The 122,194-nt window shown below is 30.3% G+C and overlaps 1 protein-coding gene, 1 long non-coding RNA gene and 1 pseudogene across 2 annotated transcripts; all 3 read left to right on the forward strand.

Moving 5' to 3' along the window:
- Window positions 1–29,289: 29,289 nt before the first annotated feature.
- LOC145271758 (U2 spliceosomal RNA) lies at window positions 29,290–29,405 on the forward strand (annotated as a pseudogene).
- Window positions 29,406–38,635: 9,230 nt separating this feature from the next.
- On the forward strand, window positions 38,636–89,383 carry LOC145271110 (uncharacterized). The gene is made up of 3 exons (XR_013865696.1): window positions 38,636–39,102; window positions 49,958–50,110; window positions 88,869–89,383. It is a non-coding gene; the product is annotated as an uncharacterized LOC145271110 (long non-coding RNA).
- Window positions 89,384–114,135: 24,752 nt separating this feature from the next.
- LOC145270530 (uncharacterized) lies at window positions 114,136–116,892 on the forward strand. Its single transcript, XM_080126179.1, has one exon. It carries the CDS (start codon window positions 115,860–115,862, stop codon window positions 116,826–116,828), a length of 969 nt encoding a protein of 322 aa, XP_079982305.1. The 5' UTR covers window positions 114,136–115,859; the 3' UTR covers window positions 116,829–116,892.
- The last annotated feature ends 5,302 nt before the right edge of the window (window positions 116,893–122,194 follow it).

Raw genomic sequence — 122,194 nt, forward strand, 5'->3', positions numbered from 1 at the left:
CTATATGAATAGAATGATTATATTGCTCTTCTATATGAATAGAATGATTATATTGCTCTTCAATATGAATAGAATGATTATATTGTTCTTCAATATGAATAGAATGATTATATTGTTCTTCTATATGAATAGAATGATTATATTGTTCTTCTATATGAATAGAATGATTATATTGTTCTTCTATATGAATAGAATGATTATATTGTTCTTCTATATGAATAGAATGATTATATTGTTCTTCTATATGAATAGAATGATTATATTGTTCTTCTATATGAATAGAATGATTATATTCTTCTATATGAATAGAATGATTATATTCTTCTATATGAATAGAATGATTATATTGTTCTTCTATATGAATAGAATGATTATATTCTTCTATATGAATAGAATGATTATATTCTTCTATATGAATAGAATGATTATATTCTTCTATATGAATAGAATGATTATATTCTTCTATATGAATAGAATGATTATATTGTTCTTCTATATGAATAGAATGATTATATTCTTCTATATGAATAGAATGATTATATTCTTCTATATGAATAGAATGATTATATTGTTCTTCAATATGAATAGAATGATTATATTGTTCTTCTATATGAATAGAATGATTATATTGTTCTTCAATATGAATAGAATGATTATATTGTTCTTCTATATGAATAGAATGATTATATTGTTCTTCTATATGAATAGAATGATTATATTGTTCTTCTATATGAATAGAATGATTATATTGTTCTTCTATATGAATAGAATGATTATATTCTTCTATATGAATAGAATGATTATATTCTTCTATATGAATAGAATGATTATATTGTTCTTCTATATGAATAGAATGATTATATTGTTCTTCTATATGAATAGAATGATTATATTGTTCTTCTATATGAATAGAATGATTATATTCTTCTATATGAATAGAATGATTATATTCTTCTATATGAATAGAATGATTATATTGTTCTTCTATATGAATAGAATGATTATATTGTTCTTCTATATGAATAGAATGATTATATTCTTCTATATGAATAGAATGATTATATTCTTCTATATGAATAGAATGATTATATTGTTCTTCAATATGAATAGAATGATTATATTGTTCTTCTATATGAATAGAATGATTATATTGTTCTTCAATATGAATAGAATGATTATATTGTTCTTCTATATGAAGAGAATGATTATATTGTTCTTCTATATGAATAGAATGATTATATTGTTCTTCTATATGAATAGAATGATTATATTGTTCTTCTATATGAATAGAATGATTATATTGTTCTTCTATATGAATAGAATGATTATATTCTTCTATATGAATAGAATGATTATATTCTTCTATATGAATAGAATGATTATATTGTTCTTCTATATGAATAGAATGATTATATTGTTCTTCTATATGAATAGAATGATTATATTCTTCTATATGAATAGAATGATTATATTCTTCTATATGAATAGAATGATTATATTGTTCTTCTATATGAATAGAATGATTATATTCTTCTATATGAATAGAATGATTATATTCTTCTATATGAATAGAATGATTATATTGTTCTTCTATATGAATAGAATGATTATATTGTTCTTCTATATGAATAGAATGATTATATTGCTCTTCTATATGAATAGAATGATTATATTGTTCTTCTATATGAATAGAATGATTATATTGTTCTTCTATATGAATAGAATGATTATATTGTTCTTCTATATGAATAGAATGATTATATTGTTCTTCTATATGAATAGAATGATTATATTGTTCTTCTATATGAATAGAATGATTATATTGTTCTTCTATATGAATAGAATGATTATATTGCTCTTCTATATTAATAGAATGATTATATTCTTCTATATGAATAGAATGATTATATTGTTCTTCTATATGAATAGAATGATTATATTCTTCTATATGAATAGAATGATTATATTGCTCTTCTATATGAATAGAATGATTATATTGTTCTTCTATATGAATAGAATGATTATATTCTTCTATATGAATAGAATGATTATATTGTTCTTCTATATGAATAGAATGATTATATTGTTCTTCTATATGAATAGAATGATTATATTGTTCTTCTATATGAATAGAATGATTATATTGTTCTTCTATATGAATAGAATGATTATATTGTTCTTCTATATGAATAGAATGATTATATTGTTCTTCTATATGAATAGAATGATTATATTGTTCTTCTATATGAATAGAATGATTATATTCTTCTATATGAATAGAATGATTATATTGCTCTTCTATATGAATATAATGATTATATTGTTCTTCTATATGAATAGAATGATTATATTGTTCTTCTATATGAATAGAATGATTATATTGTTCTTCTATATGAATAGAATGATTATATTGTTCTTCTATATGAATAGAATGATTATATTCTTCTATATGAATAGAATGATTATATTGTTCTTCTATATGAATAGAATGATTATATTGTTCTTCTATATGAATAGAATGATTATATTGCTCTTCTATATGAATAGAATGATTATATTGTTCTTCTATATGAATAGAATGATTATATTGTTCTTCTATATGAATAGAATGATTATATTGTTCTTCTATATGAATAGAATGATTATATTGTTCTTCTATATGAATAGAATGATTATATTGTTCTTCTATATGAATAGAATGACTATATTGTTCTTCTATATGAATAGAATGATTATATTGCTCTTCTATATGAATAGAATGATTATATTGTTCTTCTATATGAATAGAATGATTATATTGTTCTTCTATATGAATAGAATGATTATATTCTTCTATATGAATGGAATGATTATATTCTTCTATATGAATAGAATGATTATATTGTTCTTCTATATGAATAGAATGATTATATTGTTCTTCTATATGAATAGAATGATTATATTGTTCTTCTATATGAATAGAATGATTATATTGTTCTTCTAAAAAAAAAATTCTTCGTTTCTTTTTCTCTCTTAATTTCCCCTCTCTGTCCTGCTCTAAGTAAATCTGTCGACCTAGTCCACAAATTCCAAAATTTCATCATGACAAGTTTCAAGAAAAAATACACGATTAAACCCGGTTCCCCAACTTCCAACGTAGACCCCTACTACCATGTCTCCTTCTCCAACATCAGGGGTCTTCGTTCTAACCTTCCAGAGGTTGAAACCCAATTACAGGAGACTAAACCAGACCTTTAATTTTTAAGTGAAACTGGCATTGGACAGGCTATTTCCCTAGATGAGTTTGCAATTTCAGGATACTCTAACTTAACTTCTAAATCTGACCCCCAAGATCGCCATGGGCATGGAATATGTGCCTATATTAAAGATAGCTTTCCATGTGGGAGGGACATCTCCAGGGAAGATCCTAACTTACCCTATATGTGCTTCCGGGTTGCTTTAGCTCACACTACTGCATTTATATTTACTCTCTATCGCCCCCACAACAGTGGAGTTACTATCTTTCAAAGCATATCTGAGAAAATTGACCAAGTCCTTTCTACTTATCCTTCAGCTAACATTCACGTATGTGGAGACTTCAATGTTCACAACGTTGAATGGTTGACCGACTCAAACAAGACCGATGATGAGGGGAGGTTCTGTCATGATTTCTCCATTGCCTATGACCTCACTCAGATTGTTCAGGAACCTACCCGTGTGCCCAATAATGATGGCCAGTATGCGAGCCTACTAGACCTTTTTCTCACAACTTGCCCTGAACTATGTTCAGTTTCTGTTCTGTCGCCTCTTGGATCTTCCGACCACTCTGTTGTATCAATTAAGATAAAAATGAAATGTAATAAGTCCCCAGATGTACCTCTTCATCGTACAGTATATCGATACACTAAGGCTGACTGGGATAGCTTCCGTACATTTATATCTGATCTACCTCTGCATTCCATGTTTAAAAAGGATGTGTCCTCTATAGTATTAGACCTAACTGAATGGTTAATTGTAGGTATTGACCATTTCATACCCTCTAAAAAGTTTCAGAAAAAACCTAACAGCCAGCCATGGTTCTCTCCAGAATGTGCTGCTGCCATTGCGCACAGAAATCACTTTTTCCACTGCTTCAAACGTAATAGATGTATGGAAACTAAAGCCGTTTTCAGGACTGCCAGCAACCATTGTAAGAAAGTAATAAGGAACGCAAGAGAGTTGTATGCTCAATCTGTTAAGTCCAAAGTAGCTGAGCAGCGGCTTGGTTCCCACCAGTTTTGGCAAATAGCAAACAGAATCCTGAACAGAAGCGTGTGCTCCATCCCAACTATTATCAATGGACCTGAGGTAATCTCGTCAGCATCAGACAAAGCCAAACTCTTTGTCAAGAACTTTGCAGCAAATTCTACCCTTTGCGACCAAGACCGCCAACCCCCAATATTTCCTCCTGTATCAGAAAACACGCTATGTGATATACGTATATCTGTACGTGATGTTGCGAAGCTAATCAAAAACCTTGATTCGAGTAAAGCAACTGGCCCTGATGGTATTCCAATTATAGTACTCAAAAAACTTCAACCTGAATTAGCGCCCATACTTACAAAACTGTTTAAACGTTGTCTTAAGGAGAATAGTTTCCCATCTCCCTGGAAAACCTCATCGGTATGCCCTGTATTTAAGAATTCAGGTGATCGCTCATCCCCCTCTCAGTACAGGCCAATAAGTCTCCTGTGCGTCATGAGTAAGTTGCTAGAATCAGTGTTAAATACAGAAGTAATCAAACATCTCAACAAAAATAACCTTCTTAGTGACACTCAATATGGTTTCCGTTCTGCTAGATCTACAGCAGATGTCATTACAGTTATATCGCATAGGATTAGCAAATCTCTCGACGGTGGCAATCTTTCTAGAGCAATTGCTCTTGACATATCTAAAGCCTTTGATAGGGTATGGCATAAAGGTTTACTTCATAAGATCGCTAGCTATGGTATAGCTGGAAAAGTCTTCTCAATTATTAAATCATTTCTTTCTGATAGGTTCATAAGAGTAGTAGTTGAGGGGCAAAAATCAGAAGCTCACAGTATTAATGCCGGTGTCCCTCAGGGATCCATCCTGGGCCCAACTCTTTTCCTAATCTACATTAATGATCTTCCAAATCATATCCTTACATCATTTGTAGACATTTATGCTGACGACACTACCATTTATGGTACCACATCTAAGACAGTAAACGAGCAAGTTCTCTCCAATTCTCTCTCCTCTGATCTTGAGCACGTAGTACAATGGGGAAAGGAGTGGCTGGTTACTTTTAATGCATCTAAAACCAAGCTTCTCTCTTTACATCATCAACATTCTAATCCACATTTGTCATCAATTGAAATGAATGGCTCTCGTCTTCAGGAGGCCTCAAGTTTTGACAAGCTTCTGGGCTTGACCATTACTCCTGATCTTAAATGGAACACGTATATCAAATCTGTTGCCAAGGCCGCTGGAAAAATGGTGGGATCTTTCTATCGATCCAGTAGATATCTCACTGCTGATGCTATTCTCTACCTATATAAGAGCCAGGTACGTCCAAGGATGGAATACTGTTGCCACATCTGGGCAGGAGCTGCTAGAAAGGACTTGTCCTGCCTTGATAGAGTTCAAAATAGACTTCGTAGCCTCGTAGGAGATGTCCTTTTCTCCTCCTTGCAACCTCTATCTCACAGAAGAGATGTTGCGAGTTTGTCTCTGATGTATCGTTATTTTCATGGAAAGTGTTCAACTGAGCTTCAATCTTTGGTCCCCCCTCGCCAAACTTTCACAAGAAACACTCGTCTAGCTGTAAACACTATCAATAATTTCCCCCACTCTTTATCTGTGGCTAAACCTAAACGTAGATTCCATGAACAAAGCTTCTTTCTTAGAACTGCACGCCTGTGGAATTGTCTTCCGTTTTCCTGCTTTCCGGCTGACTACAATATGGTTGTGTTCAAGTCTAAAGTAAATAAGTTCTTGATGAGCCGTTCCATATAAGTTATTAAATTTACCAAATTTTCATTACTAATGATTACTATATTGACCAATTTCTACTGTACACTCTTTAACCCTTATCCTTGAGTGGCCTCTGGGCCTTGATAATGTGGTGATGCCTTTGTAAAAAAAAAAAAAAAAAAAAAAAAATATGAATAGAATGATTATATTGTTCTTCTATATGAATAGAATGATTATATTGTTCTTCTATATGAATAGAATGATTATATTGTTCTTCTATATGAATAGAATGATTATATTGTTCTTCTATATGAATAGAATGATTATATTCTTCTATATGAATAGAATGATTATATTCTTCTATATGAATAGAATGATTATATTGTTCTTCTATATGAATAGAATGATTATATTGTTCTTCTATATGAATAGAATGATTATATTGTTCTTCTATATGAATAGAATGATTATATTGTTCTTCTATATGAATAGAGGAAAGGCGTGTTACTTGTACTGTTACATAAAGTTCTTGAATAACTTGATCATTTTCGAGAGACCCCCCCTTCATGTCATCCATCCTTGATTGACTGCCATAATAAATTCTTTCATGGAATAAACATTTCTCTGCTGTGAATATAAACGTCTCATGCCGACATTCAATCACAATTGATTGCACCATCAACATGGTTAGACATAGTACTCTTCTAGTTTCCCATCGGTCTTTTCATCATCCAATAAATGTATGCATAGGAATTGACATTCTATGAAGTGAAATATGTGTTGCTTACAATTCCTCTTTCATATTTAATATTTTAATGTTTTACTCAACCATTCATTCCCATTAGTCATTAGAGGATGTGAACGTGCCTAATGGTTGGATATCTCAGCAGGACAATGATCCCAAGAACATGACTAAGCCAACTACTACATGATTTCGGAAAAGGAAATAGAGGTATTAAGATGGCCAAGTCAATCACCTTACCTCAACTTAATTCAAAATCTGTGCCAAAAGTTGTAGGTGATTGTGCAAAAGAGAGATCCGAGGAATCTGACAGAACTTAAACGATTCTGCCAAGAAGAGTGGGATAAAATTCCTGTTAACATTTGTAACACATCTTGTAAGAAATTATCCCAAACGTTTGGAAGTTGTTATGGCAAGTAAAGGCCATATTACTAAAAACTAATATTAGTTTTTTCTTTGTGTTGGATACTTTTTTGAACCCTAGATATGACATTTATGTAATTATATATGATTTTTGATATGAGATTTGTATTTATCATACAAAAATACAGTATAATAGCATTTTGTTATCACTGTTCTGTTCGTGTTATAAAAATAAATCAACTTTTTGCTTTGTATCGGATACTTATTGCACCGGCTGTATATTAGCTCATTTTTTAAAACTGATTTTAAATAACCGAAAAGAAAAAGAAAAATGTTGAATGAGAAACACGTTTTTCGATAGTTGATATTTTGATTAGCTTTGAACTACTGATTGTATGTGCATAATTCACACACTCAATTATTTAAATAGAACAACTCATTTTGTAATGTCAGTCAAGTTAACGAAATTTCGAATTAGAACAGTTCATTTTCTATCCATGTCTGATTGATGAGAAAGGGATGTTTGTGAACTAAATATGTATATTTTATGGGTGTTAGGTTAGAGTAGAAGATAGGAATTTTTTATGCTTATTGTGTAATGTGTGTATTTTATACATGAGTCAGATGGTAGTGTGAGAAGTTGATGTCAGTTGTCGATAATTATACGTTTATATAATAGTTTCACCTTTTACACAAAACACTCTATAACTACAACTTTAGAAAACGTTTTGATTAATTTTTTTGCTTTTCAACTTCCCCATTTCAGTGTTTTTGGATTAATAACAAATTGGATCTTACAATCGCTAATAAATGATTAACATCAAGGCAGTTAACTGGCAGATTTATATAAGTTTATTTATATTAAGCTTGCAATTGTGTTTTGGGGAGAATTGTTTTTACATTCATTCGTTCAAGATTTCAACTTAATATTCGTACATACAAAGACACACACATGTATGTTACCGGTTTTCTTTCGCTGATTTCAATAAGAAATTCAAATTATAATTCACTTTAGAATGTGTTCTAACAAACGTATGTATCGACTGATCCTGTGTCAATAAGTTATTTTTCTAATATGTCTTTTATGAATTAGGTTGTGAGATCAATGCAATAAAATTAAAAATAATAAATTTTAATTTAAAGAATAATTAATTGTGAATTTTATTTTTCTTTTATTTGCAGATTATACAACTTGAACACATTTGCTGAATTTGAATGTTAAAATTTACTATAAAGTACGTTTTTCTTTTATTACTACATCAGTCAATCTAAATCAATAAACAGTTTTCTGAATATTGTTATTTTAAAAAAGAATTATGCATATTTTAAAATAGTGGAGGAAATCCACACATCTTACTTATGATTTTAATATTTGAAATATGGGTCTACATAAAATAAACTGGAAAAGGAATTTTTTGTGACATATTGCGACATTGAAAAAGACAGGTTTTTAACAACAGTATGCTGACATTTTTGCACTAATATTTGTGCACTAATTACTATATCTTAGATTTATCTGAAAAATCAAACCAGATGAATTCTATAGTGTTCCATTTCTTTTAACAAGAGAGTAAATTTATTACAACAGAAGTGAATAAAATAAATAGATAAAATACCGGATATATGCCATATTTTTTTAGAGATTTTTTGATTATCTTGTTTAAAGGAATAAATTTTAATGAAACATGCAGACACTAAGTAGAGAAAAGTCACATTCTTGTAAAATATGTGGCTATTCTTGTTCTGCAAAATCAGATCTAGTAATACATATAAGAACTCACACTGGTGAAAAGCCATATTCTTGTAAAGTATGTGAATATTCTTGTTCTGTTAAATCAAGTCTTATGAGACATATGAGAACTCACACTGGAGAAAAGCCGTATTCTTGTAAAGTATGTGAATATTCTTGTTCACTTAGATCAAGTTTAGTAAAACATATCAGAATTCACACTGGAGAGAAGCCTTACTCTTGCAAAGTATGTGAATATTCTTGTACTGAGTCATCTCAATTAGGGAAACATATGAGAACTCACACCAAGAAAAAGCCATATTCTTGCGAAATATGTGAATATTCTTGTTCTGTTCAATCAAATTTAGTAAATCATATGCAGAACCACACTGGGTATTTTTGTGAAATATGCGGAACTTCATGTACCACAAAATCAAATTTAGTAAGTCATATAAGAACTCATACTGGCGAAAAGCCATATTTGTGTAATGTGTGTGAATATTCTTGTTCTGAGACATCAGCATTAGTGAAACATATGAGAACGCACACTGGTGAAAAACCATATTCCTGTGAATTGTGTGGTTATTGTTGTTCTCAAAAACCATATTTAGTGACTCATATGAGAACCCACACCGAGGAAAAACCATATTCTTGTGAACTGTGTGAATATTCTTCTTCTCAAAAGTCAAATCTAGTGGGTCATATGAGAACTCACACTGGGGAAAAACCATATTCTTGTAAAATATGTGAATATTCCTGTTCTTATAAATCAAATTTAGTGAGACATATGAAAAAATCACACAGTTAAGCAAAGTCATATTATGTGCATTTCTTGCATTATTTGATACTTCTGTGAGAATGCCGTATGCGTGTAACATTCTGCTTGTGATACAGGCAACAGCATAATGAAGAAATCTTTAAAAATAAACAGATGCAAAAGCAAACTCTAACAAACTAGAGATATTAGCTCTGAGAGGAACAAATTTTGTCCATTGAATAGTACTTGGATATAATCTAATAATATAACTCATCACCAACTGTTAGTCTCAGAAGTAGGTAAAACGTTTTTCTGCATAAACGCACACACATACATATAAGCATGTATATATGTGTCTTATGTATCTCTGCATAGAAGTCTGTTGGTATATTCAGACATGAGTATGCCTTTTTAAATTGAACCTGAACCGAATATGTAAATAAAATAACATTGTATTGAAAGTTTACATCAGACAACGTCGGAAAACCTACAAACTAACTCATTCATATTAGTTTGTAGTTCTTTTGAAATTAACTAAGCAAGCAACTACTACGGATTCTAATGCATGAATAATGTGATAATTAATGAAACTTGACTTATTTGAATCAAACAAAACTTAATGATAAGAAAAACTGGTTCTTATTTAAGAAACATTATATATTTATCAGATTGATAAGAAAGTTATTTGGTTTTTAACTTTAAATTCAGATGAACATATCGTGACTCAAACAAAAAATTATAGATCGAAATTAGCAATATCAGAATCAACACTTGGCAACTCAAAACAAGTGCATTTATGCCAGTAATGTAAAAAAAATCTTGCGTTGTGATAGCGATAAAGTCGCTGAAGCGTTTTTGATAAAACTTAGGTTTTTGAAACATTTCTTGTGCAGAAAGTTGTTGAGATACTTGAAAAAGTAGTAGTCAGTAAGTAAGAGGTCTGGAGAGTATGGCAGATGGGGTTTCGTTCATCTTCTGCAACCCGTGGTCAGGCATTGTTGTGGAGATGAATTGTGCCTTTTCTGTTGACTAATGCTGGGTGTTTAAGTTTACATCACCGGTGTAATAGTTTCGCTTGCATTCAAAAACTGTAATGGATGAGACTGGTCACACACAACCAAACCCTTTAGTGCAACTCTGACTTTTTCGGTTGTCATATAGAACTCATTTTTCATCGCAAGTCACAACCGGGTTTTTCTTGTTGCGTAAAAGAAGGGAAGACGTTTCTTTTGGTTGTCGTTCAATTCATGAAGCATCCATTTTTATCAAGCTTTTTTTGTCTTTCCAATCCTTCTGGTTGGAAATCATTGTATATGTTATGTCTAATTTGGAAGCAAGTTATCAAACAATTGTGCGTGGATTGGTGTTGACTAACACTCTTAATTGATCGTTGTCAACATCTGATGACTGACCATTATGTTTATCATCTTCACGACTCTTGTCGCCTCCACAAAATTTCCTAAACCACTGTTGTGCTTTAGTGGTTCCTGGACCAAACACTTTGTTGATATCGTGAGCTGTTTCAGCAGCTTTTCTGCTTAAGTTGAAATAAAATAAAATTGTGCAAATTTGCTTTCTTCCATCTTGTAATCAACGTTCTGAAAAGAATACATAGTTATTTTTAAACGATTAGATAGAGCAAAAAACGCTCTTTAAAATGATAAAGGTATTATAATAAAAACTTATTTGAAAATACATTATTTAAAATCAAAATCAAAAGTTCCACAAGAACTTTCTTCTAAACTTAATATATTATTCATAAAGAAATCAAATGGTTGTATTTGGGATATCTTTATGTATATATAGATGCTTTTTAAATAATGGAATTCCTTTCCTTGCAAGCACGCAGACACTTTAAATGAACTACATTCTAAATACACATGATTGCTACAGTGCTGTTTGTGACATTGACTAATCTATAATTTGGAGTGGAGTATATATACAGTCCAAATAGATCAATCGAACAAACAAAAATATCCTATGATATTAAAACTAGCAGGACGGCAATGCTAGTCTTTAGCAAATACTTTGCTGACACTAATAAAAATTCCCTCAAAGACTGACCTGCTGGCAATGTTGAAGAAAAATGTGGTCACATCCGTACTACAATGCAACTCTGCAACGAACATAGTTGTAGGAGCAAAGAAAATAATTAGATATTGCAGAGTTAGAGTCAGCAATAAATACAAAAATAGAAAACTTTCAGCAAAAACAAAATGAATCCTTCTGAAAAGGCAGTGCTGTATGCCAGAAACACTGATAAGATCATAAGGTACCCTGCTCAACAACGATCACCAATCCCATCTTTTGCGCCTTGGATTTCTTCTTGTCATCTCTCACATAACTCCAACAAATTCTCCAAATGTCAGTTGCATTCTGTGTGTTGGTGTTTGGACAAACTCGACTCTACTCACTGTGCTCGTAAGTTGATGTCAGCTCAATCCATGTTTCAATGCATGGCCTTCAGCTGTACAAATCACAACTCTATTCAAATGTTGCAAACCCAAGTTTCTCTAGAAACTGTCTGTAACAATTGTAAACTGTTGTAAAACACATTGACAATTATAAAACTGCCAGAAAACTAACTTTAAACATGTTCTAATAACCAACACACCTTTGTTAACAAACCTATCTTTGTCTTCTGCATGTCTTCATAGACAACTTATATGTTGTACTACTGAAAAACTTCTCCTTTTTTTGTTGTTATATTTTTCCTCCTTTTTAAAAATCTCTAAAAATTCTGCAGGTTGGGACGATAATAGTATCACATCATAAGCAACGATGCCCAAGCTGTAGACTGCAGCAAGGATAACTGGTTAAACACAGCAGCATTTGCAGCATGTGCTTCTTGTAAGCCTTTGGTACATGCGTAAAAATATTGTACCTTTGACATATTAACATACCTTTTGACATCTTAAAAAGAGCGAGACGTTCCCTTCTCTGTATCAGATGTAAGCACGATGACCAACTCTCAAAACTGCAGCAAACATAATCCCACTTGGATTTTGTGTGGCAAAGCCAGCTCTCAATAAAATCTCTCTGCAACAGCTCCAGGGAAACTTCCATGAACAGAGACAAGCGCAGTCTTTTACCTTCATAAACCTATCCAAAGATGACAATGATCCAATCTTGTAGGGCACCTTACATCATGATCCAATGAAGTGTGAGGTGGAACATGGATGCTTTCTAGTACTGCACCTTTCAAATGTCGGAAGATGCAGTTTACCATTATATCAAACGCAGAAGCAGTTTCTTTGAGCTTGCCCGCGTTGAAGTAAAAGCTAGAATGCGGAAGGTACTAATATGTGACAATCTTCAACAATGATGCAGTACTGACCCTAACACACTCGGAAGATTCATTACAGCAATTCATCAGCCTTTTCGTGCATGCAAAAAAGAGAGTTTGACAAAACACAAGATTAACATTCTTGGCAACCATGTAAGATATACCCAAATATCAGCACATCTATAGCAGCGGATAATGGTATTCTTTCACCAATGAACTAAAGACTAATCATCTAAATCTTCAGCAAATGTCATTGAATGCTTCAAAATGGTTGGAAGTTTTGTCTAATTTTTAAAGTTGGTTTCAATTCCTTTATCTGAATCATCTCAATAGATTGGAAATAAAATTAGTTTATCCATTTATAACAATTTTGCAGTTATATTTGCTTTGCATGAGAAACATGGACGCAACCCCTCGTGCAGTGAATAGAGACGTTGGCCAAAACGTTATGAGAGGATTATTAGGCCAAAATCTTATGAGACAGCAGCAACTATAGAAAACTAATTACATCGGATACTGTTACAAAACCCAACATTCCGATCCCATCACAGTTAATCACCTGGAAAAGATGATGATTAATTTTATATTTTAAAACGAATTATTGTTCTATCATGTTTCTAAAAATGTTATTTTGTTTACTACTAAAACTAATCTGTTGGTTTTGAGTGGAGCAAATAGAAATTACTTTTTTTTTTCAAACCATACGTTTTTAAATCAGTAAGCAAGCAAAAAAAATGAATTATTACTTTTTTGTTTACCTAATTTGAGAAAAACAATTTGGAAAGATAAAATAAATCAAATCAAATGTTTTAAAAATATATTTCAGTTCTTTTGTTGAGTGTTTTGTTGAGCAGCTTAAGTTGTAAAGAAGGAGTGTCGCTTTTTGTGTGACAAAAACGTCGAGTAGATATGTTATGGATCGCATTTTACTCTATCTTATTTAACGAACCAGAAAACTAAATCTACAGCAGTCAAAAGAAAACTTTATAAGTGACGAAACTAAAAACAGCAGTATTATTTTTTTAATTTGATGCAGAGTAAGTAATAGTTCACAAAATAGTAGTAGAATTACTCCCGTTTTAGACCAGGATTCCAAACTACATTTTTTTGTGCTTATTCAAATTAGCACGGGTTGCAATTAAATATAAAGAAAATAAAAAAACGTATTAATTACACAACAGGGATGTGATAAATATTGGTTATCATCCCAATGCGACAGCCAGATGAGTTTTGATTAAAAAGAAATAGAAAAATAAACACGCATTTCATTTGTAAAATTTCAAGAGCTAAAAGGAAGTTTAGTAATCAAATCTACTGAGTGGTTGTTTAGCTCGGTTTGAATGCCGTAGGCTAAAAATGTGTTATGCTTGATTGCTGGTGTCGTCACGTGTGTAGTCTTCTTATCTTCGGATGAGGAATAATCAAGTGGAGTTTGTTGGTGGCTTACAGATTTTTTAAGAACCTGCCATTTGTCGTAATGTTTTTGTCCTGGTGCGGGGCTATAATTATGAACCTATCTTTTTGCTACAGTCATTAGGCTAGGTTGGTAAGGTGTGATGGCCTTCAAGGTGTGGTTGCTTTTTACAACGCCTGTCACTACACTGAGATCATTTTGATTTCACATATGCCTTTTTATCTGTGTATTGCTTTATCGTTTTCTTGGCTTGTGTGTCACCTTCCCTAATGCTAGGGTCTCTAGCTATTAGTATGATGAAGTAAGTGGATGTTTTTATGGTTTGATAAAATAAGATTGAGACTGAAGATACACAAGTTGGACAGTGCTTTAGATAAAAATGAAGACAACGAAAAGAAGTCTCATTTTAACAACTTTATTTGTCATCTCCGTTAATGTGTACACGAGAGAAACGGGTTCGTAGGTTGAAGTATTCTTGTGTAAAGATAGATTTAATATATTGCCGGCTTGTTGAGGAGAGAACAGTTCCGTTTACATGTGTTTATAGCTAGTAGTTGTCGGGATGAAGGAAGTCGGTTAAAGGAGAAAGAAAAGGCAAAATCTTCAGTGTGTTTATGTATGGAGGAGTGCGCGTCCGATAGTAGAGACAGGGCAAAGAGTTAGTGTCTCGAGTTAAGAAAGAGTACATGTGTGTAGTGCATGTGGGGGTGCATGTGTAGGATGCATGTGTGAGTTTGAAAAGAGCCATTATTAGCTTGTTGTACTCACGTTCAGCTGAGAGCCAAAGCCCATGGCAATGTGTGCTGCTCGGCAGAGCAGAGAGAAAGAAGAAGAAAGGTTTGTGATTTCACCTTTTATGTACTCGGTCACGTGATTGAAAGCTGGCTTGTGATTGGACAAGCCAGTGAGAAAATGGATTTTAAATCTCGAACCACGAGATATCACTCCTGCCTGTGATTATAGTGCGTTTCAGCTGCTACAGTGCCATTATTTGGTAGTCGAGCTGGAATTAGAAAAATTCCTAATTACAATTTCGACCTTTGATTAGATCAGCTTTGATAGACTTTATGGTGCATATAAAATGTTCTATTTTGGCATTGGCCTGGGGTCATATGGGTGTTATCTTCCTGTGTTTGAACCCAGTGACAAAAGCGTAGGTTTTGAAATCACAGCTGTTAAATGGTAGTTCAGTCTCTGTTTTTAAAAATACTGATACCCTAAATTTGGCGAATATCTTGTCCAGACCAGGGATTATATTAATAAAATGGAGTCTAGAATGCCAACAACAACATAGCGTGAGTATTCATCTGTGACGACGAGAAGAAATTTTCATTTCGGAGGCGTCCAAAGTTAGCAATCACTTCTGTCCACGGGATTGCTGGTAATAGGAATATTTGCAGTGGCTCGCTTGCCAGTTTGTGAATGCTAATTTGGCATGTGCGGTAATTTCTGATGTTCTCTTCTAAGGCCTGCATGTTTTTGTACGAAACCTTTTCCCAAAACACCATCGATTTCATGTTGCATGTGTTATTTTAGCAGCTCTGTTTTGTGGTGGTTCGGGTAGTACTCTCTAGCACCTTTGGTAATCATCCTGTAATTATGTGCTCATGATAATTCAACACGGTTGGCATGTGAAACCAAGAAGACTGAACTACCTGCGCAGGTAGTTCAACTTCAATTATACCACTCTCTTCTAAATGTCCATTTGCAAACATAAGCAACAATCAATAATAAAAATAATAATTTCTTATGCCCATGATATAAAAAAACAGACACATTCAAAACGTGTGGGTCTTATCATGTCCGTGTTATTCTAATAAATAAATGATCCACTGAATTAGTCCATGTTTTCTCTAAACTTTACAAAAATGTTTTCTCTAATCTTTATAACCTGATATCTGGAAAATTGTCTCTATGGTACTAGTATTACATATTTCTTGTGAAAAACTGACCAACTGAATTATCACTCCTTCTAATTCCCCCTCTCTTTGCTGAATATTTGAGTCATTTACCACTTAAGTGCTTGTCCACGGCTTCATAAATGCTTACCTTCTTTCTGACCCAAACTATAAAGTTAAGCCAGTTTTACTGCAGATATTCTAACGGTCATTTCTGAACGCATACACAATAAGCTGAAGAAGTCAAGAGCGCTAAGTCATGATATATCAAGAGCGTTTTACAAGGTGAAAAATTGCTCATGAAAATTAAAAGAATGAAAGTAAATTAATTGTAAGATATAACGCTATTATATGGCGTATTTTCCATTAATAATTACTTTCTCAACTACAGATTGCCATGAATAATAATACTTTAGCTGAGAATTCATCGATCAAAAACAATGACTTAACATTCATAGGCAACAAAGAAGACTGGTTCCCTCCAATGTGTTAGAAAACTAATAACATATACTAGCATTTCTACAAAGCCATCATTTGCATCCATGCATTGAATATTGTTTCCGCATCTGATCTGCAGCATCTACGACTGAATTAAAATGAAGGAATTTAAAAAATGTCAATAAGAGACAGGTAACAAGGGTTGTTACAAGGGACTTAATTTTAATAGTTATTTTTGTCATTATTGTATCTGCCGCTGAATGATTATATACAAAAAATCTAGATTGTCTAGATCAGTAATTAATCACAAGAAAGAAAGTGATTACATCTTAAATCAATTAAATTAAAGGATATTGATACAAAAACAACCGAAATTGATTCTCCCACCAATTAGCAAAAACTATCTTTGTTTAAACTATCTCCTTTTATTATGTTTTTTATTTGAAAAAGTAAAAAGGCATAATTTGCCAGAAACAATAATAAAATGAGCGTCAGCAGCTCGGAATTCGAAAAAAATAGCATGAAATTGCATTTATGTCCCTTCGTGGTGTATTGGTGACGTCAACAGTCTACAACTCGTCCCTAAGATGCACACACTACAGAATGGCCACACACAGAAACACATCAGCGACCCATTCTTCGCTTACCATGCCAACTCTACCATTCCTGCCAAAAGAATCTGTAACCACCTGAACATTGAAACCGAACAACAGAAAGACGAGACCTTAGCTAAGATGGAACATGTACTTCAATCATCTCATCCAGATGGTCCACAAATTGACCCTAACGATCACTGAGCAAAGCTGTTCAAGGGAAAATTGCATCATTTTTTTCTTGAGCCAGGAACCGCCGTATAGTATTGTCAGCAAATGAAGACGTAATACAAAACCTCTCTATTGAAAAAAATGTTAAAAAAAGCAAGAAATAAAGCAAAAAATAAAGCAAGAAATAAAAAACTCAGTCTTTAAAGAAAACAGAACACGTGCAAAATCACATGCAAAATCACGTGCAAAATCACATGCAAAATCACGTGCAAAATCACGTGCAAAATCACATGCAAAATCACGTGCAAAATCACGTGCAAAATCACGTGCAAAATCACGTGCAAAATCACGTGCAAAATCACGTGCAAAATCACGTGGCAAGAAACTGAAGTTGCATATCTATTTATTTTTAAAGTAAGAACAAAACAATTTAAATGAAAATATAACGCGCCGCCTTAATGATAAGAAACCACAAACATTCCTCAAGGCTGGTCATACAATACAAGCTCTGAGCCAGATATCTATATCAAACACATGATGGCAACAACCACTCAGGAATAACTCGCATGAAGGAACGCCTTCCCAGTTCTTGTTGGGAATCCAAGAACAGCAACATTCAAGCCTATGCTGACTCTTGTATTACATGCGTGAAATGCAAGGGAAACTACAGCAGATGTATCTATTGGCCCGTGGGCCACTGCAAATTGGGGAAGAGACCATTCAAACTTGTCTTCGTAGACTTTATCACAATGCCTAACTCAAAGGGAAAACGCTACATACTCACGATAGTGTACAGCTTCAATACTTCATGGCCAAACCATACACAAGAGACGATGCTACCTATGCCTCCTGTGGATTATATCAACTCTTCCTTCGACACAAAGAAATCCCACACAGAGTGTCCTCTGACCGTGGCACGCACTTTATAGGAAAAGTCTACCAACAGTGCTGCAAGCAGATGTCCATTACATAAGAACTCTATTGCCCCTGGCATCCATAAAGCTCAGGGAACATAGAGAGACAGCAGCAGATGATGAAGACCTTCCTGTAATGTCATGTGAAGACAGAAACTGCAAGTGGACAGATGTCCTTGAATCAGTTGTTTCCTCATGAACGCCACAACCAACAAAGACACCAGTGTCTCCTCGCATTGTACAATCACTGGTCGCCACTCTAACATTAGTCTGCCAACACTTCACTGAAAAGAAGTCTGAAGTGATGACCCAGGAGCATGCGGCATGCAAGTAAACGCTCTGCTAAGACAGGTTAACCACTTTATTGCCTTGGCCAATGATGAAGCCGATCAGAAAATAGATAACAACATAAACCAGTTCATATATAAGAACACTCTCCAAGTAGGAGACAAGGTGCTACTCCACCGGCCACAATCTGTCATGGCCCAATCATCCCACCTGCAATGAATAGGAAACTTCAGAATTACAAGACAACAAAATGATGTGTTAAGTGCAAGATGAGAACGGCACCACAACCTGGATACACTGGGCCCACACGTATGGCTCCACACCTACCTCACTTGTGTATCACAAATCTCTCACCCCCTCACCTTGCGACGTCGAAAATCAACACTCTTCAAACAACACCCACATACAACTCAGATGAGAATCAGACACCACCCTCACACGTTGACCAACCCACAAAAATCCCAGCAAGAATGACAATAGAACAACAACCCACACGCTTCAGAGACTTTGTTTATCGCATATTCCTCCAGATTTACACAAAAAAACATGAAATCAGCACGAACAGTAATTAGTGAAAACAATGGCGGTGCTAAGATGAACCCGTATGTCAGCACAAACTAAACGGACATACCGATGCACAGGCTTTGATGCACACAAGAGCATCAAAGCCTATTTTTTTTATGCGTCTGCATCAACAGTATAATTCTCAAATCATCTCAGCAAAGGACACCTCCATAGAGAAGCATTCATTGGGAAAAGAATCAAATTTGAAGTATGAACGACCCTCCTGTATATACATCGAAACAAATAATTAACTCACAGACAGTGACGTAGCTAAGCAGCGTGAGGTGAAAGCCAAATTTTTCAGCTATTTCCAACTATTTTCTCACTTTAGTGAAAAAATAGTTGGAAATAGAATTTATCATATATTATGTAATTTTTAAGTTTTTAATTCTTAAAAAATCGTTTCTAAAATAATAGAAACTCTTAAAAACAAGATTAGTCATTGACGAGTCCGATTTTTATTGAAAACTCTAAACTTCATATTTTTGAAGTTTTTAATAGTACATTTGAAATCATTTGATGACCCTCATAAAGAAAGGATTACGTGTTCATATATATATAAAAGCTTAAAAGGCAAAAGAGGCAGTGCTGAACAACATTAAAGGGTCTTTGCTGAATTGGATACAGAACCCAAAAATTGTCAAAAGTTCTGATTTTATTGCAGCTGAAAGCATCGCATGAAAAACAATTCAAACCCCATTTTTCAAGTGATAAGCTAAAAACCAAGAGACAGCAACACAGAACAAACTTATATTGTAGATCATTATGGTACAGCAATTGCAGCTCGATCAGAAGATGAATTTGAAGACTCGGCTGCCAGCACCGCCGGTAATTTGTCGACATTCAAAAATGTCATCATGGCAAATTCCTGTGCCTAATAATCTCAACATTGATATCATCAAAAGGCCAAATATGACCTTCACCTTCACCGAGGTGAACGATTTATATGACCTTCACCGAGGTGCGGGACTTGACACACAAAAATAAACCGCCTCTTAATCACCTGCTAACGCACGCGTCACTGTAACGTCCAATGACAACAACAACAACCTTCTCACTCGACCTGCCTTTATACCACTATCTCAATCCCTTCTCTTGCGCATGCGCCTGTAGATTCCTGACAACCTTGAGACTTCCGCTTATAAAAACCCAAGTTTTGTTGTCGTGCATGCCTATACAAGGCACAAACACGAGGGCGTTTGTTGTGTTGGTAAGTACTACACTCCCCCCTGATCTGATGATCACATAGAGTGCACTCTGGGGGTGGCCTCTTAGTTCGTTGGCTTCTGCGAAGGGTGGTATTTACACTCTCGGATTCAGGTTCTGGTTCTGGGTGTGGTTCTGGTTCTGGTTCTGATCCTTCCTGATCAGACGAACTACAATACCACTCTCTTGCTCAGTGACCTCACTCATTAGCAGCTCATCATCTGATGATTCATCGCTCTCTGTAGTTGTTGGATGTACTTCACTAGCCGGGCGAAGATCGCGCACATCGCGTGGGGTTCCATCAACAAGGACCGACTGCTGGCTGACCACTCCAGATATTCGTCCTCGCTTGAACTTGGTGGTGCACCGGTTTCCAGGAGGTCTAACCCAAACTGGATCCCCTACCTTGTATTTGTTATGACTCACCTCATCGATTGGTTGGACAGTGTCAATGCCCTTTATCCTAACACGGTATTTGTGTATGGCATTGGCCGGTGCTGTTGTTAGTGTCTTCCCATCCTTTGGTGTGATTTTATACCAATACATGGCCTCCGTAATGGTGCATTGCTTTCTGGCAGCAATTCTCTTGATGCTGTGATGGCTCCTCTCAGCAATGCCATTCCCTGATGGCACATGAGCACATCGCAGTCGTAGTTGGACACCCCACTCATTCAACAACTGCCGAACTTGGTGGCTACAAAAAGCAGCATCGTTGTCCGTCAATATCTCTTCCGGCGCACCTCGCTTAGAAAAAATAGATGACAGTTGGCGGACAACATTTGCTGAGTCCTGCCTGGTCATTTGCCGCCACACTGCAAAACGAGTGGGTCCACAGTCGATAAGGGTTAGAAAGGGCTTACCACTGTAATGGGTAATATCCATCGCTAATCGTTGCCACACATGCTCAACTTCCAATCGCCCCTTCTGCCATTGCTCAGGTGCAGGATCGATAGACTGGCATGCCTCACAGTGCTTGATGATCTGCCTGACATCTGCCCTTGTCACTGCCGGGTCCACACGCCTCGCAAAATACAAAGTTCTTTTGATACCTGGATGTCCACTCTGCACATGAATTCTTTGTATTTGGCATGAGCTAATCGCGCCAACTGCGCAAGATCGAGCAGTAAACTCCACGCCTGTCTTCACAAATTCATACCATTTGTGAGGCACACGGTTAGTTGGTCTGTACGATTACAGTGTGATGCCACGAGCGTTACACTCACCGACAGGTCATACTCTGATACCAGACTCTTCAGGGTGTTTAGCCTCCGCCGGATTAACATCTCACTGGCTGCCTTAGTACGGACTCTTGTTCGTCCCGAGAGAGTGTCGGACACCCAGTGGTAGACGCAGAGAGAATCTGTGTACAAGTGTAACTTCTTCGACTGCCATTGCAGTGCCAGATTTAAACCCTTCACAACAGCATCCAGTTCCGCCAGGTTGATGTGTTGAGCATCATTCACGGGTCGCAGCCAGCATGCGTCTTCAATTACATTTCCATGTTGCTCCAATAACACTCCCAATGCCAAAGAACTAGCGTCAACCCACACATTCACAGTGTCCCCATCGACACACCATTCTCCACGGGCAGGATCCTCCTTGTTAACTCTCTCTAGGGTTTCTGTCGTCATCAGAGTTAGAAGAGCATCATCAGATACATCATCCCAACCTGTAGTTACTAAACTTGCCCTGTGTTTGATGACGCCCACAGCTGCTCGGAGCCAGCCACACGCTGGTAAGTGACCAATAAGTTTCCCACACGAGAAAAAAATAGTCCGCCGCGTAATAACATCAGGGATGTTTGGAATCTCACTACCATGCCTCCATCGTAAGGTACCGTCTTTCCCGCAAACGTCCAATCCTAATACCCGTGCTCCATCCCTCAGACGTTCGGGATCCTTGCACTCCAACCCGAACTGAGCTAACTTTTCTCTGACGTGCGACGCAGATTGTACGTCTTCATTGACGTACACATCATCAATATAGGCCGATGTTGCGTCCTCAGTGGTCTTTTCCTGGGACAACACTGCATTTACGATGGTCTTCATGATTTGCGGTGCCACATTCAGCCCAAAGCCAAGCCGAGTAAGGCAGTATCTCTGACCCCGGAACCACACTCTCTGGAACGGCCACAATGTCTCATCCACTCGCACCTGCAAATAAACCTTCCGCAAGTCTACTATAGACACATTTGAGCCCTTCTGGTGCCATTCTCTCAGCTTGCTGGCGCACACGTCAGCATCGGCAGTGTACGTCTCAATGTATCTATTGAGTTCACGATAGTCCAGCACCGGACGAACTTTTGATTTGTTATGCTGGACTACCGCCATTAAGGGAATCAGACCCTTGGGTGGTCCCAGCTTGTTGGGGTAGGGGATCAGCCATCCATCCTGGATTCATGCCTCAAGTTCCTTCTCGTATTCATTATGGGCCTCGTCGGGTATCGAGTACTCTGGAATGCTATTCTTGAGTTCGGTTGGCACCCTTCCTTCTGTCCACTTCCACGATGCAGTCCATGCTTTTTGGTGAGGGTCGTAGTCCACCTTAAAATCAGGCCAATCAATGTGAACTGCAGCACACACTGGGGTTTCCAAAAATCGCACAGTCCCATCTCTTCCGATAACCAGTCCCCCCCAGTGCCTTAATAGCATCATATCCCAACAGTACATCGAATCCCAGCAAATCCCCTCGCATCACCAGCACATTAATGTTTGCGGCTACACCAGAGTCTGTGTGGACTTTGACAGTTCCGGCTCCACAGCAAGCTTGCGTATTGCCACCTATTGTGGTTATTTTGATGTTCTGCTTTGTCCAGTTTCAACACAACTTGGCACTCATGATGGTGTGTGAGCATCCGGAGTCGAGAAGGGCTGAACAAAGCACTTGGTCCACGTACACATTTATTGTCGGTTGCACCTCAATTAAATCTTGTCCGGGGAACAGGGCGGCGCTGACGTCCTGCCCCCTGATGCATTTCCTGCACAATTTTGGGATAAATGTCCATAACTACCACATTGGAAACAGCGCGGGCGCCCCCGCCCCTGTTAGTACAATTTCTTGCGATATGGCCTCGCTGGCCACAGCAGAAACATCTCCCATTGGTCGTGGGTCTCAAACTGGGAATCTTTTCAGCATTAGTCTTGGCTGCCTGTGCCATCATTACAACCGGTTCCCTCAGGTCCTCCTCATCTCTGATAATGGCTCGAGCGTGTTCTAACAAATGTTCCATGGGCGTTACAGATACGCTGATGGAAGCCCTCAACAGTTGCTTAACACGGGTGGGAAGGCTGGCCACAAATGCATACGCCAGTGTTTGCTCTGACACTCCATTGCCAAATAGAACTGCAAGTTTCTTCAGCTCCGCGAAGAAGACGTCCACGGTTTCTCCTGGCATGAGCTTCCTAATGGCAAATGTTTCATAGGCCGCACAGGGATCCATGGAAAATGCCTTGTATAAAGCATTTTTTATACAGGTAATATCAGCCTTCTCCACGGCACTAAGTTGCTGATATACACTTAGGGCGCCACCAGCCAATCTCAGGGGAATCACGGTATGCACCCCCTTTACTTCACAGAGGTTGCAGGTCAGCTCAACCCTTTCGACCCAGTCAACAACAGAAGTGGATCTGTCGAATTCAGGTATCAGTTTTAAATCAAACTTTGCCCCAGCCACAGTTGTCCAGGAAAAGAGACAAACTGAAATAGCCGAAATAGCTTATGACCTTCACCTTCACTGAGGTGAACGATTTATATGACCTTCACTGAGGTGCGGGACTTGACACACAAAAATAAACCGCCTCTTAATCACCTGCTAACGCACGCATCACTGTAACGTCCAATGACAACAACAACAACAACCTTCTCACTCGACCTGCCTTTTATACCACTATCTCAATCCCTTCTCTTACGCATGCGCCTGTAGATTCCTGACAACCTTGAGACTTCCGCTTATAAAAACCCAAGTTTTGTTGTCGCGCATGCCTATACAAGGCACAAACACGAGGGCGTTTGTTGTGTTGGTAAGTACTACACCAAGTGCAAAGATTATAAGTGAATTGCGGCAACTTTCTCTAACTTGGTTTTATTCCTCATTGTCAAATGGCGACAGCAAGCTACGATCGTCAATGGCTAACTTGCTGCATGACAGAAAGTTGTACTGCTTTTGCTGTCAGTTGTTTTTCAAAAACGACAAGGCTCCTGGAACGTTTACTTTCATCACTGCTTTTGAAGCCTGGTGGAAGCAAAATCCCAAAATTATTGAGCATGAACAGTCAAAGGACCATCTTTCATGCTGGGAGAAGAGGAAAAGAACTCCAGCTGCAAATTGCAGCGCACATTTCTCTGATGGAAAAAGAGAAAAGGAAGTTCAGAGACATTCTGCACAGAGTTTTAGATGTGATACTTTTTCTTGTATGACAGAATCTGGCATTTAGAGGACATCATGAGAATATGTCCTCATTAAAAAAGGGTAACTTCTTGAAGCTTGTTGAATAGTTATCTCACTACGATGTAGTGTTAGAGGAACATCTTTTTAGCCTCCAGCAAAGCGCGGACAGTCAGTTCATGCATATCACCTGAAACACCGAACGAGTTTATTTCTCTTTTGGCAAAATATGTGATTGGAAAATTCGTTGCTGACATCAAGAATGCAAAGTACTTTGGTATACTTTTAGATAGCACAGCAGACGTTTTGCAAGCAAACGCCCACGTGTGTGTAACTTGTGTGGCTGCACATAAAAACGACTACAATAATAAACTTACCTTCAGGTGGGATCTTAGAGAGAGGCAATATGAAGATTGACTGAAATTTTATACAAAACCCGAGTCACATGTTTACAGATCATGTGATGGGGGGAGGGATAAAAACGGGGTGAAAAGTGGAAGAGGGAAGTAGGAAGGAATTGGAGTCAGTCAGTTGCTGGTAAGATCCCATCCAGTCGACACCTGTCGAATGATTTTGGGACTCTGTTATCAACAAGTGGTAACGTAGAAAGAAGAAAAAATACGAAATTCTTTGAATGGATCGGTTTTAGTGTGCTTGTATGTCTACATTACATGAACCATTTTGAAAAATACTGTTGTCAACTGCTTCATTTTTTTTTCCTATTGCTTTGGAAAGGAAAAATCGGCAACTGAAGTCATTTCTACACAAATGTCAACAGTAATCAGATATCTACATATCAGTGATGGTGCAGTTGAAGTACGGGAATCATTCCTGGGATTTTACATTTGAAAGTTAAAACAGCTACTGCATTGACTTACGATATCCTCGAGAAATTAGAAAACGAAGGATTAGATATTAAGTTCTGTTGCGGTCAAGGGTACGATAATGCTGAAAGCATGGTCAGAATCGACAGCGGTGTGCAAAAGAAGATCAAGGCAGCCAGTTTGAACGTTTGTGGGAAACATTTGTTTTCTAATAATCTCTCTTGTGTAACATTTTTTGGAAGTCTTGAGGCACTGTTCGCTTTTTCCGCTCTGTCAACCCTGCTGGGATGTGTTAGTAAAGTACACAGGTCTTACAGTGAAGAGATTGTGCACAACTCGCTGGAGTGCACATGATGATGCAGTGAAGTCAGTGATGCAGAGGTTTAACCAGTTTGTGAAATCTATTGAAGCTCTGTGTGATATCAGAAAAACGAGACAAGAGGCGCTGTGCACAATCTGTTTTTTAAAATTCAATTTTAAACATTATATAATCAATTCTTAATGCTGCAATATTTTAAGTTATAAATTTATTATATTCTTTACTAGAATATCTTGTCCTTTACTTTACATTATTTACATTATTAAGGTTAACCATATTACTTTTCATGCTCGCATTTTTCTATTGTAATATAAATACAACTACAAACCAGAGTGAAAAATGGAAGAAACGAAAATTTCTATTTCTTTTACACATGTCTATTTCAAATTTGATATGATGAAACAAAACTGTAAAAATAGTATAACAGTTTTTTTGGTAATTATGCAGTTTTGTTACCGCGATTTTCATGGGCGTTTCTGAGAAGACCAAAAACCCAAATAATGAAAAATAATTGCTAAAACTTCACTTTCATTGTTCACTTAAAGAGAACATAATTAAAACATCACTGGTAATGGTCTTTTATTTTAACACGAAAATGAAAACGAAGTAAAGACATTTAAATAAAATATGAGAAAAAATCGGTAATTCTACATTTAACAAACCAGACGTAACTTAGCGTTCGGTTCAGATTTTCTTGGAACACGACATCAACAGCTCAGGTTTTGCTGTTGTCTGATATAACATGGCAATCAGAAAATCACAATGCCACACGGTGAGATTTAACTTGATGCATGTGCGTGCTGGCCTGCCAAGACAAGAATTCCGATACCAATTAGATGAAAGAAAGAAACAAACAAACAAAAATTCCATCTTTCCTTACTTTAAATTCAGGAAACGCTGAAATGATAGCAACAATGAACTTGACCATCCTATCTAACCAGCTCCAGACCCTGGAGGATGTGATAGTTTTGCCAGCAAAAAAGAAAAGAAAATTGATGGTAGAGTTGATGAAATGCTCAACCTACACTAAGGAATGCATGCTAGCCAAGCGAGCAAGCCTCCCAGATGTGTACGGCTTGAGATGCAGCAAGGGACCTTCTTTGCTAAATCATGGCTGAGGTTCGTCTGCATCCTGAAAATTATTTACTTGTGGGTGTTCGAGATAGCGACTACAATAAACCTACAGCATGAATATGGGTTGCGCACATGCCACACAAGTGTTGATTGGAAGAATTTCCTCCAAGACATTTGCCAGGATTACTTTCTCTGGAATCCCCGGCAAATAGGAGGCCTGGGAGATATGGTTTCGATCAACGTGTCCATTTTCAACTGCTGAAAACATAGCATCGGCTTCTGACACCGGTCGGGTTTTCAGATGGAGAGTTTTTTGGTGAGCATACCAAATAGGAATGCTGAAACCCTCCTTCCACTAATAAAAAAATACATCCTGCTGTTGGAAGGCATATAGCAAATTGGGAGGAGAGGGGTATCACCTCTTAACGGTGCACGACAGCCTTAACTTCATAGATCTTGTAAAAAGGCAGCAACAAATTATGTGGAGCAGATGTGGAAGGAAGCAAAGCAGTGCAATAAACAAGAATCTGGAACCAAGTATCTTTTAGAGTTCATGTGGAGACAAAAGATTTGGTAGACAGCCGTTTGACTCCATATTAACTCACATTGCCAAAAGTTACCTGGTTAGTAAGGAACTTCCTATCACGTGCACTATCTCATCTCCTTCCACTTTGTCATCTGATACCCTCCAAAAGTCTGAGGAAAATACATCCTCCCGAGAAAAATGTTTCCGGCATAAAAAAAATATCCAACTACTCGCAGGGATTCGACAAAAAAAAATAAATAAATAATAAAATACAAAATACCAGTTTTGTTTTGTTTTTATACAAATACTTGCCAAAAAAACAACAAAAGAAGATACAAAAATGTTTGTTTCACTTTTTCTAAAGTAGAAAAATACTTCAATTTCTTTATTGGACAAAAAAAAAGAAGTTACTAACTATAATTTATTGAAAAAAAACCCCAAACAATTTAATTTTTATTAAAAAAGAACTTTTGCTTAAAATCTATTTAACCCAAAAACAGGCATTTTCTTCAAGCAGTTATTAAAAAATATAAATGAACGCTTTTTTTCCCTGTTGATATTTCTACATTTAAAATTGTACTGTATTTTTCTTTTACATAGCATTGTTATTCATCAGCAACGCTTGCTTTATTCAGGGGGGGTCGCCTTGCTCTTATGGGTCGGTTTCGGGTTGGTATCTCTGACCGTTGGTTTGCCTCCACTGGTTGTCCTTGCTTGTCGTGTGGCGTGTCTCTGTCATTGATATTGCATGGCGTATTTGCTTCTAGTGAGTCAGGACTTTGTTGGGGCATTTGTGTTGTATGATCCCAACTAGTGTTTTGAATGCGTTTATAGCAGTTCGTTTTTGAGGATTATATATTTCTTGCAGATGTCGTCTGTTGCGCCTCAGTAATCTTCCGTCCCCATGCATCTTGACGATGTAACTGCGTGGTTCAGTGCATTTGTCGACCACTGTTGCCGGTTGCCAGGTGTCATCTTCCTGTAGGACTGCCACTTTGCTTCCAACAATTAGTTCTGGGAGATCTTTTGCACATTTATTGTTGTTGCTGTTTTTTGCTTCTTGCACACAATTGTTGTCTGATCTCCTTATCTCTTTGGTTGTCTGTGCTTAACAAGGTTGCAAATTTTGTTCTTATTTTCCTATTGTATAGGATTTCTGCCGGGGATGGCAGGTGGTTGTCAAGTGGGGTTGATCTGAGGCATAGAAGGGCCATTTGACAATCCATTTTAGATTGTTTGAAAATGTTTTACGGTTGTTTTGAAAATGTTTTACGCGTGTTTTGAAAATGTTTTACGGTAGTTTTGAAAATGTTTTACGGTTGTTTTGAAAATGTTTTACGGTTGTTTTGAAAATGGAACGGAAATTTAAATTTGGTTCCGTTTTAATCTTTTCTTTTAATTGCGCATGCACCTCCCAAAATCGAAAGTAATCAAAAGAATAAAATTCAACATTCGTCTGTGTATGTCTGTCTGTCTCTCTCTACATATTTATATATATATATACACATACATGCATGCATATACTATATATATATATATATATATATATATATATATATATATATATATATATATATATATATATATATATATATATATATATATATATATATATATATATATATATATATATATATATATATATATAAAGATATATATACTATCATCATTATATTATTACGCTTATCGCTCCGTCCATTATCATGCTGTGCATCCCTAAAAAAGGAAAGTGGAATATTCCAAAAAGTGGAATATTTCAAATAAACCTTGTCACCCTTTAAAAGGAAATTGAAATATAAAAAAAAAAATGGTGTCGCTATTGAGGCAAAGCTAATAAAAATGATTTGTCTTTCTTGGCCTTTTGGCTAAGATCAAAGTGTAGTATCTGTTCTTCAGGTGCTACATTGCAATTTCTTCTCTCTCAGTGGAAGAGAAATCCTTTACGACTAAGACAACTTTTTCTCCACGGTAAAAAACGACCCCCCGGTGTCTAAATCTGTCCTGTGGGGAGGCATTGTGAATAGGTACTATGTTTAATGTAACAAAGTTTTAATATTAAAAAAGTAACTGGAAAAAGTTATTTCTGATTTAATTACAAAATATCCTGGAAATGTCACTTCTGATTAATTATAAAATGCCCTGGAAAATGTCCATTTTGATAATTTTTTTTTGTTTACTTGCCTCCCCACAAGGGCGGAATTGGACATGAGGTCGATTATAAATTTAGGGGGAAACCAACTCCCCAAAAGGGGCACACTGGTCAAAACAAAAATAAAAATTGTATCAGTAATGAAGGATTTCTCCTCCATTAACCAAGACCAAAAAAGGAGGGATTTAAGTCACTGGAATGCTGAAACTGATACTACACTAAAAATATTCATGTTGAAGCAATGGTTGCCTAATCCCTAACCATGTTAATGTTTTTATGTATTACTTTCGAAAAGCTGTGAAACAGTTTATGATTAAAACATTACTTTATTTCAAGTATATTTTAAGCAGTGTGTTATGGAATATGAACTTAGTCCCGGAAATTACTCAAACCGTTTACGATTTAAACATTACTTTATTTCATGTATATTTTTAACAGTGGGGTGGGGGATATTAAATCAGTCCCGAAAATGGGTGAAACCATTTACGCATTACACATTACTTTATTTAATGTATATTTTTAACATTGGGATGGGAAATATGAAGTCGGTTCCGGAAATGGGTGCAACCATTTACGTTTTGGATATTACTTTATTTAATGTATATTTTTGATAGTAGGATGGAAGATAAAAAGTCGGTCCTGGAAATGGCTGAAAAAGTTTTTATACATTACTTTATTTCATGTATATTTTCAACAGTGGGTTCCAGAAATGGCTGAAACAATTTACTATTTAGACATTACATTATTTCATGTATATTTTTAGCAGTTGGTTTGGAATATAAAGTTGATCCCGGAAATGGGTGAAACAGTTTACTATTTAGACATTACATTATTTCATGTGTATTTTTAGCAGTGAGTTGGGGATATAAAGTCAGTCCCGAAATGGCTGAAACAGTTTACGATTAAAACATTACTTTATTTAATGTATATTTTCTACAGTGGGGTGGTGGATATGAAGTCAGACACGGGATTGAATGAGATGTGCAAATATATACTATCAGAAAGCATCGTCCAGTATTGAATGAGATAGGTGGAAAACATGTAGTAGCAAAATACCCAGCATCGCCCGGGATCAAATGAGATAGGTGAATGATATATATTAACAGAATATGCGGCGTCACCGGAATTGGATAAGATAGGTGAAACATATATACTATGAGAATACCCAGAATTGATTGATTTGTTTGTAATGAAATAATCAGCCCAGGCAATATATCAAAGTTATTATTTAAGTAAGTGGGTTAAAGTTATGAAAATTATTGTCAAAATTAGTAACATATCCAAGAATTATGAAAAATGATGAAATGTGAGTTACTTGATTGGTGTGTTTGTAATGATATAATAAACCCAGATAATATATCAAATATATTATATAAGTAGGAGAGAGAGGCATAATGTGGATTTTTAATAATAAAAATTATTGTCGAAATTAGTAACATATCCAGGATTATGAACAACGATTAAATGTGAGTTAATCGATTGTGTGTTTATAATAAAATAATCAGCCCAGGAAATATATCAAAGTAATTATGTTAGTAATAGAGGGTGATAAATCTGGTTTAAATTATGAAAAATAATTGTGTGAAATTAGTAACATATCTAAGAATTATGAAAAATGTAATATGTTATTTAATGCATTAGTGTATTTGCAATGAAATAATTGGACAAGAAAATATATCAAAGTTATTATTTTAGTAAGTGGGACGATGATGTGGGGTAAAATGATGAAAAACGATTGTCGACATTAGTAACATATCCAATAATTATGAAAAATGACAAAATGTGAGTTAATTGATTGGTGTGTTTGAAATAAAATAATCATCCAAGATAATATATCAAAGTTATTATTTTAGTAGTGGGGGGTTGATAATGTGGGTTGCAAATATTAAAAATAATTGTTGAAATGAGTAACATATCCAAGAATTAAGAAAAATGATTAAGTGTGAGTTAATTGATAGCTGTGTTTTTTATGAAATAATCATCCCAGACAATATATCAAAGTATTTTTTTAGTAAGCGAGGGCGACGAGGATGGTTTAAATTATAAAAAATTATTGTCGAGATTAGTAACATATCCAAGAATTACGAAAAATAACGAAATCTAATTTAATTGATTGGTGTGTTTATAATAAAATAATCAGCCTAGACAATATATCAAAGTTATTATATAAGTAAAGGGGAAAGAGATAAGGAGGGCTTAAATTAGGAAAAAATATTGTCGAAATTAGTAACATATCCAAGAATTACGACAAAATGATGAAATATTAGATAATTGATTGGGTGTTTGTAAGGAAATAACCAGCCTAGACAATATATCAAAGTTATTATTTAGTAAAGAGGAAAGGGCTAAAATGTGAGTAAAAATTATGAAAAATGATTGTCGAAATAAGTAACATATCCAAGAATTATGAAAAATGATTAAATGTGATTTCATGGATTAGTGTGTTTGTAATACAATAAGCCCAGAGTATATTTCAAAGTTATTATTTTATGAAGGAGGGGGCGATAATGTGGGTACAAATTATGAAAAAAAAGATTGTCGAAATTAGTAACATGCCCAAGAATTATGAAAAATGATGAAATGGAGGTTAATTGATTAGTGTTTGTAATGAAATAATCAGCCCAGCAAATGTATCAAAATAATCAGCTCAGCAAATGTATCAAAGTTATTATTTTAGTAAGGTTGGGCGACAACGTTGGTTTTAATTATAAAAAATATTGTCGAAATTAGTAACATATCCAAGAATTACGAAAAATGATGAAATGTGAGTTGATTGATGTGTGTGTTTGTAATGAAATAATCAGCCTAGACAATATATTAAAGTTATTATTTTAGTAAGGTGTGCGATATGGTTAGTTTAAATGATGAAAAATTGTCAAAATAAGTACCATATCCAAGAATTATTAAAAATGATGAAATGTGAGTTAATTGACAGATGTGTTTTTTTATAAAATAATCAGCCAATACAATATATCAAATTTAATATTTTAGTAAAGGGAGGGGCGATAATGTGGGGTGACATTATGAAAAATTATTGTTGAACATAGTAACATATTCAATAATTATGAAAAATGATAAAATATGAGTTAATTGATCGGTGTGTTTGTAATGAAATAATCAGCCCAGGAAATATATAGAAGTTATTATTTTAGTAAGGGGGCGATACAGTTTTAATAAAAAAGTAGAATAATATGATTGTGCCTTCATTCATGCTGAACAGAACGCTCACAGCATGCCCAGCAACAATATATAACATATGAAAAATGCTGCTGTGGAATTTCCACAGGTCCCGCTAGTATATATCAATATATATATATATATATATATATATATATATATATATATAAATGTATATATACTATATATATAATATATATATTATATATATAAATATATATATACTATATATTTAAATATATATAAAATATATACGATATATATAAATATATATATACTACATATATAAAATATATATATACTATATATATACATATATATAAATATATATACTATATATATATTATATATATACAATATATATACTATATAAATATATATATATATACTATATACATAAATATATATAAAATATATACAATATATATATATATAAATATATATATAGTACATATTTAAATATATATATACTATATATATAAATATATATATACTATAAACTACTTCATTTACTCACATAAAATAAATATACGAAAGTATAGATTTATGCGTAAACTTTAAGTATTTACTTTAACAGTACTCAATACGTAGGTAGAGCTAGTTAGTGAATTATAAAATATATATGGCGATTAAGCTACACTGAATAATCAGCGTTTCATCCACTCTAGGATTCTTCAGGCTGAAGAATCCTAGAGTGGATGAAACTCGGAATATTCAGTGTAGCTTAATTGCTATATATATATTTTATAATTCACTATATATATATATATATATATATATATATATATATATATATATATACTAGCAGAAGTACCCGCCGTTGATTGGGTTCAAAAACAGCCTACAGAAAATGGGCTGTGATTGATGAAAGTATGATAGGTTATGAAAAGGAGGGGGTTGTAAAGAAATAGGTTTTGATGCTCAAAATTTTTCCCTAAGCAAAATATGATGAAAGTAAAGATAATTTTCGCGAAAATATATTTTTTTATATCCACTTTGTTTCCATTCGTAGTGACCAACAAAATTTTTCCTTACAAAGAGAAAATGTTATATTTATATAATAATATAAATATGCAAGAAATAAATGTTACCATCGTCAATAAAAGTTACTTTTATGTGAGAAAAGTTCATTGGTTTGTATTTGTAAGTTGTTTATAAATTTTTTTTTTAATTCACGAACGAACCGGTTTAAAAAAAAAAATCAAAATGGCAGCGACTTTGAAATGGAGAGCCTCGTTTTCAATTTGAAGGAGGGGCACCTGAGCCTTCTGTGTTAACAATTTAAGAGAGTTCCGTCAACGTAAGGTATATTCATAAACATATTTTACTGTTTTCCGTTATTTTGTGCTTGAGGAATATTCGATTATGGCAGATGTAGTTTATATAAAAATTCATTTAAGTAGTTATCACCTCAAATTTCGTTTTAATTTCGGTTCGCTGAAATTATTTCAAGTAAAGAGCATTAAAAACTATTTCGAAACGAAAAAAAAAACATGAACTGAACTTTTATTGGCTATGGTAACATTTATTTCTTGTATATTTATTTTTTGGGGTAGTCGTTTGTTGGCTTTTCTGCTAAACACTCTTACTAAATAATATCGACGAAATATCGAAAAACAAAGAAACAAAACCAGTTTTGAAAAATAATGAAGCTTTACTTACTTTAGTAAAATAATCCGAAACAGCAAAATGGGATATTAAAAAAGTAAACACGTAATTACTTTAGTTTTTTAAAGCAAATAATCAATATAAATATGAATAAGAAAATGGCGCCCTTTTCAAGCAGAACAGCTTCGTTTCAGTTTTACAGAATTGAATGGTGTAGTATTGTGCCGTCAGATTCAGGGTTGTACTATTGTAATGTAAAGAACATGCAGAAAGGGTTGTAATCAACTGAATTCCTTCTACTACACTGACAAAAAACAGCTTAAACAGATATATAAATAAAAATAAAAAGGTTATGCAAATGTTTTTAAAAAGACACGTAATCACGTGAGCAGGATTTTTTCCTTCTTTTGATATGATAACAAGTAACGTTCTTATTTTTTTTTTTATTAATTATGTATTTATCTATTTTCGAAAAAGTGCCACGTGCAAGTGAAGAAGAAAAAAACAGAGTTATGCAAAATTTGTGTCGAGAATTGTCTAAAGTTCCGACTTTTTTTTTTTTTGGCTTTCACTTTAATAAGAACGTGAATTTATGAGGTGAATTTATTCGACAAAATATGATTCAACTCAAAAAAATAAATAAAAGCTAACGTGAATTAAGATTAACGTTAAGGTGTTATTGTGGACCCTGGCCCCTTTTAAAAAACCTTGTTAAACTTTGTGACATATTTACATTCTATGGAGGTCAGGCGCAAACGAACACCTCATAATTTTATTATACCATATTTCTTCAAACTGAAACATAACTATCAAAGTATACTTACGCAAATAGATATGAAAAGTCTTTGTTAAAGTTTGTGCCATATTTCCATGGACTTAGGCGCGAACGCAGACACCAAAATTATATTATACCATCCCTATTTAAGTTGAAACATACTTATCAAAGTATTCTTATGTACATCTATATCAAAAACCCTTGTAAACGGGTTTTTTTTTCATTTTTTATTTCCATACTTTGAGGGTCAGGCGCGAACGCAGACCCCCATAATTTTTATGAACCACCGTTCTGCCAGAGCAAACATACCCATTCCTGATCCTCGATACATCTTCTATATAATTAGTTTTTTAAAATAGTCAACCATATAGAAGCCTATTCGTGACCACACACACACACACACACACACACACACACACACACACACACACACACACACACACACACACACAGACCTTCAGCTTTATATTATATATATATATATAAATATATACTATATATATAAATATATACTATATATATATACTATATATATATATACCATATATATATAAATATATATATACACTATATATATATAAATGCATGTATACTATATAAATATATATACTATATATATAAATATATATATATACTATATATATAAATATATATATATATTATATTTATAAATATATATACTATATATATAAATATATACTATATATATACTACATATATATATATATATAGTATATATATATAAATATATAGTATATATATAAATATATAGTATGTATATATAAATATATATACTATATATATATACTACATATATAAATATATATATACTATATATATAAGTATATATGCTATATATATAAGTGTATATGTATATATATATATATATATATATATATATATATATATATATATATATATATATATATATATGGTATATACATTCCGCACATTTATATCGGATCTACCTCTGCATTCCATGTTTAAAAAGGATGTGTCCTCTATAGTATCAGACCTGACAGAATGGTTAATTGTAGGTATAGATCGTTTTATACCCTCGAACAAATTCCAGCAAAAACTTTACAGCCAGCCATGGTTCTCTCCGGAATGTGCTGCTGCCATTGTGCATAGAAATCACTTTTTCCATTGCTTCCAACATAATAGTTGTACTGAGACTAAAGCCGCTTTCACAACTGCCAGCAACCACTATGAAAATGTAATAAAGAACGCAAGAGAGTTGTATGCTCAGTTCGTAAGTCCAAACTAGCTGAGCAGCAGCTTGGTTCCCACCAGTTTTGGCAAATAGCAAACAGAATCCTGAACAGAAGCGTGTGCTCTATCCCAACTCTCATACATGGACCTGTGGTAATCTCGTCAGCATCAGACAAAGCCAAACTCTTTGCCAAGAACTTTGTAGCTAATTCTAACCTTTGCGACCAAGGAACCTCCAATATATCCTCCTGTATCAGAAAATATGCTATGTGATATACATATATCTGTACGTGATGTTGCCAAGCTAATCAAAAACCTTTATTCCAGTAAAGCAACCGGCCCTGACGGTATTCCAATTATAGTACTGAAAAAACTTCAACCAGAACTTGCGCTCATCCTTACAAAACTGTTTAAAGGTTGTCTTAAGGAGAATAGATCTACAGCAGATGTGCTTATAGTTATATCTCATAGGATTAGCGAATCACTCGACAGAGGCAACCTTTCTAGGGCAATTGCTCTTGACATATAAAAGGCCTTTGATAGAGTATGGCATAAAGGTTTACTTCACAAGATCTCCAGCTACGGTATAGCTGGAAATGTCTTCTCAATTATCAAATAATTTCTCTCTGATAGGTTCATAAGAGTAGTGGTTGATGGGCAGAAATCAGAAGCTCTTACTATTAATGCTGGAGTCCCTCAGGGGTCCATCCTGGGCCCAACTCTTTTCCTGATCTACATTACTGATCTTCCAAATCACATCCTTACATCATTCGTAGACATCTATGCTGATGACACTACTATCCATGGTAGCACATCTAAGACTGTAAATGACCAAGTTCTCTCTGATTCTCTCTCCTTTCATCTTGAGCAAGTGGTACAATGGTGAAAGAGGTGGCTTGTTATTTTTAATGCATCTTAAACCAGGCTTTTATCTTTACATCATCAACGCTCTGTCCCCATCTGGCATCAATTGAAATGAATGGCTCTCATCTTGGGGAGGCCTCATGTTTTGACAAGCTTCTGGGCTTGACCTTTACTCCTGATCTGAAATGGAACACATACATTAAATCTGTTGCCAAGGCTGCTGGAACAATGGTGGGATCCTTCTATAGATCCAGTAGATATCTCACTGCTGATACAATTCTTTATCTATATAAGAGCCAGGTATGTCCAAGGATGGAGTACTGTTGCCACATCTGGGCAGAAGCTGCTAAAAAGGACTTATTCTGTCTTGATAGAGTTCAAAATAGACTTCGTAGCCTTGTGGGGGATGTCCTTTTCTCTTCCCTGCAACCTCTTTCTCACAGAAGAGATGTTGCGAGTTTGTCTTTGCTTTATCGTTATTTTCATAAAAGGTGCTCGGCTGAGCTCCATTCTATGGTCCCTCCCCGCCAAACTTTAACAAGAAACACCCGTCTAACAGAAAACACTATCATTAGTTTCCCCCACTCTTTATCTGTGCCTAAACCTAAGTGTAGATTCCATGAGCAAAGCTTCTTTCTTAGAACTGCACGCCTATGGAATTGTCTTCCATTTTCCTGCTTTCCAGCTGACTACAATATGGTTGTCTTCAAGTCTAATGTAAACAAGTTTCTGATGAGCCGTTCCATATAAGTTAACAAATTTACCGAATCTCCATTACTAACAGTTACTATATTGTCCAATTTCTACAGCACACTTTTTAACCCTTATCCTCGAGTGGCCTCTTGGCCTTTATAAGTGGAGATGCCTATGTAAAAAAACAAAAAAAACTATAATATTTTTAAAATATAATTATCCACTGACACGTGTTTCGTCGTCTATGACTCATCGTAGACGACGAAACACGTGTTAATAATATTTTAAAAATATTATGGATATATACTGCTCCCCATGTGGGGGTACCAAATTGGTTAAAGGGAAAATTATTCCCAACTCGCATTTAGACAAAAATGCACTTTCATAAATAATTGAATTTATTCAAAACGTATTGCAAAAACAAAAACAAATAACATTATTACTGATATATATATAAACGACAGATTTTTTTATAAAAATAAAATTTTAATTTTTAAACGAAAAAAATCAATTTGTATACCTTTTTGGTATTTTTTTAATTTATTTTACTTACCGTTTTAAAATTCGAAATATCGACTTTCATAGGTTTTCGAGTAATCTTACAACGGATAAACACCCCAACCTCCCCATGTTAAGAACAGCTTTCGGAATTTGGCACTTTGCACATGTGACTGTTTTGGGCAATACTCCATGTTCAATGAGAAACCTCCCACTTAAATTTTCTTGTTCCCAAAATTCTACTATTGCATAAAATTTCTTATATTTGCAATTTATGCACATATCAATAGTCGTGCTATCCATTTTTTTTTTTTAACTTAATTTTTCTTATTTTATCAATTACTTTTGATTTTTTGGGTGCATGCGCAATTTAAAAAACAAAAGATTAAAATGGAACGAAATTTAAATTTCCGTTTCGTTTTTACAACAACCGTAAATTACTACTCCGCAAATTTTACAACAACAATAACAATAATGACAATAATAATAGCAAGGGAAAATTACGAATAAGAGAAAAAGTAAAATAGGAGGGTAGAAAAACTCGGGTTGATGGCGCATGCGCCGACTACTGTATTCTGACATGGTGAGTATTCTGTTTCACGGAGCAAAAACACGTGCAACTTTTCAAACATCAGCGAAGGTTTCCATCACGCAAACCAAGCAAATAAATATTAAATAAAAGTAAGTACAATATTAAATGTGGTTACATTTTTGTAAGTATGATTTTTATTAACTTGTCAAAGAAAGTCGTATGTTATGCTTTAATTAGGGAAGACACCAATTATTTAAGGAAACTACCGATAATTGGAATTAGATAAATATAACTCTTTTTTAAAAATGTATTTAAAAATAAATTTAATCTATTGCCGATTTCATTTTAGACGATAAAAGCAAAAGTTATTCGTATTTAAACTTTATTTCATTTCAAGTGGATCTCAGAAATGCAAATGGCGTCAGAAATCTGATCAGCGAGTTAATGTTTTTCTTTGATATTTACGTTTACATTCAATTTATTTATGATAAAAAAGTTAGTAGGAAACAAATGAAAATCTATGTTTCAAATATTCATCAGAAATTGTCTGGCGTACGAAACAATAGATGACCCAAACTGGTGTCAATTGAAACTTGCTTACTAATGTAAAATTGTTCCGTTTCCTAAACCGGTCTTCCTGTTTTTTACTTTCGTGCCGCTGGCAGTCATGTTCTAGAAGTTTTTTTTTTTGTTTTTTTGTTTTTTAGTTAAACTATGTCCGCGTGCATTATATTTGTTAAAGTTTGTTTGTATTTTTCTTTCAAAAATCTTTAAATAATACAAAAAGTAAAAAAAAAAAAATTGTAAAAATATAAAGAAATCAATAAATATTTAATAAAGTAATATATGTTTTAACAAAACAGATTCAATCCATTGAAAAAAACACAGTTCTATTATGAAAAAAAAAAAACAATAAAATAAAAAAAAAATTGTTCTGTTTTCTAAAACAGATCGAAACCATTGAAAAATATTGCATAGGATGCAAGTCAGGAGGTCACCTATGTATGGAATGTTTTTGAATTCACAGCTTAGTCGCCAATTGTAGGATGTATTTTAGCGGGACCATTAAAGGTAAATTTAGTGGCATCGTGTATCCATAGAAAGAATTACCAACTTGCATTCCACAATAAAGAAATAAAAATAAATTCCGGAAATAACGACACTCAACAAAAAACACAAAATCATTGTATTAACATGAAATAAACATTTACTTACGCATTAAGAATATTAGTTAAAAATTTTTCCAACATTTTGTGCTTTTTGTGTAGAAGGTTCATAATGGTAAGGATTATGTGAGTTTGGCACGATGCTTAGAATTAATGGCACGATGCTTAGAATTAATGGCACAATGCTTAGAATTAATGGCACGACGCTTAGAATTAATGATTTTTTTATGATAAGAATGCTGCATGGGTTTTTTTTTTAGGAGAAACAGTGCATAATATAAGCAAATACGTGTGGATTCGTGTGATAAGAACAATAGTTTGAAGAAAGAATATTCAAAAGGAGGTTTTAATATTCTTACGATATGAGGTAAATTTTAATGCTGGGCATTTAAGTTCATCTGTGTCACGTGTAAAATCATGACAGGGTTTTTACGTCTCCCGCAGACAGAGTTCCTTCAAACACGTGTTGAACTTGAGAAATTGAAGAGAAAAACCGTAACTATGCTGTGGCATTCTGGGCAATGAAGGGTTCACTATGGACATTAGTATACCGAGAAGTTGACCGGTAGCTACGTAGAATATGAGAGGTTATATAATTCCTTGTCATTCCTTGGTCTGTCGGAAATCGGCATTATTGATGGCTTGAATGGCATCAATATGTATGCATGCAAATGTACAATGATTGCTTAAGAATCCGAGAAGTTTGTAATGAGCTTGTTCTGCAAGTGTCATGTATGGTTAGTGCAGAGGGGAGGGCGTTATTAAATTCTGCATGTGCTGAAAATGGCGGTATCTCCAATATGGTTAATGTGAGAGCATCTGTCTCAATTGTATTCATGGGAGATTCAGCATTAAACAGGCATTGATAATCACTGCTGGTAATATTGTATGTAAAATCCCATTGGTGGGCGAATTGTCCAATGTGCTGTCTATGAGATCGCTAATCCCTATGAGGACCATGTGTGCCAATATTTTTGCTTGAATCAAGGTTACCAGCTTGCAGGGAGAACCAAGGTTTTGTGTGCCGCGAATTCACTGTAGTCAGAGTCTTGTTTGTAGGAAAACCGTGTTAAGTTTAATTTTCGATTTTTGAGTGATTATTGGAATAAATCGCTACTTTATTGCGACCAGCATCACTAGGTTCCGTTATGCCAATTTTGTTTGTATTTTTTATTCCAAATGATCATCATATTGGATTGCTAAAATACCATTTAAATAATTAAAAATAACTCAACATGGTAAACATTAAACATAGCGATTTTAAAATCCCAGTTACAACTGAATTTGATTTGAATTTTACATGAATTCGAAATATAGTTACATTTCATGATGTATTGACTTAATAACATGACAAAAGTTTATTAAAAAAACTTTTTTAATGCATTTTAAAATGACAATTATTTGTTTTCTAGAAAAATCACATTCGAGACAAAATTACGTAATTCATTAAAGTTCCGTTATAAGCAAAGGTTTTCAAACTTTTTAGTAAATTATGCATTTGAAAATTCCTGGCAAATTGTTTTCATTTTAGGAGAATTCAGTTTAGGGCATGGGAAGAGTTAACAAATCTCCCCTTCGCATGTTTTTATAATTTTTTAGTAAATTAAAATAAATACATTAAATAGACATTTACCCCAAATAAATTTTTTTTTAACAGATACTATCTTTACTAAATAAAATTTGCGAAATAAATGAAAAGCATCCGTTATGTTAAAATGCATGATATCATGACAAAAGTCTGAAAGGAATCTAGTTTTGCTTTCAATTTTTGCTCTTGAATGTTGTGTCAATATGTTTGGCTTTTCCATGATTTGTGGATTTTTTGCTATATTGTTTATTCATTGTCCTCATCGATTAATGTCGATTCAGCTAAAGCTCCTTCTATATCACCTTCCAGACGCTGCATTCATACCACCTCCCGTGCGGCACTTTCCAACGCCATATATTCCATTTAAACTTTTGATAATGTAACACAGGTTTGCTTTTTACTTCTCAAGCTGACAGCAGCTCAGGGTAAACAGATATCCTGAGTAAATTTTTTTTTATTTATTGCGGACAATTATTCTCATCTTTTTATTAGTTGTTTCATGACGTTTTGGCTAATGATTCCTCTAGCCTTCATTAGGTGGTAACCGCAACAGATAAATATCAATGAACCATCTCAATGAACTCCAAAAAATAATGTATACCATTCGGTACGGACCCGACCATGGAAGATCAGATAATAAACATGAATTTATAAGACCAAAAAATTCAACCTTGATCGACCTTTGGGGCCCGTGGTGCAGTTGATAGAGACATTGAATCTTTATGGTTCCAGGTGACGATTGTCTGAAGATAGCGGTTTCAATCCTACCCAAAGCCGGCCAGAGGCTTACTTGGCCAAAACGTGGTGAGACGACAACAACTACGGAAGGCAGTAATTACAGTGAATGCAGTTAAGAGATTCAGAATTCCTATCCGTCGCAGTTACCATCTGACAAAGGCCAGAGGAATAGTTGGCCGAAACGTCGTGAAACAACTAATAAAAGATGAGGATAATTGTCCGCAATAAATAAAATTAATAATAAAACTCATCTCAATGAAATCCAATTAGAAATAATAAATACCCTGAGGTTTATCTGCGATCATCTAGAGCACCAGTCCAGTTTGCATCTGAGCTTCTTGTTACCGTACACTTGCATTTGGAACAAAATCTTGAAACATTTTCAACAGCATAGGCAATATAACACCATGTCCTTGTTACCAAATACCGTAGGCTTCCAACTGCTGAGCTGATTGATGCAACCTTTGGTTAATCAGCTTTCTTTAGTGGCTTCGGTTAATCTTGCTCCAGCATCAATTGTAGTTGACATGGGTTTTGAATTTTCAATTAGAATTTTTCAAAACTTCTATGTATGCCGGTTTTGAAGTTCATATTTTCACCGATATAGAATTAACAATCTTGACACCCAAGAAGTGATGTAGTTTCCCCATGTCCTTGATGTTGAAAGTTTTCGATATTGTTTTAATAAAATATGGGATACGTGTCAGAGACTTGCTTGTCAGATCAATATTGCCAATATACAGAGCAGCTATAAAAATTTCTTCTGAAGATTGTATATATAAGAATCATTCTCTAATTGATTGAAATGCATTTTTAGCTGACAATCCTTAGTTTCATTCCAACATGGCGATTGTTTGAAACCAGAGATGCTTTGATTGTTTACTGACAAGATGTTCATTGTCTTTAACTTATAATCCTTCTAGTTTCTTATTGCTTCATGTAAATTTCTTTCTTCAGCTCACTAGCATAACAAGTTAATTTTTACTTTTTAGATAATTATTATTTTTTTCAACTTGAATGAAAAGGGCTATGTAAAAGATGCTTAAAACCGTTTGAATTATGCAAATACCATCAGTAGTTCAAAAGTTATGAGAATTTTAAGTGCCAAAATTTAGGCTTTTCCATGGACATTTTTCTTTAGAAAAAGTGGGCTAAATTACGGGCCTCAACATTTCAAGAAATTCGGTAATTTCGCCACCATTTATTTATTTTTCAAGCTATTCTCATGAAACTTGGTACTCATATAAAATAGTGTGCTCTTTCTGGCCCCCAAAAATACCCCTATTTTCTGAGATTCAACCATAAATCATACTCTACATGAATCCTCGATGTAACCTTCACAGTACCAGGATACTAGGAATCCTGATAAGCAACAACTATATATTCAGCAGTTGATGGTATTTTTTTTCATTTCTATTCTGTTGTTTTACTGAAAATTCAACGATGTAAACAAAGAAATAAAACGGTAATTTTTTTACCTTCTTTCCACCTTTAAAATGATTACGTTTATAGGTTTTAGGGTATGCTGAAAACGAATATCACATTTAAATGTTCTGCAAATAAGTAGTTTTCCAGATATTAAGCAATACCATTTCTTATGTTATCACTGGTGGCCATCTTGGTATGCACGAGCGCACAAATGTAACCCCGAGAAACTATGCACAAATACATGTACAAAGATGGCCACCAGTGATAACATAAGAAATGACATTGCTTAATATCTGGAAAGCTACTTATTTGCGGAAAATTTAAATGCAATATTCATTTTTAGCATATCCGAAAACCTGAAAAGGTAGTCATTTTAAAGAAAAATGTTAAGGTAAGAATTTACAAAATGCATCACAATGAAATTCTTTATCAAACTGCCTTATTATTATTATTATTATTATTATTATTATTATTTAGATATCCTCAGTTAAAAAAAAAAGGGTTTGTCTTACAGGTTCGAAAAAATGGTCTTGACAATGAGTTAAAAATAAATTCAAGTTTCACGCTATATTTTATTTAATTGTTAGGTGAAAGTACAGAATAGTAAACAAAACAGCCCTTCTTCCCCATGTTCAGAATGGGTTTCTAAATAATAACATTATTATTTAGCATGGTAGCATACGTGCACAAGTACCTTTTATTTGTTATATATTTGTTTGTTTTTTGTTTATTGACCACTAAAAAATACAAAAAGTACCTTAAGTACAAGAAGTTATAAATACCATGATAAGAGAAACGCATGTACTTAGTACATTTTGTTGTTTTTTAACGTTTTTAGTGCATGTTTACTAAAAGCGTTAAAAACATCAAAATAGTATTGTTTGGAAATCAAATTTGAAAACATTGAAAATATTTTTTTTAAATTGACAAACTTAGAATAAAAAAATGAAACTGATTTTTCTGCTTTCGTTTAGAAAACAGAAAAAACAGTTTTTTTTATTTTTCTTTAGTCAGCTGAGTGCATAGCAAGCCATTTCCCCAAAGTGGGTGTGAATTTCTATAAAAGATAGCATTTTAAAGAAATTTCCGCATAATTAATAATTATCACATATTTACATATTATACATGAAAATAATTCTGAAACTATTATCTATATGAAAATGGATGATATATACCGATTTATCTCATCAGTTTTGAAATATTCTTTGTCAACTTTGCTCAGTCGTAACTTTGCTTCCTGTGACATAAAAATATAAATCAAAGTCCAGTAGAGATGAACTTCTATGCTTAAAGTTTCAGCCATATCCAATTAAATTTGACCCCACATATATGTATCCAAACATAATGGAGGAAATTTAAACATTGAAAAAACAGTTTCCCTTTTTGCTATCGTCATTTTTTACCGTTTTTTCATTTTTAACTTGGAGCATAAAAACATTAAACGCATAAAAGAAAAATAAATTAACATCATTGGAATGTTTATTTTATTCTCTTTCCATCAATGCAATTCTTGTAAAAATTGACCCACAAATAAAAAAATATGACTCGTTGAAGCACATTAGGTATGTAATATTTCCAATGTCCACGAAAATACAGCATACACTTGTAATGCTAAGCTCATCATTTAAGAATGCAGTAGTTATGTCATTAATGTAGCATCAGGTGAAAATGTGCTGCTAATGCAATAACAGTTTATACCAATTTAAATCTTACAACACGACAGAAAGTCAATCGAGTCGAGTTTTGTTTCATGTTTCATGTTCTGATTATATTTTTGCTTTAACACTCACTGTAATCAGTTTTTTTTCTGTCTGTTTCGATTTACTCAAAACCGCACACACCTCGTCTTCTCATGTATCGTTCTCTTCTTCCTCTTCTACTTCTTGCTCTTTTTCTTCTTTTTTCTTCTCAGTCGTCAGAAGTGTCGTCTTTTCTTGACTACGTTTTTCCTTCTCGCTTCTTGCTCACAGTGACCCGTTTTTATGCTAAGCTAAACTCTCGTGTGTGCAAGAGAACACGAGATCTTGCGTGATTACTTGGCAATATTAACCGGCCGCCGCCATCTTGCCATTTTTCTTTGGACGTGCCCGCTTTGCAGAATGCACACCTCGAGCGTTTGTCAGGTAAGCCCGTCTGTTCACAATTTATTACACACTCCCCCCTGATCTCATTATCACAGAAAGAGCAGGGAGGCGGTGGCCTTTTTCTTCGAGTGCTTCTTCGGAGAGGGGGATTCGGGGCTTCATCATCGTCTGCGCTGTCTTCCGTGACACGAAGGTCGGCGAACCTAAAGCTGAGCATCGCAGTATCACTGTCCGGGTCTTCATCATCAGCAGGAGGGTCAGTACTTTGAAGGCTACCACTCTCAGTGTCGCTGTGCGTTGAAGCCGTCATGAACCAGAATGATGGGTCGCTGGTCACGGATTAAATTTCACTATCTTCGTCAAGCGGCAGCTGCGTTTGGAATACTGATCTTAAGTCTTTAATATGACGAGGTACTCCATCAACTCGCACCGCCTGCGGGCTGATCACTTCAGTGACATGACCGGTTCCGTAGCGAGTCGTGCACTGGCCTCTGGGTTTTTTAACCCAGACGACATCTCCTTCTTTTATGTTCTTTTGTGGTGGCTCCGGTTCGGGTAGTGAGCTGCTCTCCAAACCTCTCACCCTGACACGGTATGTATGTAGCGCGTTGGCTGGCGCGGTGGAGGGTGAAACATCGTCCTTAGGGGTGACGTGGTACCAGTAGACTGCTTCAGGTACCGTACACCCCTTCTGCGCTGCGATTGTCTTAACCGTTCTGTGATTGCGCTCAATAATCCCGTTTCCACTGGGAACATGGGCACACCGAAAACGCAGATGGACACCCCAGCCATCTGCAAACTGTTTAAACGGCTCACTAACAAAAGCGGGGCCATTGTCGGTGAGTATCTCAGAAGGAGGGCCACGCTCGAGGAACACACCTTCCAACTCATGGATAATGGCAGCCGCGTCCTGCCGGCGAAGGGGCCGCCACAATGAAAACCTAGATGGTCCACAGTCGATAAGCATCAAAAAATGCCTCCCGTTGTAGTGCGTTATGTCCATCGCAATCCTATCCCAATTACGCTTCACACTGAGTATTCCCTTCTTCTATCGGACAGGTGCTGGGTCGATCGATCGGCAGGTGTTGCAGCTTCCCACAACAGATTTCACAGCCCTCCGAGACACAGAGGGGTCAACCAATCTGCCGAAGTAAAGCGTTCGGTTTACACCGGGGTGCCCGCTTTGGCAATGGACATCATTAATATGCTCCGGGCTGAGTCTATGTCCCACTGCAGTGCAATTTACAGGTGCTGACTCGTTCACTTCTTTTGGCAGGTCTAGCCAACGGCGTGGCACTCTGGTCAGACGATCTGCCTGATTCAAACAGGACTGCACCAGTGTCACATCTATGACCAAGTCGTATTCCTTAGTGGTTTCGGTTAGGGTAGCAAGCCGCCTCCAGATCAACATTTTGGCCGACGCCTTCGTTGTCAGACGTGCTTTTCCGTTCAAGGCATTGGTCATCCACCGATGCACACACGTGGAATCCGTGATGATGTGAAGGATTCTAGCCTGCCACTGAAGCGCTAGATTGACTCCTTTCAGTGTAGCATCGAGTTCAGCTAGGTTTATATGCTTGGCGTCATTCTCCGGCCGAAGCCAGCAGGCATCTTCTATTATCCTTCCGTCGACCGCCAGAGCAACGCCAAGGGCAAGTGAGCTGGCGTCTACCCAAACTGTAAATTCACTCCCATCGACGCACCAGTTCCCCCGTACAGGGTCATCATTGGTCACTCTGGCCACAACTTCCACCAGCATGCTTCGCAGGGCAGGATCATGCACCTCATCGTCCCATCCAGTTGACATAGAAGTTGCCCGTCGCTTTATGGCCGCTACAGCCACTCGGAGCCACCCACACACAGGGAAGTGACCCATCAATTTTCCGCAAATGGAAAACGTGCTCCGACGTGTGATGGTAGATGGGATTTCCGGGATTTCACCACTCCTTCCCCATTGAAGGCCATCTGCACTTCCGCTCACCTGCAGTCCAAGCACTTTTGCCCTGTCCTGTAGCCGCTCCGGCTCCTTGCACGACAATCCGAAGTGCTCGAAGTGTTCTTTGACCGCCTGGGCAGACAGGAGGCTCTCATTGACAAAAATGTTGTCTATATACGACGATGTCGCATGTTGCACCGCTTCATCTTGATGCCGGATCGCCTGCATGATTGCTGTCATGATGTTAGGGGCTACATTCAGGCCGAATCCTAGCCTGGTCAAGCAATAGCGAGTTCCTTTGATCACCACCGTCTGGAACGGCCACAGCGATTTCTCAACACGTATTTGCAAGTGCGCTCTTCGCAAGTCCAGTATGGCTGCTTCCGCACCCTGCCGCCGCCACTCCCGTAGTTTATGAGCACAGACATCAGCCCCCGCAGTGTGTGGGTCAACGTATTCATTAAGTTCCCGGTAATCAAGAACAGGTCGAACTTTCTGCTTGTTCTCTTGTCTGACAGCTATCAGGAGAATTAGCCCCCGCGGGGGCCCGAGCTCATCCTCTGGGTATGGAACTAACCAGCCATTATCCAGCCACACTTGAAGTTCTGCCTCATACTGCCCCCTAAGTCACGCAGGAGGAGGATACTCTGTAAGTCGATTCCGCAATGACACTGGTGGCTGATCGCCTGCCCATTTCCAGGACGCTGTCCAAGTGTTTGTGCCCTTATCGTATTCTGCATGGAAGTCGGGCTCATCGAGAGTGATTGCTGCACACATTTGTTTGTTTGGTCGAGAGAAGCTCACATCACCGGCGCCGTTCACAGTAATTCCGCCTAGCTGTGTGATAGTGTCCATTCCATCCATTCCAAGGAGAAGGTCATATCCGAGCAGCTCCCCATCGACCACTAACACCGTCACAGCAACCGGAGAGCCATTGCCAATGCTGATATGAACAACGCTGAGCCCACAACACACCAATGAGCCTTGGCCGACAGTAAGTACAGGGATCCTTCGTTTCTTCCATGTGGCGCAATATTCCTTTCGAAGAAGGGTTTGGGTACAGCCGGTGTCAACCAGCGCTGAACGTTCACATCCATCAACTTGAACTGTTACTGCAGGCAGCGCTTTGTTCAATGCCGCGTTGGGGAGGGTGCTAGCACTGCGGCGTCCTCCCCTTGCCCGTTTCCCGGACAATTCCGCGCTATGTGGCCTGGCTTATTGCATTGGTGACACCGTATTACTTGTCGTGCTCCATAATTAGGGGTGCGCCTTGTACCGCTTTTGCAGTCTCTGGAAAAGTGGTTGGGGCCACCACAGGTATAGCATCGTAGACCCTTCGTTGGCGAGTCCAGAGTGTCAACAGCTGCGGAGACTAGTTCTCGATCGTCTTTCAAGATGTTTCGTGCTCTCGCCAATAACTCCTCCAATCCAATCTCAGTGAGTCTTGACGATGCTCGCAGCAGTCGACTTGCCTCATCCGGAAGTGTCGACAAAAAGGCGCATGCCAATATGCGATCACTTGCCCCGCCGAAGGGAGTGGCAAGCTTTTTCAAGTCGGCCATGTAGACATCCACTGTCTCCCCTGGCCCAAGTCGGCGTTCGGAAAACTGCCTCCAGGCGACAAAAGGGTCTGTACCAAATGCCCCGTATAGCGCTTGTGTAATCTGCTCCATGGTCGGATCCTCCCCTAGCTGCTGGTACACGGCATAAGCCCCTTTAGTGAGTCTCAATGGGATAACCATAGCTGGGTCTTTAATCTTGCACAACCGGCAAACGCGCTCAGCCTTTTCCAGCCATTCGACCACCGAGGGACCAGTGGGGGAGTCATCGAATTCCGGAATTAATCTGATGTCAAATTTCTCCATACCAAAGCCAAAATAGCTTGTAATCAGAGTTTTTTTCTGTCTGTTTCGATTTACTCAAAACCGCACACACCTCATCTTCTCATGTATCGTTCTCTTCTTCCTCTTCTACTTGTTGCTTTTTTTCTTCTTTTTTCTTCTCAGTCGTCAGAAGCGTCGTCTTTTCTTGACTACGTTTTTCCTTCTCGCTTCTTGCTCACAGTGACCCGTTTTTATGCTAAGCTGAACTCTCGTGTGTGCGAGAGAACATGAGATTTTGCGTGATTACTTGGCAATATTAACCGGCCGCCGCCATCTTGCCATTTTTCTTTGGACGTGCCCGCTTTGCAGAATGCACACCTCGAGCGTTTGTCAGGTAAGCCCGTCTGTTCACAATTTATTACACAATTTATTACAAATAGTTTTTATTCCTTTGGCTAATTTTGTAATGTCTCATAATTTATTAGTATGCAAAGAATAAATTATAGCTTTCATTGTTTTTGTCAGTTCATTTTTCTTAGGACTGGAAAGTGCTTCTTTCATTGTCTATATGTCATTTAAATTATGGGCCATGTTGACCCATTCACCATACTGATCTGGAGTTTTCTTAAGCCTTCGTGATCTTTGAACAAAGAAAAAAAAAAGAGTAGACAACAACAAGTGACTCATAATACTTCTTTAACTGAATCGAAAATACGTTCAAAGAGGAATAACTCTTAACAGTATTATACACAGTCGAATTGTTAATTTCAACACATTTACATTTCAAAAGGTTCGTACTGTCAGAGAAGCAGATAACAACGAAGGAAGTGAAAGGTTTTGTGGGAAAGAATAAAGCTTTATTAGATTTACAGTGAAGAAGTAGGATTTTGCTTTTAGATCAGAGTGTTTTCATCGAGAGGACACAAGAACTACGAATTTGTCAGAGTATATTCCATTAACGTACTTTTACTACAGGCATAGCAATGCAGCATTGCAGCTATAAGACGGGGATTGGGGCTTGATTTATTTGATGAGAATTATTAATTTTATGGACTCTGTTTAAGTGAGCAAGACAAATGGTAAATGCCTCAGTCCAAATATGACAACAATACTCCATATATGGACGAATTGTGACTTTGTAGAGATGCTGTTAAGTGTAAAAAACTTTTTATACAAAAGATATTTTTTAATCATGCCTGGGAGAGCTCTTATCAGACACAGCACAAGGGGATGCTAACCTCGTCCCAGTGGCTACACTTTTACTTCCTCTAGTGATAATAACTTTCAAAAGGTAACCAGACACTTGATGGTCACTGGAAATTACTGCTATAAGTGCACAAAATGCACATTACCCCAAGTCTGTGTTGCAATACCTTTAACACATTGGCTGACTTGTAACTTTACTAGACAAGTTTCACGGCTGTTTGTCAGACATCATGGTGGTAGCGAATATGTGTTTACTTTGACTGCGGTTTGGGTGTCAGGTTTTAGGGTAGATCTGTAATTATCTGGTTTATCCTCAAATCAGAGCATTCAATAATTAATAAAAACTTTGAAGATTATTTTCATATAAACGACAATAATGATTGCATAAAATAATTTCAGATACAAAGTTCCTGCAAAGAAAAGTTAAATTTGTTTTTTTTTTCTTAGAAATTCTATGTTTGGTCATATGAGAACATCTTTCCTTCCACTTTGTTCTTTCTGGAAATCAGCAGCTTTGAGCTCTCAGCTCAAATCTGACATCCACTATCTTATGGCCAGTGAGCAAATCTCTTCTACCTGCTAAACAAAAAGTTTTCATGAAACCAGTAATCCTCTTCCCATCTCTTTGATATTCAGTTCTCCTCTCTTATCTCTTTCTGTTCTTATTTTCTTTCTTCCAAAATTCGTTTGATTTATCTTTTATATATACAAAATCTGAGGACATCTGGACGTTTTGAACTACATGTCAAAATCCCTTAACTACTTGACCAAGTTAGACCAGCAAGGTGAGCTGATATCGCCCAGGATATGAAATATTATAATTTTACTGTAGAATTGGTTAGACAAAGTGGGTGTGTTTGATGGCAATTTTGCACGCACTAGTAGACTATTTGCCAAGTTTTCATCTATATGTAAGATTTTAATTTTGTATTATGTGCCAACAAAACACATTGAGTCAATTAAAAGATTAAACCGATCAGAAAATAATTCATTTGTACAAAAAATATTTTTAATTTCTGTTGAAATAATCAATTTAATTGATTACGAAATTATAATGAATGTTTTGAATTGTAAAAACATATAATTTTTGGCACATAATTTTTATTAATCGTATATTTTATTAAATCTATCTTTTTATTCACAGGGACAATGTATGACAAAAAAACCAAAACAATTAAATACAGAATGAAATGCTTATTCATTTGATGAGAAACAAATATTTGGGAAAGATATTTAAAAGTAATGCAACAAAACATGAGCGAAAGACGTTACACATGTGATGTGTGTTGCTTATCATTTTCATATGCATCACATTTCAATATCCACATGCGAACACACACTGGCGAAAAACCATACGATTGTGATGTCTGTGGTTCATCATTTTCAACCAAATCACATGTAACTAGACACATGCGTATCCACATTGGTGAAAAACCTTTTGTATGTTTCGTTTGCAATGCAGCATTTTATACGGCATCAGATTTAAATGTGCATATGCGTACACACACGAATGAAAAACCATTTGCCTGTGTTGTTTGTGGCTCAACATTTTCAACAACATCACATTTGAATTTGCATGTGAGAACACATACGGGTGAAAAACCTTATGTGTGTCAAATTTGCGATTCATCGTTTGCACAATCATCCCAATTAAATTGCCACCTCCAAATACACACTGGTGAAAAACCATATAAATGTGAAGTGTGTAGTGCAACTTTTTCCAGAAAAGCATCTCTAATACAACACATGCGCACACACACTGGTGAAAAACCATATTCTTGTGAAGTGTGTGATGCAACATTTTCGAGAAAACAAGATTTAACAATCCACACACGGAGACACACGACCGACAAACCATATGCTTGTGTTGTGTGTGCTTCATCGTTTACAACCAAACATTTTTTACGAAAGCATATGGAGGTACACACTGGTCAAAAAGCTTATGTAAAAAAGGATAAAAAAGATGACAAGACTTATAGTTGTCAAGTGTGCACCTCGGTATTTCCATCAGTATCCAACTTAAATCGACACATGCGAAAACACACAAATGAAAAACCTTATGCTTGTCAAGTGTGTGGATCAGCCTTTGCACAAAATATTAATTTAAAAGTTCACATGCGAACACATACTGGAGAAAAACCTTATTCTTGCGAAGTGTGCAGTTCATCATTTGCACAAAAACATCACTTAGAAATACACATCCGGACACACACTGGTGAAAAACCTCATGTTTGTCAAGTGTGTGATTGCGCGTTTTTCCAAAAACACCATTTAAAACTACACATGCATAAACATACTGAAGGATTTACACATGATAATTTAGATAAGGCTTCACTGCAATGACTTAAATTTCTATTTGAGGAAGAACATATTGTAAGTTGGGCAACACCAAATTCTCCTAACATATTGATTTGAGAAAATGGCTAATTTACAAATAAATGACCAATGCAGATTCTCTCCTTAAGCCATGAAAATTGCAAGTTATATAATGTCTGGATGCAAGATCCCTTCTGCAAATATACAATCGAACAGCCTGCCACAAGCAAGTATGCAGATACCCCATTAGAGGATCTATGGAGAGATACAACTTTAAAGGTCTGCAAATGTGTTGGCATGAACGTTCATGCCTAACAACAAAGAAAGTTACAGTGTTTCAAGACAAATACAATTAACTTTCCCAAATGACTAGAAATGCAGAAAAGGCATCATGAAATATTGAAGAACGACTTGTAAAAATATGATTGTTAAAAGAAAAAATACACCGTTTGGGGTGGGAATAACTGGCCTAATGAAAAACATCCAAGGGAATACTTCGATACAATCCATAGAAAAATAAACTGCAGCATACGTGCAACATGTATTGTGAAAAGAGACATTGCATATATATTTAACATGTAACAATGAATGGCACCATTGATCTCTTCAAACGAACTAAAATATTAGCAAGTCATTTGAATGCCCACTAGACATGTACATGTATAGAGATTTGTGAGGACAATATGGCATGAGGATATTTTGCTTAATAAATAAACCCTGATCAAATATAATAACATAATACTCGAACCCTCATAAAATCCCTTCGGTATCATCACACCATTATTGGCTTATACCAGTAACGATGCACCTTCTATCTATTAGAAGGAAATTAGTATTTTTCACATATCTTTTAAAACGTAAATGCAACACTCAGATATCAATGCATCTTATATAAAGATTAGTGGCAGAATTTTATGCACATCGATTTCTGAGAAATCCTGTTTTATGAAAGTACTCTGATTTATAAATACTTTTTATTCAGTAAGTGAGCTCATGTAAATGGTTACGTTTTACAAAGTCAGTTAATGTACATGATTAATTTAACAAAGAGACCAGGTTTGACATGTGACAATGACAATTTTTGTGGATGTAACAATTTATTTATCTTGAGTTCCATATTCACTAATGTCATTGAGATTCCTTAAAACGTACAAAAGCTGATTATAGTGGAGATTTCCAGTATTGCAACATTACAATTAGGATTTTTTAAAAAGAATTACAATTAGGATTTTTTAAAAAGAATTATAATTAGGATTTTTTAAAAAGAATTATAATTAGGATTTTTTTAAAAAGAATTACAATTAGGATTTTTTAAAAAGAATTATAATTAGGATTTTTTTAAAAAGAATTATAATTAGGATTTTTTAAAAGAATTACAATTAGGATTTTTTAAAAAGAATTATAATTAGGATTTTTTAAAAAAGAATTATAATTAGGATTTTTCTTAAGAATTATAATTAGGATTTTTTAAAAAGAATTATAATTAGGATTTTTTTTAAAAGAATTAAAATTAGGATTTTTTAAAAAGAATTATAATTAGGATTTTTTAAAGAATTACAATCAGGATTTTTTTAAAAGAATTATAATTAGGATTTTTTAAAAGAATTATAATTAGGATTTTTTAAAAAGAATTATAATTAGGATTTTTCTTAAAAATTATAATTAGGATTTTTCTTAAAAATTATAATTAGGATTTTTTAAAAAGAATTATAATTAGGATTTTTCTTAATAATTATAATTAGGATATTTCTTAAGAATTATAATTAGGATTTTTTTAAAAGAATTATAATTAGGATTTTTTTTAAAGAATTATAATTAGGATTTAGCCGCTATGCATCAGAGTAGGTGATTTTATGTATATATCCATTGTTTGATCAAATTTCATATGGACTCTAATATTGTCTATGCAAGCCTCATCAAATTCTGAGCTTTACGTTTTCAGATAGATAATGTTGAATAATCATGGTAGAAAAATTGTTTAGGAAACAAAAAGTGAGAAAAGCATAGAAAAAAATGCAATCAAGTTTTGTGTGTGCAAAATATGATCAATGTTTATACGTGTGTGTAAAACAATTGATGTTATTTTGTTTTATATGTGTGCAAATTATGTGCAAAATAAGATTGACGCAATTAAGTTTTATATTTGTGCGAAATAAATTTAATGCAATTTAGTTTTATATATGTGCAAAATAGGATTAATGCAATTCATATTTATACATGTGTAAATTAAAATTTATGTAATTAAGTTTTATACATGTGAAAAATATGATTTATGCAATTTAGTTTTTATATGTGAGCAAAATATGATTGATGCCATTAAGATTTATACATGTGCAAAATAAGATTGATTCAATTTACTTTTATGCATGTACAAAATATGACAAAATATGATAGATGCAATTTAGATTTATGCATGTGCATAATAGGATTGATTTTTCTTGTCATGTACAAAAATTATTTTATTGTCTTGTGCAAAAAATTATTTATTCTCATGTGCAAAAATATTTGTCAAATGCTAAAATTAATTTCGTCATGTGCAAAATTTTTTTATTATTTGCAAGAAATAATTTTACTTGTCATGCGCAAAAAATTATTTGTCATGCGCAAAATATTTTTTGTCATGTGCAAAACATTTTTTGTCATCTGAAAAACAATTTTTATCATGTGCAAAAAAACTATTTTTTGTCATATGAAAACTTTACTTGTCAGGTGCAAAAACTTGTTTTTTCATGTGCAAAAAATTATTGTGCTGTCATGTGCAAAAAGTTTTATTTTTTGTCATGTGCAAAATTATTTTTCTTGTGATGTGCAATAAATGATTTTTCATGTGCAAAAAGTTATTTTATTGTCATGTGTAAAAAATATTTTTATTGTCATATGCAAAAATATTTTATTGTCATATGCAAAAGTATTTTATTGTCATGTGCAAAAAAATATCTTTATTTTCATGTGCAAAAAAATATCTTTATTTTCATGTGCAAAAAATATTTTTATTGTCATGTGCATAAAATATTTTTATTTTCATGTGTAAAAAATATTTTTATTGTCATATGCAAAAAATATTTCTGTTATGTGCAAAAAATATTTTATTGCCATGTGCAAAAAATATTTTATTGTCATGTGCAAAAAGTTATTTTATTGTCATGTGCAAAAAGTTATTTTATTGTCATGTGCAAAAATATTTTATTGTCAGGTGCAAAGAATATTTTTGTCATGTGCAAAGAATATTTTTGTCACGTGCAAAAAATATTTTATTGTCATGTGTAAAAATATTTTATTGTCATGTGCAAAAATATTTTTGTCATGTGCAAAAAATATTTTTGTCATGTGCAAAAAATATTTTGTCATGTGTAAAAAATATTTTTATTGTCATGTGCAAAGAATATTTTTCTCATGTGCAAAAAATATTTTATTGTCATGTGCGAAAAGTTATTTTATTGTCAAGTGCAAAAAATTATTTTTATTGTCATATGTAAAAAATACTTTTGTCATGTGCAAAAAATATTTTTGTCATGTGCAAAAAAATATTTTTTGTCATGTGCAAAAAAATATTTTTGTCATGTGCAAAAAAATATTTTTGTCATGTGCAAAAAAATATTTTTGTCATAGGCAAAAAATATTTTTTGTCATGTGCAAAAAAATATTTTTTTTATGTGCAAAAAAATATTTTTGTCATGTGCAAAAAAAATAAATTTTTTATCATTTGTAAAAAATTATTTTATGAGATTCCTACATTTCTTTTTTCTACTCATGTTCAAACAAGGTATATTGCTATTTGGACATTTTGAACAATGTATACTGGAGACTATGCAAGCACATTACTAAGTCACGAGTTTACATTACACTTAAACTTCTCCATGTTGGTACAGTCAGAGAAGCAGACAGTAGGGGGATTTTTTTGTACCAACAATTATGCATATATTTGTTATATTTTTAGGATCAAGTAAAGATTAGATACCCCTGTAGCAGACGACAAAGATAGGCGCACATTTCCATTGACACTGGAGAATGGAGACCGTGTAGCAGAAGACGACGACTGGCACACATTTCAAGTGACACTGACCTTGACATTGCCATTAGTTGATTTAAACACATCAGATAGCAGACATGGTCGAATGTTCGCGAGCAAGATTTTATAAAAAATATATTTACAAAACTTTTTAAGATTTAAAAGAAAAAATATATATTTACAAAACATTTTCTTTAATATTAAATATTTACAAAACTTTTAAGGATTAAAAAAAAACTTTTCTATTTACGCAAAACTTTTTAATGTAAGTAATAAAATGAACGTATTTAAACAAAATTTATTCAAGTATTTGAATATGTCTGCTATTTGACCTGTTTACAAGTTTAGAAACAGCTAACGGTAATGTTAAGGTCGAACAACCGGTATCAATTGAAATGTGCGCCTATCTTTGTCGTCTGCTACAGGGGTATCTAATCTTTACTTGATCCTATTTTTATTCTGGTTCATATTTTTTATTTCCTTAATTTTTACCTTTATTAAACTTAGTTTCATATGACTTCGGTTCGTACAAAACTCCCTTGAATTTGAATAAAAAGGCAATGCTAGCTTCCTGTCACTGGTTCCAATGCAAAAATCTGCCTTTCAAAATCTGGCCTCCAAGAAGAGTGGACGCATGCTCCATGTCTATTGTTGACGATGATTCCCAAGCCTTTCGTTTTAGAAGCGCAACCTGGCAAAAAGAAAAGACTGGTTGCAATGAGGTATACACTTCCTTAAACTTTTATATATGTGGCAATGATATGCGCATATTTTAAGAGAAAGGAATTTGGCACGATTTCAAAGCCTTTAAACTGACAAAAAGGCAAATATACTATCTTCAACTTTGTGAGTTCCTTGACATTTGTTAAATTTATTGTGAGATTTATAAAGTACTCCTACTTAATTTTCTTATCAACTATAGTCGTTTGTTGTGCCGATTTTTACAATGTGTGAGTTTGTTTTTTTAGCTGTTTTTGTTCACGTGACGTTTTTGTAGTTTTCTGCCTACATAGGTAAAAATTTGCAACATCTACTGTAAATAAAATAACCTTTACCTTTTAAAAGAAAACCTTTTTCTATTTTATTCTTTTACTCCCCCTATTTTTATTTCATATTTTATTTTTTTTGCGTAACCTATTAGTTACACGTCAAATTCATCTGATAGAGGAAACATTTCTGACAAGGGTTCAATAGGGCTTTCATCTCAAATACCCAATCAGCGTTCAGTTTTTTCTTCTCCACTTGGTCAGTTACCACAAAGTGCTGGGTTGATGATGGCTGATAAGTCATAGGACAAACAAACCTCAAGAAGTTCAGAGCTTCCTATCACACTCCTACACTGCTTTATGACTGAAATGTAAAGAAACGTCTAAATTCTTTTCTCTTCAAGCAACTAATTTCCCTTTTACTTTCGACATATCTTTTCATGGGAATAATAAACGAAGTGGAGTGTTTAAAAATCGTGATAAATCCGTGATTATATTAATCTGTTAGAAAATCCATGGGTGACAAAATAGAAACGAACTTTTAGACAAAATTCTAAAAACTAGAAGAAAGTAACAAAGCACATATTAAAATTCGAATACCATATTTTTTGTTTTGCATTTACTTAAAAACTAACATCGATAAAAAGAAAAAATGATTTCATAATAAAAATGAACTGTTAAATACAAATTTAATGTTTTCGTTAAGTTTTCAATTTCTACAGGTGTTTCATTAAAAAGCCTAATTCTCCCTGGAAAATCGATGGCATAATCATTTTCTGCAACCATTCAATATAAACGATTCATCACAAAGAATAACTGAAGTAACATCTTTTTTGCTATTATTTCTTTAGATTTTGATAATTAATAATAACTATTATATTAAAAAAAATGAATTGTTTTTATTAGATTTATGTATTTATTTGTCCGCTGTCCTATTATTTTTCTTATACTAGAATATCATTTTGGTGCATGCAAAAAAAAAAATGAAATATTGGCGGTTTGATGTGTGAATAATTGTCCTTTAAGTGCCTTCAGGTGTGGCCGGCTGGTACCATGTCCCTGTGTCTTATGATTGGCTGTTTTCTTTATAATCGTTTCTAACTTTGCATCGGTTTATTAATTTTACATTTACTTTTGGAGCCTGAAACGATTTTCATTGGTTGGAAAATATTTTTGAATTCGTGTGTTTTTGTGAAAACCAATAAAGAGAGCGATTCTCCACATAGCAAAAAAAGATAAAAGAGTAGCAATTTAAGGCATTTGCTTTTTAATGTTTGTAGGAATCACTAAGCGATTCCATTATCACATATGTTACATGTAACCAAACTCCCATCACTACTCTCCCTAGCCTTCTCCCCTTTCTACATAACTCTCCTATAAAAAGAGGAGGACTTATTGTAAGATGGCTGCTCAATAAAGCTATCATTCACTTAATTCTGTGTCGTCATCATTCTGAACATGATGGCATTGCATTTACGGAATTCCTTCCATCCAAGAAGAATGATAAATCATCAAATAACGTGTAAACAGTATTCCTTTCGCTTTTAACTTGTCATGTTTTTATCACGCGGCCATTCTAATGTAGATATATTGATGGCATGCCTTCTTCACCTCATGGTCTCTGCTGATCTGTACAGTCTGTTATTATTATCATCATTATTATTGTTATCGAGTTGCTGTAGCAAGTGATTTTTGACTAAACTTTTTTCGACTCTGCATTGATTAATTTCCAAAACAGCATGTCTCTCTCATAATGATGTCTGCTGAAAAGAATATGACTACTGCAACTAATACCATCTCCTTGACTGGCAATATGTCCGGCTTACACATCAAGGCCCCAAAACGACTCATATTTAGTGGGAATAAGGCAAACTCCTGAAAAATATTTCATAAACAATGGTTCAACTACTCATTATTGACACGAGAAATTCAGGTTGCTATATTGGAGAACTGCCCGAGCGATGATGCCACGAAAATAGGCCATGCAGTTTTACACCCTTGAAACTAAGTGCACTGTAGAAAACATACTACAAGCACTGGAGGAGTATTCCGTCAAAATTCTCAATGAAACTTATGAGAGATTTGCATTGCATCAGGGGAAAACAGGTCGAGAGAGAAGCTTTTGACAAGTTCTACAATGATATAAGATATATACTGTGATCGATTCAGTGACTCACTTCTGCGAGGCCAGATTGTAGGTGTTTGTTACCTGTTAACGATGCAGAATCTGCTAAAAATACAGAACCTTACACTACAGAAGAGTGTCGACATATGCAGAGCAGTTGAAATGGCCTCAACACACAGTCAAGGAATGGGACTAGATACGGCCCAGGTGATGAGGGTACGTGAAACCAGTCGAGTGAAGGAACCAGTAACACGAAAACAGACACAACACACGAATGAATGAAAGTAACAAGTGTGTTGCACCTCCTCTATGACTAAACGCATCATCAGAGGAGGGCGAATGCGATAAAATCCCCAAAAACAAAAAAAGACAAAAGAGGCAAAATGTCTTATGCTTCTGAATAATAAAAAAGTTATTTTCCAAATGAACACAGGGCCATCTATTAATACTCTCCCTGAAAAGTTTGCCAAGAGGATGAAACCCGATAAAGATGTCTTATCAATGTGGAACACATCTCTGATGAAACCATTTGGTTTGTGCGGAAGAAAAATAAAAAAAACAATAGAACACAACAAATCTACTCAGTAGAATTTGTAATTTTCAAAGATGAAGATGACTGCCAACCACTGCTTGGCCTGTGGGCGAGAATACAAATGGGTTTGTGGAGAAAAAACAGCAGAATTTCCACTGTCTTGCAACAGTCAACAAAGGAAAATTATAAGAAGGGTTTGATGAGCAACTCGGAAACTACCGAGTGTTGCCACTCTCCAGCTCAAGCCAGATGCAATACCAGCTGTAATGCCCAATCGCAGAATACCTATAGCCATACGTTCTGAACTAAAAAAGGAGTTAAGTCGACTAACCAAATTAGGAGTAATTAAATCAACAGAAAAAAGCCAACCTCATTACAAGAAAGGAAAATCGGACAATGCAAATATGTCTGGATCCTCACGAGCTCAACAAAGCACTCATGCCAATTCTCAAAGATGTCCTTCATGACATGAAAGATGCAAAAATATTCACAAAAGTGGACCTCTCATCAGGATATTATTTTGAGCTCGACGATGCATCAAGTGACCTGACCACCTTTCAGACATACTCTGGCAGATACTGGTGGCATCGGTTACCATTTGACTTGGACTTTTCAGCAAAGATATTCCAAAGAAAACTGAACGAACAATTTCAAGACATTCAAGGAGTTGTCATTATTGTAGATGATCTGGTCATTTATGGGAAAGACCAAGAACATGACAGGCGGCTCCACAAACTACTTCAGAAATGTCAAACAATAGGAGTAAAATTAACCCAGAAAAACTAGAATGGACTAAGCGCAATCACTGTCAATGGGCCTTGCATCACCAAAGATGACATTGGAGTCGATCCGGAAAAAGTGAGGGCTATCACTGATATGCCAGCACCAGGAAACATTGGAGCTCTTCGTAGATTCCTAGACATGGCAAACTACATAAGGAAATTTATTCCAACTCTTGCAACAATGGCAAAACTCCTCCAGAACGTGACCAAAAAAGATATTCTGTGGACATTGTCATATTTCCAACAAGCAGTGTTAAACATTGTAAAAGAAGCAATCCCAAACTCAGTCATCCTAACATAGTACGACCCCCACAAGGAACTGTCTCTCAGGGATGATGCATGTGAGTATGAGTTAGTAGTAGTGCTAAAGCAGGTTAAAAAACAGTTGCATTTTCAAGTAGATCCCCTGACGAACATGCATAAATTGAGAAGGAGATGCTTGCAGTTGTATATGGCTTCGAAAAATTTCACTACTGTAGCCACTGAAGAGAAGTTTTGACTGACCACAGGCCCTTCATCTCAAATAGTAAAAGACTCCTATCAAAGGCACCAAAACGGCTGCATGTCAGTTAAAAGAAATGATGTCAATGAATAATCTGACAATGCAACTGATACAAGACCACAGACTCGCAGAAATTCGCCAAAAGATAGTTGTGGATTCAAACATGCGAGCACTGGCAGAAGTAATAGCTAAATGGTGATCAGATGATAAGGAAAGCCTGCCTAACTTGATCAAATTGTTCTTCGATTACAGAGATGAACTCACTGTACAAGACAGACTAATACTGCAGACCGAGATGAAAAAAAGCATGTCAGCCATCTAGGCATACATGTCTGCGAGAGACATTATATTTTCCCCATGAATTTCTAAAGACAATACATTGAAGCCTGCAGCACGTGCGTAACCTATGCAGACCACCAGTCAGCAGAAGCACAAATCATAGCACAAATCATAGCACCAGCGCCGGAAAAACCTTGGCAACAAGTATCAGCAGACCTTCTATCATGGGGAGGGAACAGCTATCTGATCACCGTTGGCAGACATAGCAATTTCTTTGAAATCGACAAACTGGATACATCCACATCAGAAGCAATGAAAGCACATTTCGCATGGAATTTCAGAGTTGCTGACATCCAACAATGGTCTTCAATTTTCATCATATATGTTCAGAAAATAGACAAGTAAATAACATGAAATAATATCACCAGGCAACAGCCAAGCAAATGGTGCTTGTAAAAGCAGCAGTAAAAATCGTCAAACGCCTTTTCCACAAAGTGTCAAGAGGAGATCCATTCTTTGGACTGTTGAACCTGTACAATGCACTAACCGAAGAATCGAGCATCAGCCCATAACAAAGATTCTTTGGTTGAAGGATAAACAATGCCAGCTGTCGAATTAAAACTTAAGCTCCACTACCCACATTCAAGTGATGAAGAATGGAGAAAAATAGAAGAGGAGACTTAGACACCAGGAGACAGGAAAAGGCCTGAAAGACCTCAAAGTCAACGACAATATTCGAGTCCAGTCATCCAATCCCTACACAAGGAAAACATCTGAAAATGAATGACTTGCATGTCAGTGAAGTAGAAGTAAGAGACAGGTGATTTCTGTGCAAAACGCCCAAGTCAAAACGCTCGTTCCCAGGATAGGATGAGGCACAATCTCGTAGCCCAATTCATTCAACTTCTGCAGGGTCAGTTGAGCAACATGTGGGTGAGCATTGTCATGGAGGAGAATTGGTTCCTCCATATTGACCAATCTCGAGCAAATTCGCTGGAGCTTCTGGTGCATTTTGTCAATTTGTCGGCACTACTTCTTCATCGTAATTGTTTCGCCCGGATTCAAGAAGCTATGATGGATGGGACTGACTGCAGCCAACCAAACAGTCACCATAACCTTTTTTCTTAGCACAATTTTGGCTTTGGGAAATGTTGTAGAGTTTTTCCGGCATTTAACCACTGTGCCGAATGTTGTCATAGAAGATCCACTCTCTAGGTCTAGGAGGCTTGCATACTGGCCGTCAGTGTCTGGCACAAGGGTAGGTTTGTGAACAATCTGAGTGAGGTCATTAGAAATGGAGAAATCGTGACAGAACTTCCCCTCATCATCGATCTTGTTTGAGTGGGTTAACCATTCCACATTGTGAACATTGAAGTCTCCACATACGTGAATATTAGCTGAAGAATAAGCAATTTTCGCAGATATGCTTTTAAAGATAGTAACTCCGCTGTTTTGGGGGTGATAGAGAGTAAATATAAATGCAGTAGTGTGAGCAAGTGCAACCCGGAAGCACATGTAGGGTAAGTCAGGATCTTCTCTGGAGATGTCCCTACCACATTGAAAGCCATCTTTAATATAGGCACATATTCCATGCCCATGGCGATCTTGGGGGTCAGATTTGAAAGTTAAGTAAGAGTATCCTTTAATTACGAACTCATCTAGGGAAATAGTCTGTCCAATGCCAGTTTCACTTAGAAATAACTGGTCTGGTTTAGTCTCCTGTAATTGGGTTTCAACCTCTGGATGGTTAGAACGTAGATCCCCTGATGTTGGAGAAGGAGACATGGTAGTGGCGGGTCTATGTTGGAAGTTGGAGATCTGGGTTTAATCGTGTATTTTTTCTTGAATTTTTTTTTTTGTAGCACATGATAAGATACCCACTAATATGGCATCGAGAGGCCTCACCAGAAACTACTGCATGTCCAGAATCCATTCAACAAATGGCAATACAGCAGCCCCAGTACTTTGCACCTGCTGATAGGACAGCCTCCTTAGTGGTTAATCCAAGGTTTGGGTCCCTGACTATCAGGCGGATAATGTCATCCCAGATAAAACGTTTACCTCCAGCACCCTTACTAGTGACATGGCTACAAAGATAGACATAGAAACAGAAAATTTCCGACATCTCTGGCGACTGTTCGTACAAAATACTGCAAACCTAGAATACAGCTTTTTTTTCTCCCTTTGTCAGAAAACTCACCCATTAAAAAAATGAGGACTGAGAGACAAATAAGGAGAAGCGAGATGAATCGTTTTTATTGTGCAAAAGACACCTCAAAATGATTTTTTGATCATCCAACTTTTTTGACTTTCCTATTTGCTTTAAATGGCGAATGACTGTTGAGTGGTCAACCTCAAGTTCAACAGCAACTTCTTGTGTGGTTTTGCGAGGATTGGCTTCAAATAGGGCTTTCAAATGTTTGTTATCAACCGCAGTCAGCCGGCTGCAACCATCTTCATTTTCGAGGCTCTCATCACCATTGTGAAATTTTTTGAACTACCGTTGTGCCAAACGCATCATTGATATCACAAGCTGTCTCGGCAGCTTTTTGGCTTAGTTTGAACTGGAATAAGAAAATCGTTTGGATTTGACTTTTGTCCAGGCTGTTGAAAAGCCTGCAAAAAAATGAATGAAGAGATTAAGGATGGTAACGAAGAACATGAGTTGAAAGAGCGAAAAACACGCTTTGAAACGATATATATATATATATATATATATATATATATATATATATATATATATATCAATGAATTAATTCAGAAATCTAATATATAAAAGGCAAAATGGACACTAGCATTTGTGTATGCCAAATGTTTTTTGCGTTGGTTAAATTCTGCGAGAAGTTTCCCATACTTCCCATACTGTAATATCTCGTATTCACAAAGGAACATCCCTTCTTTCCTTTTTTTGATCAAAATTCCCACCGTGCCATCATCTCGAGTGTTTGTTTGGCTTTTTCATATAAAACAAAACTATTTGAATACAAATGACAGAAAGCCCCCGTCAGCTGTTTTAATGCTTTATATAAGTAATTGGTCCTTGGTCAAAGTAGAAGAAACCTTTCATACCGAGACAATTACTATTTATTTGGCTCCTGCTGGAGTGCCCTCTTTAAGAGGGAGTTGGTTTTCCCCCACATTAAAAACGACCTTGTATTTAATTTGCTTTCATGGGGAAGCAAATAAATACTTTACCTGACCCCAGCTAGGTTTAAAAGCATCGTTTATTTTTGTGCATGCGTGGCAACTCATATGATTCTTAAGTTAATTACCAACTCATTGAAATTACATCCTTTGGCCTAATGGTTAGCGAGGAAGACTAAATACCCTATGTTTGCGAGTTCGATCCCACCTATCTCTCTCTATTTTTTTAATTGTTTTTATTTCGTCCTTGTACCAATATCTTCCACCCGGGCAAAAGTTAATTACCAACTAATTGAATTCATTATCCTTTTTTTTTTTCATGTTCCTTTCATCCTTCGTGGGTTCGAACCTGCTTACAACCACTTTTTTTATTGCTCCACACACACCTCATAACACCTGGGCAATCATACAACTTACCTGGGCAATCATAACAACTTACCTGGGCAATCATAACAACTTACCTGGGCAATCATACAACTTACCTTCGGATGGCATCTGAGAGAAAAAGAAATTAAAGATGGCAGCCATGGATTTATAAGGTGTAGTCTCATGAAATATCACGAGATCTCATCTCCATTGCACATGTATGCAAATGGAATGGGGTCAGTTTTCTGATAAAATGTCTGTTGACAGAGGCAGTGGGAGGAGACGTGCTGGAAGTTGAGAGAGAAAATTGTCAGTGACGAATTCTAGCTGGACTTTTGCGTATTGTATTTGGTTTATTTTGTTTTGCTGTTTACCAGCCCATTTAACATCAAGCTATTTTGGCATAATGGGGGACAAATTCGACCTTAAATTAATACTGGAATTCGATGCCTCGACCCCGGTACTTGACTGGGTAGAAAAGGTGGAACTACATTGCCTGCTGTCTAGTGTGAAGAACATTGAACATGTGGTTCCTCTACGTCTGTCCGGAGGGGCTTTCACAGTATATTAACAGCTTAGTCCTGAGAAAAAACAGGATTATAAAAGGATCAAGGCAGCATTATACAAGGCGTTCGCTATCGACCCCGCCACTGCTTCGGAGCAATTTGAGGCAAGAACCTTGCATCCCAGTGAAACTGTCGACATTTATTTGGCTGAGCTGACGAAATTGACGGTGTTGTTTGGTAGGCTGCCTGGGCGGGCCTTGAGATACAAATTTTTGGCATGGCTCCCAACCAGAGCAAAGCAACTCCAGCGGGCTAGCTCAAGCATAGCTTCATTGTCCCTTAACGGCCTGGTAGACCAGGTCAGGACCGTGATGAAGAATACTTATGAGATGGGAGAACCGGTAGTCGTTGCTGCACAGCGCACATTAAATGAGGATAGACTGTCCCAGGGGCCCGTCCTGCGCAGTGAAGTCATGTGTTATAGGTGCAATGACCAGGGCCACATTGCAAAGAACTGCCGGCGGCGACTGACAGCTATTCGCTGCTACTTAGTGATAGCTCAGGCAGTAGGGAGCGCGACTGGAGCGCTAAATATCTATCTAGATAAAAAAGATTTATAGATTTAAGCTACGTTTTAATTTTCGCAATTCTCCTGAAAATGCATCGAAATTCATAAAGATAATTTCCCACAAAAGATGTCAGAAATGACAAAATAATGCTGCAAGCCTACTTGCAAACAAGTTGTTGTTTTTTTAAAACGAAATTACATTTATTAAAATCCATTATTTCTGAGTAACTTTTTTTTTCTAGAAAGATAAAACCCTGAATTTTATCATATAGAAAACAGAATAGTGTAAAACTTTTTCTACTATTTTTAATTAAATTTTAAATGTTACATTTGCACAAAAAGTTAACAATTGACATTTTTTGTCTTGCAAAAAAAAAAAAGGATTGTGACGTGTGAAGAGAAGGCATCACCACTTATCAAGGGCTAGAGACCACTCGAGAATAAGGGTTAAGAGTGTACAGTAGTCAATTGAACAACATATTAATTGTTAGTAATAGAAATTAGGTAAATTTGTTAACTAAGTGGAACAGCTCATAAAGAACTTGTTTACGTTGGACTTGAAGACAACCAGATTGTAGTCAGCTGGAAAACAGGAGAACGGAAGACAGTTCCACAGGTGCTTAGGTTTAGGCACAGATAAAGTGTGGAGGGAATATATATATATATCGTTTATATGTTATAAAGTTCATTCTTCTCTTAATAATCGCTGAAAATTTCGTATTGATCGGATAATTACCTGATTTTTGGTAGATTTTTAAAAAGACGGTCCGTCAAAAAGTACTTACCTGCCCCCCCCCCCCAGTTTTAGCGGTGCCTATTTCAGTCTTATTAGCGACCGAATAGAATTTGATCACATGTGTACACAAGGCTGCCATATTGAATTTACACCTTTGGACTGTGATTTGTCTAATATTTCTCGTCCATCCCTTCGATTGTTTTTAATAATAACACGAATATTGTCAAATCATACGAGTGAACCAACCAGGCGCTGGAAAACGATGACTTTGGTCAGATCCTTCAAATTTTTACACAAGTTGTAGTTGTATTTTTCCATAAGAAATATTGCAGAAGATAGGTACGGAAAAAAGTGATGGAATAAAAATAGTTGTGAAAGTTCCGTCATTTTTTGAAGTTTTTTTTTATTGTATTTAAAAGATTAAAAACTAAAGTTAATTTCAAAAGGGAAAAATAAACATTTGCACAAGTGAAAAAAAAAAAAAAATTATGAAAAATGTTTTTACGGCAAGCTAATCAATTCAGATTTTGAAGTTAAATAAATTATAAAAATCCTTTGAAAGATGAGGATTAGTTTTCTGGGTTCATTTATTGAATTAAATTTAAAAAAAAAACACACCTTGTTTGTACAAAAAATAGATTAATTAGAGATTCTTGCTTTGTTCAACCAAAAGAAAACCTACATCGATTATACGGAAGCCCAAAATTTCAGACAATCAAAAGGCTGTCTGAAAATGACATCAGGTAGTTAAAGGGAGGTAGGGTGCTGTTTTTTTTCCCTCCCAGATATGCATTTGTATATTTCTATCGTGAATGTTTGTCTAATTTTTACCATTTTTTAATTATTTTTCTATGTTCCTGCTTTTAAATTAAAAAAAAAAAAAACAGTATTATTTTTCAAGTTTCTATAAAAATTATGTAATGCCTAAAGTTTCACATTCATGCCAGTAAGGAAAATATTAAAATCGTACATATAAAAATGATGTGAAACCTGTAATTCAAAAAAATACAAAAGTAGAAATATTTTTTGCAATTATAATATTTTTTTTGTGTGTGAAAATATTAAATAAATAATGCTTAATTCAATGATAATATTGGTAGTTCAAAAAATTAATTTTTCTTCAAGATAAATCGAATTCATTAATACGAACTTTAGGGTTTTTTTCCTAATGTTCTGTAAAAATAAAATATAATCCGCTATTATGATCTTCCTAAATAGTCTATTAGACAAGTTGATGCACTATTCAGAGGATTGCAAAGAGCTCCAATCTAAGATGACAACCCCTATAGCTTTCACTTCCAAATCGTTCGCCGAAAAAGAGCAGTGCAGTGTCAATATCGAGCGTGAGCTCTTGACTGTCATATTTGGCTGTGAACACCTTGAATATGACATGATCATCAAGTATCGACCAGGCAGTGAGATGATACGGTTTATATTGTAATATGGAACATCATATGTGCGGGACTACCGGAAGTTCCGGTTTCTGTACCTTAAAAATAAACACGCTGCTCTGGCCCTTCCTCAATCAGGCTTCATCTTCATTCCTTATTACAAATATTACTTCATGGTGGCAAGCTGTAAAACAGAAACACAAAGGGGGATTCCTTACACGTTCAAAAGCCCGGAAAATCTTCATAAGGAAAAGAAACAAGAACAAACCGACACAAAAACTACAACAACGTCAGCCATATTGTCACTCTCGACTGAACGCTTCTCGTGAGTAAAAAAAAAACAAAAAAACTTTTCCTGTATCAAACCAAGCATAACTTTTCATTGCGTCTAATACACGGTGTACTATGAGAAAGCTACGTCCGTGAAAAGGCCAAACAACCTTGACCATGACAACCTGCTGAAACAAGAGTCTTAATAAAATGGCAGCCCATCTACCAGAGATGCAATGGTCTGACCCTGACCTTAGCAAAGCGATATCACCGTTTAAACAAAAAATGACACTGTATTTAGAGGATGAGGACATAACAAACACAGTGAAAGAAACCAGAAAAATCTGCCGTGGCATAAATGATGAAGGTTTAAAACGGCTTAACGCCAGTGGTCTGAGAGAAGAAGAAAAACGGTCACCACAAAAACTATGGAAGTTCTATGAAGCAGAAATTAACACTAATGTGCACTTCCGAATCCACAGGCTACATTTAATGCAGTATAGGCAAAAAACTGATGAAAGTTTAGACGACTTCATCACTAGGGCCTGAACACGTGCGTTAAAGTGCGATTTTTCTGAAGAACTGCATGAGAGGATCATTGAACTAATTATTGCCTCCAAACCATATGACGCCTTCAGGAATGAACTTTATGGCAAACTCAAAGGACACAAGATTGGCGATGCTCTTGCTGAAGACAGACAATCCCTCTCAGCTGGAAATAACCAATAAAGCAAAAAATTCACAGCATACGTTGGGGCAGGAAATGCAAGAACTGTGACACCGGCCACAAGCCACAAGAATGTCCCGCATACCACGACGAATTTTCCACATGTGGGAACAAGGGGCACTGGACCAGATGCTGTAGGTCCTCAAGACAACATAGAGAAAATAGAACTCGTAGCAGAGGCCACAGAAAGCAACCCCACTACAACCGGCGTCATAGTCAGAGAAGAAAACTGGAACGTGGAGGCAAGAAGCAAAATGTTGACAGTATAGATAATGATAGCAACGACTATCACAAACATTTCTATTCGATCATTATGACAAATGCATGGACAGCATAGATAAACAATCCAGGGATGAGGCATATACGACCCTAACTATAAGACCTCCTCACATTCCTAACTCACCACATGCACTCCACTTTAAAATTGACTCCGGGGCATCAGGTAACACTCTCCCAATGAGAACGTTTCAACAAATGTATGGAACAAACAAGGCTGCCCTCAACATCCTACACCACACATAAGACTCACGTCATATGGCGGTGACGCAATCACCTGTGCAAGAACCATTAATATCCCATGCCATTATGAAGATTTTAAATGGATAGATGCCATTTTTTATGTTGTAAATGTTCCAGGACCAGCCATTGTATGTTTGCCTGCAAGCGAACAACTCAACCTCATTACGATAAACATTGATGCTATAAAGGATACAACACCAAGACCACCTCCTACACCGATCCGCGATGCATACCTAGAACAGTTCAACAGAATCGGAAACTTTAGTGGAACTGCAAAATTCTTGCTAAAAAAAAATGCAGAGCCATTCATTGACCCTCCTCGCAAATGCAGATAAAGATGAAGAAATCGAAAGATTAATACAAGAGGATGTGCTAAGGAAGGTAGAAGAACACACAGACTGGTGATCCAGTTTGGCTTTCAGCACAAAAAGGATGGATCTCTCAGGATATGCATTGACCCTTAGAAACTAAACTCTAGTTTGAAGAGATGTCCCTACAAAATACCCACAGGAGAAGAATTGAACCCGAAGTTTGCAAAGGTAAAAGTATTCAGTAAGCTTGATGCCAAAGTGGGATATTGGTCAATTCACCTGGATGAACAATCCCAGATACTGACAACCTGTAGTACACCCTTTGGAAGGGTTTGCTGGAAACGATTGCCATTTGGCCTAAGTATCTCACAAGACATATTCCAGGCAAAAATGGATCAGATCCTTGAAGGTCTAGATGGTGTTGCTAGCATAGCTGACGATGTGGCAGTATATGGAGAGGACGAAGAAGAACATGACAGAAACTTGTTAAACCTAATGAACCGAGCAGCTAAAACTGGTCTTGTTTTTAACAGTAAAAAATGTGCCATCAGAAAACATAGTATTACATTTTTCGGCAACATATACACACCTACCGGCATAAAGTCAGATCCTGCCAAAGTATGTGACATTCAACCGATGCCACAACCGCAAAACAAAGATGAATTACAGCGCTTCTTAGGGATATTAAACTATCTTTCCTAATACATACCAAACTTTGCTGAAAAAGCTCACCCATTGCGCAGCCACCTAAGATCACAAATACCCTGGATATGGAATCCAGACTACCAACGATGCTATAACGACCTAAAAGAAATGATCACTGCCGATGCCCTCTTATCATACTATGACCAAACAAAACCATTATCACTGGTAGTAGATGCATCGCAGAAGGGTTTAGGGGTAGCCCTGACACAGGAAGGCAAACCAATTGCATTTGGTTCCAAAATGCTGACCGAATGCCAATCTAGATACAGTAACATTTAGCATGAAATGCTAGCAATTGTGCATGGTATCCAGCATTACCATATGTACCTATACGCAAGCACATTCACAGTAGTGACCGATCACAAACCGCTCGTCACTATATGGGCAAAGTCATTACACTCAGTTTGCAATGTATGCTTTTAAAGATACAAAGCTACAACTTCAGGGTAGTCTATTGTCCGGGCAAAGATATGATCCTTGCAGACACACTTAGCCGATTGCCCAACCCAGAAAACAACAATGTCGTTGAACTGGATGAAAGAATCGATGGCATAGACACAGAAGTTGATGATGGACATCATACCATCGCAACCATCAATTTGTCAATGGAGAAAAGAACTTTTCTATGCAAAGAAACAAGAGACAGAACACTGAATCTCCTAAAAGAAATTGTATTTCGAGGATGGCCAGAAACTGTTCAAGATCTACCAACCGACATCCGAGTATACTGGTCATTCTGCGATTAACTGATTGTCGAGGCAGGAATACTTTTACTGATTGAAGAAACTATGAGAGATGACATTCTACGTCTACTCCATGAAGCCCATCAAGGCATTGAGAAAACCTGCCGCTTTGCAAAAGAGTGTATCTACTGGCCAAAAATCAACATGAATATCAAAAAAATGTGCCAATCATGTTTGAACACAAGGATGCAAACAAACGTGAACCACTCGAACCACACAACATTCCATCACAACCATAGCAACACATCACATCGGACCTGTTCAAAATAAATGAACAGCAGTACCTCCTTACTGTCGACAGATACTCGAAATACCCAGTGATTGATGAAATGCCTACACCTGTAACGAGCAGAGCAATAGGTTTTTTTCTTACATAGTCCTCACCACTTATCAAGGCCGATAGGCTACTCAAGGATAAGGGTTAAAGAGTGTACAGTAGTCAAAAGGACAATATAGTAATCGATAGTAATGGAAGTTCGGTAAATTTGTTAACTTAAGTGGAACGGCTCATCAGAAACTTGTTCACGTTGGACTTGAAGACAACCATATTATAGACAGCTGGAAAACAGGAAAACGGAAAACAATTCCACAGGCGTGCAGTTCTAAGAAAGAAGCTTTGATCATGGAATCTACGTTTAGGTTTAGGTACAGATAAAGAGTGGGGAAAATTATTGATAATGTTTTCAGCTAGTCTAGTGTTTCTTGTGAAAGTTTGGCGAGGGGGGACCATAGATTGAAGCTCAGTCGAACACTTTCCATGAAAATAACGATAAAGCAGAGACAAACTCGCAACATCTCTTCTGTGAGATAGAGGTTGCAGCGAAGAGAAAAGGACATCTCCCACCAGGTCACGAAGTCTATTTTGAACCCTATCAAGGCAGGAAAAGTCTTTTCTAGCAGCTCCTGCCAATATGTGGCAACAGTACTCCATCCTTGGACGTATCTGGCTCTTATATAGATAGAGAATTGCATCAGCAGTGAGATATCTACTGGATCGATAGAAGGATCCGACCATTTTTCCAGCGGCCTTGGCAACAGATTTGATGTACATATTCCATTTAAAATCAGGAGTAAAGGTCAAGCCCAGAAGCCTGTCAAAACTTGAGGCCTCCCCAAGACGAGAGCCATTCATTTTAATTGATGCCAGATGGGGATCAGAACGTTGATGATGTAAAGATAGAAGCTTGGTTTTAGATGCAGTAAAAGTAACCAGCCATTCCTTTCTCCATTGTACAACGTGATCAAGATCAGAGGAGAGAAAATCGGAGAGAACTTGGTCGTTTACTGTCTTAGATGTGCTACCATAGATGGTAATGTTGTCAACAAAAATGTCTACGAATGATGTAAGGATGTGATTTGAAAGATCATTAATGTAGATCAGGAAAAGAGTTTGGCCCAGGATCGACCCCTGAGGGACTCCAGCATTAATACTGGGAGCTTCTGATTTTTTCCCATCAACTACTACTCTTATGAACCTATTAGAGAGAAATGATTAAATAATTGAGAAGACATTTCCAGCTATACCATAGCTGGAGATCTTGTGAAGTAAACCTTTATGCCATACCCTATCAAAGGCCTTTGATATGTCAAGAGCAATTGTCCTAGAAAGGTTGCCTCTGTCGAGCGATTCGCTAATCCTATGAGATATAACTGTAAGCACATCTGCTGTAGATCTAGCAGAACGGAAACTATATTGTGTGTCACTAAGAAGGTTATTTTTGCTGAGATGGTTGATTACTTCTGTATTTAACACAGATTTCAGCAACTTACTCATGATGCACAGGAGACTTATTGGTCTGTACTGAGAGGGGGATGAACGACCACCTAAATTCTTAAATACAGGACATACTGATGAGATTTTCCAGGGTGATTGGAAGCAATTCTCCTTAAGACAACGTTTACACAGTTTTGTAAGTATGGTTGCTAGTTCTGGTTGAAGTTTTTTGAGTACTATAATAGGAATACCGTCAGGGCCGGTTGCTTTACTGGAATCAAGGTTTTTGATTAGCTTGGCAACATCACATACAGATATTTGTATATCACATAGCGTGTTTTCTGATACAGGAGGAAATATTGGGAGTTGGCGGCCTTGGTCGCAAAGGGTAGAATTAGCTGTAAAGTTCTTGGCAAAGACTTTGGCTTTATCTGGTGCTGACGAGATTAACTCAGGTCCATTGAGCACTTCTGTTCAGGATTCTGTTTGCTATTTGCCAAAACTGGTGGGAACCAAGCCGCTGCTCAGCTACTTTGGACTTGACAGACTGAGCATACAACTCTCTTGCGTTCTTTATTACTTTCTTACAATGGTTGCTAGCAGTCCTGAAAGTGGCTTTAGTTTCCATACATCTATTATGTACGAAGCAGTGGAAAAAGTGATTTCTGTGCGCACTGGCAGCGGCACATTCTGGAGAAAACCATGGCTTGCTGTTAGGTTTTTGCTGGAACTTTTTCTGAGGGTATAAAATGGTCTATACCTACAATTAACCATTCCGTCAGGTCTGATACTATAGACGACATATCCTTTTTAAACATGGAATGCAGAGGAAGATCCGATATAAATGTATAGAATCTATCCCAGTCAGCCTTAGTGTATCGATATATTGTACGATGGAGAGGTACGTCTGAGGACTTATTACATTTCATTTTTATCTTATACGCATCCCTATTTGGGCGACCAGACCAGATCATGATGGACAATGGCCCACAATTCACCGGACAAGCTTTCCAGAACTTTACCACATCATGGGGTATTAAACATATCACCAGCTCACCACACTTTGCTGGAAGCAACGGATTTATTGAGAGACATATACAACATGTCAAAGCGGTCATTAAAAAATGACTTAAAGGCAAAGGGGACATACAGTTAGCACTACTGCAGATCAGAGCAACTCTGATACCACCACCCACTGAACTACTATTCGGACGAGCTATACCCATGACACTACCCAGCCGAGTAGAGCACGGAAAAAAAGAACACCGACAACAATTAATGGAAGTGTCAAAAGAAATGAAAAGAAACTGTGACAGTAGTATGCAATCTGTAGACCTACCACCACTATAGCTAGCACAACATGCGACCATAATAAACAAGACCGACAGGGTGCGGTACCCTGGGACCATAGTCCGGACGGATGATGACAACCCAAGGAGCTTCATTGTACAAACTCCAAATGGGACAAAACTCCACTGCAACAGAGCCCACCTCTGTGCTATACTAATACTGACCACAAAGAAGAAATTCCACTTTTCTATCGGGACAAACATGAGCATATTGTGTCTCCGATCAACTCCAATATATCATGTTATCTTATACCCTGGAGAACTACTATTTAATCATACACTGGTCAGCAATCTTCCTACAAAATGTATCAAGCAAAATATATCAAACAAAATGTATCAAAAAAATGTATCAAGCAAAATGTATCAAATAAAATGTCCAAAAAGAGGAAATTCAGGGTCGCATACAGCAGAGACAGTTATCAGAGAAAAAACAACATGATTTCCTAGATATGACACTAATAAAAGACATGACACTAATAAAAATATGACACTAATAAAGATGTCACTAATAAAGATGTGACACTAATAAAGATGTAACACTAATAAAAGATGTGACACTAATAAAGACATGACAGTAATAAAAGATATGACACTAATAAAAGATATGACACTAAAGATGTGACACTAATAAAAGATATGACATTAATAAAGATGTGACACTAATAAAAGATATGACACTAATAAAAGCAGAAATTTCGACCTCATAACCAATAAAAGCAGTCAAAGTTGTAAATCAAAATTGATCCTTTGTAATTTTTTATTCTCAAAACGAAAAATTCTGATAAAACCTTATTTATTTTATTCTCCATAAAACTGATAAATTTTCCGGTACTACTATAGTTTATCGCCGAAAATGGAGACGCCTTTTTTTCGGGCACCTGCTGTCAAAATCAGAGGGAGAAATCCGTATTTTAAATTATGATCGAATCATGAAATAAATAACAAAATTAAACTAGCTAATTATTACTTCCGGAAAGAACAAATTACTAGGTACTCCAGCGTAGTATAAACACCATGAACCTCCCCATGTTAAGAACGGCTTTCAGAATAAACACCCCCGAACCTCAAAGTTCTTGCTGGAAGATATATATACTCCAACTTTTTTTGGGGGGAGGGCAGCCAAATTTTCGGCCAAAAACGATTAAAAAGCTTGTCCTATGTCTGAGTACACTTTAGACCAAAAATTGATTGAGTAATTTCGTAGAAATCGCAGAGGTCATTTTTTTATTTGACCCCTTAAAATTTATTGCTTTAGGCTCAAATCAAATTTAAAAAGTCTGATTCATGTCCCAGTCACCTACATCTAAAATTTCAAGTGTTTAGACCTAAAATTGGCGAGGAGTTTGGTAGAGTTTTCAAATGTCAAATCGTTGAACTTTGACACTTGACAGCTAAATTTCTAGCCGAAAACTGATTAAAAAGATTTTTCCCAATTCTCAATACTCCTTATGTCAAATTTCGAGTCTGTAGACTGAAAATTGACAGAGTAGTCTGGTAGAGAAATGTACACATACACACACACACACACACACACACACACAGATTATTTCACTTTTATATATAGATTTACATTTGACAGTTCTGTCAAATGTAAATCTATATATAAAAGTGAAATTATCTGTGTGTGTCTGTATGTGTACATTTCTCTACCAGACTACTCTGTCGGCTTTGCTCGGGCTCTATGTACTGTTCATAACTTTATGTTAATATGCATATATTAAAAAGTGTGAATATGTACGGTAATGCCTTTCTATATAAAAGGCTTCCTTAACTTCCATAGAGGAAAGTTGATGGAGACCGTAGACGTCAGATTTTTTAAAACTTTGACCCTAATTTTGACCCCTTAACATTTATTGTTTTGGGCTCAAATTAAATTAAAATGTTTGACCCATGTCCAAGTAACCTACATGTAAAATTTCAAGTGTTTAGACCCAAAATTGGCGGAGGAGTTTGGTAGAATCTGCAAAGGTCAACTCTTTCTACCTTGACCTCTTCTCAGAAAAACACTTGCCTAAAAACTGATTAAAACTGATTACTCCATCTTTATGTATAATTTCAAATGTTAAGGCCCAAAATTGGCAGAATATTTTGCTAGAGACCGCAAAGATAACATCTTTTGAACATTGACCCCTTGGAAGCCAAATTTTTGGTCAAAAACCAATTAAAAAGCTTGCCCTCTGTCTAAATACCTTTTATGTAAAATTTCAAATGTTTAGACTAAAAATTAGAGACCGCAGAGATCCAAAAAAATTTTTTTAAACTTTGACCCTAATTTTGACCCCTTAACATTTACTGTTTTGGGCTCAAATCAAATTATAAAGATTAGATCCATGTCCAAGTAACCTATATTTAAAATTTCAAGTGTTTATACCAAAAATTGGCGGGGGAGTTTGGTAGAGTTATCAAAGGTCAAATCGTTTAACTTTGGTCCCTTAACAGCAAAATTCCTGGCCAAAACCCGATTAAAAAAGATTTTCCCAAATCTCAATACCCTGTATGTCAAATTTCGTGTCTGTAGACCGAAAATTGACAGCATTATTTGGCAGGGAAATGTACACAGACATGCATGCAGACATTTTCACTTTTATATAGATTGAATTTTTCAAGGTTTGTGGAAAAATGTGGAAAATTCGGTCTTAAAATTTATTATGAATAAACAAACAATCTTACTGTTAATAATTTTAAAAGATTTTTTAATCGCTGCTGCTGTATTTGAATAGGAAATAATTTAAAAAATATATTTAGAAATCGAACGTGAATAATTTTTTCTACGGAAGGCCAATGAGTCAGTAATGTATGCTGAGAAAAATTGTAGCGTTACTCGTTTTTTGCCAGAACAAAAATATAATTTCTAAACCAAGTAACTGAAACAATTATGATTTAAGATTTAATTAAATTTGTGAATGGATAGGTGTGTCAGAAGTTTTGGGGAATTTTTGACACCCTTAACACAAAACTGCGAATAAAATATACAAAACTCGTAATTTATCTTTTTAAAGGTGGGTTATTTATTTTCTTTATGGAATATTCTTCCAAAATAAACTATTAAAGTTTTTTGAAAAATAATAGAAATATTTTTTATTTTTATTTTTACAAAAACAGTGTTTACAAAGTACCTGCGCGCGCTCATGCAGACATTTTTTCTACGTAATAAAATGAATTGAATTTTACGAGTTAAATTTTTTTCAATTTTTTCACTTTAAAAATCTATGAAAATTTTTCTATTGGTTCAATTTTTACAATATTTGCAGGTTTAATGTGAAATTTTATGCTCTTTCCAATAAACCGAATATAATATTCTAGACAAACTTTTAATTTACTCCCCCCATTTTGAAATGTCTATTAAAATGAAAATAATTAATTTTCTCACCTCAGATTTATATATCACAATTTGAAGATAAAAGATCGATAAATAAAATAATCTAATTTAAAACAAACAACAAAAAAAGAAGTTTTGTGCAAATTTACCTGTAAAGTCCAAAGTTTAAAACCTTTTTTTTTTTTTAACTACGTTGATTTTTTTTTAAAGTGAAACCTCACATTTTAAAAGTTTTTTCCTGAAAAGATTGATTACCTACAACAATTTTTTTTTTTGCTTCATTCAATGTTTTTTTGAGATTTAAAAAAAATCACTCCATAAAGAAGAAATAAAATATATTAAATCAAAAACTCATATATTTCTTTAAGAGAATAAAAAAAAAAATGGAAAATTGGTCGAGTGGAATTTTTTTAAACAACAAAATAAGTGAAATGTGATCATTTTTCAAATACGATGGCCCATATTGACTAACTTTTGTTTACAACCAGAAATAGAAAAAGAGATTAATTCTGGCATTTACAGGCCACCAAAGTTTTCAACGCGTAGAAAGGGAGGCAGTTGTCTCCTTTTTATTCCAGTTGTGAACATCTGATATTGCGGTATTTTTTACTTCTTGCTTAAAAAAGTATTTTATTTAAAAAGGACATGGAATATAAAATATAAATAAGGATAAATTCTTAACAATGAAGAATAGAAGTACCCATTGAATAGTACTTTTTATAGGTAAGTGATTTTTTGGAATTTATATATATTTATTATATTTGAAGTAAGTTAAAATTCGTTGATTTTCTTGAAATCTTTTAAAAACAAAACAATTTGCAATAACACATATTGCATATTTTGCTATTAAATTTGTTATTATTTTAAAATTTGGTCTTAGCTCATTTTATTGAAAAAAAAGGGTTTAAATTACATTTTCAAGTAGTTATAAGCTTCGAAAGATAGTAAGTCTAATTATTCAATTTTTTATCACGCATTTTTAATGGCGATTTCTGACACTGCTAGTACATGGCCGGGTTTTACAATTTACAATTAAATTAAATTAAAAAATGTGACTTTTAGCTTATGTCCATACGAGATTTTGGGCGCTTTTATTTTATACAAGGTCATTGATCGGGGGGGGGGGGAGACAACTCTATTTTAATAAGAAATTCGTTCATTTTTTCAGCGTCCTAAATTATAATTAGGACGCTAAAACTAAGGATATTTTTTAATCAAAACATTTAAAAAAGAAAGCTTTGACGGTTTTTTAAAATGTAACAAAGTTAATAACTTTAATAATACAAAACGTAGTTTTTATGCAACTTTTAAGAGAATCGTTTTGTTTTCATATCATAATTTATTATGATATGATTTAATATAATTTATTATTTATGGTATTCTCATTAAATGAAAACATTTAAAAAAGGAAGTTGCGGCAACTTTTTCTACATTTTTTCGACTCCTTTTTGTTTCAATTAAACAGGAAAGTATAATTGTTTTCTGCAAAACGTTTTAGTAAAACAAGACTGAAAATATTAAAAAAAAAAAGCTGCCGTGGATTTTTTTTTTTATTGAACAATCTTATAATATTTATAGCAACAACATTTAGTTTTTACATAAAACTGCAATTCCCCTTTGCCTTCAAGACCCAAATCAGTAGGGTCGGGGATCATAGGTCATTGGGTGCTTTGTGCAATCCGGCTTGAAATCCGACATAGTTAACCAGGTCATTTTAACATAGACTTGTTACTTTGGGATTTGAAATGATTTTCATTGGTTAAGATGATTTCACACTTGTGGGAATTGAAACCCCCATGCTAATTCGATTGTTGCCTTTTAACTCTGATAACCGGAGAGCGACACAGGTACTTCCTGTTTCTTATATCTCTCACCCTCCTTTCCACTGAACTCTCGACCAGTCAACATGTAACCAAGAACCGCTCCAATTGGAATGTCCACTCAACCAGCGCTCCTGACTAACCCGTCAGCCTCTCATCAACCAAAAGTAATGTTACTCCTTTTTCCATGAACTCTTATTCTTAACAAACTCTTATTCTTACTATCTATATCTTCATTATTTCTCATGTCTATTCATGTAAATAAATCTGTATTCTTTCACTAATACATATCAGTATGTTTTTGTCATCATTATGCCACCTTTTGCTTCTTAATCACTTACCATTTAATTCATTTAACTACACATGAGGGCGGGATCGTCTATAACATGAGCAGACCATCCCGCCCCCTTCTAGAAAGTGGTAGACCTTGACATAATTTTTTCAAGAATGGTGACCTAGCAAACAAATGTAGAACAATCTACATTAAAAAAAAAATTAGACGTTCTCACTGTCGCAAATGAAACAATATGCCGATATCTTTAAATAATCAGCGAAATAGCCACAAAAAAGAAAAACAAACAAAAGAAAACGCAATTTCAAAAAAAGGAGAAAAACACTTTTTCGTCACATTTTCAACCTTCACCGTCCAAGACACGTGCATCAATTATCCACCATCTTTATTTTGCAACTAAAATGAAAACAAACTGCCCTCAAAAGAAAATAAACTTTTTCCGTTACGGCCTAAATAATAATAAAAAAAAATGATCAAAAAGTTTTATCTATATGCACATGTAAAAAAATATTCACGCATATGTAAAGAAATATATCTATACTCACGCACCTGTAAAAAATATATCTATATTTACGCACATGTAAAAAAATATATCTATATTTACGCACATGTAAAAAAATATATCTATATTTACGCACATGTAAAAAAATCTATCTATATTTACGCACATGTAAAAAATCTATCTATATTCACACACATGTAAAAATTAGATCTATATTCACACACATGTAAAAATTAGATCTATATTCACACACATGTAAAAAAATCTATCTATATTCAAACACATGTAAAAAAATCTATCTATATTCACACACATGTAAAAAATCTATCTATATTCACGCACATGTAAAAAGTTTATCTATATTCACACACATGTAAAAAATCTATCTATATTCACACACATGTAACAATCTACCTATATTCACACACATGTAAAAAATAGATCTATATTCACGCACATGTAAAAATTAGATCTATATTCACGCACATGTAAAAAATCTATCTATATTCACACACATGTAAAAAAATCTATCTATATTCACACACAGGTAAAAAATCTATCTATATTCACGCACATGTAAAAAAATCTATCTATATTCACACACATGTAAAAAATCTATCTATATTCACACACATGTAAAAAATTTATCTATATTCACACACATGTAAAAAATCTATCTATATTCACACACATGTAAAAAAATCTATCTATATTCACACACATGTAAAAAAATCTATCTATATTCACACACATGTAAAAAAATCTATCTATATTCACACACATGTAAAAAAATCTATCTATATTCACACACATGTAAAAAATCTATCTATATTCACACACATGTAAAAAATTTATCTATATTCACACACATGTAAAAAATCTATCTATATTCACACACATGTAAAAAAATCTATCTATATTCACACACATGTAAAAAATTTATCTATATTCACACACATGTAAAAAATCTATCTATATTCACAAACATGTAAAAAAATCTATCTATATTCACACACATGTAAAAAAATCTATCTATATTCACACACATGTAAAAAAATCTATCTATATTCACACACATGTAAAAAAATCTATCTATATTCACACACATGTAAAAAAATCTATATTCACACACATGTAAAAAAATCTATATTCACACACATGTAAAAAAATTTATCTATATTCACACACATGTAAAAAAATCTATCTATATTCACACACATGTAAAAAAATCTATCTATATTCACACACATGTAAAAAAATCTATCTATATTCACACACATGTAAAAAAATCTATCTATATTCACACACATGTAAAAAAATCTATCTATATTCACGCACATGTAAAAAATTTATCTATATTCACAAACATGTAAAAATAGATCTATATTCACACACATGTAAAAAAATCTATCTATATTCACAAACATGTAAAAATCTATCTATATTCACAAACATGTAAAAATCTATCTATATTCACACATATGTAAAAATAGATCTATATTCACACATATGTAAAAATATATCTATATTCACACATATGTAAAATATATCTATATTCACACATATGTAAACAAATATATCTATATTTACGCACATGTAAAAAATAGATCTTTATTCACACATATGTAAACAAATATATCTATATTTACGCACATGTAAAAAATAGATCTTTATTCACACATATGTAAACAAATATATCTATATTTACGCACATGTAAAAAATAGATCTATATTCACACACATGTAAAAAATCTATCTATATTCACACACATGTAAAAAATAGATCTATATTCACACATATGTAAACAAATATATCTATATTCACACACATGTAAAAAATCTATTTATATTGACACACATGTAAAAAATTTATATTCACACACATGTAAAAAATCTATCTATATTCACACATATGTAAAAAATATATCTATATTCAGACACATGTAAAAAATCTATCTATATTCAAACACATGTAAAAAATCTATCTATATTTACGCACATGTAAAAAATAGATCTATATTCACACACATGTAAAAAATCTATCTATATTCACGCACATGTAAAAAATATACCTATATTCACGCACATGTAAAAAATAGACATGTTATTCTCTTCTTCACATTTTTTTACGAAGTGTATCCTTGAACAACGATGTCCATTAAAAGCTTTGATTATACCAATAGACTACTAACTTCACAAACATTTTGATTTTTCTCGCAAATGAAGCAGTGAAGAACTTCGCCATTACAATCATACCAGGAAAATAATTTGAATTGCATGGCAAATATAACGTGCGCTCCAAAATATTTTATTCGTTTTTTTTCTCGTCATTTAACTCAAACTTTCTTTCTTCTGTTCCTCGTCATAACCGGAGCTAAATATGACCTCGCGAACCTGAAAGGTTAATTTTTCATGTTGCATTTCTTCTTATAAACTAGTTTGTTCAGCTAAACTATTTTCCAAGGACCAGTTCTTGTTTACCTCAGTCGGGATAAACTTCGCACGAACAAGACATTATTACGCATGTGTGACCAGCCACTAGCACCTTCAGACGTTGCACCCCAACTTGAGCGACATATGTCCACCGCTACAATGAAGAGAATCCTAACAAATTAAAATAGCATTTACAACGTGCTTAGAATTTATTTACAAATTTACAAATAAAATGATAAAGTCGCAAGCATCATCACACATAGCTACGAATCACAACTTTAAACTTTCTTCACTATATCTAAATATTTTTTTGCCATGTCCGAATATAAAAAAAACCATTTCAGCTTTGAACTTAATCATGGAGAACGTGTGTCAACAAGCCCACCGAAAAACTCAAATAGCAATTCTCACGCTATTTCAACTCCAGTTTTCAGCACAATTATGGAAAGGAAAAAGCGACAACAAGCCTCTCCAGCAACATTTTACAGCACAAAAGCCTCTCCAGCAACATGTTACGGCACAAAAGCCTCTCCAGCAACATGTTACGGCACAAAAGCCTCTCCAGCAACATGTTACAGCACAACAAGCCTCTCCAGCAACACCTTACGAGATATCAACCTTTTCTAGCAACAACAAGATGTTCACTAAATACTGTACACTTCTGGATCTCACAACGACTCACCTCACTGAAGTTCCCCAGCCAACATGAGTAAACTGCATCACACACACTAAGACACTCATTCCTGGGTGTTCAGATCCGTACCAACCTACTGGTTATGCCGATCAACGTCAACACAGTTCTCAATGGACCGACTAATTTCCTCGCAGATCCACTTGTGACCATTCAACCCACCATGCTGACCCTTGCACACACTTCAGAGACTCCGCGGCAATACAGTCTACGACATCAACACTCAAATTCACAATGTCATCCTGTGACCACAGTTATACAAGTTTTGAACACTTTTTGCCTGATATCGTCACACGTCGCAACTCCTTCTTTCTACCTTGATACTTACTAAATAAAAATTCTTTCTCGTTCTCTATACAGTGGACATGCATACATATATATCCATGTTTTTTTTCTCCAATTATCTTTTCTTTTCTCTAGCTTCCAGCTAACTAGGAAGGGCTAACTATTGTGGGAATTGAAATCCCCATGCTAATTCGATTGTTGCCCTTTTAACTCTGATAATCGGAGAGCAACACAGCCACATCACTTCCGGTTTCTTATATCTCTCTCCCTCTTTTCCGCTGAACTTTCGATCAGTCAACATGTAACCAAGAACCGCTCCGGTTGGAATGGCCACCCAACCAGCTCTCCTGACTAACCCGTCAGCCTCGCATCAATCACAAGTAACGTTACTCATTTCTCAACGAACTCGTATTTCTTACTATCTATATCCTTATTATTTCTCATGAAAATTTATGTAAATAACTCTGCATTCTTTCACTAATATATATCGGTATGTTTTCGTCATCATTATGCGACCTTTTGCTTTGCAATCACTTACCATTCAATTCATTTAACTACACATGAGGACGCGATCATCTATAACATAACCCTAACCATCTTGTCCCTTCTACACACCTCTCTGTGAAAAATAACTTAAATTTTTGTGGCTTTTAGCTATTTCATTGGAATTTAATATTTAAATGCTTTCACAGCTATTTCACGAACCATTTTCCGGATACAAAACAAAATGTCAAATTTAAGCAGTGCTCATGTAACTCAAAAATATATAGTGGACCATGTGTTCACGCCAAAAGAAATTGAAGATGTTAACTGGAATTTTACTTTAATTTTATCAAAACTAATGGAAAATGATGCCCACTTTGCAGCTTCACTGGGCTTAACAGACAACTTGAACACATGTGAGGCATGTGAAATGCACATATCTTTAGTAAAACGCAAACGAATAGATGGTTGCCACTGGAGATACAGGCAATGTCTGTCAACAATTACCATATGCAAAAGAAGTAATTCAAAAATATGGCAAATAATAGTGTTGTTGTATTCATGGAACGTGTACACGAAACAATGCACAATTAGAGAGGAAATTGGTGTATCGTCACGCACTATTGTAGATTGGATGAACTTCATAAGGGAAATTTGTGAGCAATATCTGTAAGACAATCCAATATTACTTGGTAGGTTGCATGGAGATGGTATCGCCAAGGAACTGGAGATAGATGATTTTTTTTTCTTCAAGAGGAAATATAATAGTAGGGGTAGGCTATAGAAACAAAATTTTTCAAATAAATGACAAAAGTGGCTTATTACCTTCATTTATATGTAAATAGATGGGAACAAGTGATTTTGTTCAAAACGGCTCAAAATTGGAGGGTCGCTGGCCCCAAATGTGATTTGACCGCGTCGACGCATGAAAATGGCCCAAATTTCGCCCCCGAACACACTTAATCATTTATTGAAAGCCACAGGGTGCATTTTTTGACTATAAATGCATTTGTATCATTAAATCTAACATTCCCATTGGCTATCCCACAAGTATAGGGTTTTTTAGGGTATCTCAGAGTCCAAAATGGGTCAAAATTACCCCAAAATTAGCCAAAAATGGTCGGAAATCACGGATTTTCCAAAATGCACCTCCCATGGGCCCAAAGACACCTCTACATGGCAGAAACTGTTGGGAAATGCTTGAAGCAGGCACTCTCCTAACTTTTGCACTGTTAATGAGGGGTATAAGGACCTTTAAAAGGGGCTAAATATGGCCGATTTAGCCAAAGAGAGTCAAAAAGTCCCTAAGAATCAACATAGGTTGTCAAAAAGGGGCTTAATTTGAGTTATAGATGGAAAATTACCAAATAAGGAAATGTTTTCTTTCTGTAACAATGAAATGGCATCTTTAAATAGACACGATAACATTGCATTACATTAATTGTGAATTTGATTGAACTTTGCTTTCTTTTTCAGTTAGTAAAATGCAATGAACATGGCTGGTATAGCAGGGCAGATTGACGGAGATTATAATTACGACGATTGGACTTGTCTTCTGCTTGATTCTCTTCCAACTGAGGCTGAATGTGTTCAAGCTGTGCAACATCATGCTGCCAAATATGGTACCACGACACAGAAAAATCATATTCACCAGTTCTCCTTGCGATTACTACAATTATGGTAGAAAGCCTTTGGAAGTGATGTTCGTTATGTTACAATACCTGGGATAAAACATAAACTTGATCGATCGCTAAAAATTTACGACAAAGATGTCTACAAAGCAAAGGGTTCCAGACGTGTGAATATGATTAAATGGAAACGAGAGCACCATGTCCTTCTCAATATACTTTCAAAAGATGTGAATCCTGATGGATTTGATGTACATGAACGAAGATTCTTTGTCGATCAAAAGTCTCTCTCTCGCAAATGGCTCATTGACACTTTCCACGTCGATATGGAACATGAACGGTTTCTGGCAGAGCAAGAACTGCACAATCGTTTGGATTTGGACGATGATCAATTTGAAGTGGAGGATATATGCTAGAGAATAATGATGTGATTGACGAGCTCTTTAATGCATTATATTGATATTTTACTGTTGAATGATTTTAAAGTAATGTGAAGTGAAGCTGTGTCTTGAAATAACAAAATAATTCCTTTGCTAATTACTCATACCTTTTATCAAGTTATTCAATATATTGGTTACAAATCGAGAAATAGCGAATCGAGGGCCATTTTCATCAATTTTGGGGTAACTATGAGAACAATATGAATTCAGACTCTTCTTGGACAGCATTTTATTGACATTCAATGTTCAATTTACAATTAATTACTTTCTGAGAAGTTGGTGTAGTAAAGTTACGATGTTTCTAAAAAGTATCATTGATGAATGAACTAATGATTCATATGTTATGTACCGTAAAGCGTAATTTTGTCATTTTTGGATTGTTTTGACCTTTTTTACATCCCCCAAAGATCTCTAAATACCCTAAATACAAATGGATAAGATAACAGGGTGGTTATTTCAGTCTTCCAACTGTAAAAAGCCATACAGGAGTGTTTATAGGAGCCCGATGAGATATAATACCTGCATTTTGGGGATTATCCGTGATTTTCGTTTATTTTTGGCTAATTTTTGGGTAAATTTGACCCATTTTGGACCCTTAAGATACCTTGAAAAGCCCTATATAGGTGGGATAGCCAGTGAGAATGTTAGATTTAATGATATAGAGCCATTTATGGTCAAAAATTGCACCCTGTGTGGCTTGGGAGGTGCATTTTGGAAAATCCGTGATTTCCGACCATTTTTGGCTAATTTTGGGGTAATTTTGACACATTTTGGACTCTGAGATACCCTAAAAAGCCCTATACTTGTGGGATAGCCAATGGGAATGTTAGATTTAATGATACAAATGCATTTATAGTCAAAAAATGCACCCTGTGGCTTTCAATAAATGATTAAGTGTGTTCGGGGGCAAAATTTGGGCCATTTTCACGCGTTGACACGGTCAAATCACGTTTGGGGCCAGCGACCCTCCAATTTTGAGCCGTTTTGAACAAAATCACTTGTTCCCATCTATTTACATATAAATGAAGGTAATAAGCCACTTTTGTCATTTATTTGAAAAATTTTGTTTCTATAGCCTACCCCTAATAATAGAGGAAGAATTAGAGACGACATTTAGGGGTTCGGAGCATTGGAGAGAAGACAACACAAATGCAACATAACGGCGGTAGAAAGAAGGGACCGTGAGACGTTATTCCTAATAATTCGTTGCTCGATATTGCCGCGAACAAGAAGAATCCCCGATGGCTGGACAGCATACAACGGATTATAAAGTATGAAAATGGAATTTATCAGTACGCCACAGTTGTCCACGAGGACAACTTTGTCAATCCTAATCATGACACTGTATATGTTCAAACTATCGAAGGTTAGTTTTCTTTTAAAACATTTACAAATAATTAAAATAAAATTTATGTTTCAGTATTAAATTTTCAACTACATTTTAAATGTATTAACAATTTTCATATTTTTCAGGGTTTTGGTCTCCTGCAAAGAGACACGTTGGGTACAACTGAACAGCGGAAATCTTCCATCTCCACCGAATGGAGTTTTTGTGGTGGAAACGAGAAACTATTCCCAAGAATATTTGTATCAGTGAGCAATATCGTGTTTAAATTATTCATGTCAAAAATATTTCATATGAAATAAATCGCTATTTTGTTTAATAAAAATTACAATTCCTCTACAACTATGGGTACATTACTACATTTTCATATTTTATAACGTCAAAAACTAAATGTTGGTGTGTTTAATATTATAAGCTTTGTTGCAGTAAAAAAAAAAAGTCGCTACAGTTTTAAAAAACAGTTTCATCCGTGTTTTATTAAAAAGTTTGTTTGCTAAAATCACAATTTACCCTACAACTATCTCCATTTTCGCAAAAAAAATCTTATCATAATATTTATTCGTTAATTTAAAAAAGTAGTAAAATAATAAAAAAAATCTTATCATAATATTTATTCGTTAATTTAAAAAAGTAGTAAAATAAAAAAAAATCTTATCATAATATTTATTCGTTAATTTAAAAAAGTAGGAAAATAAAAAAAATCTTATCATAATATTTTTTGTTAATTTCAAAAAGTAGGAAAATAAAAACAAAAATCTTATCATAATATTTATTCGTTAATTTAAAAAAGTAGTAAAATAAAAAAAAATCTTATCATAATATTTATTCGTTAATTTAAAAAAGTAGTAAAATAATAAAAAAAATCTTATCATAATATTTACTCGTTAATTTAAAAAAGTAGTAAAATAATAAAAAAAATCTTATCATAATATTTTTTCGTTAATTTAAAAAAGTAGTAAAATAAAAAAAATCTTATCATAATATTTATTCGTTAATTTAAAAAAGTAGTAAAATAAAAAAAATCTCATCATAATATTTATTCGTTAATTTAAAAAAGTAGTAAAATAAAAAAAATCTTATCATAATATTTATTCGTTAATTAAAAAAAGTAGTAAAATAAAATAAATCTTATCATAATATTTTTTCGTTAATTTAAAAAAGTAGTAAAATAAAAAAAAATCTTATCATAATATTTTTTTGTTAATTTAAAAAAGTAGTAAAATAAAAAAAAATCTTATCATAATATTTTTTTGTTAATTTAAAAAAGTAGTAAAATAAAAAAAAATCTTATCATAATATTTATTCGGTAATTTAAAAAAGTAGTAAAATAATAAAAAAAATCTTATCATAATATTTATTCGTTAATTTAAAAAAGTAGTAAAATAATAAAAAAAATCTTATCATAATATTTATTCGTTAATTTAAAAAAGTAGTAAAATAAAAAAAAATCTTATCATAATATTTTTTTGTTAATTTAAAAAAGTAGTAAAATAAAAAAAAATCTTATCATAATATTTTTTTGTTAATTTAAAAAAGTAGTAAAATAAAAAAAAATCTTATCATAATATTTATTCGGTAATTTAAAAAAGTAGTAAAATAATAAAAAAAATCTTATCATAATATTTATTCGTTAATTTAAAAAAGTAGTAAAATAATTAAAAAAATCTTATCATAATATTTATTCGTTAATTTAAAAAAGTAGTAAAATAAAAAAAAATCTTATCATAATATTTATTCGTTAATTTAAAAAATAAGTAAAATAAAAAAAATCTTATCATAATATTTTTTTGTTAATTTAAACAAGTAGTAAAATAATAAAAAATCTCATCATAGTATTTATTCGTTAATTTAAAAAATTAGTAAAATAAAAAAAAATCTTATCATAATATTTATTCGTTAATTTAAAAAATTAGTAAAATAAAAAAAAATCTTATCATAATATTTATTCGTTAATTTAAAAAAGTAGTAAAATAAAAAAAAATCTTATCATAATATTTATTCGTTAATTTAAAAAAGTAGTAAAATAAAAAAAAATCTTATCATAATATTTATTCGTTAATTTAAAAAAGTAGTAAAATAATAAAAAAATCTTATCATATTATTTATCTGTTAATTTAAAAAAGTAGTAAAATAAAAAAAAATCTTATCATAATATTTACTCGTTAATTTAAAAAAGTAGTAAAATAAAAAAAAATCTTATCATAATATTTATTCGTTAATTTAAAAAAGTAGTAAAATAAAAAAAAATCTTATCATAATATTTTTTCGTTAATTTCAAAAAGTAGTAAAATAATTAAAAAAATCTTATCATAATATATTTTCGTTAATTTAAAAAAGTAGTAAAATAAAAAAAAAATCTTATCATAATATTTTTTCGTTAATTTAAAAAAGTAGTAAAATAAAAAAAAATCTTATCATAATATTTTTTCGTTAATTTAAAAAAGTAGTAAAATAAAAAAAATCTTATCATAATATTTATTCGTTAATTTAAAAAAGTAGTAAAATAAAAAACAATCTTATCATAATATTTATTCGTTAATTTAAAAAAGTAGTAAAATAAAAAACAATCTTATCATAATATTTATTCGTTAATTTAAAAAAGTAGTAAAATAAAAAACAATCTTATCATAATATTTTTTCGTTAATTTAAAAAAGTAGTAAAATAAAAAAAAAATCTTATCATAATATTTTTTCGTTAATTTAAAAAAGTAGTAAAATAAAAAAAAAATCTTATCATAATATTTATTCGTTAATTTAAAAAAGTAGTAAAATAAAAAAAAAATCTTATCATAATATTTTTTCGTTAATTTAAAAAAGTAGTAAAATAAAAAAAAATCTTATCATAATATTTATTCGTTAATTTAAAAAAGTAGTAAAATAAAAATAATCTTATCATAATATTTTTTGTTAATTTCAAAAAGTAGGAAAATAAAAACAAAAATCTTATCATTATATTTATTCGTTAATTTAAAAAAGTAGTAAAATAATAAAACAAATCTTATCATAATATTTTTTCGTTAATTTAAAAAAGTAGTAAAATAAAAAAAAATCTTATCATAATATTTATTCGTTAATTTAAAAAAGTAGTAAAATAATATAACAAATCTTATCATAATATTTATTCGTTAATTTAAAAAAGTAGTAAAATAAAAAACAATCTCATCATAATATTTATTCGTTAATTTAAAAAAGTAGTAAAATAATAAAAATCTTATCATAATATTTATTCGTTAATTTAAAAAAGTAGTAAAATAAAAAAAATCTTATCATAATATTTATTCGTTAATTTAAAAAAGTAGTAAAATAAAAAACAATCTCATCATAATATTTATTCGTTAATTTAAAAAAGTAGTAAAATAAAAAAAATCTTATCATAATATTTTTTGTTAATTTCAAAAAGTAGGAAAATAAAAACAAAAATCTTATCATAATATTTATTCGTTAATTTAAAAAAGTAGTAAAATAATAAAAAAAATCTTATCATAATATTTTTTCGTTTATTTAAAAAAGTAGTAAAATAAAAAAAAATCTTATCATAATATTTACTCGTTAATTTAAAAAAGTAGTAAAATAATAAAAAAAATCTTATAATAATATTTTTTCGTTAATTTAAAAAAGTAGTAAAATAAAAAAAAATCTTATCATAATATTTATTCGTTAATTTAAAAAAGTAGTAAAATAAAAAAAATCTCATCATAATATTTATTCGTTAATTTAAAAAAGTAGTAAAATAAAAAACAATCTTATCATAATATTTATTCGTTAATTTAAAAAAGTAGTAAAATAAAAAAAATCTTATCATAATATTTATTCGTTAATTTAAAAAAGTAGTAAAATAAAAAAAAATCTTATAATAATATTTTTTTGTTAATTTAAAAAAGTAGTAAAATAAAAAAAAATCTTATCATAATATTTATTCGGTAATTTAAAAAAGTTGTAAAATAATAAAAAAAATCTTATCATAATATTTATTCGTTAATTTAAAATAGTAGTAAAATAATTAAAAAAATCTTATCATAATATTTTTTCGTTAATTTAAAAAAGTAGTAAAATAAAAAAAAATCTTATCATAATATTTATTCGTTAATTTAAAAAATTAGTAAAATAAAAAAAATCTTATCATAATATTTATTCGTTAATTTAAAAAAGTAGTAAAATAAAAAAAAAACCTTATAATATTTATTCGTTAATTTAAAAAAGTAGTAAAATAAAAAAAAATCTTATCATAATATTTATTCGTTAATTTAAAAAAGTAGTAAAATAAAAAAAAATCTTATCATAATATTTATTCGTTAATTGAAAAAAGTAGTAAAATAATAAAAAAATCTTATCATATTATTTATCTGTTAATTTAAAAAAGTAGTAAAATAAAAAAAAATCTTATCATAATATTTATTCGTTAATTTAAAAAAGTAGTAAAATAAAAAAAAATCTTATCATAATATTTTTTCGTTAATTTCAAAAAGTAGTAAAATAATAAAAAAAATCTTATCATAATATATTTTCGTTAATGTAAAAAAGTAGTAAAATAAAAAAAAATCTTATCATAATATTTATTCGTTAATTTAAAAAAGTAGTAAAATAAAAAAAAATCTTATCATAATATTTATTCGTTAATTTAAAAAAGTAGTAAAATAAAAAAAAATCTTATCATAATATTTATTCGTTAATTTAAAAAAGTAGTAAAATAATAAAAAAAATCTTATCATAATATATTTTCGTTAATTTACAAAAGTAGTAAAATAAAAAACAATCTTATCATAATATTTATTCGTTAATTTAAAAAAGTAGTAAAATAAAAAAAAATCTTATCATATTATTTATCTGTTAATTTAAAAAAGTAGTAAAATAAAAAAAAATCTTATCATAATATATTTTCGTTAATTTAAAAAAGTAGTAAAATAAAAAAAAATCTTATCATAATATTTATTCGTTAAATTAAAAAAGTAGTAAAATAATAAAAAAAATCTTATCATAATATATTTTCGTTAATTTAAAAAAGTAGTAAAATAAAAAACAATCTTATCATAATATTTATTCGTTAATTTAAAAAAGTAGTAAAATAAAAAAAAATCTTATCATAATATTTATTCGTTAATTTAAAAAAGTAGTAAAATAAAAAAAAATCTTATCATAATATTTATTCGTTAATTTAAAAAAGTAGTAAAATAAAAAAAAATCTTATCATAATATTTATTCGTTAATTTAAAAAAGTAGTAAAATAAAAAAAATCTTATCATAATATTTATTCGTTAATTTAAAAAAGTAGTAAAATAAAAAAAAATCTTATCATAATATTTATTCGTTAATTTAAAAAAGTAGTAAAATAAAAAAAATTTATCATAATATTTTTTCGTTAATTTAAAAAAGTAGTAAAATAAAAAAAAATCTTATCATAATATTTATTCGTTAATTTAAAAAAGTAGTAAAATAAAAAAAATCTTATCATAATATTTTTTCGTTAATTTAAAAAAGTAGTAAAATAAAAAAAAATCTTATCATAATATTTATTCGTTAATTTAAAAAAGTAGTAAAACAAAAAAAAATCTTATCATAATATTTATTCGTTAATTGAAAAAAGTAGTAAAATAATAAAAAAATCTTATCATATTATTTATCTGTTAATTTAAAAAAGTAGTAAAATAAAAAAAAATCTTATCATAATATTTACTCGTTAATTTAAAAAAGTAGTAAAATAAAAAAAAATCTTATCATAATATTTATTCGTTAATTTAAAAAAGTAGTAAAATAAAAAAAAATCTTATCATAATATTTATTCGTTAATTTAAAAAAGTAGTAAAATAAAAAAAAATCTTATCATAATATTTATTCGTTAATTTAAAAAAGTAGTAAAATAATAAAAAAATCTTATCATATTATTTATCTGTTAATTTAAAAAAGTAGTAAAATAAAAAAAAATCTTATCATAATATTTACTCGTTAATTTAAAAAAGTAGTAAAATAAAAAAAAATCTTATCATAATATTTATTCGTTAATTTAAAAAAGTAGTAAAATAAAAAAAAATCTTATCATAATATTTTTTCGTTAATTTCAAAAAGTAGTAAAATAATTAAAAAAATCTTATCATAATATATTTTCGTTAATTTAAAAAAGTAGTAAAATAAAAAAAAAATCTTATCATAATATTTATTCGTTAATTTAAAAAAGTAGTAAAATAAAAAAAATCTTATCATAATATTTATTCGTTAATTTAAAAAAGTAGTAAAATAAAAAACAATCTTATCATAATATTTATTCGTTAATTTAAAAAAGTAGTAAAATAAAAAACAATCTTATCATAATATTTATTCGTTAATTTAAAAAAGTAGTAAAATAAAAAACAATCTTATCATAATATTTTTTCGTTAATTTAAAAAAGTAGTAAAATAAAAAAAAAATCTTATCATAATATTTTTTCGTTAATTTAAAAAAGTAGTAAAATAAAAAAAAATCTTATCATAATATTTATTCGTTAATTTAAAAAAGTAGTAAAATAAAAAAAAATCTTATCATAATATTTTTTCGTTAATTTAAAAAAGTAGTAAAATAAAAAAAAATCTTATCATAATATTTATTCGTTAATTTAAAAAAGTAGTAAAATAAAAATAATCTTATCATAATATTTTTTGTTAATTTCAAAAAGTAGGAAAATAAAAACAAAAATCTTATCATTATATTTATTCGTTAATTTAAAAAAGTAGTAAAATAATAAAACAAATCTTATCATAATATTCTTTCGTTAATTTAAAAAAGTAGTAAAATAAAAAAAAATCTTATCATAATATTTATTCGTTAATTTAAAAAAGTAGTAAAATAATATAACAAATCTTATCATAATATTTATTCGTTAATTTAAAAAAGTAGTAAAATAAAAAACAATCTCATCATAATATTTATTCGTTAATTTAAAAAAGTAGTAAAATAAAAAAAATCTTATCATAATATTTATTCGTTAATTTAAAAAAGTAGTAAAATAAAAAAAATCTTATCATAATATTTATTCGTTAATTTAAAAAAGTAGTAAAATAAAAAACAATCTCATCATAATATTTATTCGTTAATTTAAAAAAGTAGTAAAATAAAAAAAATCTTATCATAATATTTTTTGTTAATTTCAAAAAGTAGGAAAATAAAAACAAAAATCTTATCATAATATTTATTCGTTAATTTAAAAAAGTAGTAAAATAATAAAAAAAATCTTATCATAATATTTTTTCGTTTATTTAAAAAAGTAGTAAAATAAAAAAAATCTTATCATAATATTTACTCGTTAATTTAAAAAAGTAGTAAAATAATAAAAAAAATCTTATAATAATATTTTTTCGTTAATTTAAAAAAGTAGTAAAATAAAAAAAAATCTTATCATAATATTTATTCGTTAATTTAAAAAAGTAGTAAAATAAAAAAAATCTCATCATAATATTTATTCGTTAATTTAAAAAAGTAGTAAAATAAAAAACAATCTTATCATAATATTTATTCGTTAATTTAAAAAAGTAGTAAAATAAAAAAAATCTTATCATAATATTTATTCGTTAATTTAAAAAAGTAGTAAAATAAAAAAAAATCTTATAATAATATTTTTTTGTTAATTTAAAAAAGTAGTAAAATAAAAAAAAATCTTATCATAATATTTATTCGGTAATTTAAAAAAGTTGTAAAATAATAAAAAAAATCTTATCATAATATTTATTCGTTAATTTAAAATAGTAGTAAAATAATTAAAAAAATCTTATCATAATATTTTTTCGTTAATTTAAAAAAGTAGTAAAATAAAAAAAAATCTTATCATAATATTTATTCGTTAATTTAAAAAAGTAGTAAAATAAAAAAAATCTTATCATAATATTTATTCGTTAATTTAAAAAAGTAGTAAAATAAAAAAAAAACCTTATAATATTTATTCGTTAATTTAAAAAAGTAGTAAAATAAAAAAAAATCTTATCATAATATTTATTCGTTAATTTAAAAAAGTAGTAAAACAAAAAAAAATCTTATCATAATATTTATTCGTTAATTGAAAAAAGTAGTAAAATAATAAAAAAATCTTATCATATTATTTATCTGTTAATTTAAAAAAGTAGTAAAATAAAAAAAAATCTTATCATAATATTTATTCGTTAATTTAAAAAAGTAGTAAAATAAAAAAAAATCTTATCATAATATTTTTTCGTTAATTTCAAAAAGTAGTAAAATAATAAAAAAAATCTTATCATAATATATTTTCGTTAATTTAAAAAAGTAGTAAAATAAAAAACAATCTTATCATAATATTTATTCGTTAATTTAAAAAAGTAGTAAAATAAAAAAAAATCTTATCATAATATTTATTCGTTAATTTAAAAAAGTAGAAAAATAAAAAAAAATCTTATCATAATATTTATTCGTTAATTTAAAAAAGTAGTAAAATAATAAAAAAAATCTTATCATAATATATTTTCGTTAATTTAAAAAAGTAGTAAAATAAAAAACAATCTTATCATAATATTTATTCGTTAATTTAAAAAAGTAGTAAAATAAAAAAAAATCTTATCATATTATTTATCTGTTAATTTAAAAAAGTAGTAAAATAAAAAAAAATCTTATCATAATATATTTTCGTTAATTTAAAAAAGTAGTAAAATAAAAAAAAATCTTATCATAATATTTATTCGTTAATTTAAAAAAGTAGTAAAATAATAAAAAAAATCTTATCATAATATATTTTCGTTAATTTAAAAAAGTAGTAAAATAAAAAACAATCTTATCATAATATTTATTCGTTAATTTAAAAAAGTAGTAAAATAAAAAAAAATCTCATCATAATATTTATTCGTTAATTTAAAAAAGTAGTAAAATAAAAAAAAATCTTATCATAATATTTATTCGTTAATTTAAAAAAGTAGTAAAATAAAAAAAAATCTTATCATAATATTTATTCGTTAATTTAAAAAAGTAGCAAAATAAAAAAAATCTTATCATAATATTTATTCGTTAATTTAAAAAAGTAGTAAAATAAAAAAAAATCTTATCATAATATTTATTCGTTAATTTAAAAAAGTAGTAAAATAAAAAAAATTTATCATAATATTTTTTCGTTAATTTAAAAAAGTAGTAAAATAAAAAAAAATCTTATCATAATATTTATTCGTTAATTTAAAAAAGTAGTAAAATAAAAAAAATCTTATCATAATATTTTTTCGTTAATTTAAAAAAGTAGTAAAATAAAAAAAAATCTTATCATAATATTTATTCGTTAATTTAAAAAAGTAGTAAAACAAAAAAAAATCTTATCATAATATTTATTCGTTAATTGAAAAAAGTAGTAAAATAATAAAAAAATCTTATCATATTATTTATCTGTTAATTTAAAAAAGTAGTAAAATAAAAAAAAATCTTATCATAATATTTACTCGTTAATTTAAAAAAGTAGTAAAATAAAAAAAAATCTTATCATAATATTTATTCGTTAATTTAAAAAAGTAGTAAAATAAAAAAAAATCTTATCATAATATTTTTTCGTTAATTTCAAAAAGTAGTAAAATAATAAAAAAAATCTTATCATAATATATTTTCGTTAATTTAAAAAAGTAGTAAAATAAAAAAAAATCTTATCATAATATTTATTCGTTAATTTAAAAAAGTAGTAAAATAAAAAAAAATCTTATCATAATATTTATTCGTTAATTTAAAAAAGTAGTAAAATAATAAAAAAAATCTTATCATAATATATTTTCGTTAATTTAAAAAAGTAGTAAAATAAAAAACAATCTTATCATAATATTTATTCGTTAATTTAAAAAAGTAGTAAAATAAAAAAAAATCTTATCATATTATTTATCTGTTAATTTAAAAAAGTAGTAAAATAAAAAAAAATCTTATCATAATATATTTTCGTTAATTTAAAAAAGTAGTAAAATAAAAAAAAATCTTATCATAATATTTATTCGTTAATTTAAAAAAGTAGTAAAATAATAAAAAAAAATCTTATCATAATATATTTTCGTTAATTTAAAAAAGTAGTAAAATAAAAAACAATCTTATCATAATATTTATTCGTTAATTTAAAAAAGTAGTAAAATAAAAAAAAATCTTATCATAATATTTATTCGTTAATTTAAAAAAGTAGTAAAATAAAAAAAAATCTTATCATAATATTTATTCGTTAATTTAAAAAAGTAGTAAAATAAAAAAAAATCTTATCATAATATTTATTCGTTAATTTAAAAAAGTAGTAAAATAAAAAAAATCTTATCATAATATTTATTCGTTAATTTAAAAAAGTAGTAAAATAAAAAAAAATCTTATCATAATATTTATTCGTTAATTTAAAAAGGTAGTAAAATAAAAAAAATTTATCATAATATTTTTTCGTTAATTTAAAAAAGTAGTAAAATAAAAAAAAATCTTATCATAATATTTATTCGTTAATTTAAAAAAGTAGTAAAATAAAAAAAATCTTATCATAATATTTTTTCGTTAATTTAAAAAAGTAGTAAAATAAAAAAAATCTTATCATAATATTTATTCGTTAATTTAAAAAAGTAGTAAAATAAAAAAAATCTTATCATAATATTTATTCATTAATTTAAAAAAGTAGTAAAATAAAAAAAAAATCTTATCATAATATTTATTCGTTAATTTAAAAAAGTAGTAAAATAAAAAAAATCTTATCATAATATTTTTTCGTTAATTTAAAAAAGTAGTAAAATAAAACAAAATCTTATCATATTTATTCGTTAATTTAAAAAAGGCTTAAAATAATAAAAAAAATCTTATCATAATATTTATTCGTTAATTTAAAACAGTAGTAAAATAAAAAAAATCTTATCATAATATTTTTTCGTTAATTTAAAAAAGTAGTAAAATAAAAAAAAAAACCTTATCATAATATTTATTCGTTAATTTAAAAAATTAGTAAAATAAAAAAAAATCTAATCATAATATTTATTGGTTAATTTAAAAAAGTAGTAAAATAATAAAACAAATCTTATCATAATATTTTTTCGTTAATTTAAAAAAGTAGTAAAATAAAAAAAAATCTTATCATAATATTTATTCGTTAATTTAAACAAGTAGGAAAATAAAAAAATCTTATCATAATATTTATTCGTTAATTTAAAAAAGCAGTAAAATAAAAAAAAATCTTATCATAATATTTTTTGTTAATTTACAAAAAGTAGGAAAATAAAAACAAAAATCTTATCATAATATTTATTCGTTAATTTAAAAAAGTAGTAAAATAAAAAAAATCTTATCATAATATTTATTCGTTAATTTAAAAAAGTAGTAAAATAAAAAAAAATCTTATCATAATATTTATTCGTTAATTTAAAAAAGTAGTAAAATAATAAAAAAAATCTTATCATAATATTTTTTCGTTAATTTAAAAAAGTAGTAAAATAAAAATAAAATCTTATCATAATATTTACTCGTTAATTTGAAAAAGTAGTAAAATAATAAAAAAAATCTTATATTAATATTTATTCGTTAATTTAAAAAAGTAGTAAAATAATTAAAAAAATCTTATAATATTTATTCGTTAATTTAAAAAAGTAGTAAAATAAAAAAAATCTCATCATAATATTTATTCGTTAATTTAAAAAAGTAGTAAAATAAAAAAAAATCTTATCATAATATTTTTTTGTTAATTTAAAAAAGTAGTAAAATAAAAAAAAATCTTATCATAATATTTATTCGGTAATTTAAAAAAGTAGTAAAATAATAAAAAAAATCTTATCATAATATTTATTCGTTAATTTAAAAAAGTAGTAAAATAATTAAAAAAATCTTATCATAATATTTTTTCGTTAATTTAAAAAAGTAGTAAAATAATAAAAAAAATCTTATCATAATATTTGTTCGTTAATTTAAAAAAGTAGTAAAATAAAAAAAATCTTATCATAATATTTTTTTGTTAATTTAAAAAAGTAGTAAAATAAAAAAAAAATCTTATCATAATATTTTTTTGTTAATTTAAAAAAGTAGTAAAACAATAAAAAATCTCATCATAATATTTATTCGTTAATTTAAAAAATTAGTAAAATAAAAAAAATCTTATCATAATATTTATTCGTTAATTTAAATAAGTAGTAAAATAATAAAAAAAATCTTATAATATTTATTCGTTAATTTAAAAAAGTAGTAAAATAAAAAAAAATCTTATCATATTTATTCGTTAATTTAAAAAAAGCTTAAAATAATAAAAAAAATCTTATCATAATATATTTTCGTTAATTTAAAACAGTAGTAAAATAAAAAAAATCTTATCATAATATTTATTCGTTAATTTAAAAAAGTAGTAAAATAAAAAAAAAACTTATAATATTTATTCGTTAATTTAAAAAATTAGTAAAATAAAAAAAAATCTAATCATAATATTTATGGGTTAATTTAAAAAAGTAGTAAAATAATAAAAAAAATCTTATCATAATATTTAATCGTTAATTTCAAAAAGTAGTAAAATAATAAAAAAAATCTTATCATAATATTTTTTCGTTAATTTAAAAAAGTAGTAAAATAATAAAAAAAATCTTATCATAATATTTATTCGTTAATTTAAAAAAGTAGTAAAATAAAAAAAATCTTATAATATTTATTCGTGAATTTAAAAAAGTAGTAAAATAAAAAAAATCTTATCATAATATTTATTCGTTAATTTAAAAAAGTAGTAAAATAAAAAAAATCTTATCATAATATTTATTCGTTAATTTAAAAAAGTAGTAAAATAAAAAAAAATCTTATAATATTTATTCGTTAATTTAAAAAAGTAGTAAAATAAAAAAAATCTTATCATAATATTTATTCGTTAATTTAAAAAAGTAGTAAAATAAAAAAAAATCTTATCATAATATTTATTCGTTAATTTAAAAAAGTAGTAAAATAAAAAAAAATCTTATCATAATATTTATTCGTTAATTTAAAAAATTAGTAAAATAAAAAAATCTTATCATAATATTTATTCGTTAATTTAAAAAAGTAGTAAAATAAAAAAAAAATCTGATCATAATATTTTTTCGTTAATTTAAAAAAGTAGTAAAATAATAAAAAATCTCATCATAATATTTATTCGTTAATTAAAAAAATTAGTAAAATAAAAAAAAATCTTATCATAATATTTATTCGTTAATTTAACAAAGTAGTAAAATAAAAAAAAATCTTATAATATTTATTCGTTAATTTAAAAAATTAGTAAAATAAAAAAAAATCTTATCATAATATTTATTCGTTAATTTAAAAAAAGTAGTAAAATAAAAAAAAATCTTATCATAATATTTATTCGTTAATTTAAAAAAGTAGTAAAATAAAAAAAAATCTTATCATAATATTTATTCGTTAATTTAAAAAAGTAGTAAAATAAAAAAAAATCTTATCATAATATATTTTCGTTAATTTAAAAAAGTAGTAAAATAAAAAAAAATCTTATCATAATATTTTTTCGTTAATTTAAAAAAGTAGTAAAATAAAAAAAAATATTATCATAATATTTTTTCGTTAATTTAAAAAAGTAGTAAAATAAAAAACAATCTTATCATAATATTTATTCGTTAATTTAAAAAAGTAGTAAAAAAAAAAAAATCTCATCATAATATTTATTCGTTAATTTAAAAAAGTAGTAAAATACAAAAAAAAATCTTATCATAATATTTATTCGTTAATTTAAAAAAGTAGTAAAATAAAAAAAATCTCATCATAATATTTATTCGTTAATTTAAAAAAGTAGTAAAATAAAAAAAAATCTTATCATAATATTTTTTTGTTAATTTAAAAAAGTAGTAAAATAAAAAAAAATCTTATAATATTTATTCGGTAATTTAAAAAAGTAGTAAAATAATAAAAAAAATCTTATCATAATATTTATTCGTTAATTTAAAAAAGTAGTAAAATAATTAAAAAAATCTTATCATAATATTTTTTCGTTAATTTAAAAAAGTAGTAAAATAAAAAAAAATCTTATCATAATATTTGTTCGTTAATTTAAAAAAGTAGTAAAATAAAAAAAATCTTATCATAATATTTTTTTGTTAATTTAAAAAAGTAGTAAAATAAAAAAAAAATCTTATCATAATATTTTTTTGTTAATTTAAAAAAGTAGTAAAATAATAAAAAATCTCATCACAATATTTATTCGTTAATTTAAAAAATTAGTAAAATAAAAAAAATCTTATCATAATATTTATTCGTTAATTTAAATAAGTAGTAAAATAATAAAAAAAATCTTATAATATTTATTCGTTAATTTAAAAAAGTAGTAAAATAAAAAAAAATCTTATCATATTTATTCGTTAATTTAAAAAAAGCTTAAAATAATAAAAAAAATCTTATCATAATATTTATTCGTTAATTTAAAACAGTAGTAAAATAAAAAAAATCTTATCATAATATTTATTCGTTAATTTAAAAAAGTAGTAAAATAAAAAAAAAACTTATAATATTTATTCGTTAATTTAAAAAATTAGTAAAATAAAAAAAAATCTAATCATAATATTTATGGGTTAATTTAAAAAAGTAGTAAAATAATAAAAAAAATCTTATCATAATATTTAATCGTTAATTTCAAAAAGTAGTAAAATAATAAAAAAAATCTTATCATAATATTTTTTCGTTAATTTAAAAAAGTAGTAAAATAATAAAAAAAAATCTTATCATAATATTTATTCGTTAATTTAAAAAAGTAGTAAAATAAAAAAAATCTTATAATATTTATTCGTGAATTTAAAAAAGTAGTAAAATAAAAAAAATCTTATCATAATATTTATTCGTTAATTTAAAAAAGTAGTAAAATAAAAAAAATCTTATCATAATATTTATTCGTTAATTTAAAAAAGTAGTAAAATAAAAAAAAATCTTATAATATTTATTCGTTAATTTAAAAAAGTAGTAAAATAAAAAAATCTTATCATAATATTTATTCGTTAATTTAAAAAAGTAGTAAAATAAAAAAAAATCTTATCATAATATTTATTCGTTAATTTAAAAAAGTAGTAAAATAAAAAAAAATCTTATCATAATATTTATTCGTTAATTTAAAAAATTAGTAAAATAAAAAAAATCTTATCATAATATTTATTCGTTAATTTAAAAAAGTAGTAAAATAAAAAAAAAATCTGATCATAATATTTTTTCGTTAATTTAAAAAAGTAGTAAAATAATAAAAAATCTCATCATAATATTTATTCGTTAATTAAAAAAATTAGTAAAAAAAAAAAAAATCTTATCATAATATTTATTCGTTAATTTAACAAAGTAGTAAAATAAAAAAAAATCTTATAATATTTATTCGTTAATTTAAAAAATTAGTAAAATAAAAAAAAATCTTATCATAATATTTATTCGTTAATTTAAAAAAAGTAGTAAAATAAAAAAAAATCTTATCATAATATTTATTCGTTAATTTAAAAAAGTAGTAAAATAAAAAAAAATCTTATCATAATATTTATTCGTTAATTTAAAAAAGTAGTAAAATAAAAAAAAATCTTATCATAATATATTTTCGTTAATTTAAAAAAGTAGTAAAATAAAAAAAAATCTTATCATAATATTTTTTCGTTAATTTAAAAAAGTAGTAAAATAAAAAAAAATATTATCATAATATTTTTTCGTTAATTTAAAAAAGTAGTAAAATAAAAAACAATCTTATCATAATATTTATTCGTTAATCTAAAAAAGTAGTAAAAAAAAAAAAATCTCATCATAATATTTATTCGTTAATTTAAAAAAGTAGTAAAATACAAAAAAAAATCTTATCATAATATTTATTCGTTAATTTAAAAAAGTAGTAAAATAAAAAAAATCTCATCATAATATTTATTCGTTAATTTAAAAAAGTAGTAAAATAAAAAAAAATCTTATCATAATATTTTTTTGTTAATTTAAAAAAGTAGTAAAATAAAAAAAAATCTTATCATAATATTTATTCGGTAATTTAAAAAAGTAGTAAAATAATAAAAAAAATCTTATCATAATATTTATTCGTTAATTTAAAAAAGTAGTAAAATAATTAAAAAAATCTTATCATAATATTTTTTCGTTAATTTAAAAAAGTAGTAAAATAAAAAAAAATCTTATCATAATATTTGTTCGTTAATTTAAAAAAGTAGTAAAATAAAAAAAATCTTATCATAATATTTTTTTGTTAATTTAAAAAAGTAGTAAAATAAAAAAAAAATCTTATCATAATATTTTTTTGTTAATTTAAAAAAGTAGTAAAATAATAAAAATCTCATCATAATATTTATTCGTTAATTTAAAAAATTAGTAAAATAAAAAAAATCTTATCATAATATTTATTCGTTAATTTAAATAAGTAGTAAAATAATAAAAAAAATCTTATAATATTTATTCGTTAATTTAAAAAAGTAGTAAAATAAAAAAAAATCTTATCATATTTATTCGTTAATTTAAAAAAAGCTTAAAATAATAAAAAAAAATCTTATCATAATATTTATTCGTTAATTTAAAACAGTAGTAAAATAAAAAAAATCTTATCATAATATTTATTCGTTAATTTAAAAAAGTAGTAAAATAAAAAAAAAACTTATAATATTTATTCGTTAATTTAAAAAATTAGTAAAATAAAAAAAAACCTTATCATAATATTTTTTCGTTCATTTAAAAAATTAGTAAAATAAAAAAAAATCTAATCATAATATTTATTGGTTAATTTAAAAAAGTAGTAAAATAATAAAAAAAATCTTATCATAATATTTATTCGTTAATTTAAAAAAGTAGTAAAATAATAAAAAAAATCTTATCATAATATTTATTCGTTAATTTAAAAAAGAAGTAAAATAAAAAAAAATCTTATCATAATATTTTTTTGTTATTTAAAAAAGTAGTAAAATAAAAAAAAATCTTATAATATTTATTCGTTAATTTAAAAAAGTAGTAAAATAAAAAAAAATCTTATCATAATATTTTTGCGTTAATTTAAAAAAGTAGTAAAATAAAAAAAAATCTTATCATAATATTTATTCGTTAATTTAAAAAAGTAGTAAAATAAAATAAATCTTATCATAATATTTATTCGGTAATTTAAAAAAGTAGTAAAATAAAACAAATCTTATCATAATATTTATTCGTTAATTTAAAAAAGTAGTAAAATAAATAAAAAATCTTATCATAATATTTATTCGTTAATTTAAAAAAGTAGTAAAATAAAAAAAAATCTTATCATAATATTTTTTCGTTAATTTAAAAAATTAGTAAAATAATAACACAAATCTTATCATAATATTTATTCGTTAATTTAAAAAAGTAGTAAAATAAAAAAAAAATCTTATCATAATATTTATTCGTTAATTTAAAAAAGTAGTAAAGTAATAAAATAAATCTTATCATAATATTTATTCGTTAATTTAAAAAAGAAGTAAAATAAAAAAAAACCTTATCATAATATTTTTTCGTTCATTTAAAAAATTAGTAAAATAAAAAAAAATCTAATCATAATATTTATTGGTTAATTTAAAAAAGTAGTAAAATAATAAAAAAAATCTTATCATAATATTTATTCGTTAATTTAAAAAAGAAGTAAAATAAAAAAAAATCTTATCATAATATTTTTTTGTTATTTAAAAAAGTAGTAAAATAAAAAAAAATCTTATAATATTTATTCGTTAATTTAAAAAAGTAGTAAAATAAAAAAAAATCTTATCATAATATTTTTGCGTTAATTTAAAAAAGTAGTAAAATAAAAAAAAATCTTATCATAATATTTATTCGTTAATTTAAAAAAGTAGTAAAATAAAATAAATCTTATCATAATATTTATTCGGTAATTTAAAAAAGTAGTAAAATAAAACAAATCTTATCATAATATTTATTCGTTAATTTAAAAAAGTAGTAAAATAAATAAAAAATCTTATCATAATATTTATTCGTTAATTTAAAAAAGTAGTAAAATAAAAAAAAATCTTATCATAATATTTTTTCGTTAATTTAAAAAATTAGTAAAATAATAACACAAATCTTATCATAATATTTATTCGTTAATTTAAAAAAGTAGTAAAATAAAAAAAATCTTATCATAATATTTATTCGTTAATTTAAAAAAGTAGTAAAGTAATAAAATAAATCTTATCATAATATTTATTCGTTAATTTAAAAAAGAAGTAAAATAAAAAAAAACCTTATCATAATATTTTTTCGTTCATTTAAAAAATTAGTAAAATAAAAAAAAATCTAATCATAATATTTATTGGTTAATTTAAAAAAGTAGTAAAATAATAAAAAAAATCTTATCATAATATTTATTCGTTAATTTAAAAAAGAAGTAAAATAAAAAAAAATCTTATCATAATATTTTTTTGTTATTTAAAAAAGTAGTAAAATAAAAAAAAATCTTATAATATTTATTCGTTAATTTAAAAAAGTAGTAAAATAAAAAAAAATCTTATCATAATATTTTTGCGTTAATTTAAAAAAGTAGTAAAATAAAAAAAAATCTTATCATAATATTTATTCGTTAATTTAAAAAAGTAGTAAAATAAAATAAATCTTATCATAATATTTATTCGGTAATTTAAAAAAGTAGTAAAATAAAACAAATCTTATCATAATATTTATTCGTTAATTTAAAAAAGTAGTAAAATAAATAAAAAATCTTATCATAATATTTATTCGTTAATTTAAAAAAGTAGTAAAATAAAAAAAAATCTTATCATAATATTTTTTCGTTAATTTAAAAAATTAGTAAAATAATAACACAAATCTTATCATAATATTTATTCGTTAATTTAAAAAAGTAGTAAAATAAAAAAAAAATCTTATCATAATATTTATTCGTTAATTTAAAAAAGTAGTAAAGTAATAAAATAAATCTTATCATAATATTTATTCGTTAATTTAAAAAAGAAGTAAAATAAAAAAAAACCTTATCATAATATTTTTTCGTTCATTTAAAAAATTAGTAAAATAAAAAAAAATCTAATCATAATATTTATTGGTTAATTTAAAAAAGTAGTAAAATAATAAAAAAAATCTTATCATAATATTTATTCGTTAATTTAAAAAAGTAGTAAAATAATAAAAAAAATCTTATCATAATATTTATTCGTTAATTTAAAAAAGAAGTAAAATAAAAAAAAATCTTATCATAATATTTTTTTGTTATTTAAAAAAGTAGTAAAATAAAAAAAAATCTTATAATATTTATTCGTTAATTTAAAAAAGTAGTAAAATAAAAAAAAATCTTATCATAATATTTTTGCGTTAATTTAAAAAAGTAGTAAAATAAAAAAAAATCTTATCATAATATTTATTCGGTAATTTAAAAAAGTAGTAAAATAATAAAACAATCTTATCATAATATTTATTCGGTAATTTAAAAAAGTAGTAAAATAAAAAAAAATCTTATCATAATATTTATTCGTTAATTTAAAAAAGTAGTAAAATAATTAAAAAAATCTTATCATAATATTTATTCGTTAATTTAAAAAGGTAGTAAAATAAAATAAATCTTATCATAATATTTTTTCGTTAATTTAAGAAAGTAGTAAAATAAAACAAATCTTATCATAATATTTATTCGTTAATTTAAAAAAGTAGTAAAATAAATAAAAAATCTTATCATAATATTTATTCGTTAATTTAAAAAAGTAGTAAAATAAAAAAAAATCTTATCATAATATTTTTTCGTTAATTTAAAAAATTAGTAAAATAAAAAAAAATCTAATCATAATATTTATTGGTTAATTTAAAAAAGTAGTAAAATAATAAAAAAAATCTTATCATAATATTTATTCGTTAATTCAAAAAAGTAGTAAAATAATAAAAAAAATCTTATCATAATATTTATTCGTTAATTTAAAAAAGAAGTAAAATAAAAAAAAATCTTATCATAATATTTTTTTGTTAATTAAAAAAAGTAGTAAAATAAAAAAAAATCTTATCATAATATTTATTCGTTATTTAAAAAAGTAGTAAAATAAAAAAAAATCTTATCATAATATTTTTTCGTTAATTAAAAAAAGTAGTAAAATAAAAACAAATCTTATCATAATATTTATTCGTTAATTTAAAAAAGTAGTAAAATAATAAAAAAAAATCTTATCATAATATTTATTCGTTAATTTAAAAAATTAGTAAAATAAAAAAAAATCTTATCATAATATTTTTTCGTTAATTTAAAAAAGTAGTAAAATAAAAAAAAATCTTATCATAATATTTATTCGTTAATTTAAAAAAGTAGTAAAATAAAAAAAAATCTTATCATAATATTTTTTCGTTAATTTAAAAAAGTAGTAAAATAAAAAAAAATCTTATCATAATATTTTTTCGTTAATTAAAAAAAGTAGTAAAATAAAAAAAAATCTTATCATAATATTTATTCGTTAATTTAAAAAAGTAGTAAAATAATAAAAAAATCTTATCATAATATTTATTCGGTAATTTAAAAAAGTAGTAAAATAAAAAAAAAATCTTATCATAATATTTATTCGTTAATTTAAAAAAGTAGTAAAATAATAAAAAAATCTTATCATAATATTTATTCGGTAATTTAAAAAAGTAGTAAAATAAAAAAAAATCTTATCATAATATTTATTCGTTAATTTAAAAAAGTAGTAAAATAATTAAAAAAATCTTATCATAATATTTATTCGTTAATTTAAAAAAGTAGTAAAATAAAATAAATCTTATCATAATATTTTTTCGTTAATTTAAAAAAGTAGTAAAATAAAACAAATCTTATCATAATATTTATTCGTTAATTTAAAAAAGTAGTAAAATAAATAAAAAATCTTATCATAATATTTATTCGTTAATTTAAAAAAGTAGTAAAATAAAAAAAAATCTTATCATAATATTTTTTCGTTAATTTAAAAAATTAGTAAAATAATAACACAAATCTTATCATAATATTTATTCGTTAATTTAAAAAAGTAGTAAAGTAATAAAATAAATCTTATCATAATATTTATTCGTTAATTTAAAAAAGAAGTAAAATAAAAAAAAACCTTATCATAATATTTTTTCGTTCATTTAAAAAATTAGTAAAATAAAAATAATCTAATCATAATATTTATTGGTTAATTTAAAAAAGTAGTAAAATAATAAAAAAAATCTTATCATAATATTTATTCGTTAATTTAAAAAAGTAGTAAAATAATAAAAAAAATCTTATCATAATATTTATTCGTTAATTTAAAAAAGAAGTAAAATAAAAAAAAATCTTATCATAATATTTTTTTGTTATTTAAAAAAGTAGTAAAATAAAAAAAAATCTTATAATATTTATTCGTTAATTTAAAAAAGTAGTAAAATAAAAAAAAATCTTATCATAATATTTTTGCGTTAATTTAAAAAAGTAGTAAAATAAAAAAAAATCTTATCATAATATTTATTCGGTAATTTAAAAAAGTAGTAAAATAATAAAAAAATCATATCATAATATTTTTGCGTTAATTTAAAAAAGTAGTAAAATAAAAAAAAATCTTATCATAATATTTATTCGGTAATTTAAAAAAGTAGTAAAATAATAAAAAAAAATCTTATCATATTTATTCGTTTATTTAAAAAAGTAGTAAAATAATAAAAAAAATCTTATCATAATATTTTTTCGTTAATTTAAAAAAGTAGTAAAATAAAAAAAATCTTATCATAATATTTATTCGTTAATTTAAAAAAGTAGTAAAATAATTAAAAAAATCTTATCATAATATTTAGTCGTTAATTTAAAAAAGTAGTAAAATAAAATAAAATCTTATCATAATATTTTTTCGTTAATTTAAAAAAGTAGTAAAATAAAACAAATCTTATCATAATATTTATTCGTTAATTTAAAAAAGTAGTAAAATAAATAAAAAATCTTATCATAATATTTATTCGTTAATTTAAAAAAGTAGTAAAATAAACAAAAATCTTATCATAATATTTTTTCGTTAATTTAAAAAATTAGTAAAATAAAAAAAAATCTAATCATAATATTTATTGGTTAATTTAAAAAAGTAGTAAAATAATAAAAAAAATCTTATCATAATATTTGTTCGGTAATTTAAAAAAGTAGTAAAATAATAAAAAAAAATCTTATCATATTTATTCGTTTATTTAAAAAAGTAGTAAAATAATAAAAAAAATCTTATCATAATATTTTTTCGTTAATTTAAAAAAGTAGTAAAATAAAAAAAATCTTATCATAATATTTATTCGTTAATTTAAAAAAGAAGTAAAATAAAAAAAAATCTTATCATAATATTTTTTTGTTAATTTAAAAAAGTAGTAAAATAAAAAAAATCTTATCATAATATTTATTCGTTATTTAAAAAAGTAGTAAAATAAAAAAAAAATCTTATCATAATATTTTTTCGTTAATTAAAAAAAGTAGTAAAATAAAAACAAATCTTATCATAATATTTATTCGTTAATTTAAAAAAGTAGTAAAATAATAAAAAAAATCTTATCATAATATTTATTCGTTAATTTAAAAAATTAGTAAAATAAAAAAAAATCTTATCATAATATTTATTCATTAATTTAAAAAAGTAGTAAAATAAAAAAAAATCTTATCATAATATTTTTTCGTTAATTTAAAAAAGTAGTAAAATTAAAACAAATCTTATCATAATATTTATTCGTTAATTTAAAAAAGTAGTAAAATAATAAAAAAATCTTATCGTAATATTTTTGCGTTAATCTAAAAAAGTAGTAAAATAAAAAAAAATCTTATCATAATATTTATTCGTTAATTTAAAAAAGTAGTAAAATAAAAAAAAATCTTATCATAATATTTTTTCGTTAATTTAAAAAAGTAGTAAAATAATAAAAAAAATCTTATCATAATATTTTTTCGTTAATTTAAAAAAGTAGTAAAATAAAATAAAATCTTATCATAATATTTATTCGTTAATTTAAAAAAGTAGTAAAATAAAAAAAAATCTTATCATAATATTTATTCGTTAATTTAAAAAAGTAGTAAAATAAAATAAATCTTATCATAATATTTTTTCGTTAATTTAAAAAAGTAGTAAAATAAAAAAAAATCTTATCATAATATTTTTTCGGTAATGTAAAAAAGTAGTAAAATAAATAAAAAATCTTATCATAATATTTATTCGTTAATGTAAAAAAGTAGTAAAATAAAAAAAAATCTTATCATAATATTTTTTCGTTAATTTAAAAAAGTAGTAAAATAATAAAACAAATCTTATCATAATATTTATTCGTTAATTTAAAACAGTAGTAAAATAAAAAAAATCTTATCATAATATTTATTCGTTAATTTAAAAAAGAAGTAAAATAAAAAAAAAACCTTATCATAATATTTTTTCGTTAATTTAAAAAATTAGTAAAATAAAAAAAAATCTAATCATAATATTTATTGGTTAATTTAAAAAAGTAGTAAAATAATAAAAAAAATCTTATAATATTTATTCGTTAATTTAAAAAAGTAGTAAAATAATAAAAAAAATCTTATCATAATATTTATTCGTTAATTTAAAAAAGTAGTAAAATAAAAAAAAATCTTATCATAATATTTTTGCGTTAATTTAAAAAAGAAGTAAAATAAAAAAAAATCTTATCATAATATTTTTTTGTTAATTTAAAAAAGTAGTAAAATAAAAAAAAATCTTATCATAATATTTATTCGTTAATTTAAAAAAGTAGTAAAATAAAAAAAAATCTTATCATAATATTTTTGCGTTAATTTAAAAAAGTAGTAAAATAAAAAAAAATCTTATCATAATATTTATTTGGTAATTTAAAAAAGTAGTAAAATAATAAAAAAAATCTTATCGGATTTATTCGTTTATTTAAAAAAGTAGTAAAATAATAAAAAAAATCTTATCATAATATTTTTTCGTTAATTTAAAAAAGTAGTAAAATAAAAAAAAATCTTATCATAATATTTATTCGTTAATTTAAAAAAGTAGTAAAATAAAAAAAATCTTATCATAATATTTATTCGTTAATTTAAAAAAGTAGTAAAATAAAAAAAAAATCTTATCATAATATTTTTTTGTTAATTTAAAAAAGTAGTAAAATAATAAAAAATCTCATAATATTTATTCGTTAATTTAAAAAAGTAGTAAAATAAAAAATAATCTTATAATATTTAGTCGTTAATTTAAAAAAGTAGTAAAATAAAAAAAAATCTTATCATAATATTTATTCGTTAATTTAAAAAATTAGTAAAATAAAAAAAAATCTTATCATAATATTTATTCGTTAATGCAAAAAAGTAGTAAAATAAAAAAAAATCTTATCATAATATTTAGTCGTTAATTTAAAAAAGTAGTAAAATAAAAAAAATCTTATCATAATATTTATTCGTTAATTTAAAAAAGTAGTAAAATAAACAAAAATCTTATCATAATATTTATTCGTTAATTTAAAAAAGTAGTAAAATAAAAAAAAAATCTTATAATATTTTTTCGTTAATTTAAAAAAGTAGTAAAATAAAAAAAAATCTTATCATAATATTTATTCGTTAATTTAAAAAAGTAGTAAAATAAAAAAAAATCTTATCATAATATTTATTCGTTAATTTAAAAAAGTAGTAAAATAATAAAAAACATCTTCTCATAATATATTTTTGTTAATTTAAAAAAGTAGTAGAATAATAAAAAAAATCTTATCATAATATTTATCTGTTAATTTAAAAAAGTAGTAAAATAAAAAAAAAATCTTATCATAATATTTATTCGTTAATTTAAAAAAGTAGTAAAATAAAAAAAAATCTTATAATATTTAGTCGTTAATTTAAAAAAGTAGTAAAATAAAAAAAATCTTATCATAATATTTTTTCGTTAATTTAAAAAAGTAGTAAAATAATTAAAAAAATCTTATCATAATATATTTTTGTTAATTTAAAAAAGTAGTAAAATAATAAAAAAAATCTTGTCATAATATTTATCTGTTAATTTAAAAAAGTAGTAAAATAAAAAAAAAATCTTATCATAATATTTTTTCGTTAATTTAAAAAAGTAGTAAAATAATAAAAAAAATCTTATCATAATATTTATTCGTTAATTTAAAAAAGTAGTAAAATAAAAAAAAATCTTATAATATTTATTCGTTAATTTTAAAAAGTAGTAAAATAATAAAAAAAATCTTATCATAATATTTATTCGTTAATTTAAAAAAGTAGTAAAATAAAAAAAATCTTATCATAATATTTATTCGTTAATTTAAAAAAGTAGTAAAATAATTAAAAAAATCTTATCATAATATTTATTCGTTAATTTAAAAAAGTAGTAAAATAAAAAAAATCTTATAATATTTTTTCGTTAATTTAAAAAAGTAGTAAAATAAAAAAAAATCTCATCATAATATTTATTCGTTAATTTAAAAAAGTAGTAAAATAAATAAAAAATCTTATCATAATATTTTTTCGTTAATTTAAAAAAGTAGTAAAATAAAAAAAAATCTTATAATATTTATTTGTTAATTTAAAAAAGTAGTAAAATAATAAAAAAAAAGGTAGTCGTAAAAATGCCATTTCTTTTGTAATGTTTTTATTCTTTAGGTTTTAAGCTTAATTTTTTTTATAGAACCTCACCATGATATTTACTTTTTAATAAAAGTGTAGTTGAAAAAAAAAAAAAAACTAGAAAAAGTTGCCGCAACTTTCTGTTTCAAACGTTTTCATCTAATGAAAATACCATTGGTTTTAGCGTCGTAAATTGTGATATGAAAACAAAAACGATTCTCTCAATAATCGCATAAAAACTACATTTTGTATTATTAATCTTATCACCTTTGTTACGTTAAAAAAAAAAAATGCCGCAGCTTTTTTTTTTTTTTTAATGTTTTGACTTAATAAAAATATCGTTGGTTTTAGCGTCCGAACTTATGAGATGAAAAAATAATTTCTCTACAATTATCATCGCATTTTCATTTTTTGTAATGTTGCCGAAAAAAAAAAAAAAAAAAAAAACTAGAAAAAGTTGCCGTAACTTTCCTTTTTAAATGTTTTCAATGAAAATATCGTTGGTTTTAGCGTCGTAAATGGTGACATGAAAACAAAAACGATTCTCTTAATAGTCGTGTAAAAACTATGTTTTGTATTATTAATGTTATCAACTTTGTTAAATAAAAAAATGTTAAAGCTATCATTTTTTGATGCTTAGATTTAATACGTTGGTTTTAGCATCCTAAATTATGATGAAAAAAATGGACGAATCTTTTAGTGAAATGGAGTTGTCTCCCTCAGATCAATAATATTGTATAAAAAAGCGCCAGATTTTGAATGGAAAACAAGGGTCTAAAAAAATTAATATAAGGATTTAGTTAAAATTAAAATAAAAAAACTCGTAGTTTTAGAAATTAAAGCTTGATATTCCTTAAAATAAAGAGAAATTTAATAAAAAATAATTTTATATATTGCTTTTTGTCGAGCTACAAATTGAACATTAATATTAGTAAAATTCTGTCAGTTAACTGGTTCCATATCAAACCGGAAGTTAATTTTTTGTATCTGCGCCGCCTGGCGCCATGTTCATTTCTCTTTTATAATGTTTTGACTAAAATGGCCGAAAAATCAAGTTGTTGTTTTTTAAACGAAATTACATGTATTAAAATCCATTATTTCTGAGTAACTTTTTTTTTCCAGAAAGATAAAACCCTGAATTTTATCATAAAGAAAGCAGAATAATGTAAGACTTTTTCTACTATTTTTAATTAAATTTTAAATGTTAAATTTTCCCCAAAAGTTAACAATTGGCGGTTTTTGTTTTGCACAAAAAACGTATATAAATAGTTAAAAAAAAAAAAAAAGAAAAAAAAAGAAGGTTTTTGAAAGAATTAATTTGTTTATTTCTTGTCTAACTAAGATTTAGGGGTAATCTCCAAAAATACCGTTAGGGCTTACAACATGGCCGCCAGAAGAGTCACGTGATCCGGTTGATCCAAAACATGAATCGTGCAAATGGAAAACGCAGCCTTGAAGGCAAACTTTGACAAACAATCACAATTTGTTTGTATTTAATTTTTTGTTGATATAATGTTATAAAAATAGGCAAACTTTGAGAAACAATCTTAGGTTGTTTTTAGTTAAAACAGTGTTTATAAAAAGTATTTTATTCAGAACAAACAAGTGGTCGGTCGACGGAACGCAATTGAACCATGACAATTCCTGGAATTGAACCACGACGATTCCTGAAATTGGAACTGCTACCTACCTCAGAGAATTACAAAAATATCAATGGCCCTTAACGTATCACCCTTGTTCCTCGTTCCTCGTGTTCATGACAATAACGCTATACTTGGCGAAACTATGACATTGTCTCGGCTAATGTTAGCAATGCCAGATGACGTGCACATATCGACATGGCTTGCACAGAGACGTCTGATAGCCAATTCATGCAATTGTCAAATTTGTGGGTCACCATGCGTGTTGGCTCGATATTCCGAATCCAAGGATGGTTGGAGATGGTGTTGCCGAAACGATGGATATCGTAATACAATTAGAACAAACTCTTTTTTTCAAAGAAGCAACCTCAATCTAAGAACCATTGTAATAATTATGTATATGTGGAGCATGGATTTTCCACAAAAAACTATGGCAACAGAAAGTGAGTTGAGTGCTAACACAGTGAGCGACTGGTGCAACTTTTTGAGGGAAGTGTGCACTCAGTACATTGAACAAAACCCAATTCAATTGGGGGGTGTAGATGAGACCTGGACCCCAAAAGAGGTTGAAATCGATGAAAGCCATTTTTACCCTCGGAAATATCACAGAGGAACTGTCCGACGTAGCCATTGGGTGTTCGGCGCCATCGAACGAGGCTCTAAGAATTGCCTTTTGATCGAGGTTCCAGACAGAAAACGTGAAACTCTGGTCCCTATAATTCGCCAATGGATCTTACCCGGGACTCGTATAATAAGCGATGGGTGGAGCGCTTATGCAACCATAGCAGACATTGACTTTGGTATTTACAGCCACGATGTTGTTGTCCACGAAAGAAATTTTGTGGAGCCTAACGACGCGACTATAAATACTCAACTTATTGAAAATACGTGGATGCGAGCGAAGAAAAAACTTTGTCGTCAATTCGGTACATCAAGGGCTCTCTTCACTTCATATTTAAATGAATTTATGTGGCGTGAAAGAGTCGGCCCAAATAAATTTTGTGAGCTAATTTGTTGCATCGCCTCCATCTATTCTGTCTAAATTTATAAAATGAAAATTAAAAATATAAACTGTTTTTTTTACATCATATTTTTATAACATTACATCTTAAAAAAAATGAACACCTTGTTTTAAATACCATTTTTATGAAAAACTCTGAATAAAATATTTTTTATAAACACTGTTTTAAAAAACAAACAAACTGTGATTGTTTCTCAACAAAAAATTAAATGACCGTTCTAAATAAATTATTTATTATTATGATATTGAAAACCTGTTTTTGTACTTAAATTTAAAGCAAACTTTGAAAAACAAGCATAATAATATGCTTGTTTTTCAAAGTTTGCTTTAAATTTGCGTTTTCCGGTTTCGTAATACAGCGATTCATGTTTTGGATCAACCGGATCACGTGACTCTTCTGGCGGCCATGTTGTAAGCCCTAACGGTATTTTTGGAGATTGCCGATTTAGGGTGATTTTCTATGAGAATATGCAAAAATATTATAATATAAGTACCTGGATTTCAAATAATTCCACTTATTCATATAGGCAACCAGTTACTTCGAGTCGATTTGATTACTGTTTACATTTGTGCTTGATAAAAAGCAAACTACGGAAGACCAAAAAGCCAAAAAAAAACCCTTATTTTTCAGTGACGAAAATTTCAATGTATTATTAACGCTGAGGCTGGCCAGTACCAGATGGGTGACCATTTGTATGAGTTTGGTTTTTAATGTGTATGTGTGTGGGGGCCAGGCTCCCCAAAATGGGGGGGGGGCAATTTAAAGCAGAATAAAAAAAATATTTCAGCGCGTTTGGTCCACCGTAGATGAAAGGCGGCAAACGTTTCCAAACTTGATCGAAAAAATAATGATATTTTTAACACAAAGGGCACAATATTTATCGATTTTTTTTTGTATCGATTCTTCAAAGCATGCCCTGTTTAATAATGGTCATGCATTATTCGGCTCGCTAAAAAGAACTTGTTAATTTATTTATCAAAGATTTTAAAATGGCTTTTTTCGTATAAATATTAAAAAAAATTTGTTGTTGTTTTGCTTAACTTAAATTAATTATTTTACTTAACATATTCAGCGAATTTCACACTTAAAAACTCAAAAGCGGGATAATTAAACACAATCGAAGTTTGGATATTCAGACATCAAAATAAGGTATGCAAACAAGTTTTTTTTTTTTTTTTTTTTTTTGCTTTTTTCCCCCTGCCAGTTAGACGATGGCGCTATTGTCGGTCTCTGCAAGGATTCTCCTCTTTTCTTTTTTATTTTTCACAGTAATAATCGGACTTTTCCGCTTTTTAATATTATTAGTACGAATGAGTTAGGAGACAAAACGAGGCATCATTATTTTTATAAGGGACGTAACTCTTACAGTAAGAATTACACCTAACAAGGAAAGATAATCGGTAATCGTGAAGAAAGAGAGACCCTGTTTCCTCCGTTTGACTATAGGTGGCGTTACTGTCTGTCCACCTAGTTACGGAAGCACAAAACGTATATAATGGCACCCTTGAAATAAAACTAAATGTTTTTGTTATATTTTAATTCTAAACATGTTTCTTTTGTGATTTTTGTTTAAGTTTGTTTTTTGTTTTTTTTTTCAAACATATTTACGTTTTTTTTTTCAAACATATTTAAGTTTTATTTTTTCAAGCATTTACGTTTTTTTTTTTTTATGTTGTTTTTTTTTTTTGCAAGCATAAACTAAATGTTTTTGCTATATTTTTCGTTTAAACATATTTATGGGTACAACCGTTTTTCCCGCGAGTATTTTTTACGCTCTGATAATAATAATAAAAAAAATCAACGTTTTTTCTTTTATCTTTTTTTTATGGATCTCCTTTTTTTTTCTTAATTTTTCTGCACTTATTTTACCTTTTCCGCGAGTGTGTGTGTGTATATATATATATATATATTTGAAAAAGGATATTGTAAAACCTGAATCTTACTTGAAACTACTATTAAAAAATAGCGCTGTACAATACGTGCATAAGAAAACTTAAAAAAAAAAAATATTTAAAAAATATTTAGTTTATGCTTGCAAAAAAAAAACAAAAAACAAACAAATAAAACGTAAAAACAAAACAAAAAAAACGTAAATGTTTGAAAATAAACAAGAAACAAAACGTAAATGTTTGGAAAAATAAAACTTAAATATGTTTGCAAAAACAAAAAAAAAACGTAAATATGTTTGAAAGAAAAAAAACAAACAAACTTAAATATGTTTGCAAAAAAAAAAGAAACATGTTTACAATTAAAATATAACAAAAACATTTATTTTTATTTCAAGGGTGCCATTATATACATTTTGTGCTTCCGTAACTAGGTGGACAGACAGTAACGCCACCTATAGTCAAACGGAGGAAACAGGCTTTCTCTTTCTTCACGATTACCAGATAATCCATATGTTTATATAGACGACAAATATCGAAAAATTGGCTAAAACCATTAGTTCTTTCACCCTCAACTGGGCAGTTTTCTACAGAGAGAGGTCACTTTTTTCGCCGATATTTTCGAAAGTCATCTACTCTTTTTGATTAACTAGCCTTAATTTAAACATTCATCACTTCTGGTCTAGCGATGGGCGCAACAGTAAAGATGTCACTTTTTTCCTCACGTTCTTTTTCTCCTTCACTGTACGGTGTGATAGTATGAACCATTACCCCCCCCCCCGCGCCTTAAAGAATTCTTGGATATACCTTCACTTCCGTTTGACACAGAACTGGAGTTCAATAAAAAAATGGAGACCGTATTCCGCTTCTCATAAAATAAACTTGTGTTTTGGTATTCTTTCACATAATGTTTCATGGTGGCAAGCGGTGGTGTTTCCCATTTGGGAAACCTTACGAACAGGTCGTCCCTATTATATACACACGACAGTAAAAGAAATATTAAAAAAAATAAATAAATGAATAAAATTGGCCATGTTCAGACCGCATGGGAAAAATTAATACTTGGCGCCAAGCTTCAAACTGTGAGTAAGCTTTGTTTTTCGTTTTTTGTGTTTCAAATGCAATGAAAATAAATACATACATACATATATATATATATATATATATATATATATATATATATATATATATATATTACTGTCATTAAAAAAATATATACATATATTAGGAAGTATATGTATAAGTTCTCAGACGTTTAAGTTTTCCACGGAAAACACATATACATGTACATTTGTTCTGTCAGTTTATTAAAATAAAAAAAAAATAAAATAAATAAACGGAGGGCTGAATTTTATATCGTCTGGAACTAAACGAAATAAATAAATAAATACAATGGCTACAAACGAACCGTTGATGAATTGGTCGTCCACAGACCTAACCGAAGCATTTCGATTATTTAAGCAACGTTGTAATCTTTACTTCTCAGTTAAAAATATTTTGTTGGAAAAACAGGTCGACCACAGCCTGCTACTGTCTGGAGAAGAAGGCCTTAAAAAATACAACACTTGGTCATTCGAAAACGAGGCCGACAGGAATAATCCAGAAATAATTTGGGAAAAATTCGAGGAAAGACTGCAGCCGCAATTAAACTTCCGAATCGCTCGTTTTTACCTGCGCCAGTATAATCAAAAGGAATCAGAGAATTTCGATGACTTTCTGGCCCGGTGTAAATCGCAGGCATTGAAATGCAAGTTCCGGGATATCCAGGAAATGGAGGAACGCCTCTTCGAGCAGATTATGTCAGGAACAAAGCACCCAGAACTCCAAAAGCAGCTTCTAGCGAAAGGCGAACAATTGACACTGCCGGAAGCTATAAACTGTGGTAGGACACATGAAGTTTCCATAACCCACATGAGACAGTTGGCTGAACTAGAGCAGAATAAGCATGAAATAGATGCAATCAAGTACAAACAGTGTAACAGATGCGGAGGCTCCCATCCAAGGCAAAAATGTCCAGCATGGGGTACCACATGTTCCGCGGGTGGACAACAAAATCATTGGGCTTAGGTCTGCGCAAGCAAAAATAAAAACGCAGCAGGACGTTTTCTGACACGCATAACATGGAAAGATGGAGGTAATAAACCAGGACATGGATAAGCACAAAGGGACCAGTACAAACACTGGAAACACGGCAACCATATGCACTCGGTAAATACCTCTCAGAGGGACAATGAAGGGATTTATAACAAGTTTGAACAAATGTCTTTCGACTCTATTCAAGAACAAGGCGACAGTCGGACAGAGGTTTTCACAGACCTTGTAATCAAGCTTCCCAACCTCCCAGGCATCCATTTTCTGAAAGCTAAGGTTGACACAGGAGCCGAAGGTAACAGACTTCCATTACGTACCTTCCGGAAGATGTTCCCACACCTAATAAGTGAAGCAGGACAACTACTCCCCGGTGCAACAAAGGATGAACCAACTGTTCTAACAGCCTATAATGGTTCTCATATTACCCAACATGGATCCGTTAAAATAGCTTGTTCACTCAAAGGAATATGGAAGACCATCAAATTCTTTGTAGTGACAACAGAAGGGCCTACCATCATAGGATTACCTTCAATCAGAGACCTGAGACTGGTAACGTTACACTGTGCAATCCAGGAAACACCAGTCTCAGTGCGTTCAACACAGGATCTGGTAAATATGTACCCAAACCGTTTTAACAATATCAGCAATTTTGAGGGTGAATATCACATTGTCCTGAAACCAGACAACACCCCTGTCGTACATGCACCAAGAAAATGTCCCATGCATATGAGGGAGGAAATCTAGACATGTTGCTATCATACTTCAACCCTTCCAAGCAAACTGTTATCCAAGTTGATGCATCAAGTAAAGGACTTGGCGCCGTACTCCTGCAAGGAGGTAAACCCATAGCTTTTGCATCCAAGTCCTTAACAGAAACTGAACAACGCTATGCCAACATAGAGCAGGAGCTCCTTGCAGTTGTTTTTGGTTGCAAACGATTTCGGACTTATATCTATGGAAGTGCATTCCAGGTGGAAAGTGATCCTAAACCCTTGGAAATGATCAAGTTAAATAATTTGGTTGCAGCTCCACCTCGCCTCCAACGCATGCTACTACGTTTGCAGGGGTATGATATGACAATTGTATATCGCCCTGGAAAAGATATGGCACTAGTAGATGGATTCTCAAGGTTACCAAATAAAAAAGCTAAAGAAACTATTGACTTGGATCTGAGGGTGGATTTTGTTCAACCCAAAAGCTAGCTCAGCTAAACCAAGCAACAAGTGAAGATGCCACACTATGTGAATTGAGGGACATTATTCTGAGAGGTTGGCCCAACACTCTCAGAGAAATGGGCAAGAATATGAAACCTTATTGGCCCTATCGAGACGAACTGTCCATTGAAAATGGCGTATTATTGAAAGCAAACAGAATAATAATACCTAAATCGATGCAACAAGAGGTATTAC

Source organism: Euprymna scolopes, chromosome 46 (assembly GCF_053919585.1).
Source record: "Euprymna scolopes isolate OS-2025 chromosome 46, ASM5391958v1, whole genome shotgun sequence".
NCBI lineage: Eukaryota > Metazoa > Mollusca > Cephalopoda > Sepiida > Sepiolidae > Euprymna > Euprymna scolopes.

Excerpts from the sequence above, each read along its gene's own strand:
- LOC145270530 (XM_080126179.1), top strand. The coding sequence starts at position 115,860 with ATGGCCCTTAACGTATCACCCTTGTTCCTCGTTCCTCGTGTTCATGAC.